The sequence below is a fragment of the Strix uralensis genome, chromosome 14, assembly GCF_047716275.1.
Source record: "Strix uralensis isolate ZFMK-TIS-50842 chromosome 14, bStrUra1, whole genome shotgun sequence".
NCBI classification, from domain to species: Eukaryota; Metazoa; Chordata; class Aves; order Strigiformes; family Strigidae; genus Strix; species Strix uralensis.
Window position 1 is genome coordinate 23,602,856 of NC_133985.1, and position 117,947 is coordinate 23,720,802.

A 117,947-nucleotide genomic window follows, 5' to 3' on the forward strand; every position below is an offset into this window, starting at 1 on the left:
GTGCCACTGCTGTGGGCCGGGGCCTCACAGGAGCTCGGCGATGGAGAAATCCCTCCTGCTTCAGCTCATCTCACACTCAGCTATGATAGCAACCACCTGAAGAATTAGTTGTATGAATCAGAGATGCACACAATCTTTAATCAGTAATTTGTCTTTAAGCTTGTAACTCACCTGAACTAACACCTGCAAACCAGCCTGTTCACCCAGAAGCGAAATGCACAGACACACACTTAAAAGTAAGGTGCCAAAAACTGAACATTACAGCCAAAGCCGCCTGCTTTTCTGTAAAAAGGTCTCAAATTTGTCTGGGCTTTACTTTCCCTCTAATAACCAACGTTTGATATTCACAGAGCTTTTTGCTAGGTCTCCGACGTGTGATTATATATGACAAAGTGCACTGAGATTCTTGTTTAACTTGGTTAATTCACCATTTCAGACCTTACAGGGGAGGCTGCATGGAGACAGACAGCGAATCGCCAGCGATAAGGAACTAATTACAACAAAAAGAAAAACTGTACCCTAGGGAAGCTCTACCGACCATTAGGGAAACAGCCATGCAGCTGAACGGGCTTCCTCTTTTCTAAACCTGGCAGAGAGATGCATACATCACACTAATATGTTTTCCACCTTCGCGCGCCCGTCTCTGTTGAAATATGGATGGTCCCAAGGAAGGGCTTCCATTTTAATGGCTATATCAAGCTTTCCTTCTTTCAGAAGAGATCATTGTACACCAAAGCACAAAACGAAGAGCCTGCTGCTGCAACAGAAAGGCCAGACTCATCTGTTTGCTCCCCCACTGCCAGGCATGCAGAAGCGTGCAAGGGCACTGCAGTACTCTGCAAAGTCTTGGCAGCGCACAAAGTGCGTGAAGTTTTACAACTCTTTCCATTACTCAAATGGAAATACCCCCCAAGCAGCGCCAGTGCAGATATCTGGGGTTTTGTGGGGTTTTTTGACAAGATGATACCATCACCGCAGTCCCCGGGGGAGCACACCCCTGTCCAACACTACTGGCCGGTAAGGGTTGCTGGCTTCACATCAACGTCCTTCCTAGAATCCTTCAAAAAAATCAGGCTATAAGGAGCTGTGGGACCTCAGCACTGATCACCTTCACTTCCGAAGGGCTGGTCCAGGGTCTCTAGTACTGTTCATTAATGAATTTAGGAGCTTTCAGTCTTTTGAGCACACCATTTCATTCCCTTCAAAACCTTAAGTCTTCAGTGGCTTCCAGTTTACAAATCCATTAGTGTCCAAGGGAAGAAGCCTTCCAGCTTGTCCATACAGGCCTGGCAGTCCAGTTCCACCACGTGCTCAGCACTTTCAGTGCTGAACAGAGGGACCCATCCACAGGGGCAGAGGATGCAGCCAAGGGCTGGGCCCTGCGGGGCTGTGCAGGGGCTGCACCACGAGCTGGGTCACCTGCGCTTCGCACACTTGTAGCTCACCTGTCCACATTGCCACCTTCCCAGAAAATGAAAGCTGTAAGGAACTGCCTAAGAGGGAACAGCAGCCTTATCCCAGAGTCTGCATACCCTGAGGTCCACACCGCAGGTTATTCCTCCAGAAGTCACAACATTGCCCATCACTCCCCAGCACAACGTCCCGCCCCGGGGAAGTTACAATGTCCACAGCGAAACCTGGCGCAATAACTGCGCAGGCAGACTGGCTCATCCTCAGCACGTGGTACCTCCCGAAGGCATGCGGTCCCTGTGACTTCCAGTTATTTGCACCCAGAAGGGATATGAGGAACCCCCCACCTGTACCAGGTTCTGAAGAGATGCAGAAGAGCACATCTAGAAGAGTAAATAACAAAAGGAACCAAGATTGGCTTCCAAAGAAGGGACGAGCCTGATTTCTACTGGGAAAACGTTAATGTGGAGGCTGCTTAATTGAAATGAAGACATGCCCTCCAGATTTTCTCCATCTAAACGACTGGCATTTTGCCTCCAAAGCACATATTCCACAAAGCTGATGCCATATTCTTAGAGGCGTATCAATTTGTGCAGTGTGGATGGCATTCAGAGACGAGGCTTTGCCGTAAGCAACACGCCAAAGACACCGACAGAGCAAAACTCATGTGAAAACTCTTTGGAGAGCACAGCTTGCACCACGTGTTGCAAGGGGACCGATGATCCGCCGAGGGCTGTGGCAGTGGGGTACACCACACACACAAAGGCTGTGTTGTACAATGTATGGGAAGATGCAAGCTCTGGTTTCTTGATTTTAGTGAAAATCCACAGAGGTATGGCAGGTTTTCACATTATATTTCAACAGGTATTTTTTACTGCTCTACACCAGGTCCCGGCATTTGAGAAATGGGAGCAAGAATGAAGCAGAGCACAGGAAGGTGGGAGCAGAGCTGGTCCTGTGTACCAGTCCTATGCCCCAGAGGTTCTGCTGCCTCTCCTGCCTCTTCACCAGCACATCACTCGCTCACAAAGACCGAGCTAAGCTAAACCCGCTATCGGGTGCTGTTGCTTTTGAAAGACACACACAAGCCTGGAAGTACGGTGGTGAGAGACCACGCTCCGGACTCTGAGACAGGATAAAAGTCTCACCCTGCAAAGAGTTTTGTTTCTACATTATAAGGAAGCTCCATCGAGAAAGTATCACAGAACGCATGAGGACAAAAGCAGCATCTCGAGCACCTGCAGCTCTCCAGTGATTATGACAATCTGCAAAGAGAGATACCTCCTCTCACCGTACGGGTCCCAGGCACAGCTCCTTCCCCCCGCACTCCCCAGCCCCTGCCCCACACCTCGGCAGCAGACGCCGTGCAGTTAGAGGCGCACGCAGGCCACTGCAATTGCGTGCGCTGCCCAGCACCCTGCCCATCACGAACGCACAGGGGACTGGAGCTTCAGAAGCACTAACTGCTCACGGGGATGGAGTTTGCGTTAAGCTGGCCAACAAGAAAACATCCGGCTTGCTTGAGCAGTCTTCCCTCCCCAAGGCTCAGAGTAACTACAGACCACAGCACACCCAGAGATTATGAACTCGGCTGAAACCTGTGTGTGCCCCAGTCTGTGCAAAAGAAAGTCAGAATCATGCCACTATCATCTGCATACTAGAGGATAAAACCACCAGCCTGTGCCCCACTCCTGAAGTGTCAGGCATGGACCAGAGGGGAAAATAAATAAACCACACCACGACCACCATGTTCCTGCATGTGTTCCTGTGTGAACACAAGTAGTTCAACAAAAAATCCCCATGAATTCATACTGTTAACAGCTGGGCTTGGTGCTTTAGGTTTTTTTGGCTGCTGTTTCTGAATAAAGTTCTAGGGGGATCTGAAGCGATGCAGACAGGGATGACAAGCACAAGCACAGCGGCAGCAGAGCTCCAGCAAGAGCTTAATGAAGCCCAGGATCCCCTGACTTACAGGGAACTGCAGAAGGACAGACACGATGCAGCTACATCAACTCGCAAGTGTCAGAAGAAGCAAACAGGGAATTCATTGATTGCTGTTTCTCATAATACAGGAATAAGGAGGCATGAAATGAAGTGACAAGTAGGAAGTTAAACTAACAGATGGCGATCCTTTGAACACTGTGCATAGATAAACTGCACAGAAGTGATAAAATAAATTTATGGAAACAATGGCCATCAAAGGGTAACCAACATGACAACTCAGAAGTTCCAGCTCAGGAGCTCCCAAAACCACCGATTTCCCACAGCAGAAGGCGATACCAAAGCGTCCCACCACCCTCGCCTGGACCTGCCGTCCCCAAGACGTCCCCAACGCACGGCAGGACGGCGGCTCCAGCGCCATCAGCCAGCGGTGGGAGAACCACCAGCCTTCACAAAGAGCCTCCGCCACCGCGCAGAACCCCGCTCACGCCTCCTCTGCCCAGCCCTGGCCCACCCCCAGGCCAGGAGGGAGACTTCCCTCAGCACCAGGGCTCTTGTACGTGTGCCCCAACTACCGCAATCAGAGCAGAAAACCAAGATTTTAAAAATCGGTATTTGCTGCCCCGGTGGCAGGAGGTGTGGATGGAGGTTTATCCATTTCTAGGAGGGCAGGAGACTGTCTGGAGACGGGAGCGAACCTGCCAAGGGACTCGAGAGCCCCTCAGACACAGCGATAGACCAGACTGCAGCAGCAGACAGCCAAAAAAGAAGGAAAACCTGATTTCATTCGTATAGCTATATTCTAACGAGTACTTTGTGTTCACTTAATGGGCATAAGAGAAGTCACCGACTGGTTTTGCTTCATCTCCATGGGAAACCACCATTCCCCCTTCACTCAGTGGGGGCCGATGCGGCCAGGGCTGCCGGGACCAAGAGCAGCCCCAGCCCCCCAGCACCTGCGCCCGGCTGAGGGGAGCAGCTACAGAGAGCTCACACCACGCCTGTCTTCCACTGGAAAAATGTGACTGTATTAGAACAGCTTTTAAACAACCAATTGACAATATTTCATTAAACACTGTCAAAAGTGTCAAAACAAGGCATTTCAGTATTAGTTTTCAATTTCCACATTTGTTGTTATTTTGAATACAACACAAATTCAGCACAGAAAAGATTTTGATTGATCTCAGATTCTTCAAAATTTCACTAAAATTCTGCATTTCAATTTAATGACAAAATACCAGGTTTCTGACCCTGTTTGAGACCCTTTTTGGAAGTGACACGAGTAGAGGTAACCAGAAATAGGACTTTTAATAACACCTTCCCCCTTCCCTGCTCAGTACCATCTGTCCTTGCCACGACCTGCCCCACACGGCAAATCCTTGCCTTGCGCAGAGCCCAGGCTGCCTTTAGACTGCCTATAGACCACTTCATAACCGCCAAGACCTGAAGGCAGGGATTATTCCCATTTTAAAAACAAACCTGGATCTGTAAGGTTAGGTTTTGAACAGCCATAAAACCAAGAACTAAAAAAAAAAAAAAAAAAATCCCAAACCTATACCGCCACCAGCTATGCCCATGCTGCTCCCTGAGCTATGCAGGTAAACTGCTTTGGTCACCGAGAGCACATGCAGATTTAAATCAGGCTTATTCTGTAATGAAGATTAATGGTTTCTTTAGTTATAGCTCAGCATTTAAAAAAAAAAAAAAAAAACCAAAGTCTTACTTTGAGAATGTGACCTCAAGAATTGCACTCTTCCAGCCTGCCCTAAATTAAAGGGTCTTTTTCAAGAGACTGCTTGCACAAATTAAAAGATCATTTGAAATATAAACCTTTCTTCCACATCACAAAAGCATGGCAAAAAGAAATCATATTCTGTTCTTTCCTGGTAATTGCACAAGGGCTCAATATTAACCTGGTCAATGAAATTCAATCAGCTGATCATTGCAGGTAACACTGAGCAGACCAGGTCATTCTTTCCTGGGGACATTTTCCTGCAAGTGAAACAAAGGAGCATTTATCCCACGTACATTCCTCACTCACGCGCTTCGAGCTCTCTCTGAAATTGCATGCTTAATGGGATTCTGAACGATCACCCACTACTGCTGGAAATAACCCCCAGCTCACAGCCTTCCTTTTACAAAGCCTGTTCTTATAGGGTAGGCTGTGATCACTGGTCATTAACAAGGGATTTTATGGAAAGAAAATGGAAAACTGAAGATAGAAGAATTGCTATCTAATTCATCACCTTCTGGCCCCTCAGTTACAGTGATACTAAAAAGTGAAATAATCAATCACACAATCATAGAATCATTTAAGTTGGAAAAGACCTTTAAGCTTATCAAGTCCAACCATTAACGCAACACTGCCAAGGCCACCACTAACCCACATCCCTAAGCACCACACCCACACGGCTTTTAAATCCCCACAGGGATGGTGACTCCACCATGACCCTGGACAGCCTGTTCCAGGGCTTGACAACCCTTCCGGGGAAGAAACTTTTCCTAATATCCAACCTAAACCTCCCCTGGCACAACGTGAGGCTGTTTCCTCTTGTCATATCACTTGTTACTTGGGAGAAGAGACCAACCCCCCCGTCTCTGCACCCTCCTTCCAGGTAGCTATAGAGGGTGATAAGGTCTCCCCTCAGCCTCCTCTTCTCCAGACTAAACCCCCCCAGTTCCCCCAGCCGCTCCCCATCAGACCTGTGCTCCAGACCCTGCACCAGCTCCGTTGCCCTTCTCTGGACACACTCCAGCTCCTCAGTGTCTTTCCTGTGGTGAGGGGCCAAAGCTGAACCCAGTATTCGAGTGTGGCCTCACCAGTGCCGAGTACAGGGGGATGATCCCGTCCCTGTCGCTGCTGGCCACACTACTCCTGACACAAGCCAGGATGCCGTTGGCCTTGGCCACCTGGGCACACTGCAGCTCACATCCAGCCACTGTTGGCCACCCCCCCAGGTCCTTTTCCTCCGGGCAGTTTTCCAGCCGCTCTGACCAAGCCTGTGGCGCTGTGTGGGGTTGTTGTGACCCAAGAGCAGGACCCGGCACTGAGCCTTGTTGAACCTCATGTGATTGGCCTGGGCCCATCGACCCGGCCTGGCCAGACCCTCTGCAAAGCCTTCCTGCCCTCCAGCAGATCAACACTCCTGCTCAATCTTCCAATTAAAAAAAAAAAGTAATAATTTGAAAGTGAAGGGAATTCTTCCTAAAAGAAGAAAACCAAGAGTTCATTATAATCTAAAGCAGCAACAAGCACAGAGGGATCATAAGATGAAATAGCAAAAAAAAAGTCCTACTCAGAATGCCAGAATCTTCTCCTGCCTCTGGAGATAAAAGTTCATGAATTACAGTCTAATCCACCAGAAGACATCCCCGCTGTGTGGCACAGCATCCTCCCAGCAGAGCAGGCATCATCTGGAACTGGCTCCACTTGATAGGAGAGCGCAAACAGGAGTGACACCGCGGTGCAGAGGAGCTTCTCCAAGCGAGAGCGCAGGATGACTGCACGGGAGGAAATGCTCTAATTGTCGATCTGCCTTCAGCTGTCTTATCCCGTTATCTCTCTGTTACATCTGTTTGTCTCCTGTTAACTCTTACCCTGTATCTGTCCCTGCCTGCGTCCAGGAGAAAAGGGGAAGGGCCTGTTCTCAGTGACCGTGTCTCAGTGGAGGCACTGCCGCAGTGTCGGGCTGACAGGGACCAACAAAGCAGAGAATTCCCACAGCAGGCACCCAAAATAACTATTCCAATTATACAGCTGAGGAACCAAGCGCAAAGGAGCTGGTTTTCACTGGGGTCTCAATTTATCCTTCATTGTTCACATACACAAAGAGCAGAAAAGCTGCTCTGGTCTGCAAATCCTGCACCCTGGCACGATGACATGGTCGGCTGCTCTACACAAAGCTGGAGGCCAGAGGATGGAGGGGATTGGAGGAAGAACCCAAAAAAAGACATCCAACACGAAGCTCATTGACCCAGGCCACACAGCAATAGGATCAGAAGTGAAAAGGTGATTCAGAAGCTACCAATTATTCCTATTACAGTAAACAAGAAGGAAAACCAACAGAGGTGCTTTGCACTAGCCCCGGTTCGTGGGGTATTACGATTACGTGAGACTCACAGGCTCTGGGTTTCTTCCTCTGGCAGAATAAGGCCTGAAAACACGTGCCAGACACAACCTTAGGCTCAGCCCATTCAGAGGCTCCCACAGTATTGATACCCACACACAAAACAGAGTTTAAGGAGGCAAGATGCACAGCTTCTGAGCACACACCGTTAGCGGAGCACCTCCTCCAAGGCAGGTGTCCCCCCACGAGGAGCAGGCTGCCCGGGGGGAGCACGGCAGCGTCGCCTCGGCGCCAGAACACAGACCAAGCTGGCCCTCACCACCCGGCACGGAGGCACAGCCCGCGCCTTCCTGGGCACAGGTTTGAACTTTAGTCTGATCAGAAAACAGAGCAGCTAATAGCTTAGCAAGAAATTTGCCTTTTTTTTTTTTTTAACTGAAGGAAGGAATCCACTTGCTAAGGAAAGAGCTGCATTTTCCTTCTTCTCACTAGCGGTACAAAACACCAACAATTTATAATACGTTTATGTGAGCGCCATACAAAAAATGAATTAATTTACTCCCACTGCAGGAGAGGTTTGTTGCTGTTTTCAGATTGGGGGGGGCAGAGGTAAGAATAAGCTATTTTGTCCTGGCTTGCTGTTAAGGTGCAATTCACCACCACCAGCTTAGAGACTTGCTCTCAGAAAGATAATTGTGGCTGTAGGTTTCGTATTTTCCAGTTTGCCCCAGCTGCGTGTTAGATACCACGCTGGGAGGCCGCAAAGGGTAAAGCCGGGTTTGGCCTTTTTCAAATCCTTCCTTTGTTCACCTTTGGTTTATCTACAGATCCAGCAAAACTGAAATCCCGATCAACACAGCAAAAGTGTTTTGGTGACATCTGAAAAAGGCATTTCAAGTCATCCCGCAAATCCTGCAGCCTTCTGCAGCTAACAAAGATGAAAGCCCCCACCCAGCTGGGGAGCCGCCATCAGTAACAGAGACCTGTGCTGCTCATGCTCCTGATTTCTTGAGTGAAAAAAAAAATCATGCACAAGTGCTCTCCACGGCCATCGAATCAAGACTTAGCCTTATCTCTGAGCAACTAATGTCACTGGCGTTTGGCCTCGTTTCATTAAGCGAGAAGTGCTCCTTCTTCCTATCGATGTGATCGGAAGAGGAAGTTCTCGAACCTCATTTGTCTGAAAAAAAAAAAAAAAAAAAAATCACTAAACAGCAACTGCTGCATTCAAAGCACTGTCACGATGTTACCTAATTACTTCTCACAACAAGCTGAGAAGAGGGTAAATAATTATCTATTGTACAACTGGAAGAAACCCAGACACTGATGCTCAGGGACTCACCTGGCACCAAACCGCAGAGCAGCTGGTACCACCAACCCCACCACAGCCTCACGTTTACTCACAACCCCCATTTCTGCTCGGGTTTGCAGCCTACACCCCCGCTGCCGAGTCCTCAGCCCGGGACGGCTATCCCGCTTCCCGAGCTCCACCCAGCACTTGCCCATCCTTGCTCAGGAAGAAAGTGTGGCTTTAAACAACCATTTTTTTCTCCTCCTTTTCTTTTCCTGACATCTCCTGGAAGTTCCACTGCTCCTGCGCCGGGTCAGACGGATCCCCCACCTCCCCCAGCTCGGCACCCAACAGCAGAGGCAGCCCTGGCCACCGGCGCCAAGCAGCTGGCAGACACAAATGTTTGCTCTATCAAGAGATCGGGTCTTCACCCATTAAAAACCACCAACAGAACTCCCACGTCTCAGCGTCAGCAGTATCAGACTACTCTGAGATTTAATTTAAAGCTCTTCATCGCTCGCCATCGCACGCAGCTTTTCTGTGAAGTCATTTCTGACCCAGAAGGCGCTGCCTCATTTTTAACAGCTTAAAGGGTACGACCCGCAGAGCCCTGCAAGAACCTGCTCTGAAGGAGGGTGTCAGCAACATGGGGATCAGCTGTGAGCCACCTGCCCAATTAGTGACAGTTCCCTCTGCCTTAAATTTCACAAAACAAATGTGGGTCACCATCCTATTGATATTTATGTATTAAAGATATCAACTGCACAACTCTATATCCCTACCTGTATCTGTCCATACAGAACTCCAGGCTAGCATCCTGCTGCATTACTCCCACGTTGCAGATTTACACCCTCCCTGTCCGACACACCCTTCCAGTCTGAACTGGGCACTGCTCTCCTCCACGTGCTGAGGTCTTGCCCTGCTTTCTGCAGCTGGACAGCTACCGCTCCCTGGCAGATGGAGGGATCCTGCTGCTTCGACCATCACTGTAAATGAAGCAGAAATTCATTACCAGGCAACTACATTCTGTTTGTGGTGTTTTAAACTCCAAGAGGAGAATCTCGCTGCAGTAATACCATAAAAATGATAAACCCTCTTTTGAACTTTCAGGACTTCAGAATATCACTCCTTCACTGACACCAGCACAAGCTGTACAATCATGCCTTTCTCCAGGGCCAGAAAAGACACCCAAGACACATGAAATACCACTGCTTTAATTAACATGATATTTTGTTTATGCTTTTCAAATTAGGAAGTTAATGAACCTTGGATTATGAATGAAACACTGATGAGAAACTGGAGATGCAAGTCTTGAGTTACAGTAGAGTAGCTGCCCAGCAGTGCCTTTCTCTGACCCCTGCCTTCCCCACCAGTACGTCACACAGACCAGGGAGCTCGGCGCTTTGCTTCCTCCTCCCTGCAGCCCGAGCTCAGACGGGGACGCAGCCCCAGATCTCACAGGATTTTCCAAAATGCCAACTGGGAAGGTGCAGCTGCAGCTTCAGCCCAGCGCAGGAGCGGCACCACGCCAGCTCTGCACCCCGAGAGCGCCCAGCAGCTCTGGGGGTGCCAGCGCCCCGTGGAGCCGCGGCTGCGAGCAGGAGCTGAACGGATGGGGGCTGTTCCAGCTCAGCGGTGACACGTGCCTGCAGCTTTATTGCTACGTGAATCGGGTACAACCATCAGCGTGCTCGCTACGGCAAAGAAACGTCAGCACGTTGACAAAACCTGAAGTAAAACACCAAATCCTTTTCCTTCGACCACTCAGACTTGGAAGGTTTCAGATGAAGCTTGCAGGGGTGGGGCCATATGTACCATCTTGTGACTGCAGGGAAACAGCAGGAAGCCATCAACACCCGCACTCTCTCCGCAGGGGATGGCTCTAGGTCTGGCTCAAACTCCAGATTTAACGCTGGAACAGAAAGGCGGGGAGCAGCCGCTGCACTCGCACGAAGCGTTTCTCCCACAGGTGTGGGAGTACGAGAGATCTCAGGTCAGCCCCAGCCCCAGGTCCTCACTTCACTGATCAGAACTGCCCTCCCTGCCCAGAACTGCCCGCGAGCACAAAGCGTCTGAGCAAAGCCGCTGCAGGAGCGCCCGTCCCTCGCCCCCTCCCCACCGAGGGCACCGCCCGCTCCCCGCACGCCCGTCCCGGGAGCAGGATCGCAGCTCCTGCGCCGCTGGATCCGCAAGCGGGAAACGGCAAAGACGCAGAAGCTGCACCCACTGATGCTATCGAGGTGGGCAGAGCTACTGAACCTCATGCAAATACGTTATTGATTTTTTTTTCTTCCTCCAGATGGTGCAATTCAGAAAAATTGTTTTTAAATTATGCCTTGCAGAAACACTGAGAAGTGCAGCTAATAACGGGCATATTTCAGGTGAAGGCTGACCTCCTTTTCTTCCCCATCAAGCTAAAGCATCCAAAGCACTGCAAGCACTTTGTATAAATTACCTGCAGCCTATGAACTTGAACAGAAGGCACTCTAATTGGAACTACAGCACTGCAACCTCTTACCTACCGCTCATTTATGTTTCCAGCAGGATTCAAAGATGGCTAAGAAAACAACTCAGATTAATTGCGATGTTCAGTGCAATTCTTTTCCTTCCTTCTAAAGCCAAATAACGAAGCGCACCTAGGAAAAATTAATTTGACTGATGAGCCCAACTTGTTTCTACTTTAAAACGGTCAGAGAGACTTCAGCAAACAGTGGGGGAAGGCAGCCAGGAGCCAGCAGCTAGTTCCCGAGGGCGGCCGCGAGGCTCTGCCGCAGCATCCGCTGCACCCGGAGGGTCCCTGGCACCTCGGTGCCAAACCGCCATTTTAATGAGCCATTAGTTAAAGCTTCTGACTTTTGTTACCAGAAGTTGGTTTAAAAACAATGGGTAGAAAACCTGATAAGGCTCTGAGGAGCCGAGGCTGCTGTGCTCTGGGGGGGTGCAGGGGATGGATGGCCTCCACCAGAATCGGGAACTGAAAAAAAAAAAAAAAAAAATAGTAATTGTGTCAGCATTTCCATGTTGTGAAACGCTGAAGCATCTCTTTTGGCCCTTCCCACCAAGAGTGATGGAAAGCTCCCAACTCCTCCAGCAGAAGCTGGAACATGGTTTTCCAGCAAAACAAAGGCGACAGTGAAAACGCAAAACTTCTTCCCCCAGCCATCTGTTGCCCACTTGTGAATTACTGTCAGCGCAGCCAGTGGAGCCCGTGTTGCTGCTCTGCTACTAAAAGCCACTTGCAGGACACTTGACTCCCTGAGGATACCGAAGTAGATTGTAACAGATTTTGTGCTCAGTTTGCTTCTGATGTTTTTATGTACCAGGAAGAAATCTTCATTTTTTGGGTAACTGAAATCTTTCCAAAGTGCATCACTGCTATCAAAAATCTTGACATTCAGCCAGAAAACAGGGACTCAAGCTCTCTTTTTTTATCTTTGTAACTGAAATTTCCCAGAAAACAAGTGCCACCAGTGATATGGCAAACCTCAGCATTCCAGTGAGTCTGAGAGGGTTACAAGCACACAGCGACAGCTGAGCACAGAGAGGGGAGAAAAGAAATACATTTCTTATATGTATATGAAGGACACCTCATCTTCGTTAAAGTGGTTTCTGCATTTCAAGAGTCACCATCTGAGATCAGAGAAGCCCGTCTCCGTTCAGGCTCACTCTCTCGTGACCACCATAATTGAGACCCTTGCAGATAAAACAGATTTGAGCTTTTCCCAGAAAGGTTTTGCTTGGGAGAGGCCAGGGGTACCTGCACTGCCTTCTCCTCAAAGCTCTCTGCCAGAACTATTTGTAATACAGCAACCGACTGCAGCCACAAGGACCGTCCCCTGTGCGGATGCACGCACAGAGCTGAGCTTACGGAGGAAAACGAGCAGATTTCCTGTTCCCTCCTAGATACTTTTTAGCCAATTTCAAACCCAGGATTCTTTATATAAAAGCGTGTCTCTGTAAATCCACCTCCTCTCAGAAAAACTGACCAAATATTCTCATCTCCAGCTCTCAGTAAGCCCAGGCTGGACCAGTTCAGGAAGGAGGGACAAATTTCAGAATTGCAGCTCCTTAACCAAAACATCCTCCCCAAGCACCGCGGCAGCACCACGCTGTGATCAGCCAGCACAGACCTGAACCCCCCCCAGGGAAGCAAAGCTTCGGCTGCAAACTCACCACCCGCTTCTGTTCTTGCAAAGACAGACAGAAATTAATGGGCCAGCCTCAGAAAAATTAAGACTTAACTGTCTGGCAGTTTTCCTAGTACTTTAAAAAAAATGCTGTAAAGTAGGTCGCTGTACAATATGGAATTTCCCAGATATTTGCACCTTTTAGTAGAAAGCTGAACATTGCAGGGGATGAATTTACACTTCGGGTGAAAAATGGGCTCAGGCTTATCTTAAAACATGAAATCCGGCTTCTGACTGCTCGAGGAGCCCTGCCTGGAGCATCCCCCCACACGCCCTCGGACGCTGCGTGGGGCTCAGCCCCCCGGGACGCCCCTAGACACAATCGGCCCTTCCCACCCAACAAGAGATCTGCCAGCCAGGCCAGGGCCGCCGGCTGGTGCTGCCCACAGCACCAAAAGCCTTTAAAACCCCCTCCAGACAGCTTGAGGCCAACCCTCCACCCCAGAGCAGGGCGAGAGGGGCGAGGCGGTGCCTGGCAAGGCGCTGAGGCCTTGGCAGCTCTGTCCCCGTTGTCAGGGCACAACGGTGGTCGCTGCCCTAACCAGTCCCCCCCCAAACACCCCCACAGCTCTGCTCACAGAGCTCTTAAGGCCTGTATTTATGAGCCTGCTTCTTCTGTTTTGTAAAATAAGAGAAACTGCTGGCAGGGATTTTTTTGTAACATAAGTAAGACAAAAATACCACACTAGGACCAAGAATAAAGAAAAATTTAAATAAAATCCACAAATTTTTTTTAAATAGCAATTGTTAGTGATTTGCTGCTGTGCTTTTGAATACAATCACAGTACTCTCTCCCATGATTCAAACCCAGTTGATGTAGTAGGAAGAACTTACCTGTATTTGAACACACTTTGCTGCCTGGCAGAAGAGTTTTGGTCATGCTGGGTTATTATTAATTACTACCCTGGTTCCTCTACATTCCCTCACAGTGAAGGGCAACTTGTGGGGCTCTGCATTGCCTGCAGAGAACAGCAGCTGCAGCCTCACTCCCGAGGGGTAGAGGGGAATTTATGAGGTTTTCAGATTAAAATATGTTATGTTTACTTGTTAACAAGATTTATTGTTTTATTTACAGTTCACTGACTCAGAGCCTTGACAGCATTTACACAACAGTTTTTATCTGACCAGTTTTAAATATTTAAAAATTATTTTTGAAAGTTTTAAGGTGGCAAAAACTAAATAGGGGGAAGGAAAGTAAAGTTTGCTTATAAACCTCATACAGTAAGTTGGTTTAATTCAACTTTATTTTAAATAGGAATTAGGCTATTCAGGTTTTCTCTCCTCTCCAGAGTAACACTTCCCTTTATAGTATGTATTAGGGAGTACATGCTGAGGGCATACATCTATTTTTTGCTAAAATCAGTCATGACACGATGTGTAACAGCCAGAAATTGTGCCCCTAAATAAAGGGCTCTAAAAGCTTGAGCCCAACTACCTCCCCGTGCAGAGGGCTGGCAGCTGCCCTCGCAGGTTGGCAGGAAATCTCTTCCCTCAGGATTATAACAACCTACTTCTACCCGGGCCAGACCCATAACACCACTTGTTCCATCCATCCCTTTCCCCTACCCCAGGTAGGGGGGTACAGCCCTTCCACCCCTCGCAGGACATAACCTCCATTTCCACGATCCCCCCAGGGCCTGGCCATCCCCTCCAACAGAGAAGCCAAAAAGTGGAGACTCCTACCTGAGACAGCGACGGGAGCCCCCGGTGAGGCTGGGTGATCAGAGCCCCACCAACAGCACCCTCCTGCCAGGATCAGGATCAGGCCCCAGAGGGACACCTGCTCCCCATTAGCCAGCAGCAGCCTATGGGTCAATTTACAGAGGATTAAATAAAACCGGTGGGTGGGCACAGGGTGATGCTCCCAGGTGTGTTTGTGTTGTAGCCATCAGCACCAGCCTGAGCCCCCACACACCCCCCCCAGCACTTCCCAGGAGCCCTGGGGCTGTGAACCCCAGGGGGGATACAGAATTCTCCCCCCTTGCCTTTGGCCAGGTACGTCGGTGGGTGACCCCTAAACCAACTCTGCCTGTGGTAAACAGCTGCCCCTGCTTGAACCAGCTGCAGGAGCTACAACCACACAAACACATATAATTCTATTGTAAATGAGATTCATTACCATTTGATCAATTTCCTGGGCATCCATATTTGCAGAAGCTCTTTATCTTCTTTCTCAGAGCTGCATCTTCCTCCCCAAATGCTCAGCCAGCCCGCTTTTTTCATAGTAACCATGAAGAAAGTGCTGTAGGCTTAAAAAAATTTAAAAAAAAAAAGTGTAACGAGGTGAGAAGTGTTATTAGCACAGCACACGCACCTGGCAGTGCCTCAATACGGGCACCCTGTGCTCTGCCAGGCTGGGAAGGAAAGGTTTTGCATGAGACATCATGTCACAGCTCCATCTGCCCAGAGAAATTAACAGTTGGGTCATCAAACTGCTCGTTTGTCTCAGGGCTGGGGCTCACAGCAAACATAAGACTTCAAAGCTGCGACACGCAGGCACGCTGCTGGGAGTTACGCCGGGAATCGGATTTCTGGAAGGGTGACGCCGTGAGGGCAAAACCTGAGGGACGCGCGGACTTCCCCCGCCAGCCTGTCTGATCTCAGCTCGCCCAAGGGCGAAGTGGAGCCATTACCCGCCCGGGTGCGTTCCAGGCGTTCGGGGTGCCTGAGGCTGGAGCAGGGCTGCACGCCCAGCCCCTGCTGAGGTCCCCGACCTCAAAGCACTTTTCTGATGGCAAACAGCGAGAAAAGAAGAGTTTGTACCTGGTCAGATGATTGAAATTGGCTTTTTGCCCCTATGACGTCCAAGGGTAGCAGGGAGTTGACTGCCTGGTGTAGAGCAATACAAGGACAACGTTACTTTTAACCACCTGCCGTGTATCCACAAGGGATTTTTAACCTTCGTGCTGTGTATCGGCAAGGGACGCTCCTGGTGACAGTCACTACAGCCCCGGGGAGGGACCCCGCCTGCACTGCCCAGGACCCGTGCCCCTGCACACCAGCCCACAGGCGTCCTGCCCATCACAACCATTACAGAGAGCCTGAGGAACCCAAATATATTAAAAAAAACAAAACAAAACAGTGTTACATAAAGACACAAACCAGGAAGAGTGTATGTTCAGCTTTTAAAAAGAAGTAACAACAAGAAAAAAAACCCTTTTCTATAAAAGAATATTTTGTTCAATGTCCTGTTTTTGTAAGGCTATGCCACAATAGCACTGAGTCACCTCATGGCATTATACCATCATTTGATCTAATTTTCCTAATATTCCTCCCAACCTGCTCCATCCCTGCAGGACAAATTCCCACCCTGAGAGTGAAGGACAGAAAGAAATGCAATAGGTACAGATTATTGCAATTTAAACTTAAAGTTCATCTCATTTAAATGCAGCGACAGGACGAGATACCCAGGAAAAGGAGGCAGTGGCCCGATGGCTGAGCTCCAGGGGGTCAGCAGCGGCTCTGGGGATCCCCTGGGGCAGTCCCAGGTGGGACAGGGGACACCCAGCGACCCTGGCCACCCCCGTGTGGGGTCCTGCCCTGGGACCCGGCTCCGCCACAGCTGCTCCAGTTTGGTCCCATCCCAGGAGAAAAGCAGGCAGCAGGACTGCTCCAGGGACAGGGTCCCTGCAGTGCCGCTGCGTTGCTGGGTGTTGACTCGCTGGGTCAGTGCTGTGGGGGGACACGAGCTGGGTGGCTGCAGCCCCCGCGGGGACACGTCCCCAGGCCAGCTGGTGTCAGCACGTCGGGGAGGGCTCAGACCAGGGATGGGATAGCAGGGCTTGGGAAAAGATAGAAAAGACTGCCTCTACTCAAGGCCACCGATCTGTTTAGCTACCACAACAGGCTAAAAAAATGCCTCTACCATGACCCATAAGTACCGACAGAGCGAATCGGCGATGCTGAGCTCCAGGCCGGGTACGACAGTCTGACAGGAGCAGCGATGATCGGAAAGGGAAGGCAAAGGGCTTACAGCAGCGAGGGGACTCGGTGAGGGAGCAGCAGGGCGAGCAGGGTGCTGTCCCCATCTCCAGACGCTGTAAATCACACGTTTTATCTAAAATGGATTCTCCAGCCCAGCCTGGCCCTGCAGCAGGAACTCGCCCAGGAGGGTGCTGAGCCCACGGCACCAGGAAGGTCCAACCCGCTGCCCCCACAGTGTGGCTGCAGCCATGGCCACTGCAAAGCCCCGAGCTGGGGACAAGCGAAATGCATTCTTCAGGACTTGGAAAATGAGATCTCCAGCTTTTTTTTTGGTTTTTTTTTTTAATACGGATGTCATGGGTCTGGCAATCGTGACTTCTTTGCCCTTGCACTGCTCTGGCCACTTGAAGCGATGTTCAAACACACCGCTTTGGTTTTCCTCCTGCCAACGCTCCCTGCAGCCCCAAGTCCCTCCTCAGCCCCTGCCGCGGGTAACGCCGCAGGCACAACGAGCTGCCGAGACGGATGGACAGACAGCGCCACGCTGCGCTGGGGGTACCAGCCCAGGCCCATCCACTTGGCTCGCGCCTGCAGCGGTATTTCCTGCTGTGCCCCCGAGAATCCTTCTAGTTTTTGTCTTGTCATGGAGCACAAGCAGCACCATCCTGGCCCGGGCTCCCTGGCAACCCATCGGTGAAGCCAGGACACACAGGTGAAGTGTCCCTGCCCCCGAAGCAGGGGAATAGACTTGTCCTTTCTGTTCTCTTTAATTTTTGACGCTAACAATTTATCCCTGCTGCCATGCCAGTCACCTTGGGCTGCCTATTAAATCTCCCAGTAACCTGGGGGGGGGACGCAAGGCAGCAGCGGGGTTTTCTGCAGCCCGCGGCATTCGTCAGCTCCACGTGTCACACGCTCACCCAAACGGACAAGGATCACCCTCCGCCTCGGGAGGTTAAAAGCTTTTCCATTAGCAACTTCGTTGGATGCATACTGCAAAAAGATAAAGCGCTATGAGAAAATAAAGCCTTGTCATTTACCACTGCAAATAATTCAGGGCTGATAATGAGAACGAATCAATCAAGGCAGAGAATTGGATTGCAAGGTCTTTCCGAGCGGTATCAACGGAAAAAGCGTATAAAACTCTGGCACTTTAACGGCCTCTCGGCATCGTTTGAAAGAGACTGAGACTGCCAAAGGGAGTCCAGGGTACTCCTCTGGCTGGACACTCACTGATGTTTAAAACAAATGAGAATCGAAGCAAAAATAAGTGAAAAATAGGCATGAAGGAATTCTACAGAGAAACTGGAGAACACGCCACCGCAACAGGAAGTCTGTGCTCAGAGAGCGAGGCCATGCGTCGCTGGCTCCGAGCAGCGGGACAGCAGCTGCCGGGCTCGGATCTGAGCGAGAGGGACCCGGGCAGGGACAGGCAGCAAGGCCTCACACAGCAGCCCAGAAAGCTGCTGGGGGGCTGCAAGTCCCAAAGCACCAGGGCAGCTTCGCTGCGTTGGGTGGGCAGCAAGGTCACTGAGGTAACCAAGCCCCCGGCTTGGCTGGCAGCGGAAACTAAACCTAAAACTAAACCTCCTCAGCTTTGCAGATGCTCTCGAGAGCTTCCCAACCAAGGAACTGCTGCCCCAGGGAGGAGGAGGAGGAGCAGGAGATGGGGGATGCTCTGCAGGCTCCTGGCCCCCCGAGCGGTTCCCACGTGCCACTGAAAGTCAGCCCATGTTCCCAGGAATCCAGCTGTAGCCTTCGGGTCCACCAACACCTTCCCAACGCCATCTCTGTGCAGCGGCAGCGTGGGGACAGTGACACCCTAGGGAGGAAGGCGACTCCTCCTGCCCCACGGGAGCAGCCGGCTCAGGGCAGCGGGCGTGGGGCTGCTCCTCAGGGAGAGCCGGCAGCTCCGCGCCTGGAAACGTGCCTGTGCTTCTGCAGAACAACACATTTGATTCCTGCCCAAAGCAGAGCCGGTTCCTGACATCTGGAATAATTTATATTTCACAGGACTGGCGTCTGGCAGTTAAAAAAAAACAAAAAAAGAGTGGAAATGTACTGTCTCTTCCCCCAAAGCCAGTGCCAGTGACCCAAGATTACAGTGATGTCCCTTCACACGTCAGGAGCACTTCCACCACTTTCTGTTTACAAGGAACAGCAAACGTGGCAGGTTTTTTTCAACGCTCTGCTCTGAACTGCATCCTGCCTCCCGATGGCAACGTCCCTTTTCACAAGCCTTTCCTAATTGATCGTGGGAGCAAATGAAATTATTTTCTCTTTGAAAGGATCCAATCATGGGTATTCTTTATATCCTTTGAAAATATAATGGGACTTTTTTTTAGAAGGAAAATACTCTCCACCGCAAGTGTATTCAACACTTCTAAAACTTGATTTCTAAAGAGTACAAAAGATCAGTGCCAGTTTGCCAAGCCCATCTATCTGGGCACTTTGTTTCTTCAGCTAATGCAAACTAAAGCATAATGGCATCAGATGGATTTAGAGTGTTCTGCCTTTAATTGGCCTCTTGTCTGTGCCTGGCTCTTGCCTGCCAGGTTTCCAGCCAGTAGCTAAGGTGAGCAGTTTATTCACTAGGAAAAAAAAAAAAAAACAACAACAAATAAAGCTTCAGTCAGATTCAGCAAAAAGATGTTGACTGCAAGATACTGAGAAACTGCAAATGAGCATAAAAGTGCTTTTTTAAAAAACCTGGGAGCGTGACCCACCATGCGGGTGTCCTGGACCGAGCAGGAGCTGCCCCAGGCACCCACGGCCCCACACCTGGGGGCAGAGCGGGGTCTTACCCAAACCTGGCAGCTCTGGGGTGCGCGGCCCGGGCACCCCGTCCTCTGCCCCTTCCCCCCTCTGCCCCTTCCCTCCCGGGTGACGCTGCTGCTGCAGCCCGGCTCCTCCACCCCAGCCGGAGCTCCCGCCCCACGCTCCCCTGACCAAATTCACTGCTCGCTTTCCCCCCGGTTTTGCCTCTCCTCCTAAGCAGGATTCCCCAGAAGAGCTTTAACGACCCGCTGCCTCCCAAACCCTTCCTGCCTCAGGGCGCTGTGGGGCTGCAGAGCAGGAGGGGTTGGATCTTCATCTGGAACCAAGAGTTCGCCAGGAAAACGCCCCTGGGGCCGCAGCCGAGGGATCCAGCTGCACAGGTAACGAGAAGTGCAGCCCTCCCCAAGGCCCCGTTATCGCTCCAAATAAGGCAACTGATTAATGTTGCAGCAGGTAAGTTCTCTAAATCTTGCTGCTCTTACCGAAATGTTTGTCCCATTAGTGAGACAAACATGAAACAGCGTTCACAAAACAAGAAATAAACACAGCAAAAAATAACAGAGGCCTGAAAGCTGGGAACAAAGAGTTTAAAATGATGGGTTTAGATTGCAGCAAAACGATCATGAATTTAATTAATTTGTGTACTCAGAGCTGTCAGCTCGTCAGAACGGAAAGAGCTCCTGGTCCTGGTGCGTCACCCGGCCGCACGCAATTCACTTGAGCTCACGCCTGCAATCTGCTGGGCTCGTTCTACAGACAAACCAAAGCAGCCCATTAAATTGACGCCGGGTTTGTTGCAGTTACGTATGTACAGCAGAAACCTGTTCCTAGTGAAATTATTCTCCCCAGAGCCAACTGTTTGATTTCCCACTGTAATTAAACGTGGGCCACAGCTCTGGCAGAGCAGAGCTGCGTCTATGTCACGGCAAGGAAGGGCCTGGAAGCTCAGGGCCCTTTTTCAGCATTTCTGCAGCTTCTCCCTGACCTCTGCCCGGAGCCAGGGTGGGGTGTTTGACACCTGAGCACGTTTACAGGAACAGACGAGAAACAGCTTGGCAGCGGCCGAAGGGAAGCAGCCAGCCAACAGAAAACGCATCAGGAGGCAGCTCCGAGTGCGGGACAGCTCAGCCCCCAGAACTCACCGCGACGCCTCGAGCAGAGGCTTGGAGGTGACAACACGGCTCACGTGGCGCTGTCGGGAGCGTGGGCATCGCCCCGGCTCAGCCACTGCCCTCGGGAGCTCCTTCCCCAAGGCCGCTCCTCTCTGTCAGGGCTGGGCCCTTCGTTTCTGCCATGGGCCATCTTGGGGGCATGAGGTCACCGAGCGGCAGCAGGGTCAGGCTGCTGAGGCACGCGAGAGGCTTCAGAATCCTTGTTCCACCAGACCGATCACAGCGGGACAAAGCGGGAAGGGCAGCTGTCAGCACATGCAGCACGTCAGGATGAGTTCACTGACTGCCTGTAACAGAAACACCTTGTGAAAACACTAACAGAGACACAGAAAGTTCAGTGCCGGGGTAGAATGAAACCCAGCAAAATGACAAACACCGAGACAAACAGGATGGACATGCCAACTGTTTTTATACGTGTTCTATAAACAGAGAAATGAATCCCAGCTGACATTTGGCAGGTAACACTCTTCCATCAGAGACCAGGGTGGGACACCAGACAACAACGAACCTTCAATGGAAATGTTCACAGAGGAGCTTTAATGGGACATGACAACACAAGTAAGAGAATGAAATACTGATTTTCTCAATTTTTAAATTCAACTTTGCTACTTCCATGTTTTCAGACACAGTTACCCGCATGTATTTTTAGTCCACGGAATTAAATAAGTGTGTATTAACTAGTTTCATAGAATGATCTGAAAAACAATTTCCCTTTTGTTCACCATCCCATTATTTAGAAGAAGAGGCTGGCAGGGCTGCTGGGAACACAGATTTCTAGAGGCCAGCACTGTCAAAGCTCCCACTGTCCAGGCCCCAGGAAGAATACTATAAGTCAAATCATCACTTAAACTATCATGATTGCAGTTGGTGAAAGTTTTAAACATTTGAACAATTACATAAAACTTATGAACAGGGAGCTTTCTCATTTTTTTGAGCAATTGGAGCATTCTCTTTATTCCTAGAGATCAGTGTATAATAAGACACACTGTCTTACAGACGGTCTAAGAGGGGACATCAGATCTGGTCGGTTTATTTTCTGTATCTGAAAACGTTTATCTCCACCTTGGTATGATAATATACATCAGGAAGAAACACACAGATACACAAAAAGCACCACGCTCCCAGGAGAAGTCATAACCCTTCTCTTTCTGGCACCTACCAGCAAGCAGATGGGTAACTTGGGCTTTGAAGAAGAGACTGGATTTTATTGGACTTTCATCATTCATAGATGACTTCTGCTCTGGGGGTCGGGGCGGACGCAAATGCTTCCTATCCTAATTCCAAAACCCAGAGCGATGCGAGAATAAAAATGTTAGTCCTAAAATTGTACATGGCAGTTCAAATAGAATTAATTTCATAATTTCCTCAAGCACACAAAGCAACAAAGTCAATAAAAATAAACATGCTAATGAATGTATTTGTAATTTTTGTAATCTTGGCCATTACATTTCATAAATATTTACTGTTCAGTATTCAAAGCCCAAATTCACAAGACTCCGTTAACAAGCAAAATAAGAAAGATGAGGGAAAATACTCCGTTCCGCTGCACCAGCAGTAAATACGGTCACTTCCTAAGGCCCGTGTCGGGCTCGTTCATCACAAAGCAGGGCTGCGTTTGGCAGGGTGCCTCCCACCCCCGCCACGCAGCAGCGGTCTGGGGCTGTAGGCAGGCGCAGCGCTGGCGTGTGCCACGGGCCGTGGCTGGGCTGTCAGCAGCACGCCCACCGAGCTTCCCAGGACAGCTCAGACCATTACATACGGAAATACGCAGGACCACGGCACTGAGTCCACTGAGAGTTCACATCACATTTGAGAAAATAAAACACAACCCACCCTGAGAAACAGCAAGCCAATCATTTTGCTTTAGGGCAAATAACTGGGTCAAATCTCCACAAAGAACAAACACTGACTCCAGCGGGACCACCTGTGAAGTGTGGTATTACCCTACCTCAGCAACGGCTATCAAAGACGGTTTGTGCTTATCTAAATTTTAAATGAAAAGTTTAAAATAAAACTATCCTGATGCGGTGTGTGGAACAAAAGGAGGAGAAGAGTATGAGACACTCTTTGTCAGGAACTTTACTTGCACTGAATTCCCCTCCAGGTTTCTTCTTCTATTCAGAAGCAATACGAGAGAAATACTTTCTGAAAGAATTCAAACATATGCAAAACTTGTACTGAGGTGTGTCTTTACAGCTGAAAACAATCACGTTGGCAGGGGTACAACAACCAAGCATTTCCAACAGAGCGATTGGAACCGAAGTAACGAGCGGCTCAGCGGGGAACAGTAACCCCAGTCAGCTGCTGGAGCCGAGCGTCTGTCGGCTGAAGCCCCCGGCGCACAGAGCCAGCCAGTGCCGCGGTACGCCGGCACCTCCCTGGCAGCCACCAAGCCACAGTGTGACCAGGCAAGGATGTCTTCACGGCCACGAGGGCCAGTCTTGGTTTGCTGCTCTGTGTTCCCTCACCAAATTCTCAGTCTCTGGAGATTACAGCACCAATTCACGGGCGGATGCTGCTTCCAAGCTTACACTTGGTCCTCTGTGATTTTCAGGATCAACATCCCCGTAAGCAGTATGATTCCTTAGTCTTTTGTAAAACATTTGCAGTCTGTAGTCATCTTTTCTTCCAGCTGTGCATATTAAACTCTCTTTCCTCCATAAAACGGTACCAGTAAAGTTCAGGAAACAGCCATAGAATTCCAGTGGCAATAAAGATATGTGGTTCCAAGGAAACTCTACGCAAATACATTTTCTTCTGCAAAAGCACAGAAAATAGGTTTTAGAAGAACATTTATTAGGAAGTAATCAATAGCCATTTGCTCTTGTTCTGAAGCTAATTTAAGAGTTGACCAAATCTTCCCTCCACAGATAATCCCTGAAGATATTACTTTTGAGTAAAAATCCTTAGACAGAACCAATGTCTTACTTTACGAAGAGTATCACACTCGTGATGTATTAACAGAGAGGAAAGGATGAAATACAGGACACCAGAGCCATCTTAATCAACACACTATTCAGAAACTCTGGAACACTATTAAGTCTAACACTGCAGTAGATCATCATTTTTCTTGAAAATTCCTCAGAAGTTGCATGCTATTTATAATGGAAAAAACCCCATTTACTTGTAGAACTACAAGGAGCACAAGTGCAATAGGTATCAGAAACTCTGACCAATTTTTGCTTATCTATAGACAGATGTTGCACTTACAACTGCCCATTAAGCGCACGGTCACCCACACTGCTCCTGAAGAAGTGTCTCCATTATTTTAATACCCTGGAAAAGAGCACAAATAAATGCCAGTTTTACACACAACTTAAGGATTTCATACATTAGAAAGGGTACCCCACCACATACCAGTAAGGCCTTAAAAAAAGAAGAAATTGCACTTTACAGACCCGCACTACCTCGGCGCGGGCCCAGGCTGCTTAGGGGGACCCCGGAGAGGCCCCTCACAGCTCGCCAGCTCTTCAGAGCCAAGGCTGACAAAGCCAGGGCACTTGATCAGGTCACACATTTTATTAGAGTTCTGCCACTGCTTTGCTTGGACCAAGCCACTCCTCATCCCTGCACCTTGGTAGATCCCTCTTTAACATGGAAATACCACCACTCGTGTTCTTGGCAAGCACTTGGGTGTGCGAGGCTGGAAGCTCCCCATAAAGCCCCTGATTATTTCTATAACAAAGGAAAGCCATATCGAAATGAAGCAAAAAATGCCATCAGAGGACCATGGGGTGAACATCTCTTCTCCGGGACTGATCTGTGAAGGAAGGAGGAAGTACCAAACAATGAACTATTAATTAAAGCAAAATGTAGGTTGAATCCAGGGGTCCTGTTTGTCTGGGGGGTCACTGCAGACGAGCCCCAGGTACTGGCCAACCGGCAACGGCTGCTCAGGGCCAAACCCTGAACTACTTACAGCAGGGCCCCCCTCTGAAAAACATGGGGAAGCCTTCGCCCAAGTGCTCTTCCCACATCAGGGCTACAGACTGCTCCACAGCCAGACACTTCACTATTTTCAAATTAATAAGTTCAAGGTTCAGTACAAAGTGAGAGAGAAGCAGCTTCCTATTTAGTGAAAAGCAAAAACCACTCCCTCTAGGTAAGAAAATCCACAGCATCCCTCCCTCTCCCACCTCTTGGCTCTGTCTGTGTACTGAAATTGTAGTAATTTGCCAACCCCACCTCTAATGTTTGGACAGATCTTGTGGACTGAAGCAAGCTTGGAGCTTAGCTGTAACCTTTGTGGGGCTAAGGCTTACCCTACTGGGCTCTCTGTTTGTCAAGATAAAAGAAAAACAATTTCTCAGTGTGAGTCACTGTGAGAGGAGGTAAAAAAATACAATTAACTTTAATAAATAGGTCAAGAGAATTTCTTTTCACATCTCTACCAAAAAAATGGACAAGATATTTTATATCTATGAAAACCAGTTCATCTTCCATACCTATTCTGTGTAGAAGGCAATAAGCCGACTACCTTACTCTATCAGTCTAAATTGGACCTGCCACTGTTTACAGAATGAAGCACTAATTGACATAAGTGAAGACTCAGGGGTTTGCCTAGGGAATTTAAAAATGTTACTTATTGAATCAATTATGTTCACAGTGTGACAACTGCTTTTTCTTTTATTTCTCCTCATAGCACTGCAGACTTTTAAAGAAAATGGTGTTGAGGAAGAAAAGGGGAATGAGAGGGAACTCCATTAAATGAATAAAATACGAAAGGGCAGGTACAAGTCATTACCCAGTATCTTTTCAGCAAGGAACAACTAAATCAAAGCCTAATCAATATATTCCTTTCAACTAAAGTTCAAACACTTAAATCTCAGCCCCAGGAGATCAGGCTTAAAGGAGCTAAATTTACACTGCTTAGAGTGCAATGATGCACTTGAAATGCAGAACAAACATTGCCAACCCATTAAACTCTGCACCTCTACAGCCGCAGCTTAAAAGCTTCTCTGAGGGAGAAGCCACGGAACGGTTCTATTATTCAAAGGTGGAGGTGCTCTGCTGCTCTGAGACGCTCCCCTGCTGCAAGTGTCTACACACAGCCCTCACCGGCAGAACGCCCCGGAGGGACGCTCCAAGGGACGGAGCCCGTCGGATTCCCAGGTCAGGAGTGGCTTCGGGTGACTCCTCCTGCCAGCGCCACTTCGTCCCGGCAGCCCACACAGATCACATCTCTAACACACTCCACATCTTCACCAACCACTGTCAGCTTTAAATAAGAGGTTAAGCGACATACAGGAGAAGTATAAACGGCCTGTTCGAGTGCAATGAAGGCAAGGCATCTTGCAGCATGTACCTCATTTCCACTGCCACTACAAAAGCAGGGTAACATTTTAACAGACTAGCAGAAAATGTTATGCTGTCTCTGAGAAGAGCACCTAATACCTTTCTTTCTTTTTGTAACCATGACAAAATATTTTGCAGTTAAGTATTTGTTATTTGAGCTCAGCTCCATCACTTAACAAACACTACATCACAGCCTTTAATTTTTATCTCTGATATACTCAAGTCAAGCAAAAGGGATCTAAAAAAGACACCAAGAAGTGAAAATGACAGAAATGTTGCAACATTTAAGAGGCAACAGATAAAACATCTACCAACATAACCAAAGTTTCTTCCTACAAATGCTCCTTTATTGCGTGGCCTTAAAATCACTCATAACTTTGTCATCTGTACTGCTTCATGCTAGCAGGGATCATCATAACTTAGACACATAAAAACTAATTAGGCCACTTATACACAAATTTTAAAAACTTACTCGCACAGAGGCTGACTTGAGGGGCCACCACCACCCGCCCTGGGCTGGAAACCTCTCCCAGAGTTTGCCTCCAAACTGCGGAGCGCCCGTTGCCCTCCGAAGGGAGCCAGGCTCTCACCAACAGACCCAGCACGGGCTGTGCTGGCAGCTGGGATTTACCAGCGTATCTGCTGAGGCTTTGGAATTATTCAGGAGGAAAGTTTTATTGGCAGTAACATGGATGCACATCAGTCATTAATACCTTTTCTGAACAGGTTAGAAAAAAAAAAATCATAAATGCTGTAATTTCCACCCAAATGCATTAAGAATTCTACAAACAAAAGCAGGGCAGGAGAACTTTATCTCCTATATTTTCATTCAGAGCTGGAATAAAATATGAGAAATGTGACAATTATGAGGAGCCATAAAATGTCACTGTCATTCTGTTAGGCATTAAAAAACCCTACCCACAGAATAGGCTCATATCTGTTACAAAAATAACGATTTAAAAGATCAGCGCCTTTGGTGTCCATGAACAATTTCATCAGTAGAAACTTTTCCTTTACTTTCTGTAAAATAATTTAATATTGACTGTGTGAATACATGAGCTTTATTGTAGTCATTCACAAAATGTAATATTCATAGGGTATCTTCGCCTGCTCACCCCCTACTCCACTTCCTCTGCCCCCTCACACTGCTGCCTCCCACTATTTCCTTGCTCCCTTATCTCATCTGAGCCTCTCCAAACAGAACACTGGAGACGTGCACGGCTGCCAGGATCGAGGAGACAAAGCGGGGACCGTGGTTTGACCTCGCAAGTAACACCCTTCCATATTCCGAGCAATTACAGCAGGTGCAAGGGAAGCAATGGCCTTTGGGTCAGGCTGTGAGGAAGGATGCAGATCAGGTACTGGAAGATAAGTAAATGGAAGCCTGGAGAACGTTTATCAAGCACTGCCATTCATGCAACGTGTATTTTAAAACTTTAAATATCATCATTGTATTGTCATTTACTACATTTGGGTAAAACATGCCTCAAAACTGCCCTACAGCCAAGCCACCAATGGAGAAACGAAATGCATGGATACAGCTGCTGCCTCGGGAGACAGAGGTTTTGGAGGCAGGGGGAAACCAGGCAAGACTGTACGTTTATACCAGATCGGGTGCGCTTCTATTTTTCTTCTTCACAGATCTGCAGACATAGCCAAAATTGCTAAAGGATTTCTAATGCAGCACTGTAGAGATGCTGCGAGCTAGTTTGCTCTATCCGCTAGCTCCGCGCTGCCCTAAGCCAGCAAGCCGCATTTCGCTGCTCACGTCATTGCTTACACTAGCACAGCTGTCTGCTTCTGTCTTACTTTTTTCTTTCAAAGCCACAACAAAGAGATCTTATAGTTATCAGAATAAGCAAATGAATAAACAGCCATGATGTTGGAAATACATTTAAACCGACAGCTCTTGGGATAGAGGTTCCAAAACCAGCTTCTGAAGCAGAAGTGAGCGGCTGGGGCTGTCAGCCCCGTGCCAGCGGAGAGGAGAGTGCCCGAAGGGACGGCGGGTGCTGCCCGGGCTCCACGCTCCAACCCCCACCACCTTCAGCGTGAGAGAAGACAGGACACTGCTCAGGCCACTTCAAAACCAAACCAAACTCAAAACAAAAAAAACCTGCAACAGGATTAACCACTGGGTCCCCATGACTAATTAAAGAATGGTGTAAGGCATGATCTGAGCTGTGGACATCTAAGTTCATCTGAGAAACAGATTTCTCCATTAGATAATTAAAATATTATAAATAATGGTAAATATAGGTTCATCACAGTCTTGCAGTACATAAGATGCATGAGCCCAGCCATGGAAATGCCATGTTCTCAGGCCCATACATCTGCTTTCATTCATCTGAAACAAGATAGAAACTGGAAGGGGGGAAAAAGAACAAAAAAAAAAGGCAAAAAAACCCTCTTATTTTCTCATTAGAAAGGTGTAATTAAACATTCCTTCCTTCTCTTTCTTGCTCCTTTTTCAGCAGGTGTAAATTTTAAACAGTCTGCACAGCACAGCCTGAACCCCCAAATCTCTTCAAGGCACAAACTTTCAGAGAAGACAACTTCCACACAGCTTCATCTCCCCGTGAACGCTTCAGGAGACATGGCTGTTAAACCCAGTTTATCAATATGACATGACTCCCCGAAACGAAAGGCCTCTGCACGCTCCCTCCCTTGGGATGCTCTGCTGGATAGCTTTTATCCTCTTTCATAATTCTTACTGAAAGACACAACTGTTAAAGTACACAGAACTGCTACAGGGAGATTGACTGTGGCTATTGTAAATACATCAAGCTGCCAAAAAAAATTCTAACATTACTGGAGAAAAATGCGTGACATGATATAAATTCATGTTGACTACTTTTGACTATTTCAGTGTAAAGGTGCTATAGAACTGCAAATTATTATTACAGTATTAGCTGGTACAATGAGGCATTAGGAAGAAGAACTGTTTCAATGCCTGGGGGAAATCAGGAATAAGAATGAATTACAGAAACTGATACAGTCATACATGCCGTGGTTTAAAATGTATTTGAAATGAAACTATTACCATAATAAAACTAAATTAGTTTTTGTTCTGCTTATTCTCTGTAGACAAAAGAAAAGGTCAAATATTTTTTCAACAATTAAAAGATGTAAAGAATCCAGACTTAAAACAACAATTTAGTTTTAAACCCAGATGATCTGGTGATTTGAAAAAAAATAGAATATAATTCAGGGAAGAAATTCCAGCAATAAATGACTTACCTGCTTCACACCTTGTTTTAAAAATGATCGAGCAAAAGCTTCCAACACACAGTTGAGCAAACCTGCCCCCGTAACCGATATTCTGCCTTTCTGTGTGAAGTCTGTCCTAAGAAACAGGAACACAACAGTCTTATTCTTCTGTCTATTTAGTAAAAAGTGTAAACTCTATGTTAGAAAGCTAGTGTTTGATACCCGGGTAAGGGATTCATCTCTTACACATTCATATTTTGTATGACAATCTCAAAGGCAAACCTAACAAGGTGCAGGGGTAACGAGAGGTTTGCAGCGCGCACCTCCCGCGGTCAGCGCTCAGCGCCGCGGAAGGTCCGGCCGGGCTCAGCCCCAGGAAGGGCAGGCGCAGGCTGGGGAAGCCCAAGGAGCGGCCAGGCAGAGGGAGGCCTGGGGCGGACACAGCGGCCATCTCCAGAATCAGCAAAGCCAACGGCAGACACACTGAAAAACGCTTGTGTGATTTTAGCGTCCTCGGGCCACCGTCTCACCCTGGTCAGACAGCGGCAGTGGTGGCAGCGAGGAGAGGAGCCCCCTCCCACCCCTGCAGCATGCGCGGGAACCCGGCACTGCCGATGCCCTCGGCCGGCCACAACCATTTGTTATTTCTGTCAACACCATTCGGTGAGAAGACGAACGCATGGAGTTCACGTGGAGGAGCTGGAGAACACGAGAAGTTCCCCCCAACCACAGGATGGGTGTCAGCAGTAAAAACCCACCACTGAAATCAGGTGCTCTGGCTGGGATTTATTTATTCATTTTGGAGTTTCACCGTTGTAGGGGACAAAAAGGGGAGGCTCAAGGAAAATATTGATCTCTGATTGATTTCCGTAGCATGCAGCTGGCAATGTGGCATCATTACAACACAGTCACAGGGAGAAGTCTATTAATGAGATCCAACTACTAAATTATTGACTAGTTAAGTACAGCAAATTTGGTCTAATTGTTTTCATGATGGGAGTTTAATTAAAGTGTCTTTAGTATAAAAAGTCTCGCAATATTCTTGTTCAGATAGTGTCAGGGCGAGTTTCCAAAGCCTGCACGGCTTTCAAAACTAAATTAAAAGTTACATCTAATGCAAGGCTCTTCAAAAGAGGGAGCTTTTGTACAGGCGATGTTTTTAATTCCCATCTCCAGCTGACAAGCACTGCTCACGCATGACGTGCATCTCCAGATCGGGGAGACAGCCTCTCACCCCGCGCCCACCGCGCAGCCAGAGCCGGCCCTCCCTCGGGCTGTACGAAATGAGGGGAAGTGACGGGTAATAAACGGAATCCGAGGGCAACCGAGGGATACAAAATGGAAATGCAAAGAAACGCTCCTGGCGGGGAGAGGGAGAGCAGTCAAACCAAAACAGAAGGATGATGGCAAATGACACCAGAGACAACGTTCAAGCTCCACAGGGACTCTCCCCTGTGGAAAGACAGGTATAACCTGCCCAGACACACGGAAACTGGACAGTGCACAGCTCCAACATAAACACGGGCAGTTACAGGGGGGCTCTGCCACTGCCCTTCCCCTCGGGTTTGGCACTGGGCACTCACAACTCTTCCCATGGCCCTGCCCATCCACGCAGCTGCTGCCCAGCTCAGCGGGTGCCCAGCCAGCGCACGCCTGGCACACGCAGAGCACACTTCATGCACGCTCTGTGTTTCTAGGGCGACTGCGGTGCCCTAGAAACTGCCCCGAACCACAGACGTGCGCACGCCCGCAGAGGGGAGCGGCCGACAACACCCGGGCTGCTTTGATGAACTGGTGCCAGCAAACACCTGGGGCAGCGCCGGCAAACAAACACCCCGGACCCTCTGCAGGCAAACGCCACCCGGGTGTGGACCCACCCTGCCTGCAGCTCTGCCTGCAGCCAGGCCTTGCCCACAGGGACTGACCAGCCTTCTCTGGACTTCAGATATCAAGAGGAGATGCTTGTCTATAGCAGCAATGAAATCACGGAAACCAAATAAAAAGTGTCATGGAGGACTTCAGCCAGGGGGATAACACAGGTGCTTTCCAGCCTCTGAATACACAGATACACTTCATCATGCCTTTTTCAATGGTCTATCATTTATTTATAGTAATGTTTGTTTGCTACTAGATCTTTCCAGACACTTATATGCTCTGCTTGGAAGCACGCACAATAATCCACTTTGCAAGAATATGCAGCAGTTGGCATCGCTGTGTTCTCATTTATTTAGGACAAAATAACCACCCGACGTTAAGAGGAAGAACTACGCTGTGGTTAAATTGACTGTTGGGACTAAGCAAGCACCACTTCCACTGCCCCCGTTCCATTAGGAACATCAGGAGGGTTTCAGTCTCCCTTCCCTGACTTGCGGTTCTCTAGCTGAAAACAGTAAAGGCTGGAACTGCCAAGCTCAAATGGGTAAACTAATGCACATCGTCTGGAGGAGGTTCTGCTCAAGGCCTAAGCCACCGGTCCCTGCAGACGCTGCAGACGTTTGATTTTCTACAGCAGATCGGTCTATGGAGTAGCTGGGCTGAAGTCAGCAGAGTTACAGCTTCACCTGAGACGGCAGAAACACTCAGGATTCCCATCGGCACCATCCCACCCTGAGTGGCTGGGACCAGCTGCAGCTCTCCAGAGCAGCAGCCCCGACGCTGACCCCACTGGCCAGGGAAGGCCTGTGGCCACTGCCCCAACACCTCCCGAGCCCCAGGTCCCTCCCTGCTGGGTGCAGAGCCCCACGCACGCCTGGGAGCTGCGGGGAGAGGTGGAGGCAGCTGATCCAGACACAGGAAGCAGCGTTTTGTTCTCACTTACCAGCATCCCTAACGATGTCATCTTCAAGCTGATTAAACAAACAAACAAACACCCCGCTACAACACAGTGCCTGACTGAGGTGCAGAATTTTCTCATTCTCTTCACACTGTTGAAACCCGAAGAGTTTCAGGAGTTGCTGCTGAAATCTGCCCAGCAGCGCTCACTGGGGGAGGGAGACACATTTCTGTCTGTACTCATGTTACCATCCCTCTCCTAACATCGTTCTCTCTTTAGGGGCATAATGTACAATTTTCCCACGACTCAGGATCACCTGAGCCTCCTCATTGTGTGTTTTATTTCTCTCCAGTGCAATAGTACGCTGCTAATATTATGCCCTTTGCATAATTCCTTCACCTACTCACATGGAAATGTCACCGTACATTTACTACAGGCAGCTGAAATTTCACGCCTGTTTGGCCAGCAGCCTTTGTTTTAGATCCCATTACCCCCATAAGACTGCTGAGGAGGTGACAGCGGCATGACAGGCACACCCAGGTATCCTGCACGGCTGAGGCCAGCGGGGTCCTGCAGCCACGGACCCACACGGGCACCCACGGCACCCCCAGAGGCACCGGCACCCCCGCAGCATCGCCAGCCTGCGCCAGGGAACCTGCTGTGGCTGCAGTCACAGCCCAGCAGCCGCTACGCCTCGCCCTCCCGACCACCCTACGGTGAGCGTCGTGACACCAACCTCAGGCAACTCCCCTGCACAGCCTGCAGGAGCAGCACGCTGAGAACAGTGTCTTCCCTAAACTGGAACTGAAAAGCCTTGAAAAGGGGGCATGGGTGCGCGGCCGGCTGCAGTAATTAAGAGTTTCCACACCGACAGGCCCAACACCTACAGCTGCGACGCATCTCTTGAGGCGGAGGAAGCCTCAGAGAGTCCCAGCAAACTGCTGAAACAAAACAGTTTAAAGAGCCAGAGGAACGTGTCCTCAAACAGCAACGTCCCAGCACAGGGCTTTCAAAAACCCCCAAGCCACAAGGAATTTCATTTCGTCTGAAGTCTGTGGGTTTTTTCTTAAACATCCTTAGAGCTTTCCAAAGTCACATGGACCTTGCTGGACAACCCTGCCACGCTTCCCAAGGAACATCACAAGGCAAAAGTAATGACTAATCACAAGAGACACCAGAACAAAGTAAGAATTAATGGGATTGACATCAGCTGGAAATAAATCTTTCTTTAAAGATGTATCACATACCTGCTCATTTCAGTGCTACAGGAATTAGAAATTCCACTCTGAACCTGCCATAAATGTGCACAAAGACACTTCTAGGCTCCACGCTGCACAAACACAACGTGTGTGTCCTCCCGGGCACAGTCCCAGGGCAGCTCACACCTCTGGGACAAACACCAGACAAAGAAAATTGCTTGGGAACAAGTATGCCCCACGCCAATGGCTGGCAAGCAGGAGGGAGCTGATAATTTTTAAACCACTGTCCAAGCATCTGTTGGTAGACACGACAGCAAAACGAACGCTGTGGCTACGCCTGCTGTGCAGGAACAGCGGAGCAGCCTTCTATGACTGCAGAGCAGCACACAGAAATTAATTTCCAGCAATTATTTGTGCTCTGGCCAAAGAACCTAACCTCGTGTCTGAACAAGGCAGAGGAAAGCTACAGGACATCTACAGCTGCTGCTTCAAATGCATTCAAGACATACCAAAGGAATTATTATTCAGACCCCTTTCATTCCAAGCATTCAAAAAGCAACAGCAAACCCATTTTCAGGGCCACGGGGCTGCAGCAGCAGCCCTGAGCCGGCACAGGGGCACTGCTACACCCTGGGCCCAGCACTCACCAGTCCGGATTCTCCAGGCTCTCTCTGAAGACAGACTCCTCGCTCAGGGACGCGTACTGCGTCCACGTAAGACAGTGGGTTTTCATAACCATATATCTCTTCTGCATATTAAGCCAAGATTCCTCTTCCAAGTGGATGTCAGGCACTTTTAAGACACTGACCTGGGAAACAGAAGAATTACAGCTTTTTTTAAAACAAAAAAAGGGTAGAATCACTTCTCAGTGTTTTGAAAGGATTATTAGCCTCAGAGGATACGACTGAGGATTCAGGAGGAGGGCACATCAGCTGCGGTCAGCCCAGGTGAGAACACAACTCCCTCAGCAGCTACCAAAGGCCATGCAAGTGCTCCAAGCTTTAGGGAAGCAGCTCAGTCCCCAGCCGGACTTCCAAGACCACCACAGGCCAACTTACCTGCACTGCTTCGTGCTTCCTGCCTTGCTGCTGACGGGTCATTTATGACAACAAAGGATAAGAGAAGCCACCTCCAAGCAGTCACACGCAAGGCAGCCAAACCTGCCAGCTGAGCCACGAGGGCAGGAGAAGGGCTCGCAGCTCTGTCCGCTCCTGCCAGGTGCAGCGGCAGGCGCCCTTCCCCAGCCCCTTTCTCCCCGGAGGCCTCCTCCTCCTCCAATGGCCCACTTGCCAACACGAGTGACCTTGACCCAGCAAGCGTGGGCCAAAGAAGGGATGAAAAATCTCACCAGTGGTTTATTTACATTCTGCCTCTATAGGGCAACGATATGTTCCCCTTGGCAGGTGAGGCTTGGAGGAGACAAACACATGTTTAGAGGCAAAAACATACAGAGTGATCAGCACCAGGAAAAGAGTACGTGCGCATTTTTAAGCATGCAGGCTGTGAAATACTACAGCTATTTAATCGTGCATGAATGTAAATGTACTTTTCTGCATACAGACTATCTGCTGGAAGACGCTCTGCAAAAAAACAAATAATAAATTAAGGCTAATTCTCCTCCCGTAACAAACTGAAGAAAGGACTGTCACTAAAAGAGACACAGGAGAGACACTAAGGGACTGCACAAGCCAGGTCCTTACATTTTCTACAGCCTCATCTTACCTTCTTCACAGGGACTCTACGATACCGTATCTAACTTGCAACATGCTATAGGCACATTAAGTATTATTTTAATTCCCTCTGAATTCACTTAGAATGTTTTTGTGAGAGATTACAACCCAATGTGTTCAGGAGCCATGGACCAGACATGCAAAATACCTGAGCTCAGCTTAGAAATAATTACCCAGTCCTGAGATCCACAAGACTGGGCTTTTATAAAAATATCATCTACCACACAAAAGCTGTGAGCATTGACAGCAATGAGACTACTATACTGGGGTGCAGGGAATGGCTGTACTTTCACAGGGGCCCAGGTAACATTTTAAAACAGCTTTACTTTCTCCAGATACAAAAGCTAAAAGCCCATCCCTGTGTGTAAAACAACCGCCACCACCAGTTACCTCTTAGCGTGCTCAAGGCTACAATTTTGTCCATTCAAGTTAAATATAAAATTAGTTCCTAGAGAACTTTTTTCTCTGAACTTCTCTTTAAAAATAACTTTTCTAATTTAAAAAAAAAAATCATTAGGAAATGTGATCCTTTTAAACAGGATTAACCACAGTGAAGCATTAAGGTTTTACGACAACTAAATTTCTCTAAGTAGTTACCTTTCTTAAAATTTCAGGAATTACATTCCGGCACGTTGCAATTCTCCTTCGGTAAATAATCCCCGTAGACAAATCTGATGATAAAAGAAAATCAGAAGGGAAGAGTTACAGCAGCAAATGTTACCATTTTTTTAAATAAAAACAAAGTAGTTGGAAGACTTCACAGCAAATGTGCAAGCAGAAATGCTGGCAAATTAACAGAGCACTGGGGGGTTGGTTTTCATTTTGCCTTTTTTGAAGTATAACCCAGTATTTCTGCTGCTTTGCCAGACAGAGGGCTGTAAATAAGTCTGCTGCGGGCACTTCCTGCTCTGCCTCAGGAGGAGGGCATCTGCATCCATCACTGCAAGCCAGACCCCTTACCCGGCGGGTGGTACAAACACTGTGCTGGCATTTCTCCTGGTGCTCCCGGGCAGCAAAGCAGCGCAGGCAGTGCCAGCGCCAGGCTGCAGGGGTGCCCCAGGCCTCCCTCCCGCGGCCTGGGCAGGGCCTGGCAGGACCCACGGGAGAACCCTGCTCCCGCAGCACCGGGTGGACGATGACAGGGGTGGGACAAAAGCTCGGGCAACTCAGCCACCAGACCAACACACAGACTTAAGCTTTAGTTTACTTCCATCCCCTCCTCAATTTATATTCTCAGGCTCATTCTCGGGGAAAACACAGAGTGTGAGATTTACAGAACAGTCCTGTCTCATCACACATTTATTTTTGTATTGAGTTGGACCCAGTGACAAGGACAAAACTATCTATTAGGAAACAAATTACAGTTATTTAGTATCTCAAAAAAACGGTTGGCTTTTAGAATCACTTTGCCTTTTAATATTTAATGACCCAGATCAAGAACAGAACGCTACCGAACAAGAAGCCAACTGGCAGGCAGCCCAGGTTAAAGACTTCTCCAAGATAAAAGAGTACCTTCTCGAACAGTTGCATTTGGTGGGATCTGTGAAATGAAAACTTCATGGGCTTTGGTTTCCAGAGCTCTAACAAACACATCACATCAACAATATGAAGCATCTCCATGCAACATAGAGCAGAAAAGCATTCTCTGGCAAGAGTGGTTTACTGCATCTGAAGAAAACAGCAACAGCAGCACTAACGCTCAGCCTTCCTGAATCTCAGGGCAACCTTGCTTAGAAAGAGAGCATAAGCCTGGAATTAAGAGCCACCATTAAACCTGAGCTGCAAGACAGAAGACATCTCTAAATGTATGATAAAGAATTTAGGGACTAAAACTTGAGGTATTAAAGCATTTGGGACTAAAAATTTAAAGTCTAGAAGTTCCTATTTCATCCCAAATGAGTATTGGATCACAGTTCCCATAATAGGAAGAAAGATGGTTATTTCTGCACGAAGTCCTAAGGTCCTGGTTTCCCATGTGGTGGCATAACTGTTTAAAATGTGCTCCACACAGGCATGTGATGCTCGGGGGGCTGGAGCACCCCCCTGTGAGGACAGGCTGAGAGAGTTGGGGGGGTTCAGCTGGAGAAGAGAAGGCTCCGGGGAGACCTTAGAGCGGCCTCCCAGGACTGAAAGGGGCTACAGGAAAGGGGGGAGGGACTCTTGATCGGGGAGTGTAGGGATAGGATGAGGGGGAATGGATTTAAACTGAAAGAGGGGAGATTTAGATGAGATCTAAGGAAGAAATTCTTCCCTGTGAGGGTGGAGAGGCCCTGGCACAGGTTGCCCAGAGAAGCTGTGGCTGCCCCCCTCCCTGGAAGGGTTCAAGGCCAGGTTGGACGGGGCTTTGGGCAACCTGGGCTAGTGCAAGGTGTCCCTGCCCGGGGCAGGGGGGTGGGACTGGATGGGCTTTAAGGTCCCTTCCAAACCAAAGCAGTCTGTGATTCTACGTTACTTTAAGTGCCTAATTGCAAGCATTTCCAGCAAGCCCAGCAACAGGAAAACAAAAATCCACGTGGTACCGGAAGACTTGATCTGACAACTGCGCCCTGACCAGAGCAGATTTATTTTCCTGTCAATATGACTGGGAAACAGTAACATCTGATTTTCGCTATTTCAGGAATTCTGACTGATAAAGCAAGAGACTGAGGATCTGTGATCACTTTCTGTCAGCATCCTACAAGGCCACCACGCCAGTCTCTGATCCCTGAAACTACCCCCTCACGTGGGAAGTGAAACAGCAAGCGATCCCTCCAAAGGCAGGGATCATGAAAGCCAAGTAGTGGGACGCCTGCGGAGCGCCCGAGGCTCGATCCGCACAGCTCACGGTGCTTCCTTCCAGGGGCCTCACGCCTGATCTGTAGAGCACTGCAGATGGAAATCATCACAGAAGCACCAAGGAACCGTACAACAAAAGAACATACTACAGAGAAACCAGCCTCAGAATAAGCTGAAAATTCAAATACTTAATGAGGTTAAACACACGCTTTGGGGGGAGGGAGCGGGTGGTAATATTTTCTTCGTCTTGCTTACACAATGCCCAGCATGCAGGAATGCCAGGCATATCTGCAGTGCCCTGCTTCTACCGAAATACAACTATTACATAATTAATTTTAAAGGTTATGAAAAAATTTAATTAGCTCTGTAAGAAAAGTTAGGCAGCTTACCTGTTTTCTCTTCCACTGTTTCTACAGCCATGACGTGTTTCTCCATGGGACTGGGATACTGGGATAAAAATGCATAGGGTAAAGATTACCACTTCTCACATGGGTAAAAGAAAATTTCTAGCTGTCACTTGTCAAGTCAGAAGCAGTTTCACAGCTTCTCGCAACAGGTACGAACTGCCGGGTATTAACAGCCTGCAGTTTCCATTCAAGTTAGCTGAAAGGAAGAATTTAGTAAGATTATCTTAGTAAGATTAGAAAACAAACAGAAAACCCACTGCTATGAGAAAAATCACTTGGAGGAGAGACACTAGCTTTTGCTGCAGCCTACAGACTTCCACACACCCTCCACACCACAGAAAGGAAGACACGAGCTCCTGACCCACATCACAATTTTCACACGAGGGCTAAGCAGAGCTCTCAGCAGTGTGGCAGCTCCACGGGCCAGAGCCCCCCGTGCCGAACTCCGCAGAGAACAACAGCGTCCTGAGTTTCTGCAGCAAGCTCGCTTCTTGTCACTGCTGCTAAGCACCATCAGCCACACAACCTACTTCCTCACGCAAAAAGCTGGAGAGCACAGTGCAACATCCCCTGAATGCAGAGTCTGGTCCATAACACTGCACTGTCCTGCCAAAGCTGCCCGAGGAGTGTGGCAGCAGGACATCACTTCAGACTGCAGCGCGGGTCCACCCTGGCAAGAGGGCACGCTCTGCCGCTCTGGGGCTGGCCTGCAGCAAGGGTAAGGGATTGTCACTGCCTCTCCCTGCTCCGGGTAACCTCACTTTCCTTAGGCTGTACAGGCAAGTCATTTCAAGGCTGGAAGAAAGAGATTCTCCCTCCCAGACCCCCACTGAAAAGGAATTATGCCAAAATTGTTGCCTGTAAGGCAACATCCTGCGTAAGAAATGTATGCACAAGAACAGGACTTCGAAGGATGAACAGTCTATTTTGGAACTTACAAAACTCTTCTGGCTAGAAATCAGTCATAGAAGGCTACAAGGACCTTACTCTCCATTGCAAAAAGCAATCAACATTCACCTGAATAATGAACTGTAAATTATAAAGCACGAGATAATTTACTGAACTCAATACTCAAAAGTTACTGTAACTTCCATGCTAATACAAATGCCAGACTGAAGAAATACTGACCACCAGATTGACATTAAACAAAATACAAAGCTTTAGGAAAGGTGAGGAAATTGCATTTTAAGGCCAACTCAGTTCAGGTAATGCAATTATGGTATGCAGTAATAGGTGCTCCACAAGTCTGATATAAAAGAAATCTTGGGTTCTAAGCTAAAAAGGTCAACAACTCCAGAACAGACTGTTCTATAGTCCAGCTTTACTATTTGTTCTTATTGGAGAAGAAAAGTTGATTTTTAAAGTGCAAGGTTTTCAAGTCCTATTCTATACAGAAATTGGAGGCTTCTCCACAACGTGCTGCTTTGAAATGGCAGTAGTGGCATAATTACGTTATCAATGTAACTTACACTCTGTAAGGCCCAATCGTGTGAAACAAAGACCATTTACATAAATCTTTCACTAAATAGCAGGCTCTATTACCCCAGTATTTAAACAGAAATAGACTCAATTTCCTACACAGCATAGTAAAAGAAATAACATTGCAAATCTACGAGCAGATGTAATGGCTAAGGAGAGTCTAACAGCCACAAAAATAGCGTTTCCAGCCAGCCACAGCCTCCCTGCAAGGCTTCCATTCCCCAGGGACGCCAAAGCTAACAGCAGCAGAGAACAAAGAGATCTCAGCCTGGCTGTTATTTCAGCCCTGCAGTAACTCAACCCCCGAACCCTCCTTCCCAGCACCAGAGGCACAGGACTCCCATCCCTGTCCAAAGGGCTCCTGCTAGCCCAAGGGCTTCAGCCCTGCCCTGCGGTCTCCTTGCCCCGGAGAGCAAACACAAACTGCCCTGCGTCACCTCTCCTGCTGAGCACGGGCATGGGCAAGGCCCTGCCACCCCTTCCAAGGTGACACATGATGCTGGCTCCAGCTCCCTCACCCCCAGCAACTTGTGCTGGGCCACAGGACAGAGCAAGGACGTCCAAAACCTGGAACTGCCTGGGGAGAGGTGGCTACTACTGCGCTGCTACCCCACAGCCGTGGCCAAATGTCGTGGCTCCCACCATGACACGAAGGGCACGCCTGTGCCAGGAGAGAGGCCTCGGGATGCTGAGACCGGGATGGGCTGCCGAGGTGCTCCCGCCACGCGTCCCTGGGAGCTCTCAGGGCACAGCTCCCGTCCCCTCAGCCCGCGCTTTGCAAACCACCTCCGGAGAGGGTGCCCAGAGGACGGGCAGCAACTGCCTAGCAGAGTCCGGCAGGGGTGTGGAAGGGCAGCGTTCCTGCCTGCTGTCGGGGCGGCGGGACAGGCAGGCCAACGAGCCCCGGCCCGAGAGCCGCCAGGGCAGAACCGACATGCCCCGAGCGCCCAGCGCCGCTCCCGCCTCGCCGGCGGCACCTGGCGAGGAGCCGACGCCATCTTGTGGCCCGGCCTGCAAGCGCAGGGCACCCGCCTCGGGCGGGCCGCGGGGGGACAGCCCGGGCAGGGGGACACAGCCCAAAAAGAGGGGGGACACGACAGCCGAGGGGCTCTGCCTGTCCCCCGGCCAAGGCAGGCCTGAGCACGGCCCCTGTCCCGGCCTGTGCCGAGGGGTCCCACCAGGAGAGGCCCAACGCGACCTCCTCATTATTCTGGGAAAGCATGAGCGGAGGGGACCCCCGAGGCCCACCCACCTACCTGATACAGGAGCAAATCGCATCCCTCTCCTTGCTTAGGGGCCACCTTCACACCTGGCCTTCCTTAAACCCTTCCCAGAGCGCAGCCCACCCCTCTCCTACATGTCAGGCTGCACCTGGGGAAGGGCAACTCTGAACGCTGTAACCCAAAATGCTATACTTTTATGAAAAAGAAACAGCTATTCAGACGAAGGGCGCACATTTTTCTTTAAAAAATTAAATACTTCCAATGAGTTCCTGTAGTAAATTTCTTTCCAGATTGATTTGCTTATTTTACAGACATTTATCCTCCATCGCACCAAGAGGACCCCAAACAAATTGGCAACAGCAGAAGCCACGAAGCTGACTTTGCCTTTAAGCTATCCATAGCTTTGAAATTACTTTTTTCTACCCTGGCTGCTGGTCATGAGTGTTTCCTGAAGACGTCAGAGCCCGTTTTACAGACGCAGAGTGGCAAGCGCGGTACCAGCACGCAGCAGTTGGGAAGCACCGAGACTCGCGCCTCCAGAACCCCTCAGCACCCCAGCACGGGGGTACCCGGGCGGTTACGGGGTTCCCCCTTGTTGCACGCCTACCGGAATCAAAGCACTGCATTCTTCTCTTGCAAAAACCTGACAATTATTAGATAAAGAATTCCTGTACTCTCATTCGGTCTTCCTGCAAACGTATTGATTGCTATTTGTAGGAAACAACAAGCAGAACTGATTGCATTAGTTATTATTCTGAATCCAGGGAATTAAGACCCCCACACACCTCTCCTAACTAGAACATGTACGATCATTTATCAAAAGCAGCAGTTCCTAACCACAGCAATGTTTCTTAGAAGTTATTTGAGGGAAATAGCAGGCCTGGAAAAGCGGCACTGTGTTTAGCAGCAGAGAGAAATCACTGCAGGTTACACATAATGATTTGTACAAAAATGAAATATTTCAAAGCAATGAAGGGCTGGTTTTACATGCAAGATCAAATGAAGCCCACATAAATCAAAGTGACAGCTTCAAAGACTTGCAAAAAATAATAATATTTAAATTCATAAATATTCTGATTCTTTCTTTTTTAACAGCAAGGAAATGAAGCAGTGACACTGTAAAATCAGCTAAACCTTTCCAGATTACTCCACTTTGCTATTGGTTTGGAAGGGTGGTGGTTGTGAATAAACGTAAATTAACCCGAAGAAAAGTCCAGCAAACCCACTGCACAGATTACTTACTGTGATAAAGACTGATAAATACAAAAGCCTTTCACATACAGATACACTTATTTCACATATAAATCAATTTGTCATACTTGAACTAAATGTTTGATTTACAGTTCATGGGCTCACTTTAGAACAACACCTGCACTAACGTAACGGTCGCCCCAGCAGAAACCGCTCTCTGCCCTGGCAGGCTCAGCCCCTGGGCAGGGAGGGGGCAAGGCTCCCCTCGGCACCGCACCCACAGAGGTCTGAGAAGCCTCTGCAGCACAGCAGCTCCCAGTACATCCCAGCGACCCCCCAGTACCCCCTCGAGATCATGCTCTGCTGGTGCCTGCCCTCCCACACCAACTATGGAGGGGCTGTTTTCTCTAGAAACACATGGCAAAGGCAGAATATTTTCTAGCATATTTCTGAACCGACATACAAGAATATATACCCCCATATCTGTTGTAGCAGGCTGTCCATCTGATCACCACCTATTTCTTACTGACTCTACGTAATGAAAGCGGAGGACGCGTCTCTGCGGTAAGAGCACATTTCTAGAGAAGCCGCATGTAATTCTGCTGCAGAGCGCAGTGATGTTTTAAACCTGAGAGATGCACGAGAGGGAGGGGGGTCAAAAAAAAAAAAAAAAGAAAAAAAAGCCCACACTGACACCTTCCGCAGTCCGACTCCTGCACTCCATCCCCAGAGACCATAAATTGCAGCCAATACACAAAATGCCCCAGTCAGAAATCCCACGAACTGCCTCATGAGCCAGGAGATGTCTTGGCACAAACACGCCCTTGAAGAACCCCGACTGCTTTGGTCTCCTCTCAGAGCACGTCTGCTTGCACCTTCCCACCCTATTTTGCAACATAACAACATTCAAAGGTTCAACTCGCAGAGTCATAACAGAAATAACAAGAGCAGGAGCCCTGAAGTCAACTTTAACTACGGCATTTATGAGTAACTGTGGCAATTATTTTTTCAATCATATCAAATTCCTGGTTAAAAGCATGTGATGCACTTTGCTGCCACATACAAATGAGGATTATTTTAACCTTTCTGCTCTGTGCTTCTGGCTGTCATAATTAGCCTCACAATTCACCTCCAGCTGCCCTTCTCAAGTTATATAGAAGTATACTACAGAATAAAATTTCTATTTGCATTCCTACTCTGGTTCAAATCTTACACAATGAAAAGCACTGTTTCTCCTCTCACCTCTAATTGCCTAACACTCAAGAAAATCAGCGAAAGGTGGCCCTGACTTCTCATTCCAAGCTTGTTCAGATTTTTCCAATGAGTATTTCAGAGCATATCCACTGGTTAGCCATAGTGTGGCAGTCTAAACTACACGGTGAGCAAATCTGACTGCCCAAGGTTGCCAAAGATACAGCTCAGGATTTCTGCAGCTGGGCAAGAGAAAAAAATGTTTGCTTTTTTGCTCTTTTTTTTTTAAAAAAAAAAAAGAAAACCTTACATGCGTCTTTGCATGGTCCTATTCTAGGCCAAAAAAAGAACAGCTGTAGATGGTTAACAGAAGCAGAAGAGAAACAGAAAGATTCCAGACTAAGCATCTTTGCCTGTATTTGCTGTTCAAAGTTCTGGTGTTCTGGTTTGTGAGGAAAGAATTTCACATACATAACAGTTTGGTTTTCAGTACACGGCATAACACCACTACAGGGATCCAATTCCATTTTCTACCAAGCCATCGAACTCCAGAAAAAAAAAATAGGCAGTCAATTAAAACAGAACCACACCACCACATTCTTCTAGGGATTCATGTTCTCCTCAGCCATTTCCTCATGAGGTGGACACTGGCGACAAGAAGCTAACCCCGCTGAGATCGCATGCAGAAGCCTGGTGAGTTCAGCGAGGCCAATGCAGCTTTACAGGCTTTCAGCAAACAGGAAAAACTTGTTATTTCTCAGTAGAAGTGCACATACCGTCTTCCACTCCTACCCTAACCCATAAAACCAATCCAGTTTCCAAGGATCTGACCATTTTTAATAAAAGGTTGCTTAGCAAGGGGCATTCTCTGTCTCCCAGTGGGCAGCAGCAGGAGCAAGGCTGCACACCACAGGTCATCATGGCACCGCTGATGAAGGAGAGTTGTTGGGGCTGCCTCGGCTGCAAGCGAGCGCCCGGGGCACCCACATTCACCCGCAACAGCGTTCAGCCCGGTCCTGCTTCAGTCGCACAGCTGTCCGGGTGCCAGAGCTGGCCGGGCTCCTGGCAGGCAGGGACGCTCCCGGTTCCTCTCGGCACTGCCTCCAACAAAGCCAGACCTCCGCTAACAGGAGACAGAGAACTGGCAACTGGCTGAGACAAAAAAATCCTTCCTTGTGTTTTAAGTTGGTTGCATCAAGGATGAATTTAGCCCAAAGTCAACATTTGTTTAAACATCTTGTCCTGCTGAGAACATTCACAAACCCATGGGGGTTTGTGCCAAGGAAGTGCCCTGTGCTATACAGCTGCTCGGTTCTATACTCGGTGTTTAAACACATGCGGCCAAAACAAATATAATGGGGCCAGCTCTATTCTTCACCTTGGTGTTCATAAAAACTACTCACAGCTAGAGGGCAAAAGCCCAGCATCAGCCTGTAATAAAGATTAGAATTCATCCCTATTTCTGCGCTACAGTTCAAAGGAAAACACCAACAAAAAGGACAGTTTTGATGCACAGCTTGGAGCTTGGGTCTGAGAGACAACAGTGCTCAGAAGGAAAATTTAGCAGGGTGTTGTTTTGCTGGGAGCAGATGCAACACCGAAACGCTGTTTACCTGCCATTAACACAGCCTGCTGCCACGGCAAAACATTTTCATTTTAAAGCCTACTTAAAAGTCTAATGACTGTTGCACTGCTAGGCCAAAAGCCGTACTGCGCCAAGCAGCGACACAGGGCTTCGCATTCTGCAAGGACAGAAAACCAGAATTCATTTCCACTGATCTGATCTTTGTTTCAAACAGATCCCAGCCGCCACGGCAGAGCCGCTGGCAGGGCAGGTGCTGCCGTCGGGGCTGTGCACATCCCCTGTGCCACGGGGCAGCCACGCTGTCCTGCTGCCTCCATCGCGGCTCCCAGACCGGCGCACAGTGCCTCTGGAGCCGAGCCTGGGGCAGGATTTGGCCGCTTCGTTTCCCACTCAGGCACCACACTCTGCAGGCAGTGGCGAGGCTGTTTCTGGCCGAGCAGAATGGCACTGCCTGCCCTGTCGCCCGCTGGAAGCCACCGCAGGCAAGGCCGCGGGACCCAGCCCGAGCACCCCAGGGTGCCAGGCGGTGCGAGGGCGACCAGAGCCTTGTAAACCAGCACCTCGGGCACAGCAAGGCAAGTTTTCATCTAAGTGTGAAAAAAGCTCTGATAAAAGAGGGAAACAAAGCTTTCAGCTGCAGAAGGGCCCCGCAGACCCACAGGGCCCCAAAGCGGGACCCACACGAGGGCACGGTGAGCCCTGCCCGGGCCAGGCCGCCCCCACTCCGCCGCGCTCCCCACGTCGGTTTGGTCTCTCACGGACAAGATTTACGGTTTCCCACGCAGCCACCGCGCGAGCAGGACTGGAGGGAGGCTGCTGAAGAGAGACCCGGGGCAGAGCCGGCGGCTGCCGCACGAACTAGAAGGACGCGGAGCGGCCCCGGGGCGAGCAGGGCCCGCGGCCCGGCCCCGCCGTGAGGCGGTCCTGCCCCGGCCCGGTTACCTTTCGGAGGTAGCTGGCCACCACCTGCTCGAAGGGGTACCGGTACACGCGGTGCACCTCCACCGTCACCCCCATGGCGAGCTCCCGCCCGCGGACCGGCCCCGGGCTCCGGCCCGGCCCCGCTGTCGGCCCGCCCCGCCCCGCCACCATCTTGTGTGCGGCCGGCGGGAAACGGGCCCGGCGCTGACTGGTAGCATTGGCTAGTAGCCACGGCTAGTAACTGTGCTGGGAGCGCTGGCTACCGCACGTATGGGGACAGGTCCGAGGGCTGGAAGCTTGGCCAAACAAGACTTTGAAGCGTGGTCAAGTTGGCCTTGATTAGCAGTAAATTCATCAGAATAACCCTAGACAATAAGCAGAACGTCCTGGACCACCGAAGAGAATGTCTGGGATTGTGTTGAGGACGACTTGACAACCTGGCAAAGTGACTGTTTGATTAACTTGGCAATGAAACTAACTTTTGAGTGTCCTGACAGTGAATTACCTTCATTATAATACTAAAAAGCACACCCACGGGACAAAAAGCCCCCTGCCCAGGTTAAGAGCCTTCCCCTGAGCATGCAGAGGAGTAGAAGCATTAGGCAAACTGTATTCTAATTGTATGTTAATCACTAACCAATCAGTATCTCATAGACATGTTTGGAAATGTACTAACCTCTGGTTTTTGTGTATAAAAGCATGAAAATCTGCCATTGGGGTGCTTGATTTGTGGGGAAGTCCTCAGGCTTTTCCACACCCAGACCTGAATAAATACAGTATTTCTCCTCAGCGGGTTAAGATCAGGTTCTTGCACGCCGGGCACGAACCTGCTTTTCAGATACCACCACCGCCACGGCCCCCGCCTGCCCCGGGGAGCTGGGCTGGGCAACAGCCCGTCCTGCTGCAGGAGGCTGCCGGGCTGCGGGGGGTTCCGCGGGCCAGCAGCAGCCACCAGCCCGGGCTGCGGGGCACAGGCCGTGGGGGGGCCCCGGGACCGTGGGGGGCCCCGTTGTGCAGCCCCACCAGAGACGGGAAGGAAGGGAGCGCTTCGGCTGCAGGCGCGGGTGCCTCAGGGCAGGCCCGGGCCCAGCCACAGGCCACGGCCCTGGGCAGATCTGTTCCTCCTTGAGCTGGCGGCAGAACCTGGCGGGACAAGGCAGCGCCGAGGGCCTCACGCCTTCGCGCAGTGCCCGGCACTGCAGGCCGAGCCCGCTGGCGCTGCAGTAGTAATAAAAACAGCAACGTGTTAAAAGTAACCCGTAGCCTCACCATGATGCTTTAGGAAAGCCCAAACCTCTTTTTGCTGTGAAATAAGAAAGCGTTTACTGGGTGAACCAAGTCAGTGTATTACCAAAAATAAAATGCATTTGAAGTGGGGTGAGCAAATCCAGCCAGCGCTGCTCGACCATGTCGCTCGTGGCCTGGCCCTGGCACTGCACGTGGACGAGGCCTCCGGTCCCCAGTCCCCAGTCCCCGGTCCCTGGTCCCCAGTCCCTGGTCCCCGGCCCTGGCGGGACTGCGGCCGGCCGAGGGCAGAGCACAGCTCCTCGCTGCAAGCATCGCCCCAGTGACAGGATGGACGGGAATAGCTGACGCAGCCAGCTGTAATGGTGGTTGGGAAACATCGTAATTACCAAAGGACGATAAATACTGATTTTATAAATGCGTATTTGCATCTAGTTTATTGTAAACATTAAACTATCAGGCAACAATTTTGCCTGGTTGCTTTTTTCTTTATCTTAAGCCAGCAAACTTTTAAATAAGCCCAACAAACTATGAGATCAAACAGGCCAAATTTGAGGGAAGACATTCACCTAACAACAATTTCTGATTTTTGAGGTCTCATCTGCCCTCAGTGAATACCCCAAGGACTACATTTTTTTCATATTGCAGATCCTGGTATGATAAATGAAGCCAATCAAGTATCTGCTATAGATTTATGCACTTTTTTAAAAAAATAAACCCTCAGTACCCACTGAACAATTTCAGTAGGAGACAGATGGAAATCTAAGAGCTAAAACGGCATTATTTCTGATCATTTAACTATTGCAGAGAAATCTTATAACCTACCATAGGAAAATAGAAACTTGGCCATAAATTACCCTGTCTAGGCTTGCAACCTCAGCACAAAGTACATGTGAGCAGTCTCTTAACTCATCAGAGTCTCAGAGGTAATATGCAAGTTAAGGCTGCATTAACATTACTTATGAATATAAAATGTAATAAATTAATGCTTTGGGGAAAAAATACCATTTCCCCTGTTTGCCTCAACCTCTTGAAGCCTCTGTGTTCTGTGCCACCAGTGGCAGCCTGCAAAGTATCCCACATCATTGCTTCATCTCAGCTAATTAGAGTTTACCTTCTGCAGATTACAACATGGGATTAATATTAAGCAACAGAAGTCCTGCTCACCACCAGCCTGATCCTGAAAAGTGCTGAGCATCATACAGGGGAATTTTAATACAGCACTTCCTCATAAGTAGGCTAAAAATTTAATAACTTCTATTTACAATAATAAATTATTGTACATTTTTAATAGCTCCAGGTTTGGGAAGGGTTTTCAATTTCTTCCCATAAATCAGACCCCAAAGGAATAATTGTGTCCGCTAAAGCAGATGTAAGAATAGGCAAAATCTTCGAGAAATGCTTGTGACACTGCAGGGCAAGTACATGGTTGTTAACTACAAAAGACAGTGTAATTTTAAAACGTTCAGCAAGTCAAAACCTAGAGGAGGCACCGCTCTGCTGTTGTGATACAAACAGACTTTACACCCTGACACGTTACCGACGTGCCCAAACTGCGCCTAATTCTGCTGCTGTTAACCATGTTACTGGAGCGCCTGGTGGGTCGGGGCCTGGCTGTGCTGGGCACCACATTCCTGACTGAGGGACAGTGCCAGCAAATTTAGGCTGAGTTCTAGATGCCAGAGATTCTGAATGCTGATAATCTCCTCTAGCATCAGGGAATACGCTCACCCTGCAGACACTGGGGTCTGGGCCGATGGCAGTCGGACAGGTCTGTGTAGCAGACAAGAGGGACAGTCGGTAGCAGAGGTGTGGTATTCACATGTACAGTGGGATGTATATAATGTGCCTTTCCCATCTTTTAAAAACTTGTTATGACAGCGAGGCTGCTTGAAGGTTAAATAATTCAAAGTTTTCAACAAAATATCGCTGTGGTATTTGTAGCCTGTGGCAGGGATGATGGTCCTGATCAGGCAGCGCAGATCTGGCAGGGCTGCAGGCCCCTCTCGTTGCAAGCCGGACATCGGAGAGCCCTGTAGGACTCTTTGAATCTGTTTGCCAGCATTGAAAACTTGCTTCCGTGGCACAGTGAGCAAGGAGCAGAGCCTGAGCCTTTACACTGGGAACAACCATGTTCAGCATCTCCTTCCTGGAAGAGACAGACAGTGAAAACAATCTGTTACTGGCTATCACACACCAAATCAGTAACACACTTGAAAGAGGGAAATCCTGTCTTCTGGTCTTTTAAGTGATTGTTGCTCCTGACATGCCACTCTGCCAATAATATTCTCTACAGCAAGATCTTCAAGGAAAACACTCCCGTATATTTGGGGACAATTTGTGGATACCTCTAGAAAATGAGAAGTTAACGTGACTGGGCTGGTAACACAGTACTTTGAAATTCATCTTTCTCCTCCTGCAAGGGTCTGCACAGCTCCACCCGTGTTCCTGTCATTTCTTAACACATCCATCTTCTCAGCTCTGTATCCTCAGTTGTGAGCCATGCTTCATTTCTTCAAGCATTTCTCCTCACCCTCTCCCGCCCTGAATCCCTCATCACCGACATGCACAGCTTCTTTCAAGCTGTCCCTTGTGCCTGCAACTCTCTCCCAGGGTGCCAGACAGCCTCTTTCAAATCCCATCTTAAAATTCAGTGCTTCCACAGAGCCCAGAAATGATTAAATATCTGCATCAGAAAGGATGTAGCACAGCGTAGGTTCATTCTTTTGATGTGAGGTTCAGAGTCCTGCATCACTCCTGTGCAGCGGTTCTATTCTACGTGGCACTATAGAACAAGGTTTTAACCAAGATACGGGGAGCTGGTGCCAGATATGCTTCATCCTGGTGCCTGCTTATGAATTTGATAGTCCAAATTAATTGATTTCTCAGAAGAATAACCTGCCTGTGGTTTGGTCATCTTTAAATAAATGTTCATAATACCAGTGTATAGAAAGTCCAACATTATTCTAAAAAAAATCTAGTTTTAGGACCGTCAAGTTTTACTTTTTGTTCCCAAACATCAAGGAGAACAGAAGTATGAGTTCTTCTGAGGTTAACAGATTTCTCTGGAACAATGCCTTACAGAAGCTGTTGTCCTTCCCCAAAGCACGCTCCTCCAGCGAGGGCGGCTGGAGGAAGGCAGTCAGTCCCCTCACGGAGGCCCTTGTCGACACACATTCCCCCAAAGGCCACGAGGGATTTTTTGATGGCTCAGGTAGGTGTCTGCCTGGAGATGGGATGGGTCTTGGTTTTTATGTTAAAGCCCTTTTTCTGAAAATCACATTTATTCAAAACTGACAAAGGCCAAAATTCCTACTTAATTTCTCGGGGCTGTTTTCAGTCTTCATGGGGTCTTTTTGCAAGTGAGCCACAAGCAAGCTCGTGGTTGCAGAAGGACCAAGGTCACCTGCACTCAGCACAGGTCTGTCTCAGATCTCCAAAACTGTAATTCTTTGTATTTGCCCTGCACAACAACATTACGTTTTGTGGGATCAAATTATGGTCAGACTAATTGGGACTGACCAACAAAGACTAACCCATGAGAAAACAAGTGGAAGGCACAATCTTATTTCAGCCGATATTAAAATTTTAGCCTCTGGCAGTCTCAACCACAGAGCAGCTGTGTTTAGCCTTGTCAGGCTGGAGAAACTCCGGCCTGATCTTATTCCACTGGGAGATGGTGACGAAGGATGGACCTAAGCCAAGCTACATAAATGTCAGGGATCTCCAGGGGAAGAATCGAGTGGGAGACACGAGCATCTGGAAACAGAACAGCTGTCCCCAGAGAGCAACTGCAGTGCTGCACTGCTCGGTTATCTCCCGGGGGGAAAGAGGAACAAAGTGATGCTTTTAATCCAAATTTAGTTAAGTGACAGATACAGGCATAGATGGGGCTTGGGTGGGAATACTCAGTGGTCTGACCAGGGCTGTAAGACCCAAAAGCCATAAGGGAGAAAAAAAAAATTCCATTTTCTCTTACCTGCACATACTGGTTGCAGGCAACCTTTTTTTCCACATCTTTTCTATGTCCACCACCAAATCTTTCTTTCTTTTCCCGGTATATGAAGGCCCAGTCACTCACTCCCTCAGTCTGGATGATTCTCCTCATGAGCTCTTTCTGGTCCATTGGTGCACGGATGATTTTCAGGTTATTAGTGTAGATGACGATCTTGCCAAAATCTAGAATTGGGGAAGCCTGAAGAAGGATCTTATCAGTGTCTCACCTGTATAAATACACTCTACAACCACTGACGATCCCTGGGCCTCCAGAAGAACATCCCCTCCGCCGGGTTGTCCGCTGGGCTGGCCCTGCAGCACACGCCAGCCCCTCGCCAGCAGCCAGAGCACGGCGCAGAACGGCAGTGGAGAGACGGATGGGATCAGACCAAGACTTTGGCTCAGATCTTAGCAGCCTCACTTAATATCATGTTCTGGATGGGGAAGGATTTCTGGGATGTAAATTCTCATTACGGCCCATATGCATGAAAAAAATAAGGCAGAATTCTAAGAGCAGTGGTGTTGGCATATACGGAAAAGCAAACTCTGCACTGGGGACTGACCTACATTTCTTTGAAGGTTGCGTAGTTGGAGGGGTGTGGGGTGCAGAGGGGTTTCCATTTTTTTTGGCCAGAAGTAGGAATCCCCCATGATGGTGACCTATTCTGCAGCCTTCAATGGGTTTTTTTCAGATTTAAAGGAAAGCTTTTCTTTCTAATTTATTAGTGCTGGCAAAAGGGTCAGATGATAAAGAACCCTCATTATCTAATGCTAAGTTGTGTTCCTAACAGCGAGGAGCCAGTCTAAATAACCATCTCTGGGCACACTTGAATTTGTATTCTTTTCTAATGATCTTAAAGCTAAACTTGGTATGGTCAAACATTTCTCTGAAAGCAATGTTTTGCTTACCTGGGCCCTTTGTGCTAGGGATCATATGGCAGTAGTTACCATACCTATTGTTTTACACGCTCTTCATATTTCGCTCTGTGTAAGTATCTGTGTCAGGAAGCGATGCAAAGGGAGATGTTCTCCTACGAAAATACCCTCCAGAGTCACATCAGCTGACACGAGGTGGCTGGTGGCTCTCCTGGCAGTTGGGCACCAGCGGGTCTGTGGGGAGGAGCGTGGAGGGGGAGGCCGATGAGCACAGAAGGCTTTGAAAGCCTCGTGTTTGCTGCCCAGACACCGTGTCTCCAAATACCAAATGCATGTTGACACCAAACAAAGCTGGTGCTGGATAGCGTGATTAGCTGATAGCGTATTTACGGTGAGGGAAACTAGGGAGTAGAGATGAGCGTTACCCAGGAATGCCGAACAAATTAATGGCATGGATAAGATCACATTAGTGCTCTGTCTTTAGGCAGGAGAGATTCATCGTGGTTTGGTATTTTCAGTTAAACTAGATGCCCAGTGTATCAACTAAATATAGTTCAAATACCAGCCATCTGGTTTCCTACATGCAGCTTTGATTAGCACCAAGAATTAATAGACTTCTAATGTATTCAAGTCAAGGTCATAAAAAGCATTTTATACTTTATAAAGCACTTCAGTCTCTTTAGCTGTGTAAGTGCCAGAGTGACATTCCTTATTTACCCAAAAACCACAACGGATGACAACACAACTTTCTTTATCTGGCAGCATTTGGCTTGCTTGAGTGACCACACTTCTCTGTGGAGACAGACTCAATTCTTGACCTCTCAGCAAGCAGCCGGGGCAGCACAGGGCTAGGGGGTGTGCAGGGGGGCACTGGACAAGGGCCTGACTTGCTTGCTGGCGCTACCTGCCTGTTGTTCACTCTGAACTGGATGGGAACGAGCCGCCTCCCGGGGAAAGGCCCGACACCACTGCAGCGAGCCAGCTTACCGCACAGCGCCCTCCTTCAGAGCACCTCTCCTCTGAGCAGACTCACCTCGAGTCTCCCAGCCCTGCTGATTAGATCAGCATAACGTACTCCACACCGCGTTTGCGTATCAGTGCGACGCGGCTGCATTATCAATAGTGCCGAATCGCCATCATTGTTATATGAATTGTTTAGTCGGTACGTCTAGATTTGATAAAACCAAATAGCAGTGACAGATACATAAATCTAATTCGACAGGGTAAGAAAATGAACATAATCCCTGTGAATTAATCAATTTAACATATATTACACATGCACTGGCTTTTTATATATCCATGGCATTAACTATATGTTATCAAAATACCCAGTGAAACTAAACTGGGATTTTCAAAGTAGCCGAAGGGGAATTCTGACTTGCCAGGGGATGCGGATGCCTCGCGCGGAGGCTCACTGGTACGCTGCCAGTGGCACTAACCTTTTTGCAGCTGAAGTCATGCGACTTTAATGTTCTAAATATAACTAGTTAAGATAATATCCACCTTACACTTGACTGATTTAGATGCATTAGGATTACTGTGTATAGATACTGATATATATGGAAATGTCACATCTTATTCTACAAAATAGACAGATGCAAATCAACCCAGTGAGAAGAGGGAGCACAGCCAGCAGATGCTGTTCACTTGCTGACTGCGCTGCTGCCAAACACGCGGATCCTGCCATTTGCAGAGTAAGCAGAACACAGAACTTGTGGAATAAAGGCTGAAGACTTACAGTCACCCTTTTAAAATCCTGGACTGACAAAACTGAGTTTTATCCAAGTGAGGTTCCAGTTTGAGACTCCTGTTACCATATTGCTATAAAAAATGGTTTAGTCTGAAGTTGGTTTCACAACAGTTTGACAGCCCTAGGCTGGACATTACTTACCCTGCAGTGGCTGTCGCTGGACTGGTAGTCGCTGAGGAGAGGCGAGTTACTGGTGAGACTGTATTTCTTATCCTCTTTAAATATGCTGATCCGCTGGGCAGTCAGCTTGGCTGGCAAGTAAAACCTGTTTTCTGGCATTTCCCCAGCCCCACAGAAATGGTCCCCTGGCTCGAAGCTGTGGCGGAGAGAACGCCGAGAGTGCTCTTTGGCCGGGGGCTCGAGTTCCTGCCCATCTTCATAGACTTGTTTTAACACTCGACCACTGTAAGACGACGATATTTTGAATCTCACTTTGCGGGGCCTTCCCTCATGCCGCTGATTGAGTTTCTTCTGGTGCTCATCCATTATTAGGATTTCAAGCTGCAGGTCCTGGAGATCAACTCCAAGAGCTTTGGGTCCAAAAGAAAACTCTCCCCAGCTTCCCCCAGCCACACAATGTATAATTCAAGGTTTCTAGTAGTTCCTCTCATCTTACAGCAAAACTGACACCACTGTATTAAATATTGATAGATATTCGTGAAGAGAAAATATCAATGGTAGTGAAATATAAGGCAGGTTGGTGACTAGTGGACGGGCTGGCTTGCTGCAGGAGGGAAGGAGGTAACTGGGGAGGATAGGATTAAATAGGAAACTCTGCCCATGTTCTGAAACCATGGAAATGTTTCTGCTACGTGCTGTGATAAGAACTACCCCAAATACACCATCCCAGCAGCTTTTCACAATTTTCTGACAAGGTGAGAAGTTAAAAAGACAAGTTCACAGCAAAAGCAATCCAGCTTCACAAATAGCAAATGTGAATAATTCCTCTTCCATTCTTGCGCTGAAACCCTGAGAGTACAGAGCTCTGCTTCATTTTAATCCAAATGTGTTCTTCTACAGGTTGGTGGAGATCTAATTAAGATTTTCCCTCTCTTTAGCATTCAATCCCTATTTGTAATTCTTGCTGCCTTTCAGGGCCTTTTGACCGTTCTGGGTTTCCTTTTCATTTTTAAAAGACAGCCACCTCCTGAGAGCCAGCAGGGCCCAATCCTCTGCTTGCTGCAGTCCCTTGCACGGGCTCAAGGAGCACAGAAAGCGCAGCTGTTCCGACTCAGCTGTTTTCTTTTCCCAGAGGCAAAGCAGAGGCTTGCAGAGGTGCAGAGCAGAGGGAGACGGGGCCCCGGGTTGCCCTGGAGGAGCCATCGGCGTTCAGCAGGTCTCTGCTTCGCGCCGCGGCAGCTCCGCAGGGTGCTGGTCACAGCCGCCCTCCCTTGGCACCTGGCTGAGGGACCCCGATTCCTCGACTCTCACACAAACCTCCATCCCCTTGGCAGCGAGCGGTGACCAGAGTGACCTTCCCATGAGAGCTGTCATTAGAGATCTCTGCCAGTTACCCCAAAGCTGGTACCTCACTGCCATGTGCTTTGCCACTGTCAGAGGGGGGGTTGCTCACTGTGCCCCTGGGCTTCCCTTTGGGGGAAAAAACAAAGAGTATGTTTAGTACAAACTGCATCAACAGGGTAACTGCTGCCTGGGTATCAAACATCTCCTGATAACCTACTTCTCTCAAGTACATGGAACAGGAGGTACAATCTCTCTTCTTTCAAGTTCCAAGATTTCAGTAAATTTCCACTATTAAAAGCAGTTTCATTGAGTGGGACTTAAACTAAGCTTTCTGCCTACATCCCACCAAGGCTATCTTCTTTTAATTCAAGGCCCATGCTTTTAAAGCTTAATATTCTCAACAGATTAATTCATTATGTTTATTAAAAGTTTGTTCATGAAATACTAGGAGGACAGTTTAGAGGGCTGTATAGTAATGATACACGATACAGACCTTCCAACCAACCGAAGAGTCTTCACGCGCCAAAAGCGGTTTCTGTTGTGACAGACGTTGCTCTTGCAGGTTCCTTGGGCTGCTGGAAGCCTCTGCATAAGGACACATAAAAGATGTGTATTCCACCAAGAGAACATGCATGAACACGCCTGGGTAAACATGCAGCCACGGATACGCCCTTTTCCTTTCCAAAACACTATTATAATGTTCATGTCAGTCTCCCATCCTATCTCAAACAGAAGGATCTTGCATTATAAGAAAAATTTGATTTGCATGAATCAAACTGGGCTCTCACTGCGTTTACTTGAGAAGCTTGATCCACCCCTTTCTCCTGTAAGACCTGTATGAATCAGGCCTCAGTGTTTCTGCTTTTTCAAAGGTACACCAGCGGTCTTAATTTGACACAAATCATACTTTGTAAGATACTTTAATTGGAGTTCATTTTCTTTTGATTAAGGGAACAATCAAACAGGAAACAGTTCAAAGCAGCAATGAGAGAACACAGCGCAAGCACCACTGCCCCGATCTGTGCTTGTGAGACGAGCAAAGCGACTTCCCGTCCTTACAGTTACTTACAGGTGCTGTCAAAACACACGACATTACCCTGGCCCTGTAATTTTCATGTTAGAACAATCCCATCCTCTGCAGTACCACCAGAGCTGGATTTGCTGCTTGTGCCACCAGCCCGTGGCTGCTGGCACAGGAGCTCAGTCAGGGTGAAATTCAGCCTCCTGCAGAGGCACAAAGTCCCACAGCCCCACGTTCCCCGTGTGAGCCCAAGGCTGGCACGCAGAGGCTGCTGTTCCGGCTTGCTGCAGAGAGACTCCTCACTCCGATACGTGTGCACTGCCTTCTGTGTCCCTGTACAGATACATCGTGCAAAGAGAAGATTTCTGAACAGCCTTTCTGCATGGCTTAGGTGTTCAGAACAACTCAGGCCAACCTTTCCCCATAAAATACCCCAGACAGGGACTTTCCAGGTGGTGTTTTACAAGGCCGTCTCCAAAGCGAGTCACTGGCACCGAGGAGCGCATCGGCACCGCTCCGCGAGAGCTGGGCCAAGGATGGAGGGGCTGCGAGGAGCTTGACGCTGCCCGCTACGGCCCTGCCAGCACGGCAGCACCCACGCTGCCCTCGTGCCAGCGTGGGTTTGTTTCCCGCAGGTACCACAATCGTTTTGCATTCAACAGTGAAATCATTACGTTTCATCATCTAGATTGCCACCACACTATCTTTTACTTCAGACTCTGCTCCACTGTATTTTAATGACATCTGTCTTTCAAGCACGGGCCTCTCTCCACCCTCCTCCCCATGTCAGGAAATGTGAAGCGATCATTGGAAGCGTGCTGGAGGCTTTGCGGAACAAAGAGAGACAGTCCTTGCCCTAAGGAGCGTTACATGTTGGTTTAGATCTATTGCAACAAAGTCGGGTATGTGCAAAGAAGGGCAGAAAGAAAAGCTGTAGTGAACTCGACTGTAAGGCTTTGAAGGCAAGTTTCCGCCTGCAAGTTTTGCTGAAAAATGTTTTGCTGTGTTTTGCTTCCTTAGAGCAAGCACTACAGTCCTTCTCACGAAAGCACGGGGCAGGCAATGAATCAGGACGCATTATGGTTTAGCTGCAGCAATGCCCAGACGCTTCAGTCCTGCCCCACTGCTCACATTATTCTGAGCACGCACAGATTCTTAAAGCGAGGTCTGTGGGCAGATGCTGAAGAGACAAAAAAAGGGCCTGAGCCAGCATTAGGGCCACAAAGAAGGGCTAGAGGTCATGGATAAGAGGGCAGGAAGGAGGCGAAGCAGCAAGGTAGAAGCTTGAAAGCAAAGACACAGGCATTAAACTTGCTGCAGTGTGGGAGTAGCAGGCAGAAAGGTTCAGATCAGCAGGTCAGGAAGAAAATTTTCACAGATAATTTAAAGGAGTTGGAGCAGGCTCTGTGTGCGCTGAAGAGGCCAGCAAGTAAAAGCAGGAGCACAAAGATTCTGCATGGGGTCACAGAGCGGCCTGCTGCTAACCTAAGGAAAAGGTTGCGTTTGGATGTGCCCTAGGAACAGCTCACCAGCATTCAGACACCTCTTGGATGCATGAAGAGATAGAAGTTGCGAGACTTAATGGACCAGACACAGGGCGAGGTGACTCGACCTGCCCAAGGGACAGGGCGTTTTACCCGCGGACGTAACGCTGCCCAGGAAGTCACGCTGGCTACGGGAGTCCTGCACCCTACACAGTGCCACCGCAGATGCCCGATGAAGGGAGCAGCTGAGACAGACTAATTCACCCACCAGCCTGAGGAAGACTTCGGTGAGGCTGTTGCCTGAATGCAGCTCTTGTTTCTTTACCTGCAGAGGAAACCTCCCAGTACAGCATGTGGGATTAGACTGGGGCCCGGAAGGAGCACGTACTGCATCTGTCCAGTGCGCAGGCTCAGAGCGCTCAGGCTGGGGGTCATCATGCTGCCGGCTCCCCTGACTTGGTCTGTCCAACACCCTCCTGTACTTCTAGCTGAAGAAGTGGTGAAACACGAGCCTGCTCCAGCCAGGCTGCCATTCCAGCAAACGGGAGCATGCCATTGATTTAAAGAATCATATTTCACCCCTCCTCTTTCCGTTCAGTGCTACCATGACACATGTATTTGCATTGAAGAAAGTTACAGTAATAGCAAAGTACAGCAATTCTGAGGAAAGTGGCAAAAAGGACAGGACCAGACCAGTCCTTTGCTATGGAGGAGAGAAGAATTCTCCCTTTTGGCACGCCTTAAATGTGTTTCAGAAATAAAATCCTGTGTTCCCATGTAACAGGAATAACGCAACACCCCGCTGCTGAGCAGTGCGATTGCCATCTTTTCATTTCAGGTGCTGAACTTCTTCCCAGTGCTCGGGCTGGATTGCCACCTTGGTCAGACAAGCTCTGCACTTGAAAGGGTTGCCCGAAGCACTCCCCAGACCCAAGTTTTTGCCTCCAGATCAGTGGAGAGAGGACTCACCACCGCTGCAAAGAGCAAGCACCAGGCTGCATGGTTTCATCCTCCCGCAGTCCCAGGCAGAGCGTGTCAGCTCAGCGTGGCCGCCCTGCGCTGCGGAGCTGACCGTGACACAAGAACGCGGGCAGAGACGTGGGTGTGGACACGAGGCCTGCCAGACCATAACCTCAGGCTTCTGCTTACCCACAGCATCAGGAGATACCGGCATCTGCAGCTAGAAGTTTACCTGAGTAAATAAAGTATTCTGCAAATTTCTGCTCTGTATTTTCCCATTCAGCAGCATCAAGTCTTAGCTGAGACCATGTCATACGGCGGCCTCACAAACAGTCTACGTGAGACAAGCCCCGCAAAGGTCTGCTTCTAGCTGTCTCCGTTTAGCTCTGCAGCCAGCTCGTAACATTTGTAGTCTCTTATCTGACATGAAACATCACATCATTTTCTAAATGAACCATTTAAAAAGTCTGCAGAATTTTCTCAATATGCGTTGCCCCAGCCAGATCCGAGTGACCACGCAGGTCGCGCGGTGCTCGGTGCTGGCTGTATAAAGTTCATTATTCGGTTTGGGATCAGCAGGGTGGGAGTGACCCCAAGAGGTACCTGATCCAACCTCCTGCTCCGAGCAGGCTGGTCAGCGCTCGCTGTTCCTGCAGATACGCGCAGCAGTGAATCTGTTTAATATCATTAGCAGAAAACAGGCACAAAAGAGCAGCACACATGAACTGAAATGGGTGGTACCAGCACAAGCAGCACTGAAACTAATTACCCTAACAACATGATTTCAAAATCAGGGAAAACATTGCAAGCTTTGCTCGGCCTTGGAGGCGAGTGTGGGCTCTACCGTTCAGATCAGGAGGCGTTCGGCTTTGTCTCCGTTTGGAGACAGTAAGCACTCTGACCTGCACTGAGCATCGCTGAAGCCCACGGCCATCTTCAGCCTCTGCCAGAGACTGACATAAAAATCCTTGAGGGAAGGGGCAGGCAACTTGTTCCTGCTGTGAAATACAGGGGCAGGCACGGATCCTGCTGCAATTCCAAGGAGCTGAAGCCTAGGGACACACGCTGCTCCTGCGGAGGGTTGGTGGGTGCAGCCCAGGTGCTCCCGCTCCCCTCTGGGCCCCAGAGGCCCATTCACAGGCCAGCGAGCATCACTGGGCAATCAGGTGCCAATCACTCGCCGCCAGCCCTCGGGCAGCACCCCCTGCCAAGGCCCTTCTTAAGCCTCTCTCGCCCTGCATCCAAAGTTCTTGCTACAGAGGACTGAAATCTGCCATCAGTACACCCGTACAGGCTGAGGGGCTGGGACACAGCAGAAGCCACTGGTGGTGGGGTAAAAACGAGTCGACTGATGCACATACAGCAGCTCAAGAAAGCCTGATCTCGTATGGATTTAGCTCATGGTTGGATTCTCTGATGCCTGTTAAGATGCAAACATCCTCTCTTGTTTGGAGTACCTTTAATATCTCCCGTGGGGAGCTGTGAGCATCTAATTAGATTTGAAATAAGGTGTGAAGTCATGTTGCATCATCTGCTTTCATGAAGGGGATAACAAGGTTCCCTTCTCTTGTGCTCAGCCTCCTGTTTTCACAAAAGTCACAGGATATTTAAAATTCTGGATTCTTTTACTCTCCGCTGAATGGGATTCACCAGTTACGAGGGTGTACAGAGACACGGAGCTACACGTACACACCTTCACATACACTGCGAGTCCGTGAGACTCCATTTTTCTAGGAAACCAAGCTAAGAAGGTTTCCTTTCGCTGGCTGCTGTCTCGCCTCACACGCAAGGCAGGGCCCGCCGTGCATTCCTGGAGGCTGAAGTCAGCGGGAGTGGAGGACGCCCAGCACCTCCAGGAGCGCAGGCAGGCTCCCTGATGAAAGCCAGCTCACTTAGCACCCACCTTAGCCCTGGAGACTCTTACATGGGCAGGTAAGAGTCCTAAGTAAGCATAAAAATCTTGAAGTCACAAAGGAACAAAAACCAGGAAAAAGTGCTTCAAAGAGGGAAATTCCCAAGGGTTGAGTTTTACCTATGGAGGCAAACCTCCCTCGGCAATTCCTGAGCGCAACAGCGCAGCCTGAAACTGGAGCTCAGAAGAACACGTGTGCGCTGGGTACAGACCAGCAACAACAGCCACAGCACGGGGCGGCCCTGCCCCGCGAGCCCCCCCGAAACACCCAGGGGCTCCAGCCCCGGCCGGGAGCCTGGAAGGGAGCGGGCAGCTCCCGGGTGAACACCACCGCACATCAGAGGTGAGCGCACGGGGAACGCTGGTCTGTGCCGTGGCGGGGACACGGCTCCCAGATGCCTGCAGACACAGGAACTGGTCTGCCAGCATGGAGGAGCTCTACCACGGGACGCCAACCCCACCGTGCCCTCCCACCACACTCCTCTTCGCTGGGCTCACCAGCAGCCCGAATCCTGCTCCCCAGACCTCCTCTGCAAGCAGGAGCTGTCGGAGAAGTGAACTCAAACTGCCAGCCCCCAAATCACTGTGTGATCAAGCAAACAGCCGAACCGATTGCTCACTAACTCAGGAAAGCAGAGGTCCGTTTGCAGCCCCTCCACACTGCCTGTCCTGTACCACAACCCTCCCCTCTGCGCCTGGAGCCAGAGCTCTCCCTGCAGCGTTTATAACCCGGCCAGCTCCGCTGGCTGAGCTACGGGCGCTGCTCCGGCCCCTGGGAGCACTAAAGGTGATGCATCGGTGCTAGTGGGGTTGGTACTTGCATCTGTGTTTAATTAGGTAACTGAAGCCTGATCTTTTCTGTGGTCAGACCTGTGTGAAAAGCAGCTGAGAAGAGCTCAGAGCAGCTTTCAGAGGTCTGTTAGGTGGTGCTCAGGTCTATTGCTACTTGGAAACCCTCGTTTCTTCTTGTATTAAAAAAATGAAAACTGCATTCCTGCAGATTCAGCCCTTATCGGGCAAATCCCAGTGAAGCAGGATTTAGTTCTTGGTGTTCTGTGGCTGTTCACTGCACTGTAGGGAGAAAAGGCTGAACGTACCAGCAAGCAGAGCAAGCCGAAGCCGCAGCAGGAACTGGAGCAGAGGCTGGCAGCAGACACCCCTTCAGCCCGGCCCAGCGTTGGTGCTGGGGCACCCAGGGCACCAGCTGCTGGAGGGGCCACAGTCCCACAAGCAGCGTAAGGCCCAAACTGGGGTTACCTGGGCGGGGGCTGCCCAGTGCCCTCCCCTCCCCGGGAGACAACTCCCGCAGCAGCCCACGCAGCAGCCTGCCCAAAGGCTCTTCTCTCCTCCCGCTGAAGCCCCATCACCCACCTGAGCTCTGACCTCGCAGAGGTGCCGAAGCCTGGTCTGGGTCTGGCCCAAAATCTCACAAGCCTGGTGTCAGTTTTAACCACCTGCGTTCCCCTCTTGGGCTGCCCTCGGTGCAGAGACCTGGCAGCAGCAGGAGGAGGAGGAGGAGGAGGAGGAGGAGGAGGAGGAGGAAGAGGTGGGGGTCTGGGTGACCTCCCCAGGTGCAGGGAGGACAGTGTCTGTCCACTCGCTCTGCTCGGCCCAGCTCCATCACCGGCTACTTCTAATGACACTTCAACAAACATATAACAACCTGTCTTAAGGAAAATTGATGCATAAATTTCATTTAAAAATACTTCTCTATTTCTGGGTAGGCACCACTCTGCTCCAGCTACTTCAGAATCGGCTGGAGCCTTCACATTACCCAACAGCAACACAGCACAAGACTGTTATGGGCAAAATACAGCATTCAACTCTCTGCGAGATTAATGAACAGCTCTCTAAGCCACTCTTCTTACATAAGCGTAGATGGCTTCTCAGCGCTCAGCTTTTATCTGCCAGCTGATGCATACCTCGCCAAGGGGAAAAGGGGGAAAAAAGATTTAATATCCAGCTGCCAGTGGGTTTGTCCCTGCTGTGTGCCCCGCCAGAGCTTGAGGAGCGGGGTGCTGGGAGCGGGGAGGTGGTGGCCGCCGCCTGCCCGGCCAGGACACAGTGTGGGGGACCAGGTGTTGGTTTGAGAGATGGAAAATTTTAGGGAGGCTTTTGCTCTGCTGGCTGCAGGTCCCCATGCTGTGCACATCCCTGCAGATTCACGCTGGCCTAATTATGTCTTCAAGCAAACGCGATGTATTTACTAACTGCGCAGGCTTCTCTAAATTAGCACTAGCCCATGTGTACAAAACCCACCGCGGCAGCTGTGCGTGGCCACCTGCCGCGGGCGACGGTGTGCTGTCCGCAGGGGAGCTGGGTGGCACAGCGAGGGACCCCGTCCCAGGGGGTCACTGCTCCCCTTCCCCAGCCCTCGGGGTCCAGAGGCACAGGCAGGTCCTGCCATTCGCCTCCCCTCAGCACCACACCGGGCGTTGTGTTTGTGGGTGGGTAGGAGGACAAGCTGTTAGCTGCAGATCTATAATCTGTAGCAGCTTGTAAGAGGCACCCCCTCTTCCTGCCCTCCCGGCGCTAAAAACAGCCTGAAAGGTCCCTCTTCCCCAGAGGAGGAGGCGTGTGGCATCCACTCGCGAGATGCAGAGTAGCAGCAGCTTTTTATAACCCCCCGGGAAGCACTGCCATGCCCCTGCCCTCTCCCAGCACACGCACTCCCCATCCATGGCTGCAGCCGTAGGTCATTTCACCGCAGTCCGGTGTCCCTGCGGCGCTCGCGGGGGGCACAGGGTGCCTAACAGCCGCAGGGTGGGATGAAGGATGAGGCGAGGAGGGTGGTCCAGAGCACGCAAGGTCACTGAGAGAAGCTCCTCTCTCTTGCTCATGCTATTCTCCATTGCTATTTCCAGCAGAGAGCCCAGAGGGACCCAGAAACCCGAACCACCCCCCTGCTGCTGCCGACGGGGGCTTCTCAGGAGCCACGTGTGAAACAAGTGGCGTTTCCCATTTCTGGTGGCAATGCCCTGTCTCCTGGCAACTCCGCCCAGGCGGCCATAGGAAGAGCAAGGGAATTCGTTCTCCTCTTGTAAGGATGCACCCCAGCATGAGCGAGGCAGAGCTGGTTGCCAAGGTTATTCGATGTAGGTTCCCTTCACCGCTTGGCCCCTGATTGCTTTTATGACCTTGAAGCGTCACCCCACCTCTGTTTTTCCCCCTCTTTAAACGCAGGTAATTATATCTGACTTCACGGAGCTCTTTGTGATCTAAAGGTATTAAATGCAAATCTTGTTTATATGTTGGTGTCTCAACCACCAGTACTGGCAATAGCCAAGTATTAAAACATGTGAAATTCAAAGCCAGTAAAAGGCAATACTGTTCCCACCAGTGTCTTTACGTGTTGGAATCTCACAGCCACGAGCTGGTGGTCAACGCGGGAGGAGGAGCTGCTCACACTCAGGAAATCCGTCTGATTTGCTCCCAGAGAAACCAAGCGGGGAAAGGTTTGGAGCGAGGTGGTGGGAGAGACCGAGGCTCTCACACAGCACTCACCGTGACAGCCTGGTCAAAACAAACCTCACGCTTCTCGCCACGGCCCATCTCGCCAAGCACCTCAGAGCTGGCAGCGAGAAACGCCACCGCAAACCCCCCGTGCTCTCAGGAGTGACTGTGCACTGTGTGCTGGTGACAGCGAGCCCTCTCCGCGGGGGAGCGCGCGGACGGGCCCCTGGGCACCCTCCGCCTGTCCCCAGGCTCGCGGGGCCACAGGCCGGTTTGGGAATCCGCTCGAGCTCTGTTCTGAGTCGAGTTTGGGGTGGGGGAAGGCAAAGTACACGGCTCCCCGGGGACACACACGCACTCACAGCCCCTTGGCACCGCAGCGAGGGTGGGCACAGCCAAATAGAACGACTATTTCTGCTCTAAATGTTGCTCCCCAGTTTCCAGCTCCATGACAAACCGCTCTGATCGGGAGACTCTCACAACACCTACGTCAGCAGTTCCATCCCGTCGGCAAAAGGCCCCCTCCCCTGGCCCAGGAGGGCTCCAGCAGACGCGCGGCCGTGCCCGGGCAGGAGCCTTCCACAGCGTCCTCCAGCCCAGGCACCCCGCTGCATCCAGCCCGCAGTTAATTACAGCATCGGCATCAAACAGAGACTTTTTAAATGAAAGGGAAGGATGAGCAGTTTTCTAGCTCTGCCTTTCTTTTTTAACCCCAATTATGAGACGCATTGCAAGGGAGAGGCAGTGGCGGATAATAAAGTTCAATGGGATGGTCTGAGCACTCAGTGGAGAACCAGGAAAGCCCCACAGCCTGATCCCAAATTGGACATTGATATGCTCTGTGGCCTCCTCTCCTGGTTTCCTCCATGTAAAGTGGGGGTGATGCTTAGCCCGAGGGGCGTTCCACAGATGGATTAGCATTTGGAAAGTGCTTTGAAGATTTAAAGAGTTATATAAATGCTAAGTGTTAGCATCATCAGCTTTTCTATTGCAGCAGAACCCCGAGACTACAATCAAGATCAGAGCCTCACCGTAGCAGGCAATTTAGAAACTCCTGGTTGGAGAAAGCCCCCGTCCCTGCCTCGGCAAGGGGCAGCCCGGGAGAGGGGCTGCAGTCGCTGGCAGCTGCAGGGGGAAGGGTCGCCCAGAGCTGGCGGCATCCTCAGGACGTGACCAGCACGGCATGTCCCCCAGCAGCACCCTTCACCAAACGGGGGTAAGAGCCGCCCCGCGGGGAGCCCGGAGAGCCGCTGTGGCCTCGGGCCGGCCACCCTGCAGGTGTGGAGCTCCCCGGATGAGGGTGCTCAGCACCGTGGGGTCCCCCAGCCTGGGCCCTCCCGGAGTGCCCCATGAGGTGGGCGGGTGCTGGGGCAGCCGCCACTGATTTCCCTTGGGAATTCAGCGGGACGGGCACGCTGCAAAATGCACGCGCTCCTCCCTAGGGGTGTCAGTCCCGCCCAGTGTTTTGATAGTACAGCTGAAGCAGACTGGCCTTAAAGTTTAGGAAAAATTGAAGAAGTACTCACAAAACAGATTTGGTCGGAGATTAGCATTAACTGGCGTGCACAAAACCAGCCGGTCAGCTTCACTTCCACCACTTGTCCACTGCAAGGTACTTCATAATTCTGTTTCCTTTCTAATCAGATGAAAATACAACATGAGCGTTAATCACAGGGCACAAATAGGGAAGAATATGTAAAAAAGAAAAACAACCTTCAAAACCTTTGTTTTCAATATAGTTTATGTCACGCATTGCATTTAGAAACGCCAGTAGATGAGATGATATTTGCAACATCATTCATTAAAAAGTGTGCACTGTCAGCCAAGCACAAATCAACATATGACAGACTACAAAGAAATACCAAAGTAAAAGGAAACTTGAGATGAAACAGAGTGAGGTCACTGGTTTCTTGCATTATCCTGAAGATGTTTGTCAACATTTTAATTTAGCCAAATAGCCACCATTTAATAAGAAAAAAGAAAAAGAAAAAACTTTGTTTTGACAAAATCATGATCTGGGGGGAAGAACTTTTGAAAAAACACGTTAACCATTTCCACTCCCTACTTCTGAATGAGTCCTCCTAGAAAAGGGAAGGGACGTACATGCAGCCTGATGGCATTATCAGAGAGGACCAAGTAGGAATTGTTCCTTCAGATTTACACTCTTCTCCTCTAATATTTGTACAACTTGTAGACTGTAAACACAGGACTGAGATATGGCAGGGGCTGTCAGGAGAAATATCTTGGATCTTCGCTACGTCTACTGCTCTCGTTAGGCAACACATCAGTATGTGCGAGCAAGCAGACCTGGAGACCAGAGGTAGGAGTTCAGCTGATAAAGTGAACGCAGAGCTGCTGGAGCCCGTGGCGATGGCGCCAAACGTCGCACAGGGAGTCGGCCCCGGCCCTGCTAACGAACGCACACAGTTTGGTTTCCCCCTCTTGCCCCGCGGAGCAGTTGCTGTGGAGTCGAGCATCCGCAGGAGCGAGTGGCTGGAGCGGTCGCTCCCCGGTTGGAGCGCCCGGTGCAGGAAGCCAAGGCCAGGTCGGGGCTGGCCCGCGCTGCCCGCCCCAGCATCCCACGTGGAGGGTCCCCCCTGGCCTGGGACGTCCCGTCTGCGCTGCGGGGCCGTGCAGCAGCCGCAAGCCCGGACTTGAATGCCGACGCGGTGTGCGCTCCGGTCCCAGCTAGCGCGCAGCGCCGGGGGAGCTGAACAGGTTGAGTGACTTCAGGCTGTGGGAGGAATAATCGTCTTGGGTTGCTTCAGAGAGCTGAGGCAGCCAAACCAGGCGAGGATGGCACTGCGGAGCGCCTCGCGTCTCTGCCAGGTACCTCCAGAGTGTTTGTGTTTGAAGGACTTTTTATAGAGCTGCTGTCAAACTGGGTAGAGAACGAGCTTAATTGGGACCGAGCTGAAAAACGAGGCGGCGTGTAGGTGTGCGAGGGATGTGTGCAGCGAGCGGCTGCTTTCAGCCGGCCGAGCACAAACAGGTCCAGTCTGATGTTTATCAGGGACTCTCATCTCCTGAGCTGGTAAATATTTCACTGCCGTGTCAGTTATGAGCCGCAGAGCGGGGAGCATTACAGGTAACTTTGAGTTGGCTTTAACGCTCTTGCTGTCAACAAGCGGCTGCAGCCAGCGCTGCCCCGGCCGGCGGCGGGGACCAGCTCACCCCATCCCCACCCCGGGGTCCGTTTGCCCAGCGAGCAGGACCCGGGGCTCTGCCCCCGGCGCCAGCCCCAGCGCCGTCCCCTCGCGCGTACTGAGTCACCCGTGACTCACTTCCAACTTGGACGTGAGCGCAAAGTATACATTTGCAAATTGGCTGGTGAGGCACTGCTTTGCAATGTAGGTGGGATGTATTACATACTCCAGCAGTCGAGTTCTGCTCTCTTTCCCTCCTCCCTCTCCCTCCGTGCAGGATAGCTGTCTGCGCCCGGGATTCTGGTGCGTTCCCACGGGCGCAGGAAGGCGTCTCAGCCCGCTGCGGTGGATGTGGCGTGCAGACGGCCCCGGCTCCGCTCCTGACGGAGCTCTGCACTGAAGATGGATGACTTGGCTCTCCTTGACCTCTTGGAGTGTCCTGTGTGCTTTGAAAAGCTCGACGCCACAGCAAAGGTGCTCCCTTGCCAGCACACCTTCTGCAAGCCCTGTCTGCAGAGGATCCTGAAATCCCAGAAGGAGCTCAGGTGCCCTGAGTGCAGGACCCTTGTCCTCTGCAGCATCGAGCAGCTGCCCTCCAACCTGCTCCTCATTCGCCTCCTGGATGGAGTCAGGTGTGGACAAAACATTACCAGGTTTGGCTCAATCCAGAGGTCAGGGGTCCTGTCCTCCCCTGCCTCCATCAGGAGAGTCCCCCGGGGGTTGCAGCTTCATCAGCACCGGCTGGCGACAAATCCCAGGATCCACATGGAAGGGGTAAGGAGGGTCCACGTTCTTTACTCTGTCCGTCTGTAGAAAGCTTTCTCCCTGTGTGCCAGGAGCTGTGAAACTTTCCTGTTAGCAGCGCTGCAGAAATGTCTCAAGTAAGAGAGATCATTTTGTTTGCAAATCCGCCTGCTATTTCCTTGTGATATTTGACTATTTCGAGTTCATCACAACATTAATTGCATTGATTCTCAGGCTGAGGCAAAACCAGCTTGCCCTTCTCCTTACAAAAACTTGACAGCAGCTGTTTTCAGGAGTTTTCAGGTGCTTCCTGACTTTTGGGGGGCATTTCAGGCGCGTTGACTTTCGGGCAATATACTGATTTTTGACTGATAGCAATTAAATCAGTAATTGCAAAGCTGTAACTGTTAGAGGTGGAGGAAGGTATTTCCCGTCACTGCACCTCAGTTTCCCCAGCCACTGAAAAGGAAGGAGAGTGCCCAATGATGCTTCTGTCCCCAGCAAAATACTGTGAGGTTCACTAATGAAAAATATTCAACTTGACTTACTTGCTAACTTTATCTAGGGCTGATTTACCAGGCCAGCTTTAAAATTCTAAGTTGTTTCTGTCATTTTCTTTAACAGTACAGGTAAATAATGAGGACATGACATTAGACCTGTTAAAGGAGCTTGGCTCAGGCTGAATTTGGGGCAGAGACTGACTTGTGACTTCACCTCTCCTGTGTTATATTCCTGGTTTTCCCTTTCTCCCACCTGAATTATTCTTCTGTACAGTGTCTCTACAAACCTTTTCATAACATTCAAAAGCTTGACTCAAACGGCTGTTAAATCTCAGAGCGTTTTTCAGAATTGCAGAGCCATGAGCTTCCAGGCAAGGATAGGACAGGTTTTCCCTCCTGCGTGCCGGGGAGGTACGTACATGCGGGTGTTGCTGTGGGGCTGTAGTGGACCCCCGTGTCCCGCGGGTGTCCATACCCCAGGGAATCTCTGCGGCATTGATACCTCACCTTGGCTGGATCACGCATCAAACCAGACGTCTTGCAGAAGCTCCTCTCTCAGGTTTTCCCAGGGCCAGTGTGGCAGCGTCACCCCGAGAGCATTCCCGGGAGCCCTGCCCGTCCGGCAGCTGGGCGGGCAGGCAGGCGGGGACGCGGGCCCATGCGCGGCGGCAGTGCCTGCGCCCGGCAGGCAGCGTCCGCTTCTCCCGCTTCTCCGCGGCCAGAAATTGCGCTTTAGCTTAGACGAAACATAGCCTGGTACCCAGCGGGTGGCCCTGCTCCGCCGGCGTGGCTGCCAGCCCGGGCGAGCTGCAGAGCCGCGACCAGCAAGGGCCCTCGCCGTGAGCCAGCGCGCCGAGGGGCTGCGGGGATTGCGGTGCCGTTCGTGCCAGGTCTGAACCGACAGACAGCGACAGCTTTCAGCCACGGCCACTACGGGCGGCATTTCGGCTGCAGATGAGAAGGTTTGGAGTTCCTCCACCTGGACTCCCCCAGTCCTGGATAAAAAACCACAAATGTGCTCATCTGGTTTTCTCGCCTCTCACCCATTTCACATGTCTTTTACTAGTTCTCAGGGCAGGCAGAAACTTGTTGTTGATATTATATAATGGCAACCTCCATCAGTTGGCAGCTCCCAGAAGCGTTTTAAGGCCAAACTCCTGGGAATCGGCAGAGCTGGTGAGCGCTGGGCGAGAGGCTGTGGCCGCGGGCCGGCTCCCCGCAGTGCTGGGTCAGCCGCTGACTTCCTGCGCCTCCCGACAACGGGATGTAAAAACACGTTACACTGAAATGCTCTTAGACTTAATTAGTTAATTAATTATAAAACAGTTTGGAATCCTCGGCTGCAAGGGGAAGAATGCAACATATTAGTCACGTTTTGGTTTTGGTGGTTTTAAATACATGCAGACGGGACCAGAGGTCGCCTCAGCTGCTCCGGTGGGGTGTTGGTGCACGCGGACCCCCCACGAACCGGCCCCTGGCAGCAGCAAGGGCTCCTCTGGAGGCGCCTGTGCGGTGCAGAGGTGAGGCAGTGAGGGGGATGACTTGTCCTCTCCCTACACCATGAGTTTCCAGGTATTCATCTGAAGTAATCCAGGTGAGCAGAGGCCTCCGAACGGTTTGAACCGCAGAGCAGATGAGTTTGGCCAAGGATCGCAGTGAGAACAGCCCTCGTGCAATCCTGCTCCACCACAGCTAATCCCACCACAGTGGCTCTCCTGGGTACTCCTCAATGCAGCATTCACCTGCAACTGCAGCGGAAGGTCGTGCGCTCTCCCAGGAAAGCCTGCCCCAATCTGCACAGGCTGCTAATTACCACTAATACTGCGCACCACTTTGTGCTACAGAGCAAATGAAGTTAACGTGTGCCATGCTGCACCGCAGCCAGATATGCCATCAAAAGCAGGATACAGGACATGTTTTGTTTTTACCAAAGAAGTCATTCTATAAATAAACTTCCTTTACTCCATGGAGCTGCAAAAATCACAAGTTTGATCAAAGTTTCTCTTCTCAGCAGAGATATTTCCTTGCCAGCTTTTTGCTCTTCATCCGCATGAGCATCCGTGAAGACAAAAAAGTAAAATAAATCCCCTTGTCACCAAGATAGCCAAGAACTCATATCATTCCAAGAGGGACATGTGAGCAGGCCTCAGCAGAGCTGCTGAATGAGCAGTAACACAATACTCAGGTTTCAGTCAGGAATTTCAGAGCCAGTCCTTAATAAACAGGGAATATTCTAGTTACAGCCCATCCCAAACTACTTATTTGCTAGCACTTAAATCACTTCTGAGTCCACTTCCTACGGGCTAACAGGGGGTGGGCACGTGCTGGGTTTGTGCCCATGGGCACGTCTCGGTGCCCAGGCTGTGCTGGTGTGGGGACCCAGCACCACGGGGGAGCAGGCGCTCAGGCTGCGCTGCACAGAGAACGCCAGCGCTGCCCGTACCTGCTCCCGGGACATCTGCCCGGCTCCTGAGATCTTTAACATCTATGCAGAGAGGACAAGACTTTGGATTTTCAGGATCTCCACATAATAAACTGTCTGGAATTTAAGAATAAAAGGATTTGCTAGGAGGTGAATGCGTAAATAATCTACGCCAAAGCCTTTGAACTCTTCGGAACCGCCCCTGGCATGTGCCAGATGTGGTTACGTCCTGTGCTGAAGCATCTTCTTATCTGGCTTCAGCCCCATTGGAAGCTAAACACAGCTTTGCCGCTGGTGAGAGAACAGAAAGATTGTGTGTGCTGAGGTATACACAAAACTCCCGTCCTTCTACGATGAGTAGCAGACTAAACCGTACCCTACACACAGCAAAACTCCGTCCAGGCCACTAAACAGCTACTTGGATGATGAACTTTGTCACGCAACAAATACAGGGCAGTGAGCCAGAGGAGAAAAATTCTGAGTATGACAGCTTGCCTTTGGAAAACACAGACCACACAAATTTAACTGTGACTTCGGCTATTTTCTCTTCGCATGAACTGAGCGCTGTAACACCCCCCTCCAGCATTTCATGGGAGATAGACAGATAACACCTCTATTGGGATAAAAATACACTGCACTCCAACGTCGCCACCTTCACACGGACGTCTATATATAGTGCCTGCGTCTTGGTATTTTCTTCTCCTCCAGAAACATCTCCAACTCCTTGCTGAATTTGACAGACGGGACTTGGATTGCTGGATCTTTTTGGAACCTTACTCAAAGCAACCTTCATGTTTGCACCCAGTGGAGGCAAACATTTCCTGACCCACTCACGGTGCAATCCCCCCAAAAACACCCCGACAGTTCCTGTGCAGGCACAGTAATGACCCTGTAACGTGTGTTATGTCACCTTGGGCTGGGCAAGCGCTGAAGGGACGCTACAAGCCTGGGGACTCTGCACAGGCACATCGGCTGTGCCTTAGGAGGTGGTGCCCCCCTTTTCCATCGGAGAGGGGGAGCATCCTCCTGCCCAGCAGCCGCTCTGGGTGGTGGCTGCTTGTGCCACAGGGTCCATCAACTGGAAATGGAGACGCTTTATTTGCCTAAAAATTCTGTGTGGCCTCATGACCTTCTGGGAGAAAGGGTTTGCCCCAATTCTCCCCCACAGCCACATCCCATCAGGGTTTATCTCATTCTAAAAAACACTGAGTGTGACCTGAGCATTGTTTCTGCAGTGCTGGCCTGCACCTCGCACAGAAACACCGGCGCGTGCCTTTTCTCCTTCGCATGCAGTTTTAGCACTTGTATCTACCACGAAGAGAGTGAAGTCACCTCGATATAGATTGCCTGACAGTGCACACCCCACAAGGTTTAGGTGCAACCACCACAAATTCAAGAGCACAGAAGCAGGAAGCTGTGCAGTAGCGACAGACACTGCTGCAGCCGGGAGGATGAGCCGGTGCCACACACACCAGGACTGAGCCGCTCCTTCGTTTCTGTCGGAGGGAGGCGTAAGGCAGAGCCACAGCCTCGGAGTCAGGGCACGAGGGGTAGGTCAGGTTCAAAGCTTAAAGCGAAAATACCGTTTGGATGGGATGAAGGGGGAGAGGCCCAGCTGCGCCGCGATGCAGGGCAGGCGTGACGGGCGGCTCTGCCGAGGGCTGGGCGGTGCGTGATCCTCTGACATTCGAGGCCGTTTCGGTTGCTGACAAACTCTCCTCTGCGCTCTCGATGGGTAAGCAAGGCTCCTGGCTCGGGAACGCAGCAAAGGGCAGCAGGCACGGCCATCCCTGCCTGACCCCGTTAGCGGTGCCTGGAAAACACACAGGGATACTTATTGTGCTTTTGCTGCACTGGTGCCAGCTGCTGTCGCCGGCAGCTGCCCCGAGCGCGTGCCGCTGCCCCGCAAACCACGGTGCTGCGGGCGGGCAGCAACGCCACGGCCACTCCCGGGCAATCCCACAGGGTGGGGGAGAGCCAAAGGACCTCCATGGCCAACATCAGGAGCCAGTTTCCCTGGTTTTACAAAATTATGTACCAAGCTGCAAACACATAAAAGTGTTTTAATTTGTTACCAAGGCAATGAGTCAGGCTCAGATGGCAAGTCAGGAATAGAACAGGGTTTCTCAGCATGCGTGTTCACCTGCTAAGTATCGTGGTCAGCGAGGAGGCTGAAAGTCTGAGAGTCCTCTTCTCGCAGAGTTTCCCTACTGGTGGCTGGCTACCGTCCCCGGGCCCACAAAGTTGGTTACTGGCCTGAGTTTTTAATTTTCCCCTCCAGAGGGAAGGGAGAGGAGGAGGCACACTCATGCGTGGCTCTGCTGGTACGCCAGGGCTGGAGCTAAAAGGTGTCCTGAGAGAGGTGAGGCTGGACCTCGGCAGGGACAAGGCCATTCACTGCTGCTGCCTACACCTTGTCTTGCTCTCCTCTACTTCACCATAGGAAAACTGCGGTGCTTGCACTTAAACACTGCACTTTGTTCTGCTGTTATGAATATTCAAGTATTCAAACTCCTTTTAGAGTCAGGACCCCACTGTGCAAGGCACTAGGCAAATGAATAAAGAACCATGACCTTTTCTTATTAAGAAAGCCTTTGTCCTAGGAGCTAGTAAGTGGGTATTGGAGCTTACCCCGATTTGGGGAACCCCCATTTTTTGATGCCGGGACAGGGGACACAGGACACAGTTTAGGATCCTGTTTTTAAGAGTTCTTTGGCAATCCAACCCCTTTAAGAGGGTTTCCTTTGGGCCATGAACAACTGACGGGCCCAGAATTTCTCACTGGCTTTGCAGGGAGGAAAAAAGCAATCCTCACCTGTTGGGAAACCATGTTGGCCTTCATCTTGTGTAACTGGGCTACAGAGTCGGTCGGTCTCCCCTAGGAAATGGAAGTACAGAAAGGGGAGAGCTGCTTCTTTGTCCAGCCCCAGGTCTGGGCAAGATGAGGACACCCAAGGCCAGGCAGACAGTGTCCTCCCTGGTCTTGGCCTACAGCTGAGGCAAGGCCCAGCTGGTGGCCATCGCTTCACGACAGCCATTAACTCACCATCAAAATGGCTGCTAAGCGGAGGTGGCAGGCTAATGGGGAGATGTACCATCGTTAATTAAGCAGTTCCCTGAAATGATGTGAAAACTAAATACTTGGTTGTTGGGCAATCAGAAGGCACAGGGCCCTGGCAGCTTTGAACGGTGGCAGGAACACAGCACAGACACCAGCCTTGGCAGGCCCATGGGGGTGGCCAGCACCGTCCCTCGCCTCCCTCCCTGCCACCATCGCATCCCGGCTCACAGAGCGCCCGTCCCTCCGTGCCTGTGGCCCCGCTGCCCCGGCCTGGCAGCGCGGGGTGACAGCGGCGTCAGCTCACTCCCTTTCCCGGCACGGGGAGGGCACTAAACCAGCAGGGAGAGGGCTCGGGAGCAGCAGGAGCAGGGAGCGGGACGCAGGTTTCCTCCCTGCATGGTAAACAGCCACTTCTGAGAACTGCGGTGCTGAGGCAGAGCATCATGACCAGGCACGCCGAGGGCTGACACAGGTTGTTTTCTGTGTGGCTTAAAACCATGACACACAACTTAACCACTGCCCAAGACTGCTGACTGCAGCAGAGACAAAACCATCTGATAGCAGCAGCGACGAGTGGAAGAGGCGTGAAAGGGTTTCGTGCAGACGCTGCAGCATCACCCCGCTGCGCCCCGTGCCAGCCACCCCTCTCTCCTCTCACCAAACGGCTCCCCAGGCCCGTCCCTGCTCGGCCGGTGCCCACCTGACTCTGCCTGCGACTCCGGAGCAAAGCCACGCTCAGGTCCAGCTCCTGGCCCGCACGCGCCTTGGCACTCCTCCTGCCCACCTCAACCTCTCTTGTGGTTTCACACAGGCAGAACAAACCCCGATCTGGCACCGTCCTCCTCCAGCGCCGCAGGGACGTTACGGACACGCAGCCGGGCGCGTCCCTCCCGTGGCCGTGCCTCAGCCATCGCTGGTGCAGCACCCGCTCAGCCTCGCCGGGATGGAAGCTGCTCTGTGTTTTCTTTAATCACTCTCCCCGTTTTCCATGTCACCCCTGCAGCACAAAGCCAGAATTACAATAGGTGAAGCTCAGAAGTGGTGCAAGCCTGGCTGCGGTGGCGTATCAATGGGGGGGGTGTTAGCAGGCGGTGGCAGGGTCCTGTTCACCGCTGCCATCACCAAGAGCCACAGAAACCAGCCCCAGCAAGAGGCTCTAACACCAGCTCTGCAGACTCCTTCCGTTGCTTTTCATCCCCTCAGTCTGTAAATCACACCCACTTACACCTGTGACTTAAGAGGATGTTTTCCAAACCCAGCTAAACCCGTGCAGTTTGCGTCTCCAGCTCCCCCGGGAAGGCTGCTGGCTCACAGCGCGGGGCGGCCGCCAGCTGCAGCCACGACCAGCACTGGCCTTGAGTCCCAGCAAACCCAGGAGGGAACTGGGCAGAGCTGGTGAGCTCTGGTGCTGGTGTGAGCCGGAGGGGAGGGGCTGGGCTCTCCCTGGTGCTTGGAAGATGGGAGCAACCCTCCTCAGGGGAGAAATAACGCAGAAACCACCCAACTGTCTGAATCCTCAGAATATAATTATATGAAGAGATTGAATTGACAAGTTCACTTCTGATGGTTTTGTTCTCTGTGACAAGGCTGAAGTTATCTCTGCTGATGAAAAGCAGAAAAACAGAATTGTAATGGCAATTAATTTACATTCAAATAGCTCTTTTCATCCAACTGGATCCTAAAGAGCCCTGAAACTGCGCTAGCTGAGCACACAAAGGAGCTGATGTGGGGCTCACTCATCCCGCCGGAATGCGGGCAGCCAGTGGCAGGATGCTGAAGGCGGCTCGCAGAAAGTTAGTAATCAAAATGGATGGCAGTTGTTATTGATTATCTCTGTGGAAAGCCAGCATGTCCTTTGGGCTCAGTGTGTAGATAATAACCAGCTCTCTGCTCACGGTGTGTTCATCACCGCTCCTCGGGAGCAGGGCCCGGGCTGTGCTCTCAGATCTGTCCTGGAGTCACTGTCTGCCTCCCGGCAAGTCACCCACATGCCCCCAGTCCCATCCCCGCAGGTGAGGCAGGGACAGGATTGCCACCATCATCCCACCCTTCAGCCGCACAGCCTCTTCCGACTGCCGCTCTCCAGGGCAGGACCTGCCGCTGCACTTGTGGGGACCGCTGGCTGTCCCGCCCTCGCCACCCTCCCTGCCTGCGCAGCAGGGTCGGGACACGAGCTTTCCACTTCCCACAGACACTGAATATTCTGGATATTTCCATGTGTGCCGTGGAACAGCCCGTCCCTGCACTGAAGATGCAGGTATCTGTGCAGAGATTGATGGGTCACGCTGGGCCACAGTCGAGAGCAAAGAGACTCGAACATTTCTTCAGCCACCCTGGCACACCTCTAGTGCTCGCTTGTAGATCTTGGGCAAGGAAACGTGCCCTCACCCACTGCACACCACCTCGTCACATCGCGCAGTTCTTGAAGGAAAAGGAGTTGGTAGGAAGTGCTTCCTCCATCCGTTGGTACTGACCCTTCTTTGCTCCACAGCAGCAGCTTTCTGGATGGGAGGTTCTTTGGTGCACCTCAGTATAGTTTAGTGTTTAGGCTGTACTTGGGGCCCTGCTACCCAGGCGCAGAGTGGGAGCGATGGAGTTTAGAGGCTCTCCAATTCCACATATTTCCCTGAAGAGCAAGTCCTGGCCAATCCCAGCCGTGGCAGCCCTGACGCTGCCCCGCACCGCACACCCGTGTGCCAGTCCCCTCCGACCAACACCAGTCCTGCTCCAAAATAAACACTCATCAAAAACCACTTGCAAACTGAACCCACAGTACCCAGTGGGAGAAAAATCAAACTGGAAGACAGCCAGGACTGTATTTCTCTTCTTCTTGGCACCATCCTCGAAATAAATTGTTCCTCTCAAGGAGGCTGTATTATAGAAATCGTGTATCTAGAGGACTATCGCTGCCTCTGCACAGCACGGATATTGAGCTCTTCTGCACAAAACCCGCCGTGCCGGGGGTGGGAGAGGAAGGCAGAGCTCGCACAGAGCACGGGGCTGCGCCGCCCCCCCCCGCAGGCTGTGCCCCGAGGGTCACCATGGCTCCCTTCTGCACCACCTCCGTCCCCTCAGACTGTCCAGGTGACACAGCTGGGGCTGGTCTGGCTCATCACTGCCCACTCCCCGTGTCCCGGGTCTGTTTCTGGTCAGTCGGCCTCTTGCAGAGCGGGACAGCCCCACAGTGCCGCTGTGCCAGCACGGGGGGCCGGGGCTCCCCAGGCATCCCGCACCACAGCTGGCTCCCCCGCGCAAGGCCCTGCCTCCCCCCCGAATGTGGGGTGACACCCATGAAACCCAGATCAGGACCAGGCCCTCGGTATTTTCCACAAAGCCACTCAGCCAGCAGGGGAGGAGGCCACACACCCGGGGTGGCTGCCTGCCTTCGAGGGACGAGGCGCAGCAGAGAGCGACTGCGGGCATTTATGAAAATGAGAGATGGCAAACCGTCCGCTTGCAGGTCCAAACCCGTCCCGGGCCACTCCTGACCCATCTGCCAGCGGCCCCACGGGGCTGCCCCCACCGTGGGAGTCACCAGGGACCCGATGAGGTTTGGGGGGCCCAGCCCAGCGGCGCAGGAACGGGGACATCCGCAGCAGGCAGCGCTCCTGCCGCCCTCCCTTTGGCACGCAGGATGGCAGTGGGAAGTACCCCTGGACATCACCTGCAAGAAGCGCTTCCAGGGATGAATTTGTCACTCAACCCCTGTGTTCATCTGTGCAGTCGTGGAGGCTGGTGAGGTCAGAGCACCTGGGAAGCAGGAGGATCCCACCTGACGCCGTTAGCGGTGTCTCGCTGGAGTCGTTAGCAGCGAGTCTTGCTTGGCAACAGGTGAAGGAGTAAATGAACCCCGGGCGCAGGGACATTTACAGCCTTGTCCTCACACTCACCCTGGGGTATCACGGGCAGCAGCCCAGTCTGCTCGTGCAGAGACGGTGTCACCGCGGGGCCGTGCTGCTCCTCGGGCTGGTTTTAAACGGAGTCGCCTGGGACAAGGTTTATGGGTGTTCACAGCCTCCATCAGAAATCTGCCTCCCCGCTGCACTCCCTGGCTTCGCTTTCCTCCTTTCTCTACAAATTTTAATGTCTCTTCCTGGTGAGCCCCACCCCAGCTGGCCTCACACACTTCTTCTTTTTCTTCTCTTTTTTTTTTAAAAATACCAGTGCTATGAGTGTGTGGTCTTACATTAATCCACTGCCAATAATGAGGAAGTTATAACTAGCTCATTTAAGATAATTATAGTGTGCATTTCTCCCAGCTATGAAGAGATGCTTTGAATTGCTTCCTCACACACACACATACATATTTTTAATTTGCTTCTTTGTTTTGTATGGAGGGAGACTCAGATGTATTGGATGGCTGCCCTAGCACAGCTGATGCCAAACGCCAAAAATAGTAAAAAAAAAAAAAACAAATATCTTTTCTCCCTTATCAGCCTCAAATCCACTAAGAATGGGGACAAGGCATTGAGGTCTATCTGCCACGACTGTCCCTGCTGGCAGAGCGGCCAAGGAGAGAAAAGCATCTCGCCCCAAGACCGCGCACCGTACAGCAGTGATGCGAGAGGAGTCTCTGGTTCCACACCCCGGAGTTCATTGGCTGCGCTGTCTCCCCTGGGCTCTCCCAACAGCTCCGCAGGAGAGGGGGCCCCCCCCCTGGTCTCCAGCCGCTCAGAGCCTGAAATACCTCAGGGTGGGGCATGGTAACAGCAGGGTCATGTCTCACTCAGGCATGACGGAGACGATGACAGAGGGGGAAAAAAAATCAGAAAAAAAGAGGCAGCGTTGAAAAAGTTACAACCACCCAGAAAACAGAGAGAGAGGGAAAGGCTTCCCTCGGAGAGGCAAGGCTCCCTGCAGCGGCCAAAGGCATCGCAGGCAGGAAAAAAGCGTTTCCTCAGCACCGAAACCCACACGGGTTTGGGTTCACGAGCACCGACTGCCCTTGGCCCAAAGGTCTTGGAAAAACACCCCGTTGGTCTCTGTCTGCTCCACAGCCTGGAAAGTATCAGTGGGCAATTGGACGTACTGAGGCTCTCCCTTCTTCTACTCAGTGTCCCACTGATTTTAGAGCTTCCACAGAGGAGAATCACAGAATCATCTAGGTTGGAAGGGACCTTGAAGATCATCTAGTCCAACTGTTAACCCAGCACTGACAGATCCCAACTACACCATATCCCTAAGTGCTATGTCAACCTGCCTCTTGAACACCTCCAGGGATGGGGACTCCACCACCTCCCTGGGCAGCCCATTCCAATTCTGTGATTCTGTGATTTTAGAGCTTCCACACAGGAGAACACCAACTGAATTTAAAGACAGACACTGAACCCTGCAGGTAGGGAGTGTGCCAATATTTGCAGTATTTGGCTGAACATTCTGCTGCCACTACCACCCCACTAAAATAAAAAGCTGCCTTGGATTAACAAAAAGCAACTGGACATGCTAACGGGAGAAAAATCCACCAAAACAAACCAGGTGCCTCTTCACCCCGCGCCCAGGACCGTGTCCTTGCCCGGGAAAGCCTCTCCCTCTGCCCTCAGCCCAGAGCCAGCTACCTCCAGGCACACCTTGTCTTTATCTCTGGGTTTAATTAGCACCCCAGTTTCTGCCATTGCAATTAACCTGCTTTAAATAAAGCGAAACAGATGCCTTGCAGAGGATCTTATACATCCAAGAGTGGACAGAAACCAGCCAGAGCCTGAGAAAGAAATCATATTTGAGATACACCCGTGTTGTAGCACCGGGAGGAACGACAAGCAGAGATCAGCTGCCGGCTTCCCCAGCCTCAGCGGGGTGGTTTGCTGCAGGGCGCTTTAGTTGCTTTTCTTTGTCTTTCCTACATCTTATGAACACAGTAAAAAGCAGTGACCTTGATGTACATCCTTCTGAAAACTTCAGCTTGACAATTTATTTTGTGAAAGGCCTGCAAAGCAGGAAAGCGCCCTGTACAGTAAAAACCATACTGGTTGCTCCGTGTGGGTAGATAAAGGCTTGGTTTATGTCCTAAATAAAGTTGGGAAATCAATGGGGTATTTTTGGCTCAGTATCTGAACAGACAAACAAAATTTTTAAAAAAGCAGCAAAAACAGACCTTGAAAAAAACTGAGCTGGGCCTTAAAAAATTATTTGAATTGAATGGTATTTTGGATGAAGAGTTTGAAAAACTTAATTCAAGTTAATTTCAGTTGGTTCCAAAACCAAATGCTTTGCACTGCTATGGTTTTTTTAACCCTTCTCCTTTTTGTTTAAATTACATTGATTTTTGCTATTAAAATATTAGAAAAAATATCTGGGCAGTTACAAAGAACGTATGATTTTGAAAAGATCAGTCGTCACATGCTGGAACAGTCCAGCGTGATTCCAGTTCCGAGTACGGGGAGCCCTGGAGCCCCCGAGCCCTTCCCTGGAGCACAGGGAGCTTTAGCAGGGAGTAAGAGGCACAGATCAAAGGGCCACCCAACACTGTAATCGTTCCTTGACAAAACGTCCGTGAATGTTACCTTCTGAGTGTTCAAAATTACTAACATGCCCCAGAAGACCAAAATTCTGAATATTTTTTGGATGCTAAAGAAGCATGTAAGCATTAACTGTTATTCACTTGGATCCACAAAAGTTTGGCCACAGATTTCATCGAGTGAATGCGCTCTGCTCTCTAAAGTGAGGGGTGACATTATGCCAGTGGTCAGTGCAAGCTCCAGGAAATAGCACCAGGAAAGAAAACCAGGCTTAGAGGGAAACCTGGAAACAGGATGGGCTGTGAGATTTGAAAGGGCACAGAAATGGGAGGAAAGGGTTGAAGAGGAGGTGAAGAAGAGAAGGTTGTGACCATGGTCAGAGGAGGAAAGGGTGGGTCCATCCCAGCGGAGGGTTTCAGCCAGCCCGGAGGGCACAAACACACCTGTCCTGCCTAGTTTTCAGTTACTGATTCCAGCCCTCCTGCCCTCCTGCCTCCTCCTGCTTCTTGCTGAAAAAAGAATATTCCAGACTCTCAGCACCCCGTTGCTTGTTCACTTTTCCCAGTTAGTAACAGGCATGCATTTCATTTCAGAGTTTCTCTTATTTTTAATATATTTCCATAACTCGTTCTTGATGCCTTTTATGTTTTGCTTCATTTTGCCGTGCAGCCGTTCTCAGTTTGCCTGAGTCCTGTTTGTTTTCTGGTCGCTCCCGAGGCAATCAGAGGTCTCCTTCTGTGCTCCTTGTCCTCTTTTAACACCAGAGAGTCTGTCTCTGAGACTTTCTGAAGGAGAACTGGCCCTCCCATGTTCCTCTACTCCCACAGTCTGGTTTTCTGCGTGAGAAAGCGCGTACGTCTGCAGCGAGAGTTTCTGTGGTCCTGGCACTGGAACGGTCCCTATTTCCCATAGGAGCCCGGGGGACTGGTGGAGAGCAAAGCTGGCCCGAGCCTCACTTCCATAATTTTCTTTTTTTTTCCAGCAATGTACTTTCAGCATCACCAAGCCAAGTGCACAAATTAACAGACAAAATGAGTTAGTTAGAACTAAACATTAAACTAAGTGCTTCCTGTTGTAAATGCTCTGAAGTAAATACAGTACATAAAATGATTCTCTTGGTTCCTATTTCCTACCAAGCATCAGTGTTTGGGAGTGCCGGAAGATGTTCTCTTCCCAAAACCTAAATCATTTCCATGGAAATTTTCCACACTTCAGGAAGCAAACGTCGAGTTTCTCCCTTCCACCTTCCTGACCTCCCAAAAGCAGCTGATGGGGGGTGAACTCTGCAGAAATCCTGCCTGAGCCCTGGGCACTGACACGGGTGGATCTGGGGAAATGGGTTTTCCTCCTTCCACAGGAAAAGCCTCTGTGAGTCACTGGTACAAAAGTGCCGTCTCCCACAAGGTCAGGGGGGGTTTGGTGACTATGGCTTGGAAAAACTGTGATGCAGGGTCCTACTCATAAGGCCACAGCACTTGTCAGCCGACAGACAAAAATCCACATTTTGTCCACAGGAGCTGCAGAGCCAGCAGCCCTGTGCCCCACCAGCACGCTTCCCGTCGTCCCCGCCAGCAGAGGGCCGAAGGCATGCTGGGCCTGAATCACTCGGCCGTGGATGGAGCTCCTCTGCCAGACACAAACATTTTTCCTGCAGTTCCCACACATGACATTATAAGTCCTAAAAAGCAGAGAAGGACAATCTAGATCTGCAGAGACTGGCACAGAAGCAGCTGAAAAGCTTCTTGTCCCCAGCTGTCCTGGCCACTGGCACCTCTGCTCAAAACAGATCAAGGCTCTAGAGCTGGGGACAAGCCGGGCTTCCCCTCTTCTCAGCATGTAGCTCATGCAGCTCTGCTACCAGCTGGGAGGCTAGAAATGGAGCTCAGCATTTGGTTTTGTCCCCTCAAAATTTAGTCTGGAAGACATGGCTGCGGGTGAGGACAGGCAGCCCTGCGGCAGAGCACAGACTGCCCCCCTGCTGCGGTGCAGAGCTGTGGCTGCCTGCACTGGAGGTGCCCCAGAGTCACCTGCTGGGGTTTTTCTCTCCTCTACCAGCACAGGAGGGGCAGGAGGGACCCTTAAACTACTTTCCCATCCCAAATTCAAAGATTCCCCTCTTGGTCTAAGGAATCCTTTGAAGGAGACACTGCCATGTCCTGGAAAGCAGAGAGAAGCCAGAAAATGGATCTGTTCCTTATTTCCAGGTCCCTAGCAATTGCAGTGAAGCTCGCACAGCCAGAAACAGCAGAACAGGTAGTCAAAAGGGATTAAAGAAAATGAACCACAATGCAAGATATTATCAAAACCAAAAATCTGGTGCCATTCAAGGAAAGAGCAATACCTGCAGCTCTAACAGTTCAGGTAATAGTTTAGGATATATACGGCTGTCTTACCTCATGCTGAAAGCAATCACTGTTTGCCTCGAGCAAAGAAGCAATCTCTCCCAGAGGCACACTCCTGCAGCAGAGCCGAGCGCTTCGAGCACTTTGTGTTGGTCGCTGTTCCCAGCTGGATGTGACTGGCCAGACCACTCGTCTGCACGGGACGGAGATGCTGCGTACGGACAAGAGCCGGGGCTAGGACGGCACCACGGAGCCATCAGGGCTTCACAAACACGATGAGGAGATTTGTTCTGACAACTTCTATTTCTAACTTGTCTGCAGAGGTGATGGGACGAGGGACAGAACAGAACAGAATAATTTCAGTTGGAAGGGACCTACAACGACCATCTGGTTCAACTGCCTGACCACTTCAGGGTTTTACATTTCATACACAACTGTACATTGCAAATGGCAATCAACATAAGCAAACACAGGTTGCTTATTCCTTCTAGGATGCTCTTGTGTGGGCTGCAGTACTCTCATCCCACAAACATGCTGAAGGCATCTCCAACTTGTCTTTGACACCAGTATGGAAAGACAGAACCTTTCAGTATCGCTGATTTCCAATGTACAGGACCCCCAAATGCATATCTAGAACAGCTACGCAGGGCACAGAAAAGGTCGGCGTATTGCCTCCTCCCGAGAACAGCCCCAGGCTGCCCTCAAGTTGTACCGCGTGGGTTTACAGAGCCAAGACCAGGGACAGTCGGGGTTTATTCAGCCGTCTAAATGATCTGTTGCACTGTGTGTTAAATTGAGTTTTCTAGTATAGATAAGGGTCAGCAAAGCGGTTATTTTAAGTGAACTTTGTAGTTTCATTTTTATGAGAGTCAGGATGGTAAAGTTCCCTCATCTCTTCTGGTTTTGGTATATATCTCTTCCTATATTATACTGCAACAACAATAGCATTAAGAAGCCTCTCTTGCTGTAACCCAGATTAAAGACTGAAATAACGCCACAGTCACGCAGTGTTAAAGCAGGGAGGTAACCCCCGGGGAGCAGTAACCTGCGCTCACCTTGCTCTTGTGCTCTCCTTGACGTGCCATTGGCCACTGCAGGTGACGGCCACCAGGTCAGCTGGACAATGGCAGCGACCTCCGGTTGTTCTGAAACAGAAACACCTGGGTTCATTAAACTAGACACTGTATTAGAGGAAATCTTATAGCAGGCAATAAGATCCCATGGGAAGACTAGTTTAAGGCATTAATTGTTTCTTAATATTCTTAAACAAGTTCAGCCTGCTTTTCATCTTGATACAAATTTAGCATAAGTATTTTGGAGCTTTTCTTCATTAGAAAAAGATATCAAGAAAGGATGTGGGTAGTTAATCCCAATAAATGCATGCATAAGCCTTAGACCTCTACGTTTTTCCCAACAATTACGAATGCTTTTGGGGAATTCTATGTTAAGCATGGCTGTCCCGGATGGACTGCAAGGGCTGTTTCTTGTCCCGCAGGTCCCGCGAGCCAAGGCCCTGTACACCTACCGAGGGCACAACCCCGGGGAGCTGAGGTTCAACAAGGGGGACATCATCGTGCTGCTCCGACAGCTGGATGAGAACTGGTACCTGGGGGAGGTCAACGGCATCAGCGGCGTTTTCCCAGCCAGCTCTGTGCAAGTCATCAAGCAGCTGCCCCTGCCCGCGCCGCTCGGCAGAGCGCTCTGCAGCTTCGACCTGCGGAGCAGGGACAAGGCCGACAACAAGGACTGCCTGGCGTTTCATAAGGTACCACCGCTGCAGCGCCCGGGGGCTGGGCTCTGTTCTTTAGACCGTAGGGTCTTCTGCCACTCCCCAGCTCCCCGGGAGCTCCCCTTGGAGGTCAGTGAGGTTCCCAAGCCCCCTCAGACCCCCATGCCTGCCCCGCAGGCGCAGGGGGGGACGTGCAGGACGAGGGGCATCCAGGAAGGGGTGCAAGTGCCCGCCTCAAGCAGCACGTGCAGTCCCTCGGCTCAGCCTCTCGGCCCCGCTGCCGTCAAGGAGCAGCGGCTGATGGTGGCAGGTGTCTCTCAGGACAAAACACTCCAAGGAGACCCCTAAGAGACACTGACATAGCAAAGAAAATTGCTTCCAGGTCCGGGGATACGTCACTGATGCAGTTGAACGTACCCAGTGTAGTGGAGTCACGCATTTGCAGAGCGATACCTGAACTTTTCCTGCATTTCCCTTTATTCCCCAAAGGCTACAGAGCTGGCATTTACTCTGTTAGAGGACACGCTCTTCTGAGTAACTGCACCTCCCAGCAAAGTCAGCTGTCCCTGTAGTGTCAAAACGAGGTGAGGCAGAGCAGAGCAGAGCAGAGCACACTGCCCGCAGGCACCGGTGTCCTCGCAGAGAAGTCACCTCCTTCTCTTCCCGCTCAGGGACAGGGAGGGGAGGCAGGAGGGGGAGGCTGTGGCCCAGGCCTGGTGTCCTCAGCGAGTCAGAGATGGCTGTGGAGTGGCTGGCAGGGGGCAAGAGAAACCAAACAGCCGAGGGCCAGCTGTGGCTTCTGACTGAGGGGAGGAACTAAAAATCAGTTCCGAGCAGCACCAGACATCACCAGCAGCCCTACAGAGCGTGGGCGCTCAGCTCGCTAGTGCTGATGCGGAGAAGCCAGGCAGCCAGCCACCCCCCGTGTCATTAGGATTCACTTATTAGCAGGAGGCGCCTTCCTCGGTTTTCTGCCGTCTGCGTGCGTTTGTTTTTTCTCCTCAACTCTATTTGCTTTTGTTTCAGGGCTTAATCATTCTGTTTATTTGCGTTAGTAGGCTGCGCTCACCTCCACACCCACAGCAAAGTTCACACGTGGGGAGTTAGCGCACGTCTAAAACAAACAGATGCTTCTGCAAAGGGGCAAGAGCATCCTCCCGGCCCAGCTTTGTGACAAGTCGGTTCTTACCGTACGAAATGATAAAGACTGGAGCAGGCTGGAGCAGGTTGGAGCAGTCACTTCAGTCACTCCCTTCCGCAGGAACCTCGAGGCAGTGCCGGTGCCGTGTCCTCCACAGCAGGGGGGGAACTGGGGAGCGCGGGCTCTGCCAGCTGCCATAGAGAGATGATTTACTCCCCAGGAGCAGCGGCAGGCAGGGGAGCTCACCCCAGGGATGCTGGAGCCCGGGTGGGTGATGCAGGAGTTGCTTTAGACCAAAGCTCTGCTGCATGCAGCTTGATCTAGTTTTTTCAAAAATACGAGCTGGCTGTAAAAAAAAAAACCAACAAAACCACCAGCTGCCCAACCCGGGAGCTGCCCGCTCCCACAGGGGTGCTGCACACTGCAGTCGGCCTCCCCAGCAGCTCCCCCCCGGCACCGACTCCCGCGTCGGGACCCCCCACCCTTCAGCTTCACCCCACCTCCACGTGCCCGTGCCCTCCCCTGGGAGAAGGTGACAGTAATTTGGCAACAAGCCCACCTGGAAACTTGTGCAGAGGTTCAAGTGCGACACCACAGAGCAACCTCTTCTTATTCTTCAAGGCAGCCGCCAGCAGATAACGTTCAGACACTCAGATGAAAGCTGAGAGTCACTGGCTGAAAGATTAATACAAAATTTACACCAATTCGGATGGAAACTTTATGCACATACTCTGCAAGGCCGTAGATATTTTGGGCAGTGGGAATCAGCCTTCTCTGACCCCTCCATCCTTGGAGGCATTAAAGTTTTAGCCCCAAACTTGGCACATTAGTTCAGAAGAGAGAAAAACATAAATTTGTTTCTGTAAAATTCTTACTTCCCCACACCAGTGGCAGATATTCTTAAAAAGGTGAAATCAAAACATCTTAAAAGTTAACAAGAGTTAATTCTGCTGGGTTGCTTAAAAACGTAGGTCTTTCCAAAGAAATGTAACAATCAGTCAACACAAACTAGCTTTTTTCCTCCAGAGTATTTCAAATACCTGCACTCCAGCAATGTCAGGTTATTTCAGCTCCTGAAATAACAATCTGAGCTTCTCGGCAGCGTGACACCAATTACCTCGACACTTACGTAGGGGTTTTTCACTCGGTTCGTAGCTAAAAATGCCATTTTCATTATTAGTTGTGTGCGTGGCAATTACAGAGGCATTTCCACGCAATGGAAACCATCCAGCAAGTCAAAGGCTTTTCATGTCCTCGCCCTCGGAGTCGTGTCCACGGTCCCGGCTCAGCCCCACTCGCACCTTCAAATTAGACAGGTTTGCTGTTGTGCTGAGTAAGGCCAGACCAGGCGGCGTTTGGGCAGAAGCTGCCCCAGGACTGAGCCCCCCCTCAGCCCTGTGACCCACCCCTCCCGCGAGAGGGGGCTGGTGGCCTTCGGGTGACGGCATCGCCGGCCTCGGCAGGGCTGGGGACAACGGGGCCATGTCGGTGACCAAGCTGGGACCTTCCCCCCTGGCAGGGGGGTGCAGCCCTTCGCCGCCATGCCCACCCAACACCATGGCGGGCAGACCCCCCCTCCCGCTCCCTGCTGCCCCTCAGCCCAGCACGCAGCCAGCGAACCGCTCTCCCTCTCCCTCGCTGGAGCGAAGCCTCCACAACAGGGGAAAAAACTTGGGGGCGAAAATGCAAAGTTCAGGCAAAATATCAGAACCGCTTTTTTAAGGAGTTCTGTTGCAATCGGCTCTCGGGTAGCTCCGCTGGCTGGGGGATCTGCCCCGTGAGCCCCTCAGCCACTTTCCTGGGGCTGGCTGGTGACGATGGCCCCCAGCCCCCCTGGCCTCTGCCAGCTCAGCGCGTCGCAGGCGGCGTTCCCGGCACTCTGGAGCCCTGGCAGCTGCCCACTCCCTGACAGCAAGTTGTTAGCACTGGTCTAGACACTAATTGTATTCCTGCAGTTTAGCTTGAGATGCAGGGTGTAAATGGCACCAACAAGAATTCCTAGAAATAAAATTAATACTTGTAATCACCATAATTACAGCAAGCACTTCTTCGTGGCTATTTTATAAAAGGACACTAGTAAAACATCTTATTTGAAGCTCTAATATATTTTGTAAAATGTCTTTTCATTTAATGAAATCATTTTAGCTTCAGTAATTACTTATTTAAGTCTGACGTTAACAGAAATAAGCTAGTTAGGGTCAGATAAAGCCACCAAGGAATTAGAAATTAATTACGGAAAAGGCAAAGGTAGGTCTGTTTTGGGAGATGCAAAGTTTTTCCTGGCTTTGACACTGAGGTTTATGCCCCATTTTATCGTGTCTCCTGGTGTTCAGAGAAGGCAGAAAAATGTTCCCAGTTTAGGCTGAAGTCAAATTACATATAGAAATGACAATATTGCCATCTTACATGTGTACCTATGCACACATGGTTTTTAAACCTCACTTTAAGGAGTGAGCAGCAGGGAAACGTGAAAACAACCCCTGCTTTAAAATGATAATGCCTGAGAGACACCTGCACCTCTCCTGCGTTAGAGTCATCCCTGTTCATCCCAGGAGTCAGGCACGTTGCCTCACAAGAGTGGGTGAGAATCAAAAAGTTTTGCAATTCGTTAATGTCAGCAGTAAATCATGATTAATTCCTCTGGCAGTCATCGTGGTAAAAAACATTGTCACCACATGCCCTTTGCTATTAATACTGTGTGATCAGCAGTTTCCAAGAAATACTGTTTGAACATGGCCCGTATGCAAACTCAGGGCCTGACTCTTCCCTCATTAAACCCAATGGTTAACGAGCCAGTGGGAGCAGGACCAAGCCGCGAGTGTTTGGGCCTACAGAGATGTAACTGGGTGGGTCTAATTCTGCTGGGAAAGCCGCCACCCGGGAGGGCTTCTCCGAGCTCAGGCCTTGAAGTCGGCTGCAGGGCTTTGACCGAGACTCACCCAAGCATGCCAGCACAAAGTGGAAAAGGGAGATGTGCCCAAACGTCCCTTCTAATTTAGAGTTAAATTTATTATAACGCTGCTCGAGAGCCAGCCAGCTCTCCTTACACCTCTGCGAGCCAAAGGCTTTGACAAGAAATGAAGCCTTCTGTAAAGCACTGGGGGGGAGCACTCAGCCTCAGGAATGTGTTGTCTAAGCAACAAGTTTTTCAAACCAATTTTAATTTTGCTGTCAGCTTTGCATCAGTAATTTTGCATCCGTGATTTGTCACTGAAAACACATCAGGGAAATGACTGAGCCACAAGTTTTTAAAGATCACCTGTAACGTCATCTGGCTCTGCTGCCAGATAGGGAAAGAGAGGAGAAAGGGAAAACCGAGCAGTCACCGGGCTGTGCCAGGCAGAACTTCTGGAACGCGCCGTCACACCTCCCTTTGTCTCTTCCAGCCCAACACCACTGCAAGGCAGCTCCTGCAGACCAGCAAGAGCCACTGGTCCCCTCAGTTCAAGTGCGCGTCCCTGCGAACAGCATCCCCCAAAGCCAAGGGCGCGGACTCGCCAGCCTTCCCCAAGGTGCCCGACTCCCGGCGGAAGAGCCTGCGGCAGTTCTCCATCACCACCGCCCTCAACACCCTCAACCGGATGGTCCACGCGCCCAGTGAGCGGCCGGCACTGGAGATCAGCTCCCCCGTGCTCATCAGCTCCAGCAACCCCACCGTGGCCACGCAGAGCAGCGAGAAAGCAGAGTTTCCCTACGGCACCCCTCTCCAGGTGAGGCGGCGGCGTGGGAGGAGCAGGGTGAGCCCAGAACGCAAGTCCTGGGTAGGAACACTCGGCGCGCAGGCGCCAGTTCGGAAAGCTAAAGCACAAACAAAACACAAAGTCTACAGCTCTGATCTAAACTACGATCTAAACGTGCAAAGACAAAGCACCCATGCGCATAGCGCCAGTCAGATACGTCCTCCACGTCAGGCTGCCTGGGATCTTCTCCCCTCCTTCTGAATTGGAAAAGTCTGTCTTCAGAGCTCAGGGACCCCAGGGAATTCATAAAAAGAGAAGTTATCAGAGTAACTAAATGTGGATAAAGCAAATCCCCATCCTGATTTCTGCCCTACCACAGCAAGCCCCGGGTGTAGAACAGAAAACAGAGAGTTTAACTTGCAAAATAAAATATTTTTCATTTTAGAAAGTCACAAGGAACGTGACTTCCCCAGGGCGCTAAGTGACCCCAGCTCATTCATGGCCACGCACGTGCACCTGTGCCTGGCGTCACGCTGAAGCCAGCACCTGCTTTGCCATATAACGGCGTAGATCAGCAACAGGCACTTCTCAGCATTTGCAAAATTAAAGCTAAAACCAGCCCTTGGCCAGTCTTACCATGTTACTGTGACAACGAGCCCTTCTGAGCTCCTCTCGCAGAACTCAGTCGCATGGTGGGATCTGCAGAATCAGGCCCTGAATTGTGAGCAAACAAAAGCCCAGTGAGATCGGTGAGGAAGCTGCATCGTACTGAGCAGGTCCGTACCGCCAGCGATTGCTCTAACGGCCTTTTCACCTAACCCCCATGCCTAAAAGGAAAGTAGAAACCCGGGCTTTTTATTAATTGGTGTTTCAGTTATTCTGCTAAGCATACAAGAAGTGCCCAGAATCCCCAGTGCTTATCCTCAGTGCTTATCCCTTAATCAAAAACCTTGTTTAAGCCCAAAATCTCCACGCAGACCACGTCTGGGTGTCTCTAAACACGGCCTTTGCTCTGCTGGGGCACACGCAGGCACTGCGGAAGCGCGGAGCTCCGTTACCGTACCCTCATCCAGAGGGTTTTCTCCAGAGCGAGCTGCCCAGGGGACAGGCTTCCTCACCGAACGCCAGCCCAGCAGTGCGACAGCACCTACAGAAATAACGAAGCAGCCTCCTGCTCCTTCTAGGCAGGACTTGAGCCCTTCTGGAAAGCAATCAGGGCTTTGCCCCAGCCTAGATCAATCCTCTGCCCACATCCATCCCCATCCAGAGGAATGGGTTCTGCCAGGGAAGGGCAATTACCAGAGTCCCCGCCAGTCTGCAATCTAAACCTGAGAGCAGCTGAATTTGGGGCTGAGATAATAAATGCAGACTGACCTTTTGGACTATATCCGCTCTTTATTTTAGGAGGCAACAGAGTCTCATTCCTCCTTCACACTCTGACTAAAGGTCTCAATACAGAATCTTCACAGATCATCTGAAACGGGAGAAAAAAGGTTTTGTTTAGATTTATATGACTTCTTTCATATTCAAGGTTGCTCTAACGTTTTATAACGCAATAAGCCAGCCCCTGGCAGTTCGGTGTCTGTGCAATAAAGCCCAGCAGGCATTTTGTACTTAGCAATAGCCTGCAAAGAGCCTTGGCTGTTAGATCCTGGTTTATGTGAGAGGAAATGAAGCCTTACAATAGAACTATAATTCAATTGAAATGGTATCATGTCTCACGAACCCAATATAATTTTACCAAAAACGTCTCAGTGTGAACTACTGTCAACAGCAGAGGCAATAGAGGGACTCTGTTAACATTTTGCCTTAGAAGGGTTGAAATTTCCTTTCTTCTAAAGAGCAGTTTTGCTCCCGGAGGTTTGCAGGAGGATCTGTGTTGCTCACAGGGCCACACAGGTTGCAGCTTTTCCTTTTTCCATCCCTGGGTGTGGGTTGCAATGACTGATCTGCAAAGTTGAGATGCTTCTGCAAGCCCAGATAGGCACTGCCAGGCTGGACCACGCTGCCCATATCCCACTGAGGTCGCTCATCCTTCTTCCTAGTATTATTCAGATGGAAAAGCTGTGGGGGTGAGTTTCTTGATAAGGCACCCTCACGATCAACGAACAAAGTTGCAGGACTGAGGAGTAATGGGAGAGAGGAGAGCTGATGTTGATCCCAAGGGCTGGTTAACGCTGCTCAGCAGCGTCTGATGGAAGTTCAGCTTCAATATTAAGTGCTGAGACTCTGGAAAACAGCATCTCTGAAAGCATGGTTGTTCCATGGCAATTAATTTTATATACACAGTGTTACCTGGAAGTAAAAGATCCATGTTCTTGGGTTTAAACTACTCCAGACAAAGCAGAAGTTTGGAAGCAATGAACAGTTGTGTACCTACTGCGAGGCCTGAAAACTCAGCCCCGGAGCACAAATATCAAGCTGGGGTCTTCCGTTATTAGCAATATAGTAAAGAAAAGAGTGGGCTGAATCACATCCTTAATTGCTTCCGTGTGCTTTCATGCTCTCTAGTAAGGCTGCAGAGGTTGAGTAGCCTGGATCTTTGTGGGTGGTCACAAGTACAGTGCAGCAGATGGAGCCTGAGCCTACAGCTCGGCTCAGCCGTTCTGACTCGGGCTGAACAGCTCATGAGGGCTCACTCACACACGGCTGGGTTGTGTAAGGAGCAGCCCCGGCTGCTCTGGAACCACCCTGGAGCCAGCCCAAACAGCACAGCCTCTCCGGAGGAGCTTCTGAGACCCGGTAGGCAAGACCAAACAATTTCTGAGAATGGAGTAGGTGGGGATTCAACCGCTGAGGTGGGAATAGTCCCAGGAGACCAAGCCCAGGGTCGGATAACCTTAGCTGGCAGGCAAGGGTGAGGTACAGGGGGTAGGCTGGGCAAGGCAGGGCAGGGAGGTGCCCCCCGCGCTGATGCCCTTGGCCACCGAGCAGAGGGACGGCAGGAAGGGAGCGGGTGCCTGCCCAAGCTGTGGAGGCTGCGTGGGGTTAGTGGGTGAATTGCGGTCTGGAGGAATGCGCGCCCCAGCGCCCGCCCTCCCTGGGAGCCAGGGAAAGTCCGATGCCTGGTCCGGGGCTCCTGCAAAGCCCAGGGAAGTCTGGGAGCAGCTGCAGCCCCGGCTCCACACCCCAACGCAGGAGCTTTTCCCCTCCGTGAGAGGAACTGCCCCCCCCAGCAGCACCCCAGCCCTGCGCTCGCCGGAGCTCCCCCACACAGCGCTCGGAGGCACTTTTGTCCTTTCAGACAATGACGCAGTTTCACTCTGTCTGAGATGAGGATTCGAGGCCCCATGAGACCAGTGGGCAGGAAGGAGCTATGCTGCAACGGGGTTTGACACTAGCAGGGCTTAGGATCACAGGAGTGGGGGGGCTGAGCACCAGCTGCTCCCCGTCCCCTCCGCAGAGCAACCACAGCGACCAAGCTGGAAACCAAGGGACCCTGCCACTACCTGAGCCTTCAGCAGCCCCCTCTCCTCCGCAAGGATGGGCTTCCAGGCAGGTGTCGAACCAACAGCTGCACCTGGGAATTTAAAACCAAAACTCCACACATTCTGAAAGGATGCGTTCATTGCTGTCTTTGGGCTGGGGGTCAAAAATTAGTTGGAATTTTCCAGTATCTTGTAGTTACAAGCTGTGAGACTCCACACGTTGGAGGGAAGCAGAGGAGATCATCAGCACCCCTGAAGCACCCTGTGTGTGACACGATCCCGGCAGCGTCACGTCTCCAGCGATGCTGACGCGGAGGGAGCCAGGGGGCTGCACCTTGGGCGCAGGCGAGGAAGCACAGAGGCTTCCAGGCTGTGCTGGGTGCTGGCAGGGCTTTCCAAAACGCGGTGTGCCTGCCTGCCTGGCATTGCCACCACCAGGGATCCGGGCGGGCTCATTTCGGCCCATAAAAGGGAACAACTGGCAGCGGCCGGCGCTGCCGCCAGCCTTCCTCCTGCTCTTCCTTCCCCTTGGCGGTGCCAAGCCAGGCTCAGGCGGGAGCCAGAACCAGTTTTTGCAGGGCTTGTGGTGCACCGTGTCTGTACATGTGCCTGTTGTGCAAGTGGGCCAGGGCAAGGGGAGCGCGGCCTTGCCCAGCTGCACCCTCTGCTCGCGCCAGCACAAAGCACTGGCAGGGATCTCTCTCTTCCCAGCCACGACCAAGCTTATTCCCCAGGGCCAGCGGTACTTGGGTCAGGAAACGTCTGGCTAAGAGCTGCTGCCACCCTTTGCCGCTCGTTACAGTGAGCTGATAAACCTGACACCTGCCACCTCGTGCGTTTGGCTTTTCTGGGTAACAAAACTTGCAGGACGCGACTTTCAGTATCGCCAAGAGCACCAACCGCCCCGCGACAGAACGGGGATCCCCCTCCCCACACAGCACCTCAGGAACGCTCTCGAGGGAGCTGCCCGTGCAGCTGGGCGCTGGGGAGAGGAGCCACGCTAGAAACCATGCTGGCAACGAGCGAGACAGGGAGATGGAGTAAGAGAAGGATTTAAGGAGAGGCAGGAAATGAAACTCTTCGTACTTATAAGGGCTTTCAAAAATGAATGCTGAAATCAGTTATAAGTGGCAGGAAAATATTTAATTCAATCTTATTTCATCTCTGATGAAAGTACAAAACCAGCTTGGATGCAGGCTCTGGAAGGATTGCTGTGGCTTCCATGCAGAGAGGGAATAGAGGGAGATGAAAAACATTAAGGTTTCCATCCAGAAGTGGACATTTCAACACAGTTCCATCAGGAAAACCAGCAAAAGGTTGTCATTTTGCTCCAACACAGGACAAAGAAACTTCAAATCACAAACTTTCAGATGTTTTGATTATGAAAATTATTAAAACAGAATATAATTTCCCATCAACTTTATATGAAAGCCTGGTCGGACCCTACCTGGACTAGAAAATGAGGAACACAAAGACGGTTTGAAGCTGACCTGCCACTCCAGGTCCAGAGACAGAAGCTATAATTGCTGGGTTTTTAATTAACTTAATTTACTAGAGAGCAACAGAGCTGGTGAGTCACTTTTTTTTTTCCTTAGGTCCTTGCTAAGCCAGTGCCCCAGCACCGTGTTACAGACATGACCACTAGAAATTAGATTTGAAACGAATACAAGATTAAAGCCCTGACAACGTGCATCATGAAAGGTGCTGTGGTCTTTGCCCGGGAGCAGGACTGCCAGCCCCGTCCCAGGCTGGTGACTTCCCGCTGGCCTGACATTCCCCAGGGACGCTGCCGCAGCCACCCGGCCTCGCTGGGAACTTTGTTTTCACCCCCAACAGCAGCCACACGCCTGCAACAGCACAACACAGCGAACGCCGGCGCCGCGTTCCGGCGGGGATGAAGCGCTGGCTCGCAGCCCCTCACCCCGGGGCCCATTTCTGTGCTGGGGAAGGGACAGCTCAGCAGAAGAGCACATCCTCGGGATGCCAGAGCAAACGAGACGTGGCCCAACCAAGGGGAAAAGAGTGGAGGAGGCACCAACCCCTACGCCAAGCACTTCAGGAGCATTTCTTAGTGGAGGGACTTTGTATAGTTGGCCAATATGCTCCAGGGGGGGTTATCTGCACATTCAGCAGATGTTTTTAGAAAAGGATTAACATTTCTCCTATCTAATAGCTCTAGTAGTGATTTTTTACCACCCATTCAATCAGCCAGCTGTGAAACGCCAACCCACCTTGCACCGGCAACCAAGTGACACATCGCCATGTCTTGCTCTTGGCATCTGGAAGCTTCCTCCAACCTGCAGAGTTCGCTGGAGATGGAGTGGAGATGTCATCCTATTTCCTTCACCTGCAGGGCTGCTCTTACTTGAGAAGCTGCATTTGTAGAAATCTCTTTTGTTCTTCTACTGGATGGCCTCCACCCTCTGAACAAAAGCCCCGTCTCCTCGCAGCCCCCTCCCAGGGGTGAAGCCTCTGCAGGGATCAGCGCCACGTGAGCAAGCGCACGGCTGCCAGTGGTGGGACCGTGCCAGAGCCCTGCAAGCACAAAGGACATGTAACCAAAACCAAACTCGGAGAAGAACAGAAACACCCCACAGGCAGGTTCTGGGGTCGGGGGGGTAACAGCCAGATGCTGAGCAGGAGAGGACGTCCAACAGCTCACAGCTCGCCTCAGAAACCCCCTCAGCGGGTGGGTGTCACCTGACCTGCGAGACGCGGAGGGACAGGGAAGGGGAACAGCACAGCACCTGGTTCCTCCCCGGAGCATGAGACACCCCTGCGAGAGGACAGAGGGGGCATGAGGGTGGCTGGTATCTCCCCACAGATGTAAAATGAGAGGGGGGAAAGGGCCACCCCAAACCAAACGCAAACCCGCGTGAGGTGCTGCGGCAGCCAGCCGCTCCCCTCGCCCGGCACAGTCTGCGCTGCGTGTACACACGGCTCTGCAGAGCTCCTCAGGATGCCACAGGGGTGGTAACAGCCTTAATAACAGTTATTAAAAGATCACTGGGGCAAGGACTGTATTATTTAAGGTTTAGACAATGCCAATACTCCCAGCTGGAGCTAAATAAATAACAAGTGAAATAGCAATGATTATAGCAGCCCTCACCTGGCAGACGCGACGGTCTCCTCCTGGTTAGCAAAGTCTGGGCTTGAAATGCAGTTTTCCCAAACTCCTTTTCCTTCATGAAGCAGGGACGAGAGAGGGGGTGAATCAAAGGCACTCACCGTGTGCAGAGCCAAGTGAAAAGGGGTGAGAAACATGGAGCGCAAGGAGAGAGGCACAGGAGTGTCTCCCCACTCGAGTGGGTCTCACAGATGGGAGATCAGCAACAATTGGGGGTTTCGGGCGCAACATCAACTCTTGGAGATCACAGCTGTTTGGTTTTTATCCTGTTGTTCTGGGAGCCTCCTCACGCTCCAGGCTAGCTGGCCAACAAGTTCCTCAGTTAGAGGACAGAAGCACCATCAGCCCAACCGAGCCATACCCTGGAAAGCATCTCAGAGTTGAAGGCCATGAGCCTTCCTCTTACTGCCTGGTCCTTTTGTTGTCAAATGCTCCAAACTCTTCTTTCTCCTGAAACATCTTTGGGTTGGGTTTTTTTTGATGGGTGGGTGAAGCCTGTCAAAAGTTTTTAGCTGCTCTTCCAATGGTTATAATAAGCCTATATTCAGATTAGTATACTGTTTTCTTTGCTTTCTTTCTCCCCGTAGGTCAGTGCATCTTACTATCCTGCGCCAGGATCGCTGGGGCACTCAGCAGCCATCGTCACTCTTCCCCACCTGCAGCACCACATATCAGCTTATATGTACGTAACGAAACTGAAATACATTGGGGGGGGTCGTGTAATTTTCTGTACCTTCACCCAAGGCTTGTCCAGCCAAGGGTTCTTGCGAGTGGGAGGGAAAGTCAGAGCAGGGGCAGCTCCCGCGCGCTCGGATCCAAACGCAGATCCACGTAGGAATGTACTGGGCTGGCCTAGGCAGGGGGTCACAGAGATGTAGGATCACAGCTGAATTATTTTATTCCCAGCAAGTGAACCGTCCCTGCACCTTACTACCTTACTTCAGTATTTACAGATATATAGTTCTGCCTATTTGTCAACAGCACATTTTATATTTTTTAAATATAAAGGAACTAATTACTCCTTAAGTGCCTCTAGTCATTCATTTTAAAACAGTGAAGGTCACTGGTGTTTTGAATGATCCAATCTTTGAAAACTTTCCCAGAGTTAAAATTTGCAGATAATATATTGTGATGATTTGTTTTCCTCTAGATAAGACTTATCAGCCTGGCACTGCTGCCTAATACCAACAGAATAGCAACAAGCTGTCTAATGGTAATTAGCACCTCCGCAGTATCGAGCAAACACTAGCACACATGAGCACATCTACAAATCTCTGCTGTGCCCGCGGTGTTTGCTCCTTTCATGCATTAGCATAGGTCATCCAAGACTATTGCACACACTTGATCCTGAGCACAGGAAAACTCCTAAGACCTTAAAGTAATTTGCAGAATGAGGATTGCATTAAAGTGTTCGATCAGCTGCCTAGTTCACACAGCTCCTCTTTCAGCCCTACAATATCACACCAGGATCTGCAGGTCCTGCCCTTCAAGGCGAATCCTGTATAAAGTGATAAACCCCCACAGAATTCGAGCAGCCTTACACTGAACCTCGACTGGTCACTTTATAAAGATCGTTTAAGTCAAACTTTCAAGTGACTCTTCTGAACAACAGGGAGAGAGAAACCTTTTTAAATGTTATGGGATAGTCCTTGACTTATCTAGCCAACTAGTCTGTTGTTTCTGGTTTTTAAATAATATCTGATAGTTGCTGTATTGGTCTGTAACTCATTAGTATTTGGGAGCAGATCACATTCCCCTGAAAAAAAACAGCAATGTCATTAAATTGAGACAAATCAAACTTCTTTAAAGAACAAATAGGGGAAAGTTTTGAAAAATACGCCATCTTCTTTTGCTCCTGTTTTGCTGTGTGGTCCCACATGGTTCTCTGTGGAGAATAAAGCTCCATGACCCAGTCGTAGTCCCAGAATCACAACAAAGAGGTCTAGAGGGGATTTCAAATCAACTTCTAGTCCGGTTTCCTCGCTAGCCCAGGGCAGAGCCGTGTTCCTCCTCCTCTGCCTGCTTCATTCTCAAAGGCCCCCAGAGGCAGGGGCTGGAGTCCCGGCGTGGTCTCTGCGGGGGCCGGGTGGCAGGAGGCTGAGGGAAGGGTGGCCAGTGAGTTAACGCAGGCGGGGCTGTACGAGCAGCGCTGCCCCAGCCCCAGCACCTCCAGATGATGCTCCCAGCAAGCAGAGGCCTCTGGCTCACCAGCACTTCAAAGGCAGAACGTATTCTCGATGCTATCGCAGGGACAGAGTGCAGTCCCTGCTCTCTTTCACACTGCTTTGCCTCGGGACAGGTGCAGGTCAGCCCTCGACGGGTTCCTTCAGCGGACGTGGAGAGCCACCTCTCTCCTCCCCGCCGCTTGTCACCCCTGGCTGGCACTTCTGGGACAGAAACCATTGACAGGATCGGCTTTGTTCTCTGTTCCTGTCGGCTCCGCTTTTATTCACGTCCCCTTTGGCCTGAAGTTACAGGCAGCGTCTTCCCTGCCTGTAACGTTCCTCCTGTCCGCAGGAACGGCAGCACCCAACACCTCATGCGAGCGCTGGCTGAAGAGGCTTCAGGCGAGCTGCTGCCGCTCGCCCCAAGCCAGTGGCGCCGGTTCCTCAGCCCAGCTGAAGTGGGAGCCCCAGGACGCGCGGCGGCCGCTGGCGCCGCGTGGTTCCTGCCCTCCCCCTCACCCCCCTCTCCCCAGGTGCGTGGCTCTCCACTCCTACGCGCCTCACGGACCCGACGAGCTGGAGCTGCAGAAGGGAGAAGGGGTCCGCGTCTTCGGGAAGGACCATGACGGCTGGCTGCGGGGCATGTCCCTCGTCACGGGCAGAGTGGGGATCTTCCCCAGCAACTACGTCGCTCCCCTCTTCAGGTCTGGTTCTTATTGCGGGAAACAAAAACACGCCGAGAGGGGAGCGGGGAGCGCGTAGGATGTGGGGCCTTCCCGTCCCTGGGCAGCTCTCACTCCTTTTGTTTCCCCGCGTACCGACGCGGCTGCGCACACCGCACGGGCATCGCACCTCCAGGTGCCGCGGTGGGGCAGCGTTTCCCTCGGGGGGGCACATGGTCCGGATGAGCAAACAGCACAACATCAGCCGCCATCCACTTGTTTCAAACCCGGGGTGTCGACAGAGACGGCAGCAGCTTCTCCCATGACTGTTTAATTCGGTCCAGGAGCCCTGGCAGAGACCTGCGGGTGACACAACCAGCACATTGTGATGTGTCTGGGAGCCAGGGGGAACAGCAGCGTGTCTGTGCTCGGACTCGCCTTTACTCCTTTTGGATGACTCTGGTCTATTTTTTCTTTTTTCCTGCTAGGAGGGAAACCACAAGTCAAAACACTGTCTTTAGAGCAGGCATTTAAGCACTGGACGCCATTGATCTAACTAAACAAACATGCATTAGAAAGAGCAGTAATTAAAATATACAGTTTAGGAGAAAAAAAAAATTGCCTGCGCCCTTAGTTGCCCCAAGATACGCTCAGGATAGGCAGAGAAAGGAAGAACAGCTGAGACACGCAGTGCTCTGCTTCTGCAAACAGTGGGGCTAAGGCAGCACAGCTCTCCCAGGACTGCAATTTCAGTACCAGGAGCAGGGTTTCCATGTTCGGAAACTCGCTGCGATGGTCCAGCCCCATCTGCGGGAGCAGGGAGGGGGTCGGGGGGCGCAGGGAGCCCTGCTCCGAGGGGCAGCCTGCAGGGATCGGCTCCACGCACACCTGCCTGCCCCGGCCCAGCTGAACGGGCTGTGCTGAGGGACAGCCGGGGTATCGCAGCCTCCGTCCCCCAAAAGCCTTCTAGCGACACATCAAACATTCACCTGACGCTCCCAGATCCTCCCAACAACTACCTGGTTTCTCCCCCCCTCACTTTTCTTTCCCTGCTTATATTTTATTCTGCCAGATCACTTGGTACAGGCCAGAGCTCCCAGTGCTGCTTTAATTCCAGCATTGCCCCCCCCATACCCTCCCCACATTCAGGAGCGCTGGTGATTAGTCTTCATCTCTCCAGCTTATTTCTTCACCATAGAGCCTCCAATAACGCCGCGGCCCCACCTCACCGATAAACAGAGCAAACAAATAATGGAGAGCACAGCCCAGTCACCCTAAATAGCCTCATAAAGTGCTTCAACCATAAGCGCTGGTCTTGGAGCTGCTGTTCTACCCTCTGCAGGAAATTTCTTCATAATAAATTGATGCCTGAGTTATTTGACGAATCACTGCCCAGTTATTAAACCATAAATCATTCCTCCACCCTCCAAAAAGTAAAGAAAAATCAGAGGAATGGGGTTTTTATTCCTCTGAGGAGTTAGCAGAGGGACTTCATCGTGGCCCGCTCTCTGAAGGAATGTGGAGCGATATTTGGCCACCGTGCTGGTGGGGACAGTTGACAGGATTTTTAGCAATTCAGTAACTTCAGGTGAAGGCATGAGGATGGCCCCTCTCAGGAAGGCAGGGGGGGAGGATAATGGAGGTAGCTGCTGCGCACCAGTGAGCTGCCCAAACGGCGGAGGGGAAGCTCGAGCCAGGCGGCAGCAGCCCAAACGTGGCCTCGGCCTGGTCGTTATGGACCTGCCCTGCCCCTGCACTGAGCGCTGGCTCCCACTGCTCCGGCTGACGGAGCCGGGACGGGGCCTGGCTGCGGCTTCCAGACCTCGGGTCACGGTGCCCAGGATTCTCAGGTCACCCAGAGATGAGGAGGAAGAGGAGCCGTTGGGCCCACGAAAGGCACATGCTGCCAAGCTCCAGTGGACACAGGAGCATGGTGGTCCCTGCCTGGGCCGAGCACCAGCAGTGGCACACGGAGAACAGGGCTGGAAGGGCCAGAGCAGCCCCTGCGTCACCCAGCACCGGGCAGCGGGCCAGCCCCGGCTCTGCATGTTGCAGGGAGCATCTCCGGGCAGATTACAGAGGGAGGGCTGGTGTCTGGAGGTCCCTTTTGAAACGCCATGGGGTTGTTGTGACAAATCCTAACCCTATTTGGGAATAATTTCTTATAAATCACGTGCAGAAAGATGAAAGCCCTTGTTATAACGGAATCAGAAACCTGAACTAACTGAATCGTGCGTAGCCCACCAAAGCCCTGACCTGGGAGCAGTGCAGGCACGTCAAAACCACTGAGCTCCCTTTTGGACAAACTCCTGCTTTCCATACAAAACCGCAGGTCTAGCCTCAGCTTATTTTCTTCTCTATTTCAAACAGGAAATCTAATCTGTCTGAGTCGAAGATGCCTTCCCTGTACGCCTCGTGGACGCTATCGACCTCCTCGCTCTCCTCTCAAGGGAGCATCTCAGAAAACGGCCCAAGACAAAGCAGACCCTTGAAACCAGCGCTGCTGCCCGTGCCCATCCCCTCGCCTGGGAGGAGCACAGCGGCCTCGGGACCTGCGTCGCTGCGGCGGGGACGCGGCAGCACGAGGAAAAGTAAGTGCCTCGGGGGGCTCTCTGGGGGTGGGGAGAAGCCAGACACATCCCCTCCAAACCATCCTGGCTGCCTGCAGTTAGAACTGGAGCCTTAAAACTGAAGTAAATGTTGCCAGAACATAGCAAAGCCTGCCCCCACCTCTGTGGATTAATCCTCCAGGCTGGCAGGGGACAGGGTGGGTTAAACTGAGGAGGGGTTAATCCCCTGCAAAGGCAGAAACAAAGAGCTGGGGGCGATGCCAGCTGGCTCACCCCAACAACCTGCACCACGCTGCACCAGAGCGTGGCACGGCTCACTTCAGGGGGGGCAGCCCATGGCCCCATCCTCAACAGGCACCCTAACGTGGCTCAAAATGCACTGGTTAACCAAAAACATTTAAACAACAGAGTAAGGGAGGCCATTAGACGTAAAAGTGGCAAAGAAAATGAAATACAAACTCCAGCAAGGTAAATGCGAACTGTACCACGACAGTATTACCAGTCTCTGCAAGGGACTCCTGCAGTGATCTTGGATAATGTAAATCGGCAAATCCAACCTTTGAAATCCACAACACCCAGCAGCAGGGCACTACACGGCAGTTGAAACGTCAGTACACAGATACAGGGAGAAATAAACCCTAATTATACACACACACCCTTAGGCCCTAAATTAGCTTTTGTCACTCTGGAGAGAGGTTTTGGAATTGTCACAGACAGCTCTTTGAGAGTTCCAACTCCACGCTCAGACGCAATTTAAAAAAAGGTTAATTTAGAGGATTATTAGGAATTATTAAGAAAGGAACTCAGAACAAGAGAGTAAAACTCAGCAGTGCCATCGCGGGGGTTCTGGCAAACTCATATCCGGAATGGTTCAAGTATTTCTGGTAACTCAAAAAGAATATAGTAAAGCCAGGAGAAGTATGCAGGAGGATGATCAAGAGAATAGAACTACTTCTATTTCAGGAGAAAAATATTCAGCTTGGAAATATCTGAGATGCATAAAATCATGAATAGCCTGAAGGTGAGAAAGGATACTTCACCAAAAAAAAAAAAAAAAAAAAGCAGCAGCAGCAGGAGTTACCCAGTAAAATTGTGAAGTCAAAAGCCTTGCTATAGCAGAGAGCTACAGGGAAAAAACCTCCATATCAGCTCTATTTTTCTTCTCCTCCTCCGCAAGATCCAAAACGTGCTTCTCATTCGCCCATGCCCGGGGCTGTAGGAAATACCCATCCCAAGGACAGAGGGCAGGGAGAGGGGCCTGCGGCAAAGCCCTCCTGCGAGGGGCAGAGGAACCCGGGTTCCCACACCACTGGCTTTCCCCAGCTGTGGTTATTTTGGCAAATCTATTTTTTTTTTGACTCTGCACAGAAAAACTCTTCGCAAAGGTCTATGCAGAGCTCAGTGGTCTACGTTCTTTCCAGCGAGGCTGGCAAGGTTCATCTCAGCCTTTATACGTTGCTTTGGAATACACTGCCAAGTGTATTTGGGCAACTAAGCAGCATATTTGGGCAACTAAGCGGCATATTCTCCAACACTCGCAGGCTGGGCTGCTGTGGAGGCCATGCCCTGGCAGGGGGAAGGCACATTTGCAAGGGCCATTGTCAGTGGTTTTAGACTTGAAATTGGATTTATCTTAAGAGTTGATTCACTGTAAAGGACTCATTCCCCTGTGGTGGCTCTGTTTAAAAAAACAAAACAAAACAAAAAAATCAATCTTGTGACCAGCAAGAAACTGCAGAAGCAATAAAGCGTGTGACTTCCCGCGCTGCGGATGGGAAAGCAGCTGTGGGATGGAGCCACCACGCAGGAACAAACGCAGGGGAGGGCTCAGAGCGGGGCTCTGCGGGCAGGGCCCCGCCACGGGAGGTTTTCTGCTCAGGGGGGTCATTTCTGCCCCCAGCAACACATGCTGGAGGCAGATGTCCCGTGTCACCCCCCTCACCCTTCCCGGTGGGGCTGTGTCTGGTCCCACCCGCTCACCCCGGTGCTTCCCCCACGGAGCCGGGCAGGAAAACCTGCCCGTGTCACACTGAGGGGGCAATGGCACCTAGTGCCTGCACGGGGAGCTCTGGCAGTGCAGGAGAAGGCAGGGCAAGCCCTCGGACACCAGAGCAGTCCTAGACAAGACAGCACTTCTGTGGCGCGAGTCGTGCAAACGCAGAGGGTCGAGGGTTTTGGTTTGCTGGCCCTGCCAGCGCCCAGCGGAGTGGCCGCCAGCCGAGGAGAGGCTGCGGGGCAGCCGGCGTCGCTGCACGGTGACGGGGGTAGGTGCATGGCCACCCCGGGAGCTACAACCCCACAGCACCCCCAGGGCTGTCAGTGCAGGGCCCTGACCGCCGCTCGCTTCCGCCTCTTTGCTTTGTCCGTACCATTCGGGATTCCTGCTGATTTACGTCCTCCTGACGGTTCTTGCTCCCCAGATGGATCCCTGCAGAGGCCGGGGCAGGCAGGGACCCCCGTGCAGGTCGCCGGGTCCCTCAGGCGTCTGCCCACGGCCGCGGTGCGGCCCCAGCACTTCCAGCTTTACCAGCACGTCAGCGCCCAGCCGCACAGCATCGCTCCTGGAGCCGGCCTGGCTGATGGAGGGACGAGGCCCAGCTTCTCCCACGACGCTTCACCAGGGCTTGCGGTCCGAGGAGGGGAAAGCAGAACCCCCTCCGTGTGCAGCTCCGTCATCCTGGATGCCAAAGACCCTCCAGCCAAGAGCGAGGCAGCTCCAAAGCCGCCAGCATCAGCCCCGCCGTCCATCCTGGTGAAACCAGACACCTCCCGCAACAGCGCCGAGAAGGTACGGCCAGGGGTGACTCCCAGCTTCGGAGGGGCCCCCCAGTCCTTGGGGTGGGAGGGCATTCGGTGTCAGCCCAATAATGACTGGGGACAAATCCCTGGAGGGCTTCGCGTCACTCTGCTCAGGTTTTCTTCTGACAGAAATCACTGGGATTGGTACCTGCACTCAGAAATTAGGTATTTGTGCTGCTGACTCTGCTGTTCAGGTTAAGCCCTTTAGAAAGGCAAGATGCTGCAGGGTCTCCGTGTAAACCAATGTTCAGTCACGATCAAATCTTGAGGCTTTTCCAAGTCCTTCGCTTGTGCAGGGATCCTACCAAGGCCCCTCAGGGTTTGGGAGTGAGTGAGCAATTGCCACAGACCTGGGTGTGAGTCAGGCTGGTCTCTACAGAGCTCCCCCATCTCCCTCCCTTCCTCCTCGCTTTGGCTGAGCCATTTGGAATGGAAATTTCTTTCCCCTCTGACAGCCAGGGGGAAATTCCATAAAGATAAAATCATTCTGCAAATTGCCCTAGTGACAGCCCTTCCTTCCCGTGGCACCCAAGAGCAACTCGCTCCACAAGGCCCTGAAAGCCCAACCAACCTCAGAGCTCACAGGAGGGACATTGTCAGCCAGAGAGAAGTGGGGGGCTCTGGGTGTGGGGCATGGCAGGACACAGGACAGGCCTCCCTCCCCCTCTGTGGCACTGCTCGCTGCTCCCCCCCGCCCCGCGCTCTGGGGTGACGGGTCCTGGATGGGCTCGCTGGGTGTCTGTGATGGCCAGTGGCACGCCACACCATGCCATGCCGGTCCCAGTGCTCTCCTCCACCTGCCATCACCCGCACACCCCGCTGGGCCTCTCCGCAGGGATCCTCTGCCCCGGGAAGGAGCCAGCAGTGCCCTCAGCTCACCCTCCTCCGAGCTCCAGGGCAGCCCATGGCAAGCAGGCGAGCAGCTGCTCTTCCCACCGTGACTCTGGTCCCCTTCTCGTTGCAGCAAGTGAAGACGGTGAGGTTCCAGAACCACAGCCCGCCACCGCCCAAGCGGCACAGCCTGCAGCCCTCCCCGAGCCTGCCGCGCGGCCGGCCAGAGCCGGTGGCCGCGGTGGACGCCCTCCTGCCCGAGGCCAGCCTGCCGGGCCCCGAGCTGGCCCTGCTCTACTCGCCCAGGACCAGCCCCAGCCCCCTGCACCAGCGCCGGGCGCTGCACCCCAAGGCGCTGTCGCTGGACCTCTCTGGGCAGCTCACCTTCCCTGTCAAGAAGAACTACAGCAGCGTTTCTGCAAACTGACAGGGTAACTCCTCCGCTTGCTTCCCTCCACGCGCCCACTCCTCTCCTTCCCTCCCTCCTGCGAGGGCCGAGCGCCCCGGACCCCGCACCAGCCTGCCACCTCCTCTGCTCCCCGTCCCCCCATCCGCACACTGCCGGCACCCTCGGGCCCTGAAAGCCTGAGGCTTGCAGAGAACTGGGGGAGCTCCTGAGGGAGCAGGAGGGGACTCAACAGCATCTGTCCCCGCGGGGGAGAGCCCCGTCCCCCCCGAGCTGTGCCGAGCACGGCTGGAGGAGCCCCAGGGCTGCTGCAAGCTCCGGGGAGATGTGAAACAGATTTGTGGCATCCACAAAACTGATGTTCTTCGGTGTCGTGTAAGGTGCCTGCAAGGCACTGGAGGAGGGAAGGGAGGGGGAAGAACGCATGCAGGTATCAGAAATAGTTAAGCTTGTTTTGATCTCCTCACTGCTGCAGGAAAGCCCACGGAGATCAAAACACCGGTTCGTTACCTTCCTGCTCCTGCAGGATAAAGAAACCATAAATCAAAACCAGTCAGTTCCCAGCTGACGGTTCACGTTGCCTTTTGAGGGGTGTTCACTCAGATATTTTTTTTTTTAGGCTGGTTGCTTGCTCGCTTTTCTGTTTGGTTTTAGTCCAGGAGGTTTAGCACAGAACACAGTTTAAAAGGTGATTTGGAGAGGAGAAACAATGGAAAAGGACGTGCCGTTCCCGCAGTCACTTAGACTCTGCAGCCAGGGGTATTGAATCCTGCTTCTCCTCATTGCTGGGTTTCCTCTAATTACCTGTCAGCTACCTCCTAGCAGTCAGTGAGCTCACTCCAACTCCTTCCACCGCCCACCCATTCAGATCCTGCTTTTGTAAATATTCAAAGTGGAATTCATGGGTTTAAGTCTACATTAAGGTGCACAAAACACTGTCTACGTAACAGAAAGCAGAATTCAGCATTCAGCCCTCTGCCGCGGCAGCGCCAGCTCGTTTTCAGCCTACCCAGTTCCAAGCCCCATCCTGGGAAGGCACGGAGAAGCAGGCAGAGTCAGAGAGCTCTGCCCAGCTGGCCAGCCAGGACTGCGCCCCAGCAAACCCCTGCACAACAGCTTTGGGTTTTCATACTTTGTTTTTATTGCCGGTTTATAGACCGGCAATTCCCACCCCAGCCACAACCACCGACCGCCAGATCTCCTAACAGCTGTGCTTCGTCCAGAGCTGCTGTAAGATCCCATCCTCGGTTAGCTGCGTACAAGCGCCATGAAAATTAACTCCACTGGTCAATGGAAACTCTCCGGGGCACTGTCACAGCCTCAGAGAAGGACGTTTTCTTCTGGAACTTCCCTGAAAAGGGAATGGATAAAATAATTTACTAGTCTACAGCCCCTGCTCTTTTACTCTTTCAGACTTTCTGTTTGCGGAGCAGGAAGCTGGCACCTGCCTGCAGGGATTTTCAGTAGCACAGAAACCACCAATGGCACAGATAAGTTCTTCACCTCATGCTCTCTGTCACTATTTCAGCTCCTACAGAAAAATCCTGACACACTGAAAATGTGCAGCTTGCCCAGGTATAAAAGGTGGTGCAGGCTGCAAATAAGAGGGTGAATGTGACTCACAGCAATGCCACCTCAAAGAGAGTTGAACAGCTCAGAGAAGATGTGCCGGTTCTTTGCTGAAGACTCCTCTCATCCCTTTAAAACTGAACCAGAAAACCTCATAAGCTGGCTCTGTAACCAAGAACACATCCACTTCTCCCAAGCACATTCAGAAAAATAAATAGAATTGTACCAGGTGTGCCGCGGACCAGCTCGGGAAGTCATTTCTAGTGTTGGTCTGGAGGGGAAGGAGGAGCTGTGGGCTCACGCCTGGCTCCAGAGGTGGCCCCTCGCCGCACGCTGCGAGAGGACAACGGGCTGGGTACGGCCCCCGCTGTCACCCGCTGACAAGTGCCCGGCGCCCTCCCGCAGCTGATCGCCCCCCCCCCCCCCCCCCAGATCCCGGGAGACCACAGCACAGCCGGTGGGGCTGCATGAGGATCAGTTATAGAAGTGGAAACGCTGGCGAAGAAGGAGCAGCAGGAAACATGGAACAGTTGAATACTTGGGCAGGGAAGGAAGGGGAACTTCTGTGTTTTACTGACCCCAAAACCAGCGTCCCCGTCTCACGCCAGTACAGCAGAGCCAAGGTCGAACCCGACTGTGGTGGTCGGGCTGTTTGCTGCGGCCCCTGCGCAAGCCCCAGCAACTAACCCTGCCCTGCAAGAGCCCGGCGCCCGCTTCCTCAGGGCTCAGAAGGAGCACCCCGCGCGGGCAGGGAGCACCTGGCCCGCTGCCACCGCTCAGGAGGGGGCTCAGCGCAAGCGGCCCACAGAGGCGTCTGGAGACGCGGGGCAGAAAGGGAACAACAAACAGTACCTCAGCAGGGGCTTCAGACAGACGCACGCTGAAGCCAGTCACCCCATGAACCCCTACAAGCGGGGCAGGTTTTCCCTCCAGAGGCAGGTGTGTGAGGTCAGGCAGCGAGGAGGAATTTGAAGTTCAATTTGGGGCTGCAAAATGAGAAGCTCAGAGAGCACCAGACAGGAGTCACTGCGGCTCCATTTCTCATGCCCCCAGACCCAGACACGAGGCGAGACAGCACCTCCTTCGGCCCCATTTATCAGGTGCACGGAGCTTCAGGGGACACCAGGAGCACCAGGAAAAGCCACAGGTGCCCAGCACACCTGAAGACTCAACAAGCCGTGACGTGTTTCCGCACATCCGGGCTCCCAACAGCCAGACCCCGCTCACATCATCAGTTCAGATACTGCCGTTCACGGGACAGAGCCACCCTCTTGTCCTCTCACACCAAGATAAACAGCAATAAGGTTTCACAGCACCCCTGCACACAGGGAAGCCTGCAAAACCGTTCAGCCCATTACACGATACTGAAGTCTTAAACACACAAAAAGCACCCCAAATCCCTCCTGGACTTGGCCCTTAACCCACCGCATTAGGACAACAAGGGACAGCACCGGGCTGACGGAGCCAAAGGCAACTCTGACACTCGTGCGCACACGCGGTCATGGGCGATGGCGGGGGAAGGAAGCACTGGCAGTGACACTGGTGCTTTGGTAAAAGAGCAGGCAGCTATTTTGGGACAGATATCTCAGTTTCTTGCACAGGATATTTCAGTGCTTTGATGCTATGGTGATAAGTGCCCTAAATATATTCAAAATGTGTAGGGAGAAAGAACTGAAAACAAGACACATTTTAAAGCAACAGCTCTAATAAGCGTCTTGTTCCCACAGACGTACCTGCCCACTGGTTTCATACTGCAGCCCACTGAGCAAAATTGCCAAGTCCTCCTCACCTCCTCCATCCTCCCCAGCAACACCTCGGAGGAAGCATCTGGACCGTGTTATTTCACCAGGGAACACCCCAAGGAAGAGGGACCAGAACTCAGACCTTTGTCTTCCAAAAGCCCAGGCTAAAGCAGAACCACCTGGAGCTAACCTGGAGCTTTGTCCCGAGCCCTGAGCAAGGTGGTGCCCAACAAGCAGCCTTTCTCTACACAGAGAAGCTGACTGTGCTGAGGAAGACATCGACTGGGTCCACCAGGTTGCAACTCTCCAAGTGCACCAGACCGAAACCATCTGCTCTGGAACAGTTTCTCCAGCCCCCTTACACCCTGCGAGCAGGATCACCACACTGGGTTCTTGGAGTAGGAGCAAACGTCACATTTTTTGTTTCACCTCTGCGCTGCTGACCTGAAGTTCACTGCATCTTCCATAAGGATCCACTCCAAACCCCTGTCCCTCTCTGGCTGCTGTCATCTGACTTTTTTTTTTTTTAATTGGGTGGCAATGAAAAGGGAGGCATCACATGCTGGCAGGAGGGTGGCAGCTTTACATGGAGGTGGGCGAGCTCTTCGAGGGTTTCTGTTCTTTTTATATATATACTTAACTTCCCTCCTGTCTTCCCACCCTCCAGACTCTCTTCAGCCCATTTCCCCAGTGAATAGAAGTTTGACATCAGCTCTGGGACCCCATTTCGTCATTCCCAAGTTGGCCAGGAGGGCCCACGGGGGAAGGCCACCCCCTCTGCACTCTCGAGGCCGCTCCGAGTCCCGGCCCTGCTGAACCACCAAGTCCACAGTCTTTTCTTTTACCACAAACCATCACACGAAGCACAGAGTGCAAAGAAAACAACATTAGGAAAGACAAAATACAACTGCAGGTGTACTGCAGCGCAATGGATTTCTGTCATGAAAACACCTTGTTCTCTGCCTCCCCGGCTGACGGTGCAGGGGATCCGGGCTCGGATCCGGGCAGGGGATCCGGGCTCCGACCACCCAGAGCATCACGTTTGTCAGCAGAGGGCGGGGAAGGAGCTCTGGAAGGTACCTCAAGCAGCACACAGGGACAGAGGGACCATTAACAAACCTCTCCCGAGTTCCTGAATTGGGCCTGTTTTCTATCTGCTCATTTCTTATGATTAGTTAATGAATTGGAGCCCGAATCAGATCATTCATCAGCTCAGCTTTAATTGCCTGCCTAGCCTGGCAGAAACCTTGGAGTGCTTCGGTACATAACTACCCCCCGAGCTTGAACTGCAGCCATGTTTCCTGATAAATTACAAGCAAAAGCAGCAGAGGTAAGAAAACAACTAATTCTCTCCACATCCCTCACGGGGAGAACACCTCCCTGCCCCAGCCCGAAGCAACTCGGACACGGAGGAGAATGGAGAGGAGCCTCCCAGCCCCGACCATTCAAGAGCTGGAGCGCTGGGGGACTCTCCCAGCACTTGCCCCAGGGAAGGTCGGCGCGATGGACATTCTGCAAGGGCATGTCAGGCAGCAGCTGGCGCTGCATCACTGGCACCTCCTCTCCAAGGAGCCCCGGGACCACAGCCAGGCTGGGGACCGTACAAAGTCCCCTGGGATCAGTCCCTGCTCTGTGGTAAATGATCCCTTGGTCTGAAAACACGAGTCACACACGAGGATGCGGTGGTCACACAAAGCATTTAGCATCACGTCTGGCCAGGGGCCCCGGCAGCGGCACAGGGCCAGGCTGTGGCTTTGCAGGCCAGGCTGGGGCAGGGGCAGCTCCAGACACCCCCAGAGAGGAGGAGAGCTGGGGTACTGGGAGTAACCGTGAGACCAACCCTGCCCAGCCACGATTTCTATTCACCTTCCAGTCACTGAGCCCCTGACGTTGCTCTCCAGAGTTTTGTCTACAGCCACGAGGGCTCCTCTTCTTACATGGAAGTCAAGGTTTTTGGTTTTTTGTTTGGTTTTGGTTGTTTGGTTGGTGGTTGTTTTTTTTTTTAAACACAACCTCATGATTAAAGGACCTGGGGCTTTAGAAAAAAAAAATCCCAATCCGGATAAGCTAGTGAAAAACCCCAGTCTGCAGGACACCAGACATTTGCTTCTTTCCCTCCCTAACAACCCTGCTCTCCCCTTGGTAAAGGTCCGTTTTCTAAAACTAACATTAGAAAAACACCTTGAAGGCTGTAGTGCATTCAGACTTCTAATCCACACTATATTCTTTGTCACCAGGTGTTTTAACAAACACTTACTTCCAAGCATTTTATTTCCTGACTTCAGCCTGTTTAATTTTTCATAAGTCGCCAAAGCAAAACACCAAGCATCTCCTCTAGATTAGGAAAACCCAAGAAATTAGCTTGGGAGGAAAAACCTGAGCGACCAGGCAGCCTCTGCTGAAGAGCTCTGCTGCCACGGAACCCCCAGCCCTCCCTCGGCCCATCCTGCCTCCCTCCCTCCCTTGCTCTGAGAAAGAGGAATGCAAACATTGGCCCCAAAACATTTAAGCTGGAAACACCGGAGCAGCCCAGGAATGTGTAAGTTCATGTGTACATTTATCATTATTTTAGGAGGTTTATTCATTGCCCAATAGTTATGGCAGTTAATTTGTGCAACTACATGTTTTAAGTGTAATAATAGCTGTAGGCTTTAAGTTCTTCAGGTTTTTTGTCTCGAGTCTCAGTATCTCCCCCATTTAAAAAGTAGCATTTCAAAATATTCATAAAAATCACTGTTTAGAACCCAAAACCGTCCAGGTGAGGCGATGGGGACTTACCAGTGAGTTCAGTGGGAGCTCACAAAGCTGGTCACTTCATACCTGTTTCAGATGGGAAGTGGGGAAGGATCAGAAACCACGCTGTGGGCTGGCACACGAGATACCTGATGGTGGTCAGGCTGGTGAAGACTGTACGTGTAATAAAAGTGGAAAAAAGATCTATTTATACCAAAGTTCCAACCGAAATAAATTTTAAAGGCAGTAGGGATCAACAAAAGGTAGTTCACCTTGATCCCCTGCATAACAGGATTTTGTTGTTGTCTTTCTGCACTGAGCCCAGGAAACACTATAATGAAAGGTTACAGCCATGTTACTATAAATGAGAAAACAGAAATGACTATTTTTACATGTATATGCTTAGAAGCGGTAGGATATATAATCTTCTCTTATTTGGTGGTGGGTAGGAGGAATAAATAAAATACATACATTTAGTTTATTGTTCAGAGACACTTGTACAAATTCAGTGATGCTTAATATTTTTTCCATGATGTGAAGTTCATTTTTTAAAAAGCTATTTTCAATTTAACATACTATTAGGGAGAAAAGTCAATAAACAAAAATATATTAGTTTTCTGTTTTGTATTAACCTTTAAGATATTTATTTTGTATTTCTGTAACTGAAAAGCAATGGTTTAAAAACAGTTTAAGTTTTCAGAAGTTTATTCATCTAAGTTTATAGCACTAATGTTAGACCTGTAGCCTGCAGATTAATTTCATTAACTGGAGCCGACTGGATCGTGGCACCTCAGGCAGCGGCAGGACGGAGCTGCAGCATGCGCACGGCCGGGGGAAACATGGGCCTTGGCAAAGCTTTCGGCGCCTGCCGTGTTCCATCCCGTGGAAGCTACTGTGTTCCCATTAAAACTTTTTGCATGAAAAAAACAGGAATGTTTATTTCTACTTATTGGGCGGGGGGGAGCGTTTCACCAGCACACGGCGAGGAAGAGCAGGGTTACCTGGTGCTGGGGTTAGGAACAAGGGCTCTGCTGGTCGCGTCACCAGCCAGGCTCCTGCCCGAGCTCGAGCTCCTGCTTTCTGTTCTGACACTCTTTGCCCCCAGCAGGAATCTGCAAGCAAATATAACAATAATATTTAGCATTGCTTAACCTTTTTCTTTTCAAAGCACTCTGAAATCTCTGGCCCCAAGGAGAGCAGCACTTTAGTCCATTCTGTGTGGTTAGACACGAGTCCCTGGACATGGGGACAGTCAGCCAGGAGGGACAGGACCCCAGTCCCACTCCCCACCTCACCCCTCACCGATGCTCCGTGGTGCTGCCCCTTTGCTATAGGCTCCTCAGCTGCGGAACAACCGGCCACCGCTGCTCTCCCAAGAACAGCAAATAAATCTGCACGAAATTTTCAGATCACAAGTCCCAGCTGAAGGCAGCAACTTAGGTTCACACTCTCAAAGCCACCGCTAGATCAGGAAACTGCTGTGAGACTATCATCTGGCAGGAGCAGCGGGTTGTTGGGCTTTATATCCAGGTTTAACTTACCAGAGTTACTGGGCTTTATATCCAGGTTTAACATACCAAAGGGGATGAGAAGCAGCAGAGACTGCTATAAGATACTCATGCATTTTATTTTTAAAAACAAGGCATTTTGCACGGTGGGTGGTGAGGGAGAGGGACTGGATGGATAGAAAGAACCATGACTCAGGCTCCCTCACTGGGAGGTTTTTTAACTAGGACACCCTCAGCCAAGCAGCAGCCCTCCTGCAGGTCTGGTGGTAGCCCACAGCCTTGGCTCTTGGGCCACCTGACCAGCAGCCAGACACTGGGACCACTGCCCGGTCTGTGCCCAGGGTCCCCTGGAAGGAGCCAGCAGGGCTGACACAAGCAGCACGACCAAGGACTAGCTTCCCCACCTCACCCCGTGTGTCCTACTGTGATCTTTTCAGAGCAAGAGTGAACTGATGGGCCGGATCCAGACCTGATCCAGACCCTGCACTCAGGGCTGGGGGAGCTCATTTCACCCCGTGACCTGGAATCCTCTGGCCGGTACACCTTCAGCACAGGGAGAACAGATTCTGAGGGGTGCTGGATCCCCACAGGTTTCACTAGAAGCAGGACGTGAGGATGCTCAGTGTGCACAAGCCCTTGGCTGCATCCCCCCTTGGCTTGAAAGGGCCCCTCGTTCCCTGCCGCCCGGTTCCGGGGCGATGTATCCTGTACAGCATCTGCTCCGGGCTGGGCAATTCTACAGCAATGGCAGACACGCAATCCTTCTCTTACTTTAAAAACATGAGAAGCTGCCTGGAGTTGCCATTCCATTATAAAACAAACACTGCTTTTGCCTCTGCGCAGGAGACAGGGCAATTCTTTAGATTTAACGCATTAGTCCTGCTTTAAAAATGCATCAAGGCAACAGAACAGACTTTCAGATCAAAAAGGAATTTGGCTGCAGGATCCTGCACACGCCAGCACAAACAGCACGGGGAGGGCAGTGGGTCAGATACACCTTCTCTGGGACTGAGCCCCCAGGTGAACTTTCCCAGTTCACACCATTTCAACAAGATGGCTCATCAGCACTGGGACTGATCCTGGCTGCGGGCACCCCTGGGGAAGGGGGTTCCTGCTGGCAAGGGGGGCCCCAACCGAGCTCCCCGCAGAGACTGGCCCACGCTTGGCCCCGCTGGGCTGCACCCCGGGCACCTCCAGCAGCCCGGCCCAGCCCCAACAGCGGGACAAGCACATGTGGGCAACAAATCTGCAGGGCTGCGTGTCCCAAAAGTCTTAAGGCTGACAGAAAGATCTCAGCTGAAGTTCTCAGATCCCAACAGCCTCACACCAGAGGAAAAGCACAGCTTTTCGCTGCGCACGAGGCACAAGTGCTTCCAGAGCAGATCACGATACTCACAAGGACTTCAGCATCTCATGACCATGTCACCAGCGACTGCCTCTCAGGTGCTAAAAGCCGTGCTGAGATCAGATCTCTGGCTCTCCAGTCCTCCCAGTAACATAATGCAGCAGTCACGGCCTCACTGGAAGGGGCTCCAAGGGCCAATACTGATTTTCCCAGGGTGGAAGGTCTTGGTCGGGTGCTGGTGGTGTCACCCTCCCACTAGGCCCCCAGGCATTCCCTGTGACAGGACAGGGACAGTGGGGCCCACACAGGAACGGGGGGGACAGGGGGGACGGGGACAGCTCCGGTCCTTTCCCATTCACCAGACGGAGCCAGCAGCCCAGCCACAGCTTGAAGGTTCACCACTGCCACGCAGAGGTCACGAACCGATCAATACCAACAGTGACCCTCCGGAGCACGGTACAAATATCAGAAAAGGCCATTGGAAACCAGCCCCCCTGCAGCTGTGCCCGGGCAGCTCCCCCCAGCTCAGCGGCCGCCGCGCATCTCCCACTCCTGCGCGATGATTTGCGCTGCTCCCCACTTCAGCAGAAAATAATTCACCAAAGGTCACACAATCCTTCTGATGCAATAAGGCACAGTTGAAGAATAACTGTTTCTGCGTTAAACAAAATATAGATTCTGGATACTTTGCTGGTGCCACAGAGTCAATAATTCTCTCTTCTGTCTGCAATGCCTGCAGGGATTAATAAACTGCTTAACTGAATTCTTGAGTAAGAGGAGCCCTACCCAAGTCTCACTGCAGAGATATTTTACAGTGTAATATGCAACAGTGAGCATTCATTTCTCATCAGCTATATGGTTTCTATAGAATTTTTTTTATATACCAGATTATTTATGTTAACCAAGGATGGGGCTTCTAACTTTACTCCTTACTTGAAAGCAGAAAGAAAAGAAGCCCCATCCTCAGGGTGACCCAGGAAAGAACAAACAGCGACAGGACCTTGAAGACATTCATCCCATGGGCAGAGCAACAGGGAAGCAGCCCCAGCACATGGAACGGGTGATGACATCACACTTCACCCTGATGTCATACAGTTCCCGACTGCTGGGACCACCCCTCGCCCCCTCTTCCCCATCACCCGGGCAGCAGAAGGCTCTCAAATTAAAGCATTCACTTAAATCAGGGTTGAGGGACGGAGCCAAACCCGGCTGACAAGAAGTTAAGCGCAGGTTTAGGACATCTGCAAGGCAGCCAGGAGCACATTCCTCCCGCATAGCTTTCCTTGCTAAATCACCCCAAACCCTGCCAGAGGGTGACAAGCAGGCCCAGCACTTCGCTAGTGCAGGGGAGATTTAACTCACCAGGGGTTTTGTGGTTTGTTTTTAAAAAGACAAATTTATCAAGTACCTGCAGAACAGGCACAGAGGAGGGACAGGTTTCATGGTGCCTTGGTCGCTGCCTCCTTCACAATGTGCACGACTCCTGGCCGGACGCACAGCGGAGACAACGGGATCTAAACCTGCCGCTGCCCTCGCTCACGCCGAGACGGGCAGAACAGCATCGCCGAGGGGTGCTCCTTTCTCTCTGGCAACCATCTGCAGAGAGAAGTCAGTCTGCTGATCCTTCCACCGCTGACATCTCTGCACAGTGCCAGGCTCCATCCAGCTTGGCACAGCATCAGGAGATGCAGCTGGTGGCACCTGCCGTTCCTCTGAAATTTTCCAAATTATTTTAACTTCTTTCTGTAAGAAATGTTATTTATGCCTCACAACATTTCAGAGAAAAGTATCTATGCATTCTCCTGAAGAGAGGAAAACTGAAGGGCACAGAGAGCCAAAGAAATACCCTGGGGTGCTACAGCAGGAAACTGGAAGAGCCTGGAAATAAAAGCAGTAACTCTGTTCTTCATGGCTGTGAATTTATCTATTTCAAACACTGGCTGTTAAAAGGAAGAAGAAAGGTTCCATTTCCAGATTTCTCTAAGCAAAATTGTAACATGAAGACTACTAAGTAAGGCCAGAATTTTGTTAATATTGTGGGAAATCTAATACCAAGAAAGCTTCTTTTCCTGTTACTAGCTTTTACTGGGAAAAAATGCACAAGAACCAGCATAGCAGTGACATCTCCTGGAAGGCAACAAACCATCATAGAAAAAAACACCAAACAGCTTTTTAGCTCTATCTTGCTCGTTAACAATCAGTTTGGCTGGTTCACTTGAACACTGAGTCTGTAAGAAATACCACCACTGTTTAACCTTCCCCTCATGGCAGAAAAAAACAAACAAAAAACCCACAAAAAACCCCCAACTAACCAACCAAGAGCACACACCCCCCAGACACTTTATGAACCAGCTCTCCCAAACATGTGCGGGAAAGTCTTTGCTTTCTGGACAGTTGCTGAAGGGAAATAAATGCATAGATTATGGAAGAGTAAGGAAACAGTATTTATTGTTCTGAAACTCTGAACTGATTTTTATCTGCTCAGATTATCTGGCTGCTGCTTTGTCAATATATTAGATTTTTATTGCCATAATCCCTGTTGATTGGAACTAATAAAGGTGCTTTTGTACAAGGAAATTCAGGAAACCTTTCTGACCAGCTCGCTTCAGCCAATCCTCAGCTGCTCTTTGTGGAGCACTGGTGCTCCAAACACACTTACATGGGAAGAGCATCCACTGACAAGCTCCGAGGGGCAGCACGAGGGTTTCAGCTGCCTCTGCTATCGCATATCCAGTGTCAGCCTTCTCGTCTGGAGACAACAGAGCAAATCGTGCAGCCACCGCAGCCTAGCTGGAAACAAATCCTTCTCCTTGTCTTCTGTGAGGCTTCTGCTCGCAGCCCTCAAGCCAAATTTGCTGAAAGAGAGCCAGTCAAACAAGAGCGAGATTCCAGACCGTTTCTGTGAGCACAGCGACCCCTTGTCACTTGGAATCTCTGTCAGACTTTTTTGAACCCCCTCCCCATGTCACGCTGCCACAGAGCGTGTGCGCTCACCCACAGCAGAGTTGGGTATCAAAGCCTCCCAGCGCAGAGGGTGTTTAAACGCGGCTGCAATTCCTCCTCCAGCGAGTGCAGAGCCCAGGCCAGGTCCCTGTTCCTGCAGTGACAGATGCTAAGGAGGCTCCACAGTCGCAACACTGAAATATATCGTTTTCCTGCCGCCGCGCTGCTGTGGGAAGATGCTGGGGCAGCTGGAGGGGAAGGGTCCCCGCGCTGCAGCAACCAGGGGACTGCTCTCAGTTTTGGCGCTTGGTGCTGGAAAGCAACTGTTAGAGCAAGAAATGCAGAGATGGTGTCTGGGTGTGAAACAGCCACATACTGAACAGAAAAATGGAGCCCTCAAAGGCACGTGCCAGAGCATGGGCACCTTGCCATCATGTTCTGAAAATGAGTTCCAAACACCTAACGGCCACAGCCGCATGTGAGGTGGCACCGGGTGCGTGCGCTGGGGGAAGATTTTTCCAGTTTGGAAGGGAATTCACCCAGACTACAAACTTTTAGCAAAGAACCAAGTCCTGGCTGCACAGCGGTGAAGGGCTGTGACCAGCACACTGCAGCTCTGGGTCCCCACGGGCTCTCCCCGAGGCTGCACGGCGAAGGCACTACCAGCCCAGCGCACTGAGGGCCGAGCTGCCCCCCAAAGCGGCAAGCCAGCACCTCTGCCCACCACGGACACTCCTGCCCGTTGCTATTCCAGCCATTTAAAAGGCCCATCGGGGTTGGGGCTGGCAAAGTTTTTCCCCAAGACCCCAGCGCAGCAGGAGTATTTAGCCTCCACCCTTCCACCGGCCGATCCCCAGTGCCCAGGGACTGCCTTAGACTGTGGAATCACCTTTTTTCTCTCCTGGGAAGCAAACTTTTCCATAGAACCACCTGAGTATTTGCTTAGCAGGACTGGGGAGATGCAACAGCAAAGGAAAGCTCATATTGTG

At 51.1% G+C, this 117,947-nt stretch overlaps 3 protein-coding genes and 1 long non-coding RNA gene across 8 annotated transcripts; 1 reads left to right on the plus strand and 3 right to left on the minus strand.

Moving 5' to 3' along the window:
• Positions 1-22,831: 22,831 nt before the first annotated feature.
• On the minus strand, positions 22,832-45,845 carry PRELID2 (PRELI domain containing 2). The gene is made up of 7 exons (XM_074883721.1): positions 45,771-45,845; positions 38,142-38,199; positions 35,575-35,648; positions 33,895-34,055; positions 29,306-29,411; positions 23,981-24,046; positions 22,832-23,527 (listed from the first exon to the last, which is right to left on the minus strand). Exons 1-6 carry the CDS (start codon positions 45,843-45,845, stop codon positions 24,002-24,004), a joined length of 519 nt encoding a protein of 172 aa, XP_074739822.1. The 3' UTR covers positions 22,832-23,527; positions 23,981-24,001.
• A 1,555-nt stretch (positions 45,846-47,400) lies between these two features.
• On the minus strand, positions 47,401-97,918 carry GRXCR2 (glutaredoxin and cysteine rich domain containing 2). 4 transcript variants are annotated; one of them, XM_074883586.1, is made up of 14 exons: positions 96,419-97,918; positions 94,790-96,341; positions 90,505-90,604; positions 89,767-89,844; positions 86,010-86,125; positions 85,499-85,770; positions 83,636-83,725; positions 82,632-82,895; positions 72,306-72,535; positions 65,437-65,546; positions 55,574-55,665; positions 53,758-54,019; positions 50,974-51,189; positions 47,401-49,143 (listed from the first exon to the last, which is right to left on the minus strand). In XM_074883586.1, exons 9-14 carry the CDS (start codon positions 72,508-72,510, stop codon positions 48,964-48,966), a joined length of 1,065 nt encoding a protein of 354 aa, XP_074739687.1. In that variant the 5' UTR covers positions 72,511-72,535; positions 82,632-82,895; positions 83,636-83,725; positions 85,499-85,770; positions 86,010-86,125; positions 89,767-89,844; positions 90,505-90,604; positions 94,790-96,341; positions 96,419-97,918; the 3' UTR covers positions 47,401-48,963. The 4 variants fall into 4 exon arrangements, with proteins under 4 accessions (XP_074739687.1, XP_074739688.1, XP_074739689.1 ...); XM_074883587.1 differs by lacking the exons at positions 82,632-82,895; positions 83,636-83,725; positions 85,499-85,770; ... (3 more) ...; positions 94,790-96,341; positions 96,419-97,918 and adding an exon at positions 74,606-74,633; XM_074883588.1 differs by lacking the exons at positions 72,306-72,535; positions 82,632-82,895; positions 83,636-83,725; ... (4 more) ...; positions 94,790-96,341; positions 96,419-97,918 and adding an exon at positions 66,218-66,363.
• On the plus strand, positions 66,802-108,511 carry SH3RF2 (SH3 domain containing ring finger 2). Its single transcript, XM_074883585.1, has 9 exons — positions 66,802-67,830; positions 84,076-84,345; positions 88,837-89,160; positions 96,273-96,367; positions 98,384-98,554; positions 100,883-101,103; positions 103,503-103,870; positions 104,846-105,143; positions 108,415-108,511. Exons 1-8 carry the CDS (start codon positions 67,459-67,461, stop codon positions 105,137-105,139), a joined length of 2,115 nt encoding a protein of 704 aa, XP_074739686.1. The 5' UTR covers positions 66,802-67,458; the 3' UTR covers positions 105,140-105,143; positions 108,415-108,511.
• Positions 98,397-114,352, minus strand: LOC141949700 (uncharacterized). Of its 2 annotated transcripts, XR_012630835.1 has the most exons (5): positions 114,067-114,352; positions 112,164-112,274; positions 111,435-111,493; positions 111,208-111,336; positions 98,397-98,996 (listed from the first exon to the last, which is right to left on the minus strand). It is a non-coding gene; the product is annotated as an uncharacterized LOC141949700 (long non-coding RNA). The 2 variants fall into 2 exon arrangements; XR_012630834.1 differs by lacking the exon at positions 98,397-98,996 and having other exon boundaries at positions 110,968-111,336.
• Between the last annotated feature and the right edge of the window lie 3,595 nt (positions 114,353-117,947).

Excerpts from the sequence above, each read along its gene's own strand:
- PRELID2 (XM_074883721.1), bottom strand. The coding sequence starts at position 45,845 with ATGGGGGTGACGGTGGAGGTGCACCGCGTGTACCGGTACCCCTTCGAG. Across the intron at positions 38,200-45,770 it reads TGGCCAGCTACCTCCGAAAG|TATCCCAGTCCCATGGAGAA; the intron begins GTAACCGGGCCG and ends TTTTTATCCCAG. Across the intron at positions 34,056-35,574 it reads TTCCTGAAATTTTAAGAAAG|GTCAGTGTCTTAAAAGTGCC; the intron begins GTAACTACTTAG and ends TCTGTTTCCCAG.
- SH3RF2 (XM_074883585.1), top strand. The coding sequence starts at position 67,459 with ATGGATGACTTGGCTCTCCTTGACCTCTTGGAGTGTCCTGTGTGCTTT. Across the intron at positions 67,831-84,075 it reads CCAGGATCCACATGGAAGGG|GTCCCGCGAGCCAAGGCCCT; the intron begins GTAAGGAGGGTC and ends CTTGTCCCGCAG. Across the intron at positions 96,368-98,383 it reads CACCACATATCAGCTTATAT|GTGCGTGGCTCTCCACTCCT; the intron begins GTACGTAACGAA and ends CCCTCTCCCCAG.
- GRXCR2 (XM_074883586.1), bottom strand. The coding sequence starts at position 72,510 with ATGGCCGTGCCTGCTGCCCTTTGCTGCGTTCCCGAGCCAGGAGCCTTG. Across the intron at positions 51,190-53,757 it reads CCAGCGACAGCCACTGCAGG|GCTTCCCCAATTCTAGATTT; the intron begins GTAAGTAATGTC and ends ATCCTTCTTCAG. Across the intron at positions 49,144-50,973 it reads CCTGCAACCAGTATGTGCAG|GAAGGAGATGCTGAACATGG; the intron begins GTAAGAGAAAAT and ends TGTCTCTTCCAG.